Source organism: Platichthys flesus, chromosome 7 (genome assembly GCF_949316205.1).
Source record: "Platichthys flesus chromosome 7, fPlaFle2.1, whole genome shotgun sequence".
In the NCBI taxonomy this organism is placed as follows: Eukaryota; Metazoa; Chordata; class Actinopteri; order Pleuronectiformes; family Pleuronectidae; genus Platichthys; species Platichthys flesus.
The window spans coordinates 20578496-20721123 of NC_084951.1; the positions used below are offsets into that span (position 1 = coordinate 20578496).

Here is a 142628-nt window from a genome sequence, read left to right on the forward strand (position 1 = left end):
TTGACACAGCTGATGCCATGTGGGCCATTGGCGAAAGGAATATGATGTTCCTGCTATTTTCAAACAATGTCCACTTGGTGTAAACATTAGGATACTCGAAACCAAAACAACGAGACAAAACAACATCAACAAAGTCACTGTGTCCGACCTCCAGAACTTATCAGACAGCTTCTTGAAATATATGTGATGTGAATGAGTCTAAGGGAATAATGGTTTAATACCAAAAGTTAGAAGTCAGAACAATTATAAAATTCATTATCAACAATATGCAGCAAGGGTTATTTATAAATCATTTGTATAAAGGCCTTATATCAGGCCCAACCTGCTCAAGGCCCCCCCTTCTGCCTTTATTGCAAATAGTACAGTCAGACCCACATACCAGCTAGAATTAAAATTCCTAACAGTGCCCATGATAGCTGTGCTTATTTACAACCCATAGACCGTATATACAGATTTCCCACAGGGCTGCTCCCAAAATGTGAAGCCAAAAGCATCTTGATCGCCACCTGGGGACTGGCTGCAGTATAGGTCATAAACCCGCCTCCTCCATGTTAGTGGGTGGGACATCTGGAACCAAAGCACCGGCCTCTTTACACCGGAGAGAAAAACACGGTGAAAATGACGCTGTTTCGAGTATAACTTGAATGTCGGAGTTTACGGACACTTGGTCACCACTTACTTCTATTGTATTGGATTTGGCTGCAACGCTGTTTACCCTTGAAACTTCACCAAGCCCTTCATCGACATAGTGGCAAGTAGATCATCATTTTTCGGTGAACTATCCCTTTAAGTTGTTTTTGATTCCAGTGTAACCTCACGCTGCTCCTGAAATGGTAAAATGGCTTCACACAGCCAGACAGCCTAGTAAACCAGTCTGCAGCGTGTGGCTGACTGGGCAACAGCCTCCAACACAGAGGCAATAAAGTTAAACAAAAAAAAAAAGATGCAGAGGGCGCGTGCAGGACACATGCACTGGAAACACAAACAAACACAAATGAAATTGGGTCCTGGACGCGCAGCTGTGCGTCTTCCCCCCCCCCACCGACCAGAAGCTGCAGAGCCATTACAGCGCTCACTGCGACCTGCGGAGTCGTAAAACTTCATCACCCCGCCCCCCCACCTCCCATCTCTCCCCTGACAGCGCGCGCGTCTGTTTACCAAAAGTCACGGGAACAAGCATGGAGAGGAAGGGTCGCAGGAGACGTCCCAGCTCGCCGCCGACACGGGGACACGCGCCCGGACCTCGCGGAGAGCCCGTCCTCACCCTCTCGGTTCCCCGGTGCTCCTCTTCTCTCGCCCGGTGACAGTCGCAGCCTGATACGTGACTCGGGAGCTTTTGATAGTTTCGTGTCTTGTTTTCGTTGTTTTTCAGAGACGATGGCGCGGCGTAATAGGCGCAACCTGCCGAGTCGTTGCGCTTAAAGCTTTTTCGTTTTACGCGTGGATCACCCCACGCTGTCTAACTAGACACCCCCCACCCCCCCACCGGGCTTTCTGCGATTCAACCGGGAACCACAGCAGCGCACAGGGGAGAAGGAATAACACCCAGCGAGCGGCCGGGGAAGCGCCATGGAGAGCCCGGCGGAGAACCCGAGCAGGGCTGCGGAATATCTGAAGGAGCTCAACAGGATCATCGAGACGCAGCAGGAGTTGCTGGAGAGGCAGCGGGGACGCATCGAGGAGCTGGAGCAGCAAGTGTCCGACTTGTGCACGGAGAACGTGTGTCTGAAGGAGCAGTACCAGCGGCACCTGGCCACCTGCAGGCTGCTGCAGGGCTCCAACAGCCTGCAGGCACTGGCAGCCATCAAGGAGCACGGCACACAGGAGAAGTAAGACACACAAACACAGCTAGATAATCTGTTTCAGTGTATTTCCTCCATTGGTCCTTTTTATTGTGTGAAAAGTTGAGATTTGTCCCTAATCACAGTGCCATGCTAAATCAGAGTCCATCCAGTGAAACACTGCCACACTGTGATCTGCAGCTGCAACTAGACCACACTTTTACTTCTGTCCTGTTTTTTACAAAAACAATTTGCTCATGGAAAATGGGTCGATTACAGAAAATGGCTATTGTTGACCACATCTGGAAACATGCAACTGGGAGTTTGACCACATAGCAGCCAGCAGCAACATTCACGCTGGTGATTGAACCAGCAGCAGTTTCCAACAGATTCATTCTCAGGCCAGTTTGGAACGAAATATTGACGAGATGCTGTAACTTACACGGGATCATAACTGTCCAAGACTCTGACGGGACTAAATCTTCAGGAAATGGAGACTTTTAACTTGCCCCTGATGATTTCTGCTTTGTCATCTTCACGTTATTTGTCAGGCTGAGTTACTTGAGCAGAACCACATACATACCATGCCTCCTCCTGCACAGCCCTCAGAGGTCTTCAGGGTTTCATGTGCATTGGACAGGCACATTAATCCATGATGTATGGGATGCTAACTACAACCCCCGGGGGGGTTAGGGAGCCTACTTGGAATAGATGCATTATGATGTTTTAGGGCTGGCTCTGTCAGCAGGCGGTGGTCTGAGCCCTGAACAGAGCGGACCAGGTAGGAGAGAGAATGTATTATGTCTGTATAGTGCTGGTTAAAACCTTGACAGTCAGACACAGTGTCTGGATTAGCCTCCCTGCACCAGGAACGTGTTTACACTCTGTCTGCTGGTTTCTCCAGAATCCCTCAGCTTGCAGACATTGATCTCGATCCCTGACCGGCTACAGGTTGGTGTGATCGCGCTTGACCTTAGTCTCCGGGGGCGTGTTAGTATCATGAAGATCAGTGTCAGCAAATCAATCCTGATGACTCATGGACTGACAGCAGATAAAAAAAATGTCCTATAACCAAGACCTCTAGTGCACTCCCTTGTATAAAGCCCAGCCAGGCTCTTTGGAGAATCAGTCAGTCGCCGTCTTCCCTTTACGTGCAGTCACACACTAGTTCAGGCCGGCTGTGGTGGACCAGTACAGGTTACTGTGGAGCGATTACCCCAGTGAACACGATGAAAAAATCACAGCTGTTAATAATGTAAAGTGAGGTTTAGGGTTGATACCGGATTTAAAATGTAATTTAAGTGCAGTGAGAGATTTAAAGAAAATGGTTGAGTCGGATTCTACCATTTGAAAAGGTCAGTTTAGCATAGTAAAGAAGGGATTTTGAGTAACGTGTACTTTGATATTAACCAGTTCAGCCATCTGTTCCTTGCCATTTACGAAGGTCAGGAGAACAGTGGCAACAGAGACGTCATTTCCTCAGCAGCTTTTACTTCAGGATTTCTGAGGGAGTCCATGAATCTCCAGGCCTGGTGTTGTCTTCGTTCTCTCTGCACTTCCAAAGGAAAGGCTGAGCAGCTGCCGGAGGGTTAAATATCATTTGCAGGCTTCACCCTGTGTTCTGCTGGCTTGTGTTGGACATTTGTTATTTTTAGCCATGCTCATATCGTGTCTGCTTCTTGGCCGGTTGATCCATCTTGATCCAGATTTAAATTCCTGAGGGGATATTTGCAACGTCCACCCGATGTCAGCTGGGATTGGCTCCTGTGACCCGTTAGGATAAAGCCGCGTCGATAATGGATGGATGGATACTTTGGGTTAAGGACGTGATACTTTAGAAACTAATGACATTTCTTTTACCCTCAGTTACACGTTGTGTTTGTCGCTGATTAGTAAATGGTAGCTTGCTAGCAGGCTAACTATGACAGTCATTTCTAAGCAGCAGCATCTTAGCATTGTCGTGTTGGTGTTCTGTTGTTAGCATCTAGCTGTACCATGGCCCAAAGACTGTTTAAGATGGAGAGGCGGTGGTCTAGTGGCAGAAACTTGGACTATGGGCAGAGAAGGTCTCTGGTTCGTCTCTGGTTCGACTCCAAGGAGAGACAACAAAAGACGAACCTGGATTGATCTGTCCAAAAATCCAAGAGTCTCCCTACCCTGTCTAGTGCCCCTGAGCAAGGCACCTTACTCCCCCAACATCTGCTCCCCGAGCGCTGTACATGGTCGCTCACTGCTCTGTGTGTCCTGCACCAGATGGGTCAAAAGCAGAGGTTTAATTTCCCTACCTGCATGAGTGTGCCTTTGCATGTCTGTGAATGTGTTTGGGACTAATAAGTGCATCTTAATCTTAACATAAAAAGGGTTAGGGTTAGGGTCAAGTGTCTCAATTGCCACCTGGTGGCCGGCTGCAGTATAGGTCTGAACCCCAGCCTCATCCATGTTAGTGACTGGGACATGGACCAAACTAAAATGTCATGAAACAAGACAAGCACATTATTTCCAGTGATGTCCAAGTGTAAATTTTTCCGATATGTTTGGTTTCAATTAGTTATTTGATGTTATAAAAATGGGGGGAAACTCCACGTTTGACAGCTGAAAGTGACTTGTGATTGTCCGAGGCCGAATGTTGTTTAGAAACTAAACTCTGGTTCCTCAGAAACTCCTAACTCCTGAAGCCACACTTCTGTAAATCAAACCAAAGATAGATCATTCAGTAGCTGGCTAAAATAATTGAGAAGAGCCTTTGAGGATCTAGAGAAAACCCTCAGAACAAAGCATTGGAAATTACCTACAATTTCTCTAGCCATCATCTACAGGTTGGCTGACTTTTAATGGCCACTCTGTTATTTTCAGTTCAGCTGGTGAAGTTATTCATCTCATGCTGTTGCCTTTATGTCCCACATGTGTATTAATGCACGAGAGGCACAATCTGGGGCCGTGCTCATGCAGCTTCAGCACAAGATCCTCCTGTATTGCTGAGCAGAGAGTTCCTCTCACCTTGGGAGCTTTGTTTTGGAACGACCCGATCACATGTTCACCTGTGACGCTTCACCTGGTGGGAGCTGCTGCCTTTTCCTCGCTGTTGACGCTCGCTCTGAAAACACAACTGAAGGTTCGAGGAGCACTTATGTAAATCGGGTTTGTTTGTCTGAATATCAATTTAACCTGCAAACAGCCGATGCAAATATTGCTTCAACAGACGCACTTCAGGATCTATAACAAACACAGATTCCCGGTTGGCCTTTATTCCAGTGAAGCCTCAGCTAGTGGGTGCCTTTATAGACTCATAGCTGTTTGTATTATGCTCCATACATCCCATACATGTGCAGTAGAACAGGGCTTGTATATTTGCAGGACAATTCAAATCTAAATGGTGAAAGCCATGAAAAATAAGAAGAGCTGCTTTCTCTTTGTATTCTTTTAAAAACAAATTGTGTTGAGGGCAGCAGACGTCTCAACTCACTCTTTCTGTAAATCATTTGTTGATTTTAGTCTTTAGCTCATGTGCATTTAGATTCATGCCCTTGTAGTGGAGCTCATGCCCAGTTGTTACTATTGCTTATGTGTGGACCCATTTTTTTTTTTAAATATTATGTTTTGGGGCATATTTATTATATTGTGACCTCACGAATGCTATTGAATGTCTTTGGCTTTTGCTGCTGTGACACAGTTTACTTCCTGCCTCCTCTCGTCGGTGCTTGTAGTGAATCTATATTCCTATTGAGCTCAGATATCTGCGTCGGTTTGAGGCTTTCATTGTTCTTCGCTTCCGTTTTCTTTGCCGTTCTGGTTTTTCTGCTGTTAGCAAGTGCTCACATGTAGGGACGGCGTGATTCACCTGTGTTAGGCGTTTTATGAAAACAGTGCCCGTTGTGTGGAGGGTTGTGAGCTGAGCTGTCAGGTCTCAGTTGGTACTCGTTTGACAAGGTATTAGTATCGAAGTGACATTAACATGGAAGGAGGGGAAAGAAAAAAACGTTTCAAAACACACGGTGGCAGATAAAGAAATCTACTGAATGATGCATTCGATTATTTGCTGCTATCTTGGGTTTGGCTGCAAATAGAAAGCTTTTCCCTGAAAGTACAGTAGCTGGTATGTTTTTTTTTTTTTTTCCCGCTCGGCCCCTTTTAGAGACAAAGTGCAGCGATCGGAAAATGTGATGAGCCACTGATGGTGGAACCCTTTAGTGCCAAGTCAACAGATTTCTCCATGAATTGTGCAGAACAGGTTCCTGGATGTTATTGGAAATCATCTCGGTTTGCACTGACCCTGATGTGGATCCGTAAACCAAGTCACCCAGAGGAGTGTGGCCCCCAGGAGCCGGTTGAGCAGCACCTGCACAGTGGGAGTCACAGCCTCTCTGGCTCCGTTTCTGTAAATCTCAAGCTAAAACGTCCAGGTCTGTTTTTACAGCTTCTTAAGTTTAACTCAAAGTCTGTTTAAAAAGATGGTTGATGTAGCACACACACATGCACTCTCTCCCTCTCTCACACACACTCACACACACAGAGGTCTCAGGTTTCGTCCTCTCCTGAGTTGCCTTGTCAGCCCTTTAGTCCGGCAGTATTTATGCTGACCATATGCGCTTCTCTTTCCTAATGGTCTTTGTTCTTCACAGCGCTCTACAGTTACGTGTATCCCTTGTGCTCACTTTGGAATTAAATGACAGGTAATACAAGTTAGACATCCGATGGCCCACGGTGGTGATACTGGACTTTTCAGCAGGTTTAAGTCGAGAAACGACTTTTGTTTGTCTGCTCAGTGATTGTATAACCTGTTATAGAGTGAAACAAAACATCCCAATCAAAGAGTCTTTGAATTAGGCGAGATGTAGTCGTGATGAATGAGTTTCTCACATGATGCAGTCTAGAGGCTGGTTTGGAATCCACCGGGATCTGAAACTGTCCTGAAACTGAAACTCTCCTCTGGGGTTTTAATGAGGAAATCGAGTCTGCAACCGTTTACGTTTCTGGTCTTATTGCTGCTTGATGCTTCAGCTGCAGGTGACAAACAGCCGATGTGTCATTTTGAGGCGTGTTTAACACACTCAAATTCAAAATGCAAGCTCAAGGCGTAATGTTTTTAAGTTTTCATCCATTCTGCCATGAGGCCTTGAGTCGGGTCAAGTTTATTTACACTGCACATTTCCTCTGACAAGCATAGACTCCATGTGCGTCCGGATTAGAAGCAAAGAGACACAAGAAACACAGGACATGACTAAACATGTGAGATGGAAATATATAGAATAAGAGGATATTTTAAAATAAATCTTCATGCATATATAGAAATAACAATAAAGATAATTAATCAATATAAAACCAAATAAGCAGAGCTTAGGTCAAGCCTATTTAGAGTTTATTCTAGATATTGTGAGGAGACCTTCACTTGATGACCTAAGGATGTATGTTTGGTTTGTATTCAGTTTGTTTCAGTAGCAATTGAAGGAGCTAAAGAGCTAGACCATTCATAGACTCAAAAACAAGATGTACTTAAAAATCCAATTGAGGAATTTCTTCAAATTTGGCATCTCTTCAAACCTTCCTTTGGACTCGTGGATGAACTGATAAGAATTCTGTGGTCATACGTCCTGTGACACGCTGCCTGATCTGCCTCTCGCTCAATGTCAGCCGGGATCGACTGCAGCCACCCTGCGATCCTCAGATGATAAGCGATATAGATAATGGATGGATGAACGCATGCTTGTCAACCTTCAAAGTCACTGTGACCTCACAAAGCAGGTTTTTGACCTCATTTATCCAAATTAAGACTGATAACTGGTTTATAATGGTTTTAATGATGTCCAAACGAGATATACAAAGTTCACTACATATAATATATGAGTATGTGAACTGCACATACTGAGGCCCACACGATTCTACTGTTATCAGACCGTCATTTAAATTCAGTATGAATCCCTGTAAGTAAAGAAGTCTGAGTAATGTTGCATGATCAAATATTGATGAATGACAAATCACTGCTAACTCTGGCGTTCTCCTGTTGATGCTCTAATGGAGCCGTGATGAAAGGTTCGGTGCTGATGTTAGAGCAGCAGAGCTTTTGAGATGCTGATTCTCAAGTTTGAACCAGAACGAGTCGTGAAGGAAACTTTACGTGTGGACTTCAAAATGATCAGTGTGAGGTTTGTACAGGATTCAGTCCCTTCAGTTGAATATGTTTTAGGGGTTAAAGCCGCAGTTTTTGATGGAGGATGACTTTAGCAAAAAAAAATGTTTAACATTGTTCTGATAATATTGATTTTACTGTAATTTATGCCTGTATCCAGATGATGTTTTTTACTTTTGAAAAATCTGAATAATTTGTGTTGGAAGGATATTGCTTTTTTTTCACATCGAAAGTCTAATCATGTGCAGATGTTTTCATTCATCTTTTCACACATCGACCACGTTGGTTTTACAATTTATCTCCGATGAGACTGGAAACAAGCCAGAGGGTTTAACAATCCGAGGATTGGATCAATACATATTGAGGTACTTGACAAAGGTTCCTTTAGGTTGTCGATGTTGGCTCCTGGTGAATTATCTCTCCGGTGGTTTTATGTTGCCCTCTGTTTTGTTTATAGAGACTGTGTCTTGGCTTGTCTGCTGTGATTTGCTGCGGAGGAAAACCTCAGCTGCCTTTATCCCCTGGACTGAGCCTCATGGCTATACAGTGAAGATCGGCAAGTTAATAAATAGTTCACTCCGAGCCAATGTAGTGGCTTTAGCATGTGTTTAGGGACCCCTGTGCGAGGAGACATAGCATGACGGAGAAAGCTTCTTCTCCCGGCTGCCGGCGTCTACTCATTTACCAGCGATCTGCTGAACAATCAGTGTGCCAAACCAAATTTACGAGCACATGAACTCCCCACTCTCCAGCAAATCCCCCTCTAATGAAATACGCCTGATAAATAAATGTCTACACAGGGATGTTCTGCATTCAGAGCCACCTATAAATCTCAAGCAATGGCCTGAGACGGTGTGCATCTTGCACTCATACCCGACTGCAGGCTGATTTCATCTCTAATGGCCGGTGCCTCCGTGCACCCAGTGTGGTTGCAGTGTGGCTGGAAGGGAGCCAGGAGCTGCTGACCTCTGCCTTTCTCAATCAGGTCCATTACGACTGAGTTAAGGTTGTTTTTCTTTGCTTTGATGTCGCTGGTTGTCCAACGAGAAAGGGATAATGATGGCTCTAATGAGAACTGTTACCTCCTTATCTCATGGTGTTACTGGTAAAGGCCACGCCAAGGCCACGGAGGGGCGGGGGGGTCAGACGGTATCCCTTGGTATGAGTCAGACGGTTACGTTATTTTTAAATCACCAATCTCTGACGTAATCTTCTGCGAGTAAGAGAGCAAGAAAAAGTCTTTCTATCAATTCCTGTCACATTTGATTACAGGTTTTTCAGTCATTTGCAGGATAATGTGGCTTCATTTCAAAAACCCTCCTCTTCAGATTGTGACTCCTGATCCTCAGATCGAGTGAAAGCGGAGCCTCGTTGCCATTCTGCCGGTGCGATCTGCAAACAGGCACTTGGTGGATAAACAGCTGCGTATGTGTGTAACTGACGTGTGATGATAGACATGGAAAACTCTAACTAAAGCCCTGATCTGCAATCATTTTTAAAGCCGTCACAGACTCAGTTGACAGCCGGTGTAGCTGAGTCTGATTTGCATGGAAATGAGATTTAAAGGTAACCTGTGGAGACTGAGTTTTATGAATGGGCTCATTCAAAAGCTTGTGCACAAACCTGCGAGTGACATGATGGGTTAGGCAGCGAAAGGGAGACTGAAATGTAAAAGAACGTTTTCTGATGATGACAGATCAAACCTAAAGGAATCCATGTCCCTTTGCTTGGATTTTATGCTAAAGTTGATTGTTACGCTATTGTTTTTCTATACAAACATTATAATTTCCAGAGGAATCAGAAGTACATCCCTGCAGTATCTGTACCGCTTATATGCTTAAGCCGTTTTCAGACATGACCTTGGGGTAAAGTCCAGAGAATTGGCCACAGAGTTTACCCAGAGTAGAATCCAGTGCAGGTCTGAATGCAGCTTTAATGTGGTGGGGGAGCTGACTTTGGGTGAGAGACGTGGTTCACCCAGTACAGGTCGCCAGCTTATCGCAGGCCCCACCTACCAAAGCTGTAGCAGACATGCACTGAACTCCGGAGTTTGTGTATATGGGAATGTGTATGTCTGTATATGTGAGAGCTTCCAGCATTTCTTTCTCTACTTGGGCCAGAGTATAAAGTCTGCAGAAAGTCAGGAGAGCCGATGTGAGATCACAGCAGGAGAGTGGGGGGGTTGATGAGGCTTCTAACAAGTGACAGACACAAAAATAATTCAAAACAAAAAAGGAAACAAATATCTCTGAATAAAAAAGCGGTGCAACACATGTAGAAGACACCGACGAAGACGTCAAGTTTGTGGTGAAAAGAGCTGATGTTGATGTTCCGCAAACAAAAGCATGTGATCTCCGCAGTGGAAATTGTTGCTGCACCCCCGCCTCGTCTGAATTCTGAACTTGTTGCTGTAGTCAATGGATCCGAGCGAAGAACCTCCCGCTGCGTTGAGCATTTGTGTAAGGCAAACTGTGGAGAAAGTCCAGACTCACTTCTCCGAAGGTCCTGAGCAGGACATGTCTGGAAACGGTTTACGAGTCTACAGTCACTCTGACTCCAATCTGCATGTCTTTGGACTGTGGGAGGAAGCCAGAGCACGCAGAGAAACAGGGGAGAACATGCAAACTCCACACAAAGACCCAGGGACTCGTACCCAAAACTTGTTTGCTCAAATAGTTTCTCCTCAAAGAGTAAAACCACTTTTGTCTTTTTGTGAGAAGTATCCAATGTGCAATAGCTCCTAAAAGTATTCTGTAAAGTTGACTTTGCTTTCTTACTGAATACCCCCCCCCCCACGTTGCCTAAATATAATTTATTTTTTGCCACCGTCTTGTAGCTTTACAAATTACGATCAACACTACGACGGTGCATTCGGTGGGTCCACAAGGCCGAAGTGCCTCTGTTTGTTCTTTATTTCTTCACAGTTGAACCAATTATCCGCCTCGCAGCTGTCAAAAGCAGCTGATGCAGCAGCTGAATCGAAGGCAATTTGTAGCATAGTACCTGTGGAGAGTCGCTTGAAAGGCTGCCACTAGTTTTCTGCCAAGTGGAGTTGGGGGTGTGTGTGTGTGTGTGTGTCACTGATGAGGTGGAGGCTGAGTCAACAGTTAAACCCTGATGCAGCTCACACATCCTCTTAGTTATCATTGTTAGATATCAAACACAGGTTTCCTGTACAGTCGTCTGGCCCATCGACCACCAGCGCTGGGGCTGAAATTGCTTTTCACGCACAAAGCTGGTGCTGATTCTCGTGTGTTGTTGTTTGTTTGGTTTTAACAAAGCGGACATATCCAACTTCATTGGGTTGTTAATTACTTGCTGGTTCAGCTTCACTGCTTCCCCTAGTTGTTGAGCTTATAATGTGTGTTTTGCTCGGCTGTTTGTGTTCTCCTGCGTAACCTCGACTTCACAGGAGGGTCTTAGAGTGGAACTAAGTCCAAGCAATATTTTCAGGAATGCAAAGTGGGATTTCCTTGTATCCAGCTCTGTGTGCTGGTCGGGTGCTGGCTGCAGTCGAGTTTGGAGAAAAAGGGCCGTCGGCCTTTTCACCATCAACAAGAGCTTTAAGGATCTGAGACCTAAAACTCTGACGTTATTACGATGAAGCTTTAACATTTCTGATTTTGTGCATGAAACACTGGGAGGGAGCAGAGGTTGGTTAATGTCTTCCCTTTAGGAATATGGCCAGAAATGATATAAGCAGGTATATGCAGGGTTTTTAATTATGGATAAACCTGCAAAAGGGAAACTATTGACTCCTTCACCATTTCCAGTGAAGGATCATGTTCAACTTGAAAAAGGCAGGAGCTCGCTCACATTGCAAAGTTAGCACGTCCACCTTTTTGAGCCACAGCCAATAAAAAGCTGGGTCTACTGCAGAGTCATTTGGAGTGAATGCCGATGGTTATTATTCCCACTGCTAGATGTTGGCGTTAGTGGGATTTATGACCAGTGGGGCTTTGAAGTTGCAGATTTCAGTCCAAACTCCAGCTTCAGATGTCAGGTTTCCTCCCTGGGAATGCGAAACCTCACGATGGATGAATCAGCCTCCAAATGCTCGTCAATGAAGGCAAAGCTCCCAACTTGATGACAACACTGATGGTAAACAGAGTCTGTGTATCAATTCTAAAAGATGTGATTAGTTAGATTTGTAGGTTATGAGAGATGAAGCAGGTTGAGTGTGTCTAGATGTGTGTTTGTGAAGGTGTGCCATCCCCCCCCTTAATGCAGGGGCAGACAGCCAGTGGGGGTCATGCACCAGTAACTCCTGGAGATCCATCATTTGAGAGCGCCGCAAGAAGCAAACCACTACAGAGGACTGCACCGACTCATTAGATCTGCTTAGCCAGACACATTTCTGCCTGTAATTAGTTGCTGATTAATACAGATAAGCTCGGTCTCAGTGATATGGACACCCGGAGTATGTGGCGCACCGAGGAGGAGTCTCACAGATGATGAATGTTCTTCATTTACTCACTGGACTGAGAAGGAAAACCTTGAATCGAGGGGGAAGAGACATCCGAGTGGGCACACATGTGTGACAAGGGAGAAGCAAGAGGAAGAAAAAAATCCACGTCAGGTTGAGAAGCAGCTTTATTTTGACGGCAGGAACGTGTGTTTCAAAACAATGAGAATAAAAATGAAAGGCTGTGCGAGAACTCGAGCTTCTCAGTGTTCCTCCGAGGAAGCTGTCAGCGTGAGTGAGCTGCTGCAGCAGACGGACGGTTCAAGTCATCCATCATTTGGTGACATCGCTGCGCGTGGACGCAAAACAGCCACAAGAACTGCAAGAAACGCTGTGTGTGTTTTTTCTTTTTCTTCGGTGGAAAGTTATGTAATTTCCACGTTACTTTCAGATGTGATTTATTTTTTCTCATCACAGCTGGAAGGGGTTTTGTTTGCCAAAGCGCCAAGCCATTCATGGCTGTCACGGCTGCTGCCACACGATACAGTATATTCAGAAAACCCATTAACCGTTCTAGGGAAATAACTCTGGTCACAGCGGTTCATGTGGGCCCTCTGTAAAGGTCATAGGGGCATTTTATAGTCAAAGAGGAAGTTTGGGTTGTGGGTCCTCGTTCAGACGCTGAGTGATACTGGAGAGAAAACCACAAAACGGTGGTTCACTCAATCGATGGTAATAGCTGGAACCTCTCGTACACAGCAGATTCTGAGTGACAGGCCAGATCTGACTGTCTGCGGGGACAGTAACAACTTAATGGATGATAGTGCTCCACAGTTCTACAATGGAGCAATGGACGGAAAAAACAAGTATTAGACATCTCTTATGTTAATTAACATAAGAGATGTCTAATAATATATATTTTAGGAAATAACTTAAAATTCATAGTTTTTTTTAGGTCGCGCACCACATGATATCCAAATGTGGCAACTACATACCAGCTCTTAGAAAGGTTATTTTTTTCCAAATTTGAAAGAGAGTTACAAACCTGTTCTTTCTTCCATGGGTCCTTGGCAAAATGGTGTATGATGCAACTTCCTGTTTTTGAATGGATTTCAGCATAAAAGTCCCAAATTGGTTGTTTCTTGATGGTCGCACCTCATGATATTTCATCAAATGGACGTCATCAGAAAAAGTTTGGTTGTGTACTATGATGGAATTATTTATACAAATGCTATGCAATACAAATGCTATGCAATTTTGTACAGGACTAAAAAACACTTTGCCAAATAGGGCAGAAAATAAATTTGAATAGATTTAGAGTAATTTCAAAGAAGTTTTCCATCGGCAGTCATGGCCGGACGGTCGCACCACATGATATTTTGACACCTTAAATAACAGAAACATTACAAATAACTAATATTTTTCAGGAAAATTACAGTGGGTACATATATGGGAGAGGTAGTACATATATATGATATTCTTTTTGTATTTAAACCTTTCTTTTAACTGAGAAAATGTAGTTGGACAGAAAATATAGGCGTCACGTCAATGACCCTAATATGAGAAGTGTCAGGGTTGTTGGGGGGGTTCATTATGAAGCTGTAACCACTAATTCCGATTTTGCTTGGAATGTGTATCCAGGAATGTTTGTGCACTTGATGTTTTGGAGACTTATATTTATGTGTGTGTAAAATTTGGTGCCGATCCAAATAAAAATCCGGATTCTAGTTTTGTAAAAATGTAAAAAGATATTTCGAGAAAGGGAAACCCAACATGTACTTTAGACTTGTTTTGTGTGCAACACAATCTCCAGTACACACACACACACACACACACAGGTTTGAAAAATGTTCTGATACACCTCGGCCAAACTTTGATTACCCCTGAAAGGAAAGAGCCACACTTGTGTTTCCTTTATTCCCTGAGTAACGAGCTGTTTTTCCTGATCGCCAAAAGAGCACTGAAGCCCTGATGTAACTGGGTGATAATGTGGTGAAGGGCTCGGAGCCATTTCTCTTGTTGCTTCAATATTTAACAGCCAAAAACAAATAATGGGTTTATAATTACATTGGAGCGGGTCTGTCCAGAGGGAGGGAGAGAGACCGAAATACATGATACATGGAAGTGTTTTTGGTATTACATAAATTGTTAAGACTAAAAAAAATACACAGACAACAGAACAGGGATGAAGGGGCTTGAGGATGTTGATGTGTCAATCACTGCGGCTTTGTGGGCCGCAGTTTATGATGTTCCGGTTCATTTGAAGCAAGACGGCGAGCTATGATTAAATGTGCGGAGCGTGCAGGTCTGCAGTCGTGTCCAGTTGCACTTACTCCTGCAGAAAGATGGATTGATATCGCTGAGTCAGCATTTTTTCTTCTTGTTTTTTGCACTGGGTGTGCCCTCTATCTGCTTCCTCTCTCACAACAGGAAACAGACTGTCCTTGTTGCAACAGGGGGAAAAAGGACACAAGTGTACAGGATGACGCACACACACACACACACACACACACACACACACACACACACACACAGAGACATGTATGCACATACAATTAGTTAAAGAGCAGATGGAAAACATTGATTTGACAGTAAAGACAGACGTATAAGATCTGATTTAAGGAAGCAGCTGGTTTGAAACATTTTTTTATTTTCTCTTCAGGGATTTGGCTTCTCTCTTCTCTGTGGGCCACCGTGGCACAAACACTTGTGGAAGCCTTCCTGTGGAATGATATCTCCGATGGGATTTGGCGCTTCATGCATTATTCACAAGGCTTTGGAAATGCACCTGAATGAGCCTCAGTAGGCCGAGTTTCTGCACAGTGCTAGAAATGAGCTGTTTGACTTGCATTCTAACTCCCGACCACGCGTATCCATCAACATCACAATGATAGATTCTGCTTGGATGAGGCAATAAAATGTAATTTTCTGAGCAGTCAAACCACAAGCAGTGTTAACTAATACTTCATTATGCTCATGTGTAATCTCATACAGTCATACTTCCTGACAGAGCTGCTTCACTCTGTCTGAAGTTATATGTTCTGAAGTTACACTGAATGTGTAGCAGTTTACTTGAAACCCAATAAGTCTCCTTTGACCCAATAAGTCTCCTTTGGGATGCAAATTGCAGAACTGCTACGGTTACAATTGTAATAATAAAAAAAAGAAAATGACAAATGTAAAAGTAAAGTGTGGATCTGTCACCTGCAGCTTTAACTTCACAGGCGAGTGGCTCAGAAATGGGGGGGGGGGGGGGGGAGAGTAAAGTGGTGAAGTTTGTGACTCATGACGCCTCTCACTGATGAAGCAGACCATCTTACTGTCGCCTGTGCAGGTGTGACACTCGGAAGAATGCGTTAAAAATAACCCGGGCCTGACCCACATGGTGAATAAGTTCTTGATGCAGTTTCCTCTCTGCAGAACAGAGGAGCTGTCCAGGGTTCTGACCGCCACGTCTTCCTCCGCCGCGTTCTGCTCTGAGGATGTGTGGTCTGAGTTGGCGGGAAGCCGATCAAACCACGGACATTTCAGTGATGAAGAGATTTGTAAAAAATATGGCCCTGATCGTTCTTTTTTTTCAGTGATGCATTGTATACACAGCAATCAATAGCCCCAGGAATTGCCATTGGATCTGTGCTGCGGCATGTGTGTCAGTGAATCTCATCCTACCACTGCATTATATTGACCCAGCTCTAGTTTTCACCTCCGCCAAATTCCACCCAGTCAGAATGGGGTTTGCCCATCAGGAAAAACACCAGTGGTATCAGGCTGGTGTGGAGAAAGGAACGGGTGCTTGTGCGTCTTTGCTGACAATCGATTTAGGGAAGAGAAGTGTGCAAGGAAGACAGAGTCGAACACAAGTACATCTTAGATAATAAATAATAAACAAGTAAAATAACTAACCATGAACAGAGAGGAAGGACAAATCACCCTGCAGCCCTCAGAGAATCGGCGAAAACATTACACAGCAGAGAGGATCATTATTTCCTGGAGCCAACTCGACAAAAAAAGAAAAACTGAGCACTACTCCCACTCTGAAAGGAACCTTTGCAGCTACAGCACCTAATGGTATAGTCAGTCACTGTGTTGTCTTCCCCCCATGAATACCTCATTGTTTCCTTCATGTAAAGAGTGAAAAGAGGCAACAAGGGGGGGGATCATAAATTTTCCCAGATGCAGCTATGCCGTCATGGCACTGCTCCTCGGTGCTGGGGTTCACAGAGCCGGCTACATTTTATTTCTGCGGCGCAAAGAGTTCCTCCCCTGCCGTCGGAAAGCCATTCACTGCAGACGGCCTCTGAGAGGGCAACAGAGAGCACACAGCGTTTAACAGCAAACACATGAACACATACAAAGAGACAAGGAGGCCTCGCACTTGATGTTGTTTACTTGTGTTGCATAAGGTATCCTGTTTTAAAAGGAAAAATTTGTCCCCGGAATATTCATGAGTAAAAACACATTGCACTGTTAAGTAAAGACTTTGTAGCACCAGTGCAAAGTAACAGGCCTTTTTTCCACAGCAGACATTTTTAGATTTTTATATAAAACCACAGGGCTGCTAATAATGGGAGGTGCCACGGGATCAGACATCAAGATACGCAACATCAACACAGGAGTGTCCCACGTAGCGATTCTACAGTTTCATATCTGTTGTTCCTATCTCTTGTTTCTCAGTAATTCTGTTTGTCTGTTAGTTTGTTATGGCATGGCCCATACACACACACACACACACACACACACACACACACACACACACACACACACACATATACACAGAATATACCCATGAGCCTTGGCTCCCCGTTGCTATGAAGAAGAAGCCAGGCAGAGACGTGAACCTGACAAATTCAAAATGCTCCATCATTGCTGCTAAGAAACCAGACGGGTGCTTGCAGAGTGCAAACCTCCGCCGCGGCTGATTGGCCATTTTATTACTGAAACAAGAGAGTCTGGGGGGGGGGGGGGAATACTCGATTCCATTTCATACATTTTCATTGAAATTGTCTCGGTAGTTTTTGACGAGTCCTGCTCACAAAACTAAAGACAGACAGACAGACGATAGGCAACCTGCTTAAAATACAACATCTGGAGCTTCCTCCTCCCATTTGCAGTGAATTTAACAGAATATAAAGGCTTGTGATTGGCTGCGTCCTGTCTCGTAGTTGAACTTTATGATTTTAAGACTTGGACCATTTTACTTATTATTGAAAAACCAACTTAACGACACATTTTCATTATCTTTTCTAATGAGGATTGATCTGGGAGAGTTCCCAGATCAGTTCCATTGACATTCCTCAAGAGGAATATCAATGGAACTAGTAGACTTCCACAATCAAGTGTGTCTGTGGTGGCACCGCTCATCTTGCAGCTCCGGGTCCCTGAAATTGAGGCAGTTAACTGTAAGGCAGTCATCGTTAACTTTATTATTTATACTTATTGTTTTCCTTCTGTGCCATGGGTTAGGGGTTAGTATAGTAGTTAGTTATTGCTCACAGTACCTTATCTTTTCTATCTTTGCCAACATGGTTGTGTTTTCACCCCAGTTTGTAGTTGTCTGTATCCTTGTGAGATACATTCAACATTTTCCTTAATTTTTCAGAGATGATTCATGGATATCTGTTTAGGGAACTGATTTTGCACCTTTAAGGAACAAGATGCAGTAGAGTCCTGATCAGCCCCGCAGTGGCAGAGGAGGCATCCTCGACTCCCTCAGTGGAATATCAATGGATCGTCTTCTGAATGTCACATTCAAGCTGTTGCAGGAAATTAAAGTGCAGCCCCCTTTTTTTTTTTAGGAGAGTTGTTTGATCCACATCGTAGGGCCGCACCTTTTAGTGCCAAACAGCTAAATTTGGCTGCTGTGATGTAGTGTTGGATGAAGGGAGGTCGGTCACTGAGGTGTTTTATGTCACTCTGTGTCTTAAACTGCTTTTATTGCCACACTGCCGTGTCCTATCTCAACAAAGTCACTGATCCTCTTTCTCTGTCCCTCCAGGTCCGAATGCGACTCCAGAATGGTCAGGTACGTGCAGCTCTGATAATGATCTTCATCTTGTACACACGCACATGTGAATGATCTCTCTGGAAACACTCCTAAATCCTCTATCGTTTGTGCAGGCAGGGAAACCTATATTGCTTGAGAAAATGCTTCGGTGAAGACATAGCGCTACGTAAGTCTTGTGATTTGAGCGCGTAAAGCTGCATAACAAAGGATCATGGTAATATTCAGAGCGACCTTTTCTCCCCATCTGAAGCGTTGAGGCCCGATGTGGAGCCTGTTCCTGGTGTTTGTGGTTATTACTTTGTGGAAGGAACGAGTAGATTTAATGTCAAGTGGAGTCCGAGGTCACATTCCACTGCTGTTAGCTTGTTGAACTTCAGAGGTGGGAGATTTGCAGGGGTGTTATCTACTGACAGAGTTAAAATGCGGGCTGGTTTAAAGCTGTAAAGCGACTCCGTTATTGCTGAGCAAAGAAATATCGTTGGCATTGAGAGAACACCCGGTAGCGTCTCTGTGGTAAACACACTCCTTTTCTGCGGCTCCTCTCTTTAGGGACGCCTCGCCGTGGGATCCAGACGCCGTCTTCCTCTGTAGCACTGTGTGGAAATGTCTAGACAAAGTTTCAGAGAAAGTTTTCCAGGCCATGTCTGTTTGTTACTTTGGCTATAACGTCTGTGCTTTCTCTTCTGCTCTAAATGTCCCATTACAAATTTGATGCAATCCAGAGGGTCACAACACGTTTTCTCCGACAACAACTTTTTCAACAAGCCAACTAATCACCTCAAGCTGTCGATGAAGTGTTGAATGCCTCACGTAAAGTTTCTTCGTCCCCGGTATGTTCAACTTTTTCGGTTATGGCTGCAGGCGCGCTGCTAACGTTATCTGCAGCAGGGGACTTAGCTTCTCAGGCTATCGAACGAGGAACACGCATCAGCTCTGAGATATATTTAATGTTTGTTGCCTTGGCCAGCTTTAGTTCTTGCTTTATAAATATATAAATATTTAAATATTATAAATATATTTTCGTAACGTGTTACCACGGATCAGAGATGAGTTTGGTTTGATCAAGTTCCAGGGGGTGCGTCACATGGTCTTTCTCTCTTTATCTAAAGTATACTCTCTCATTTACTCTCACTCACGTATAAATACTCGCTCAAACCAGATCGGTCACATCTACCGAAATTCGGTCGGTACCCTTAAAAGTACATAGTTCGGTAAATTACCCTATATCCTGGAGAAGTGTGTCAGTCTTTGTGCGTGTGCGAGTGTGTGCGTGCGTGTGCTTGTGCGTGTGTGTGTATTAGGAGTTTGTTTGCCACTCAGCAGTCTCCCCACTAACCTTAGGGTGCCAGAAAAAAGGAAATCGGGGCACATGAAATAGATTATATCTAAATTGAATTTGTGCTCTATATGATCAGTTGAATAAAAATATCTGTTATAGTATTGTTTAGGCATATGGCTGGCAAATATTAATCTCACTCACAACATCCGAATCCTGCAGCGAGTGTCATTTGAAGCTTTAAAAGTCAACGTGCGATTCTAGTTACAAAACTTTGCCTCGGGTGAAATTGCTTTTTGGACAATACAGGGATTTTCTGAAATACCATTTTTGAATATTCCACAGAAGACTTGAACAATCAGTTTCCCTGCATCCAATCAGACCGTGCAGCTCCCGGTGTTGATGATTAAACTCTGACTAAAGTATTTATGTAGTGTTTTCCAGACCTTTCTCCACAGAGGAAGTTTGACTGACTGTATTCGGTTAATGGTTGAAATTATTTCTGTGACATTTTGCACCATAGTCATTATGATTTTGTCATTAAAGCTAGATTTGCTAATCTTCTTTAGACCAGGATATTGTTTCCACACCTCTCCGCCCTATCTTTTGCTGCTGCAGATGCTGGAATCAAACAACAAACTCATCTCAACAAATCCTTGTTTTGATGTAGCCGGAAACTTCCCAAAATGGCTGCACCCCCCTGCATGCCGCCCTCGGTTCTGAATTTGGCTCCACTCCCTAGATTGAAGCGGGTTGCCAAGACTGTTACCGTTCCCCTGTTTGAGCTGAGGTTCACTCTTCACGTGCACATCCCCACCAGCACCCTTTGAATCACGTGACCTGTTGGCAGCTTCATTCATGTGCTGGATGCGAAAGCTGGGACACTTTTGAAGGGAACTGCTGACAGACATGATGGCACTGATCCTGCAAACCGGTGAACAGCTTCAGGACATCAGACGAGAGCAGATCATCTGACGCCAGGTGCAGCTGGTGATAATTCTGAGCTGCACAACGTCTGACAAACCTCCAGTTAGGAAGGCTGCACCTGAAACTTTGATGTGCAGGATTTGGACCCCATAAAGGAGTATAATCAGTTTTAGAATAAATTACTTGACAGATCAACTAATGAATCCAGACCGATCAAACCAATAACTTTTCCTATTAGTGGACGACCCACTCTACCTCATGAGCCGCAGTCACCCAGCACAATGGGAAATACATAGAGTGAATACAAAAATAAAGCCAGTCCAAGGACTTTACAGTAGAAGTAAAAGTATCAGAAATCACAACAATGATGGATTTTAAGGCTAATTTATTACATTTAATTAACGGTGAAAGTAATGCAGGCTTGTTTTGGAGGTAAACTTGCCTCATTACCATTTCAGTGTGCAGAATTATAATTCATACACTCTGCTTTGTTTTGTCTGAAACTGGCTGTGTCAGTGGGGATGGAGCAGGAGCTCTCACTGGTCAGCTCTCTAAACGGATGCTCCCACCACAACAGCAGGAAGGTACAGCAAAAGCAGTGGGAGCTCTTCTTCTAACGTCTCATTGCAGATCAGCAAAGTGGCTCCACAACAAAGCTGCATTCATTAACAACATGCTGCAAATAAACAGACCCTTATATTGAAGAAATAACAACCATATTGTCCTATTTGCGTCCGGGTCACATTTCATAGGTCATAGAAATGTTCATATTAAAAATGAGTCAATTAAAATAGGAGTTGCTCTAATTGGATGAGTTCAGGCAATAATTAAGTAATTATACCTGAATGGTTTCTTTTGTGTGTGTACTTGGTTTTGCTACCGCTTTAGTACCTTTTCCAGCATAAACACAGATCTTGTCAGGACCATAAATAATAATAAATATAATAATAATAAAATGTATTTATTTAGCACCTTTCAAAGCACAGTAACAAAGTGTTTTACAAGTTAGAAATGAAACATTTACGGCACATATACGATAAAATAATAATAGCTATTTTAGGATCACACAACAATAGAGCATAACAAATGTTACAGACAAGACAAGTGTAAAACGAGATCGAATAAAATATTATAAAGTGAATAAAAATGAACAAAAGAGGAAAACACTCCTATATAAATGAGTCAGGTTACGGTTAGGTATGAATTGGTCAAGGTTGAGATTAGGGATAAGGGTTCGGTTGTACACAACAGTCAATGCAAAGTCCCAACAAGGAACCTGCACAAACCTGTGTGTGTGTGTTTGTGTGTGTGTGTGTTTGTGCCTCACTTTGCCCTGATGCCTTCACACACCCGCTCAGACAGATCTCTCCTCTGGATAAGGGCATCCGACAAATGTTTTAATCACAAACTGTGCAAGATAACTTTTATGTCCCTGTAGTAAATGGGAAATCAATTTTCTAAATTTCCTCCGTACCAAGACCGGGGCTGACATCAGAGTGTTAACAACACTAGTGTCTTAAATGATTTGACCCCAGAGGCCGTTCTGATGCCAGATCAGTGAGAGGAAAACCTGGGCACTGAAATTCCAGAGGGGGGAATTCAAACCTGATGAATTCAGCTTTGAATATCAGCATTAAGTGAGTAGAATTTGTTGTGGCATGTCTTTAAAATGAAGGAGCATTCCAGTTAGAAGATGCTCTGACTGTTAACTGTGGATTTTATCTCTGTATTCCCTGTAAATCAGTCTCATGGTTTATCTTGGCGCAGAGTTCCCGTTGGTACCGGAGCTGCAACTGCCAGCGCAGCATTCTGCTGACGGCACCACGCAGCAGACTTACGGTCCCTTACATCTCTCACCCCTGTTCACGTGTCACACCATGCCACAACCCAGCCTGGCTGTTTCAAAAATGTGTGTTACATGGCTTGGTAGGTTTCATTATCATTGATAATGGAAAAAGCAACTGAACTCGGCACAGGCGCTATAAATAAATAAGCCCCGCTCCCGAAGGATTGCTTTGCACTTGTTTGATAAAGGTGTGAGTGTGTGTTTCTGAGTGTGTGTGTAGAGAGAGATGGGCCCTGTCTGCCGGTGATGGGGTGGGGTGGGGGGGGGGATTATTCTCATATACACACGCTAATGACAGAGGCCTAACAACATGGCGGTGTTTAATGGTTATCTTCTCTGTAATCAGGATGGATGGCTTCATTCAGGTGTGGTTATAACCTCGGTGAAATCGGTGACCTGCTGTGATTGGATTGTTTCCGCGGTGAGCGTCTGATGAGGAGATGTTCCTGGAGCATAAGAACCAGAGCGTCACGTGGCGAGGAGCGGTCTGTGCTCCGTCTGTGCTCCGTCTGTGCTCCGTCTGTGCTCTCTGTGTTCATACCTCTTGGCTTGTTTTGTGATGGATGGCAGTTGTTTTAGTTGGAGTGTCTGAGGTTGGAAAGGCTAATTGAAAATTCCGAGTCGTGCATATTCGTTTATTGAAGGCGTTTGGTCCGACACGTACAAAGGCCGGAGACGCTTGTCAAAGAGCTGCAGTGACTGACTGGATTCTTCAACACACAGGGTCTGCAGCTTTTTATTTCCTCTCACTAATCCACAGAGTGTTGGGGAACAGAGAGAGAGACAGGGATTATAAAGCCTCCCCATTATTGTGGAAATGACGGCGAGGAGAACAAAGCTTTACTGTTGCGGAGGTTAAAAACCCTTTTGAAGAGTGCGTCTCCAAAGAACGCTAATAAGCAAAGTGTTTCAAATCAATTTAAAAATCCATTTCAGGCCAACTAGTCATTGTGTTTACTGCTAAATGAATGTGGGATCATTTATAAAGCATAATGCCGCACTATGGGAATAACTACTCGGAAACAAAGAGACTGCACTTAAAACATTGTCTTCTAACATATGGGGTGTTTGCTGGAATTGCTTCGGAGCTGCAGTTTTCTACCTGCCGGCGGGACAACCCTTTAAAAAGCCTCATTGTGTGGACTGTGCTTAACTCAAACATAAATCTCAACCCTAAAAAAGAGCAGGCCGATCCTCCGGTGCAGCGATAGCATGCGTCCGGGCAGGTGAACTGATATTTGTCTGTGGGGACCAGAGGTGACAGGAACTGTGTTTCAGGAGCCGTCTGGTGCCGTCTCTCCCCCTCAGCCAGAGCTTTCCACGGGGATCGAACCTGTTCTCCTTTCCCGTGTCCTTCTCCGTCTCCTGTTGCTATGGAGGGCGATGCTTGACTTCAATAGGGTCGGACCAAATCTCAGCTCGCCGTCTTTTCGAGTCCCCCTCATGAGCGGGCTGGATTGCTAGTCTTAAACCGGCTTTGTTCAGAAAACACCTGGGCTCCACAGGAATCAAGCAAAACGCAGCGTTTGTGTGAAGTGAGTTTTGAGAAGGAAGCAAAGACGACGGAAGAAATCGCTGTAGAACATCTCCCCCTGTCTTTTAATTAATGAACTGTGTGTAGAGAGACGTTTGCATTTCTTTTTTTTTATTAATAATGAATTATGTCGAAACAACAGGAAATAGCGGCAGCCCATGACACAATGAGGCACTGATATTACACACATTTTAGTTTCATACAAACACTAAGCAGCAGTTGTGGATAATTAGTTTTGTTGTAAAAACGTAGCTCTTATTCCAAGGCGGAAATGAAGTCTTATGGAATATAAGCAATATAAAGACTTTTCCTGTAGGATGATATAAGCGTGATGCTGCTCTGTATCGATCTTCTGTGCAGCTGCAGGTCTGTGTTGAAGACCTCGTGCCCTCAGAGATCGATAGGTTGTCAGTGTTGGTTGACAGGCTGAGAAATGTCCCCTGTCCTGTCGGGGGGGACGAGCAGACCAAAGGTGGCACGGCTCAGCGAAAACCTTAACAAACAACAGAGGAGAAACGTCTCTGCTGAAATGCTGAACCAGGATCATGCTGAGTGTATCAGACATTGATCCTGGAGACACACACTGCACTGGGAACTATCACAGAGCTGAACCAGAGGACTTTAGTAAAGTGTTTCAGTCACAAAGCTTTACAGGTGAAATCAGAATGAAGCTGCATGTGGTCCGAGCTGAGTCTTGAGTACTTAAGTGATAATGGAGTAATGATTACTAGGTACTTGTGTAATAATGTGGTAACACCTATGGGTTGTAATATCGGCATGTTGATGGGCACTGCTGCTGGTTTGATCCCACTGCAAGATGGTCTCTATAGCTTAATTAGTATATTTTATTCATTTCCAAGCTTACCCGTGGATGTAAAACACCTCTGAGGGGAAGAGGGGGCTCTGCTTTACATGAGCATGGGTTCTGGGAGTCATTGTATGATGACGCCCTTTGGCCTGTTCGGTTTAAATGATCTGCAGTGTCCCTCACGTCTATTTTGTCAGGTTAGAAGCAGCTTGTTTGGATGAACAGCAGCCCTGGTGTTTGAAATGGAGGTTTTCATGGTACGGAGATCAGGTAGAGGTCATGTTTTCACACATCCAGGCCAGGAAGGTCCACTACACATGATAGCGTGTGATGTAAAGAGGCCTGTGTAAGCAAAAGTTACAACTCTGAATTCCAGTGAACATAATAAACAGCGTGGATCTAAAATTGTGACAAAAGGAAGTTGACAGCTGTAAAAACCCTTAAGTCACAAACCCTCTCAGGGAAAAATGGATGTGTCTGTGTCCAGAACAGTCACACCGGTTCCTTTAGTGTCTGACCTTCTCTGAGTTGTGTGTCCTCTTGTCGTCCTGCAGGAGACACGCCTCCCTACCTGTCCAGGCCACAGAGAATCCCGGGAGGTCCGCGGGCTGCAGAAGAGCCGTGCCCTGCCACAAGTGGAAATCTGCCTCCTTTGGGTAAAGTAACATGTTATTCTTTATGGTTACATCCTTAAGGTTTTGCTGTTTTCCCATGACACATTTCCAGTGCTATGGCAGCGAGTGTTCTCCTTGTCCTGATCTCAGATCAGCTCTCTGCTAATTAGCCTCTGTGTGGCAGACGTAACACTCGTAACCACTTGCAAACCCTAGCTGCGTCCCAATGGTCTGAGTCTCTGCTGCTGCTCTTCAGTCCCCATGTTTTTGTGACTCAGCAGTTTCGGTGCCGCCTTGTTGTTTTTTCCCGACGTGCACATCGCACCCCAGCGGCCAAATGCACAAGCAAGAGCAGATCATTCAGCTTTTTCTTAATGAAATATGATCCCTGTGAATGTGATACCAGTCGCTGCCGCTCACCCATTGGCTCTCGCTGAGCTCGGGACGTCCCCCTCAACACACGAGGAGAGCTGAGCGCCCAATGGCGTCGCTGGGACAGACTTAGGGGGCTTCAAAGGCTGGAGAGACTTTCAAAAAGACGCCTCCCAGCGCTGTGTGCTTCATCATCAAAAAGCCACGCGAGCCTAATCCAAGGCCCACTTTGAGCTCATGTGCATCCAAAAATAAATCCCAGTGCGTTCTATTTTTAAAGAGCAGCACTCTTTAGTTTTGGATGCGTGGGAACATCCGTGGGTCGGTTTAAGACATCGGCTTTGTTGCAGAAATTGGTTTATTTTTGTATTATTTCTCTCTGATTAACCTCACTCGTTCTTACTGTCTTTATTCCTCTGTGTGTGATTGTCGCCCCGTGTGTAATTTCCGAGCACAGTTGTGAGCTAACGCGTTAAATGGATTGTGACTGTAAACAAGAAGATGGGCGTGATCGGAGGCTGATTTGTTTTCCTCTCCAGCTCAGCAGCGTTGTTTGTCTCTGTTTAGTCTTACCCAGCTCACGCAGGCACACTGCTGCTATCGGCTAATTAGCTAATGATGACAGCGCCAGGGAACATGCCCTCATCAGATATCTGATCGTTTTGTTTCAGACGCTCGCTTTATGCTCCAGAGGTGTAATCATTCAATTAGAAGGGTTCTTTTCTCTTGCTATCCAGAGATTATTCTGCAACTGTGTCCTTATTCTACCGCTCTGGTCATTTTGAGGGGATGAGAATGTACGTGAGTGGGTTTATGAAAACCCTGAACGCACGCACGCACACACACACACACACACACACACAGACACACAGACACACAGACACACACACACACACACACACGCACATATATATACACACACACAGTTGTATTTCAATGCCCTCAGAGGACGTTAGATTGATTTACATTGATTTCCTGGAGACTTACTCTAACCTTAACCATAATTAGTACTTATCTTACACTTACCCTTAACCTGACCTTACTCTCAATCTAACTTTAACCTAATCTTAACCTTAACCTAACTTTATCACATTACTTCATCTTAAAACTTTATGATTTACATTATGGGGACTTGCTTTTATTCCTTGAACGAAGACATGCCCCCATAATGGGACTGTGCACACACACACACACACACACACACTAGGAATGTGACAGGTCTGATTTAATCTTTTGCGGTTTTGCTCTGCCTCGTTCCCTAACTCAAAGCGAAACAGTTGTCCTGTAGTTTAAAGCTTTTCCTTCATGTTTGACTTGTTTCCTCCGAGGGCAGGAAGTTCCCTTGACGTGACGAGCAAAGGTCGCGGGCCAGATTTGAACCCAGGATGTAGCAGTTGTGTGTTCGGCCGACCGCTGAGTCACTATAAAACAACATTTAACACAAAAAAATGCTTTCTCATTAGTGTCGACTGAAGCAGCGTGGCTGTGTTAGACTGTCGGCGGGTGAGTGATCTCTACGGCTGTATTTTTGTGTGTGTGGCACCAGCAGCAAGCGAGGAAGTGAACTATTAATTATGATGCCATTTGTGTGGTGCTTCGCTGTGCCCTGCACTAGGTGCTCGTTTTAGAGCGCGTTGGAAAAATTAGAAATAAAACCATTACTGCATCATTCAGGAGAAATGTCTGCTGGCGAGAGTACAAACATGACTTGCATATAGTTAGTTGTTGCAGCCCAGTTATTTTAAGCCTGTGTTATTTTCAGATGCAGGTTGGAGGCTGTCATTGTCTAAAAGTTCCAGTAATACCTGCAGACTTTAGAAACTGTGCTAAAGCAGGAATCAGGAGTAAACGGCGTAACTTTGTTGTTGAGGCAGCGTTGGCTCGCTCGACGTGCTTCGTGCCGGTGTTCGGGGGGGGGAATCTCAGGGGACGACCAATCACATTTAAAGCTAGCAGAGCAGATGCTAGACTGTAATAGCAGATACAGACCTCAGGGATCGGCCTGAACACTTGCTTCAGTTGTACATTTAACTTTACCTCTCTTTCCTCCTCTGCTCTTCTCTTGTTCCACTGTGAACCTGCTGTTTCTTATACTCCAAACAGTCGTATGCGGAAGTAGCATCAGATACACTGCTTCCCTGGAGGTGTAGCAGCTTAGATTTTAGGCGAAGTAAACAATTGGCTACCTCTCCATGGCTGAATGTGCATATTTGAATCAATGATTAACTAATGATGCATTTGGTAGAACATTAGTTCATATTTTTCTTTGATTAATCTTAAGTTAATTAACCAATTATCAGAATAGCTTTTTACGACTTTTCTGCTTATTGACAAATATATGTTGACAAAATATTCCAGTTAATTGCATTTATTTCTAAATACCAGCTTCAGCACCTTGGACAGGGAAACGCTTCCAGGAAATACTGTCTCAGAACCTGCATCATATCGACTGGCGTGTCAATCAAGGTGTTTAAAGTCTTTTTATTTTTCATCCGCCCGCACTGCTCTCCAACAGTCAGGGAAGAGGTGGCAGGAGATCATCAGCAAAAATTAAATGTGGTGCATAAAAGTGACAAACAGTGAGAAGTGAATTGATAAAATAAAAAGAGGTGAATTATAAATCGGATTCTGTTAAAGTTTCCATTAGGAACCAACACTACCGGTTAAAGTAAAATCATTTTAAATGGCTTTTTTATCTGCCACACGGTCTAAATAGAAGTCTGCATTTCACCTGATTCTACCTCAGCCACTCACTGAAGTAGAGTGAACAGAATCAGAATCAAACTGTTTCTTATGTTCTATCACTCTGGTCAAACTTTTTGAGAAAACCCCAATTTACCCAGTTTTCATTTCAATTCAAGCAGTCCAAGTCCGGTGAAAAACTTTAGGAGGTTCAAAAGTTAATAGCAAACGATGCAAGGTAAAATATATCATGTTTTTTCAGGTATAAGCCTATTGTTCTGCTTTGCCTGTGGTGATGCTGGTTGCAGTTTTCTTTCTGAAACTGTTAAAGTGACCTGCAGTAATTGAGCCGTGGTGGCGAGAACCCTGAAGCTGCACAGTCGCTTCTGCACAAAGAGCCGTTCACCTGTTTATTCCAAGTTCAGTGAAGCTGGCAGAAACTGGAGAATCACAAGTCGCTGTTTCGAACGTGCGGTTGTTTGGATAAACACTCTGTTGTGTTGACGAGAAGGTGAAAACAAAGGCTGCACTTCCTCATCACTTCCTCAGCATTTTCCTTGATCAGTATTGCCCCCCAACCTCTATTCTGTAGGTTGTCATGTAACTAAACATTGAGGAGAGTAAAGCGAGTGGTCAGCTGAGGTAGCGTCGTAAATAGAAACTCCTGCCAGAATCTTTTACTACCCGGTGAGATGGATGGGAGACCATTAAACACCACATGAGTTTTATATGTATGGATGCAGCTGAGTGTGTTTATGCACATCTGCAGCGTCCTCCTCTACTTTACGTCTTTAGGTCTGCCAGGTCTGCAGAACTTTTTCTTCCAGAATCTGTCATTGTTTTGTGTGTAACATGTCATAAGAGTAGTTAAAAAAACACTCATTGTTGTCCAGAATACAACAATATGTAAAATACATTGAAATAAAACACAAAACCAGCCGATTATTACCACCTGTTTTCATCTGGGTTTGTTTGTTATTTAGCTAAATCACCTGGACAGATCACCAGGAAACTTGCGGCACCGATCAAAAAGAACTCAGGGTTGTGGTTTTTCACTTTCTTCAACATTTGTTATTGTTGATTTCTCAGAGATTTATGTGAGAATCTCGATGGAAAGTACACATTTAGGAGGTGGGAGGTAAATGTGGGCTCATAGGGTGTTTTTCAGACGCTGTTTGGTGACTACAGAGGTAGAAATCTGAAACAACCACCAATGTGTTGCTGAGTAACACATTTTGGGCTACAAGGCTTGTTTGGATTTAAAGGGGCTGTTGGGACTTGGAGGAGTTATACCTTCTATTAAGTGCATTTGATGCATTATAGATTAATAATAACATTGAGAAAAGGGGCCAGGAAGAATTTCACAAATCCAGGTTGCAGAGGTCCCGGTTGGTTTTAGCTGTGATATATATACGGAGCTTTAAAGCGGCCCAACTCTCCTCTTCAAGGCCCTAATTCCCTCCCCTACTGCACATAGACATTAAAAAGGTTAGTGAAAGTTCTTTGTCTCTTCTATCCAATATGAAAGGAGACCCTCTGTGAAATATAGCCCTGGATTTGCGGGTGTTATTACTGGAGCAGTGTCCTCTTGCTCTTTAGTGTCAGCTGTTCCCCCGCTCTCGCTGGCTTCATGTGACCGTTGCGGCAGCAGCGAGAGATGAGAGCGGGGGGGCTGTCTGCGTGAAGGAGAGTCAGACCTGGGCCAGCAGGGATGCACCACAGCAGCTTATTTTGTGAAATTGCTCTGTGAGGTTTACCGAGGAGCAAGGAATCAGAAAGTGCAACTTGAAGAGAAAGGCTGTTTTGCTTTTAGTCTCTTAAATGACCCAATATTCTATGGAGTCAGACAATCAGTGGCAGCTCCTCAGTAACAGCAACTTCATGAACAAAGAGCATGTTTTTTAAATGAATTTATTTCCTGTGCAGTTCTGTATTCACCGCCTGCAGCTGCCTTCTGGTTGAGTCGTGTCCACAGTTAAGTCCTCCCTGCTCTCATTAAGCCCAGTTCAAGGCTGAATGCGTGTTTTTAAATGCCCAGCATGCTCTCTCGCTCTTTTCCCCTCTCTTTTCAGTCTTTTTATTCATTCACCAGAAATCCTCTTCCTTCATCCCCACCATGAAATCATCTTCTGCTCTGTATTCTCTGTTAATCGAGCCGCTGCATGTCGGGACACCTGCGAAATAAATCTTAATCTATCAAAATAAAATAAACAAGATATTCATTCACCTTATCCTTGTTTATCTCTTTCTGCACATCTGACTTGATTACCAGTTACAGGCGAGGGCTGTAGGGAGGTAAAGGTAAAGATGGCGGTCACGGAGAAGTGTCAACCCTCCTGAGAGTGCACGTACGCCCAGCCCTCTCATAAGCCCTGTAGGTATTATCCAGAGGTCGTAAAGCGTTCCGATGTGGCATGTGACCATTAGAACGGATCTAAAGCAGGAGCTCCATTTCACACATAAATAATTCACATGCTTTATGATCTTCATTATTGCGAATGAGTTTTTTTTCAGAGCCAAACCTGTGATCATCTCCGGGCCCTCTAATAATCCCATGCAGAGCCTATTGATTCATGGGAATGGCCGGGGTTCTCAGGATCACAGATCCCCGGCCTGCCTGCTACAAACACCCTGCATGTTATGTGATGGGGGGGGGGGCAGCTCACAGGGGTGCGATCGAGCTGCAGCTGTGGAGATTGTGGACACATGCAGCAGAGAAGTGTAACCGTATGTGGTGGTTGTGTGTTTTCCTCTGCAGCATTCACCCTCTGCACAGCCTTGACAGTCATACCTGACAGATACTTTGGGGGCTGATGCCGATACTGAAGTATGATAAATATATCAGCAGATAATCAAACAAACATTTTCAATGATTACTTAGATCTTGTTAACCAACCCCTATGAAAAATAAATGTAAGGTTTGATACAGTTCGATTACAGTTTAACCACCTTTTTAAATTCAATAGATCCAGATATGATTTGGATCTATCTGCAGTATTAACTCAACCAGAAAAAAAACCCCTGAAGAAACAAGTTTTCATATCGACAAACAACTTAAAAAACGGATGTGTTGGGGATTTTCACATATCTGCAGAGTTTTACTGGCCGGTCTCTCCTCCACCAGTGACTGAAGTCATTTGAAAAAGTCATTTTTGAAACCGGCAACGTTTATGGATGTGGCAGCAAACAGTTGATGATGAGGAGGCTGTTGTGTGGAAGAGTTTGTTTGAAAAAAATCAAAGCCCACGATGAAAGTGCCTTCCGCCTCCTATAAAACTCAGCCGGTTGTATGAATTCTTTCTTTATTGGGCGCTTTTTATTTACTGCTGTTGGTATTGCAGAGGTTTGATTCCAACAGATGGGCAATGTGAAGTGCACAGTGATTTACTGGGGCCCACTTCCATAACGTGTTTGAACTCCTGGGAAAGCTCTGGCTCCACTTTGAAGCTCACAGCTTCTGTTTCGTCATCACATTCTCTGAGAGTTAATTACAGGCTCCTCGCTGCGCTATGAAGCTGCATCACTGGAAACCGGCAGATCTGATTCTGGAGGCCGTTTACAGGCCAGGAAGCTTATCGCAAGTTGCAATGACTATTAAGTAATGGAGGAGAATATCAGACACTTTGTACCGAGTGGGTCTGTGTGTGTGTCTGTTTTGTTTAGCCACGGAACACATTCAAAGTTTTAAAGGCTCATGAAACAATACAGTAAAGACCGGCCTGCATTCAGTTTCTCTTGCTGCATTTAATCTTTTTTAAATCGTAATGACTGAAAAGGTTTTATACAAAAACACTTAACGTATAGAACACAGAAATTGAGCTGAAACGACAGGAAATGAATTTGAGATACATTCTGACGATTGGTGAATCTTTACAATCGTTTATCATTAAAATCTTTGGTTCCATCTGGTCAAATTTGAACATTTGCTGCTTTTCTTTTGTTTAATAACATCGGATATTAAGCCTCAGGCTGTTGACGTGCATTCAAATTTTGACATTTTGCAGTTAAAACCCCCCCCGGTTGATTATTTGAAAATGTCAACTAATTTACAATATAAATAATTACCAATATATAATAACCAAAGGACACTAATAAACCAGAGTAAACACTAGCTGTGTAAAGAAGATAGTGAAAAAACCTGATCAGGTGATTCATTCTGATCATGTGACCCTGTTCAGTCTGGTAGTGAAGACGTTCCTCAGCTCATTGTTTTCTTCAGATAATTCTCCCTTTAGTTTAATGAAGGTGAGAGCTGTGACGTGGTCGTGTTTGAATCCAACGCACATATTGATTTAATTTCCCCCCCCCCCTCTTTTTTACAGCTGATTTAAAATAAACTACTTGTGTGTCAGTCTGGAATCGGCTTGCATGAGAAAGCAGCTTCGTTAAAAGAAAACTTGGGTTTGTGCTCCAGAGGGAAGAGTTTGTGTTTTCAAGGTTAAACTAGTGCGTCGAGCCTGTGCCGACCCCCCCGGCGGTAATGAAAAGACGCTCAGGTGTGCACAGGTGTTACCTTTCAACACAGTGTCATGGGTAACAGTTTAATTGTGGAGCCTTTAGGTGATATAGGACCTCCAGCTCAGTGAAAACATGTCCTTTAGTTTATTTTTCCTCAGATACTGCTTCACTCTCACTCTATTACCAGTTGCAACATCCACTGGTTATAAGATGTAGTGAGGGATAAGCACCTCTTTCACACATAGCTTATCTGTCCATCAGCTCCACGCCACAGTAATACCAGTCAAAGGATCGGTCTCCCAGTCTGACGGGAGGCATTTGCAATTCCATAGCTCTGTATCGCCCGCTCGCATCGGGCAGAGGGAGGGCTCGGGGGGGGTGAGGTGAGGGGCAGCGTTTCCCCAGGAAATACAAATTGCAAGAGCATGATCACTTGTTCTGAGCTGCTTCTCCAGCTCCAGTACTCTGCAAGAGGGATTTGCCTGTTTATATGATTTAATAACAACACTCGGCTGCTGACTGTATGATCCACTCGTGTACAGAGGATGTAATCTACTGAGCCTGAGCAGCAGAGTGAGCAGAGGTGGGATTAGATCTTTATTCATGGGCCACAGTGAGCACATACATTAGACAACCGGCCCTCTTGATGTGTTGCATTGCTCCTTCAAGTCATTTAAATGCTAAATTACTACTATATATATATATTTTTCTACCTCTCTCTACTGTATGAAGGAAATAGCGATAATTTACCAAAGCCATAGACTTGACAGCGTGTGTTCAGAGTCCTCGCTGCAGCATCGAGGTCCCGTCAATCATGATGCTTCATCCTGTTTTTATAACTATTGGAACCCAACTTTGTGAGAATCTTGGACACTTGAACCAACATCAGTGTGATACCTGACATGAAAAAAAGAGAAAACCTCTATTTGACACGAGTTTTGTCAGTTCACTGACCTCTTCCATGTCCCGTTTGCCAGCACGGAAGAGGTGGGGGTTTATTTCCTATCCTGCAGTGAGCCACTAGGGGGCGATTAGGACACTTTGGCTTCAGATTCTTGGAGTTGTCTTGTCATGTTTCAAGCACAAGATACTACCTGAATCAGTACATTTACTCTTCTGACCTCTCTATAAAGTAAATAGAACTCCACATTGACGAGTCACAGCATGAAACTCTTAAATCTCATATCAGTTACAGGAACAGTCAGTTTTGGGCAGAATCCAGGACTAATATAAGAACAAGGATCTCATTGTGTGTGATCTCATGAAGAATAATCCTAAATATTCAATCAGTCCTGTCAATTAACATTCCTTTAGTGTGGGTTTGTGTGTGTCTGTACCTGTGTCTTTGTGAGGGCCTCTTTAATCAAAGACACAATGGAGTGAGGACACTTTTGAATAGTGAGGGAATTTTGATTTCTCACTTTTTCAACGGCTTGTTTTAGGGTGAGAATTAGGTTAGGGTTGGGGTTAGGCATTCAGGGTAAGGTGCTAGGGAATGTATTATGTAAATGAGTGACCTCACTAATACTATCATTGTGGGGACATTTTGGCTGGTCCTCACAATGTCAATTGGCTGTTTGAGGGTCAAGACTTGATTTTAGGGTTAGAATTAGGTTTGGGTTAGGAACAGGCATTTGTTTGTGATGGTTAAGTTTAGGGTTAAGTGCTAGGGATTGCATTATGTCAATAAGTGTCCTCACAACTATATCAAGACGTGTGTGTGTGTGTGTATGTGTTTGAGGGCTGCTATTGGGACCCAGTATCAGTATTACTGACATCGGCTTATCGAGGAGTCTGAACTTGCGTGATGGCAGCGACGAGCATCAGCGGAGGCCCGAGGGGTCACGGAACGTCTCTGTCTGTACTTCACAGTGAGAGGCAGAGAGACGGCTCTTTTGTTTGGCCTGCGATGAAGGGGCTCGTCTGTCTCCTGCCTCTGATGTGCTCGGGCTCGGGGCCAAATCTGTGACAGAAGGAGCCGTTTGCACAGCGCGGCGTCCTCTGCCAGAGACACACACACAGAGAGGCTGTGCTGCGTTGTTACATGGAAAAACAGCAGGGAAACTACCCCCCCACCCCTCCCGCACCTCCTCATTGCCAGAGTAGGAGTGTGGAGGTCACCAACACAGGGTCGCTCAGTTTTTCCAGCTGCTGACACTAATTGGAGCGCTTAGGAAAATGTTATTGTGGAACAAAAATCTGAAATAGCTGTTTTTTTCAAATCTGAAAACTGAAGCTGAAATAATTGTAGATCACCGGGGGTTGGGGGTGTTTGTTCCGTCTGTGGTTCGTCGTGATGAAGAACATAAACGCGTCCATGTTCAGGTTCGGCCCTGAGACTCCTGTCTGAAGGCATCTCCTCATTCGGTCCGTCAAATGTGGCTAAACAACAACCTCCTGAGGGAAATGCGTTTCTATTATCACTAATGGTATTGACCACGTCAGGGAGCAGTTTGCTCATTTAGAGGAGGTCATCTACTGCCATCTTGTGGTGTGCAGTCTCTAGTGCTGCAGTAAATGCCTGTGTGTTTGTGTGTGTGCGTGTGTGTGTGTGTGTGTCTTTCCCTCTGATGTGTTTGAAATGGGCTGAAGTCTCATGAGAGGAGACGGGACCTCCCGCAGAGCAGCTTAACTGAAGAAAAAGTATTGCTTCCCACTGTTTGTGCACAGACGTTTCCACCACCGCTGTTGTTCCTACATATTGTACAGACACATTCAAACACTCCACTGTGAACATATGCAGACAAACACACACAGCGTCTTATCAGGTTCAAGCTGGATAAGATCCAAGGAGGACGGGGAACAACAGAACCTGCAGGTTCATGGGAACAAAGTGTCGGTTTGGAGAGTGGACAGAACTCGATGTGTTGTCGGGACTTCTAGCAGTCGCACATCTGTGATCTATGTCTGTGCATCAGGCACCTCAGCAGAGACAAACAGCTTATTCAACTGGCACCAGTGTTGATGTGAAACAGGAAATTCTGCTGTCTGTGATTGTCAGTTCCAGTTGAAGTAATCAAGTCAGTTGTTTTTTTATTTCCATTCCATAGATTTGAAGGGACCTGACGGTGAAGTGATGGATATGTAAGAGTGAGAATGTTTAGCTGAGATCTTTGAGTGACAGGCAGCCAGTGAAGAAAGCTGTGGGTGTGATATGGGACCATCTGTCGGTTCCAGTGAGACGTCTCGCTGCAGATTGGGTTTGCTCCTCGATGTTCAAGGTCAGATTCACTGAGGGAGGAGATAAATTGATATTTTGCAGCAGAGCTCCAACAATTAGCTGATTCATTGCTCAGTGGATCAAGAGAAAATGACTTGGCAAATGTTTGGATAATGGATCATCTATTTCTCAAATTTTTTTGAATTATAAGAGAGCCAAACATTCTCTTGTCTTTTGCTTCAGAAATATTTGCAAACTTAATTGTTCAGGTAATTAAGTTGCCCATTTTAAGATGTTATATGGATAAAGCAGGCATGTTTCTAATGCCTCTGAATGATGGTGAACATCTTTTCTAGAATTAAAGAATTAAAGCTACTGATTAATTATTTCTGTTTGTAAATTGCCTCAACTGGACATGGAAGTAAATACCCAAATAAATTCAGCCACAATTACCCAAAAGATTATTTACATTCATTGAATATTAAGAAAACCAGATAATATTCCCAGAAGCTGAAACCTGAGCTCCAGTGAATCGGTGAGTTGTTTCAGCTCTAATGTAAAATCAAAAGTCATTATTAACCAGTTCCAGCACCAACCCTCTTACAATCCTGCTTCTTCTCCACTGGGGAGAAAACTGGTTTCCATACAAAAGAAAATACAAATAAAACAAGAATCCACTGTTAAAGTTCTGTAGTCGGCTCGTTCTCCAAGAGGACAGACCTGAGGAAATTAGGGCTGGATCTGTCATGTATGAATTTCCTATGACATCGAGCACCTTCCCCAGTGTGTGTGTGCTCATACATCACTGTATGTTTGTGTGTGTCTGCTTCTCGATGAGCTGCCAGTCCTGAACCAAATCCGGTTGCTTATGTCCAACTGCCCACATCACACACCAGGAATGAAAAGGGACCATATGGTGACAGAGGAGAGCAGGAAGGTGGTTGCACGACAAGGAACAACACATGCAATATTCTGTACATCTAAAAGGCTGCACAGCAACATGTCCTGATGCGTGCAGGGCCACAATGGGCCAGAACATAAAACTGCATCTTAATTAATAACCTTAGCCCTTGTTGTTGTTGTTGGTGTCTGTTTGTTCTGTACGCGCGGAGAGGAGTCAAAGCCTATGGAGAATCGTATTGCTGACACCATGGGTCTAAGGTTATTTGTCAATTGGAAAGAGCATCTTGCATCGACTCACTGCTCCTCTGTCTGTGTGTGTGTGTGTGTGTGTGTGTGTGTGTGTGTGTGTGTGTGTGTGTGTGTGTGTGTGTGTGTGTGTGTGTGTGTGTGTGTGTGTGTGTGTGTGTGTGTGTGTGTGTGTGTGTGTGTGTGTGTGTGTGTGTGTGTGTGTGTGTGTGTGTGTGTGTGTGTGTGTGTGTGTGTGTGTGTGCGCGCCATGATTGCTAACACTCTGCTTGGGGTTTGCCAGTAAACACTCAGAGTGTATGGACAGAACTGAGGTAACTGATGACCCAGCCACAGACCCCCCCCCCCCCCCCCCCCCCCCCCCCTTACAGCATACATACATACAGTAAGCATCATTAAAGGTAGAACACAGATTGGAGGTTAAATTGCATGACGATCTTTGGAAGAATCTTATTTGAATTTTACAATCTCACAAATGAGCTGACTTTGTGTGTTTCATAGCCCTTGTGAACAAAGAGATGTTCACTGGTCTGATTGTGTGAGCTCCTGCTGGTCAGTGGCTGAAATCTTTGTGTCACAAAAAAATGTTGATTAGAAAACGTCAGAGCCTCGTCCAAGGCGTTTGTCTTTGGAGTTATTAAAATGAGGGTGTATCGTGAATATTGGGAATCTACATATTTTGAGATGTGTACAATGGTTCAGTCAAATCTGCAGAACAGTACATTGTGAACATCCAGAATAATAATGCAGAATAAAACTGAGTTCAATATTGCACCTGCCCTAAAAACACTAAAAGGACATAGCGCATAAAAGATGAAAAACTGGCATTTACACCTAAAAACCAGAGTGTAAGGACATCATGGTCTGAGGGGGCTGCAGAGGAGACGGCACATGGAGTTTCCAAAGGTTTGTCTCTCAAATGTCCCAAAACTCATCGAGGGAGGACAAATACAGCAGATTGTTTTTGAGAGCTGTTGGTTTGTTTGTACGTAGTGATGGAAGCTGACAGAGTACTACATGGTTTTGTGCAGACAGCTCCGTGTCATTACTGGAGACATCAGCACTCATGCTTCATAATTAGAGGCTACGTAGCCGGTGTAATTGCGGTGAGATGATGCACGTATGCAATTAGCCACGACACAAGTTCATTAACAAAACGACAAAGGTATGAGAGCACTAGTCACCTTGGCTTTAACACTCGATTCATCGAAGGGCTGTGAGCCATCTAGTCTGCCTGAGATGAAACAAATCCTCCCCTGGAGACTGTGAGATAGAAGCCCAGTGTGTGCGTGTGTGTGTGTGTGTGTGTGTGTGTGTGTGCGCGCGTGTGTGTGTGTGTGCGCGCATGTGTGTGTGTGTGTATTTGGCTTTATTAAGTCTTGATGAGAGCTTGTCTCCTCCCTGCTTACCGTCCTGCTTTGAATGCTGGTGGTGGTGTCAACAGTAGTTTATTACTCTTTGTGTGTGTGTGTGTGTATACAGTATACACACACATGGTATATTGTAGGAGCTGCAACACACTATTTTGCATCCGAAATTTCCTTTTTCTTATTGAAGTATGATGAAATCTTCAGTTGCTTTATCTCTCTGTAATATTTCACATTATGATGCAATGTGTGTGCAAGCCCTGTTTCTATTTAACTAACTTGACTAAGTGCAGAAGCATTTATGAATTTTGTTATTCTTTATTTTATTTCTGCAACATAACCCCCCCCCCCCCAAGAAATAATGAACCAGGCATCTTCAGCTGCAGTGATCTTCATTTGGCTGGAGAAGCCAACGTGTGTGTGTTTTGAAAGACACTACAGAGAAAAGTGCATTGATTCCAGAAGAGGGAAAGATGGAGAGGGTGTGTTTGGGGAGTGAGTATGTGAGAAAGGGAAATGGGGAAGGAAGGAGGGAGGGAGAAGAACAGAAGAGCATGATAATGAGCCCTACCTCTGACACATCCTCCTGTTTCTATGGAGACCAAGGAGCCAATGGCGTGGCCCTGCTGAGGACTGTACTACGTCGAGCAGATGAGAGGGTGGAGAGAGAGAGAGAGAGAGAGAGAGAGATGCTCAGACGCTTCTCCGTGTTTATGAGAAGCAGGAATCCTTCCCGGCAGCTCTCCTGCAGGTTGTGTCCTCATTCATTAATTTTGCAGGGGCAGCCTCACCCTGTCACTGGCTCCGGTGGAGAAACATCACGCCTCCATGCTTCAATACAAAAGCTTCTCATGCACCAGTGTTTATCACACATCTCCTTTAGCTCCTCTGACACTCCCTGCACACCACCTCCTCCTCCTCCCGCTCCTCCTCCTCCTCCTCCTCCTCCATCACCCGCCCTCCCCCACCGGCCGTCAGCATCTTGGACGCTCCTCGTTACATCACACGCACTGCTCACTGGGAGCCAGTGTTTGTGACTGGGAGGGAGAGGGAGAGTGAGAGTGAACGTGAGCGAGCGAGCCTGTGTGCGCACACGCCGTCCCACCGTCGAGTCCCGTTGACCAGCATACAGGATGGACAAGCCAAGCGTGTGGCGCGCCGTGGTGAGCAGCACGGACCCCAGGCGGGCGCGGGACCCCGGGCCCCACTCCAGCAGACCGGGCTCTGCCATGGGCTACCGGCTCTACGACATGTGAGTAGCATCCCGTCGGGGTGGGCGGGTGTGTGGTGCTCCCCGGGCTTTTGGCGTCAGCTCCCATTCATGGAGTCAAGTGAGATGGGCTGTGTGGGAAAAAAACCCGGTGTCTGGCTTTCCAGTGTCTGTGCTGAGTCACCCACGGTATCCAGACCTCGCTCGGTGCTCGCATGTTCCCCTCCTGTGCCCTTAGTAAACAATGCCTCTCTCCTGGGGAGGGGCGGCGAGCTGGGACACGGGGCTTGTTGGTGTGAATGAGACGCAGGTTTCCACGGGATCAATTATTGCCCTGTGTCTTTTACGTGAAAGGATGAAAGCGGAGTGCTGCTTTTTTTATCGGCAAGCCTTACATTAGGACTGAAATCACAACAGAGTCTTGTGAGCGGTGGTTTAGGAGCCTCTGGGACAAATGACTCATTAGCAGATGATGCTGTGAAGCTCCTACAGGGCACATGAGTTCCTTCAGCTTCTGCCGTATATATATATATATATTTGTTGATGTGAGTGTGTTCTTGTGTGTGTGTGTATGTGTGTGTGTGTGTGTGATGCGGCTGGCTCTGAGATGTTATTTTGGGGATGGCGCTGAGACCTACTCTCTCTGTGTGTGTGTGTATGGAAAGCTTGCATCTCTCCTTCAGTAAACCCTGAGTCGTTTCACTTGGTTAAAAAGGGGACAAAATGATATAGTGTTCCTTTTCTGGAGTCATGTCAGGGTTTGTGTTGTTGGTTCAGCACTGCACAAAGATCTTTCTGCACACGAGCTAACCTTGCCGAGAACACAACACTGTCAGCGTTTGGCTGAATAAGCATTCTGCTGCCTTCTTTCTCAGCCGAGGCACGTTGACGTGTGTTGTTCTTGTTGTGGTGTGTTCACCGTGCCTCTCACCGGACCCTCTGGGGCCTTTACAATCCTGCAAGGGAAACCATGTACGTGTGCATATTTCACACATGTACTCACTGGCTGCTGCATAGCATTGAGCTGAATTACCCTGTCATGTCATGATCTAATACCATACATGGGGATCAGTCATCTTAATGAATATGAGACCTTCACAGGTCTGCACTGAGTCCTTCACAGTCAATCTGCCTCGGCCGTTCACTGGCTTAAATCTCTGCCTCGTTTTCTGTGTGTGCTACACACATGAATGCATGAACACATCCCACAGATTCTCAAGTTCCTTTACTCCACCAGTAATTATAGTTTTATCACGAGAAGGATTCGTTTTTGTTGTTGTTGCATAACAGGCAATTGAACATCTCCATCTGTCTGTGGTTCTGAGATAGTGGCTGATTTATTTCCACCCTGTTCCCCTCACAGCTTTGGCCCAAGGGAACACTCTAACCACAGGGAAGCCACGTGAGCGGGCTGAGGAGCCCAGGAGGGTGAAAGTGTGGTGGAAACCAATGACTTTGTGAAAACAGTAGCTGTGGTTGTCAGAGGACAGAGGAGATGTGCTGCAGGTTGATACCAGCATGCTGGCTGAGGCCTCCAGTGTCTGCTCACTACTTCTTTGATTAGGATCTGGAGCAGGATTAGTGTGTTCGGTTTTAAATGTCATTTCATCATCGCTCGCAGCTCCCAAGTCCATCTGGAGGAGGCTGTCTTGGCCTTTAAAGAAACCACTCTTCACTACTCTGGCCTGAAAAGACGCAGAGGTTGCCGATGCGTTAAATACAACCGAATACGTGAGGTCGATTTTGTTCCACGTATAGAACTTACAAGTTCATGCAAGTTAAACAAGGTTCAATTAAGGCATTCACCATAAGTAATCAAACACGACCTGTGAATGTGCAGTCATGTGTCAAGCCATTTTTTTTTTACCGAGAGTTAGGGTAATTGTTTGTCCATGGAGTTTACTGGGGATTCACTGTAGGTTTACACTGCATTAAATGAAATAATGACATTTGGTGCAAAATTAAGAACAGGACTAAAACTGGCAAAAACTAAAATCCACAATCCACTTGTGTGCGAGGCTGTGACTGTGTGTTTCTCCTTGTGTTGTGGATCAGTGTGCACCTGCTTCAGCAGCAGTAAACCTGGCTTGGCTCACGAAAATAAGAATAAACTGCTGTATAATAATACGCAGAAATGTGTTATCCCTGACCGTGAGAGATGCATATTCCAGAGATTTGAAGACTTTTTATTTTTTATAAACCAGATGCTTGGTAATCCTGTTATCCATGACATTACCATGCAGGAGGTTTGCATAGTTGTGCATGGATTATTCTGCGGGACCCGTAATCACTTTTCAGTTCTCACCAGGCTGAGCACTGCACGGACGAGGTGCATGAATGGGCTTTTACCCGTCATTGAGATAATGTCTCAGAGGGCGTTCATACAGTGAACGTGTTACAGCTGGAATGCCCGTGTCCCCTGATTGGCCCAGAGGTTTTGTCGATGCGACGCTCCCGTTCGAGTGACGCTGGTGCTGATGAAGAAAGAGAGAGTGCGTCACCGGAGCTCTGAAGCACTGACGGGACATTCCTCCACTTTGGGCCCGAGCGCTTCACGGCAGCTTGGATAAAGACAGCCGCCCCTGAGCAGCAACAACCCTGAACCAGCCTCCACGTCACATAGCAACTGTCGGATGCACGCTGCTGCTACACAAGACAAACGAGTGCTTACAATACATGGCAGTGCCAGCACATGAGAACATGCTGTCAGTTCACATGGCATCAGCGGTTGGGGGCATCATGCTACAGAGCTGCAGCTCAGGACGTGAATCACTCACTCGCAGGGACACATGGCGTTTGTATGTACAGGCCTGTCATCATAATAACACACTGATTTCTCACTTGTCTAAGCTCGAGAAGCTGTCAACTGCAGCAAATGACTCCGCCATCCTGTAAAATGGACATAATTACAGTCATTATAACTCAGTCATTCTCCAGTTCTTATCACCGGAGCTGTGTAGTGCTCATATTGACTGCTTGATCTTTTCTTAATGACGGCTCCTGGTCATTCACACCCTGAGATTTCCTTCTCCTGCTCCATCTCTGACATTCACAGACCGACACATTGGACACAGTACAATGAGAATGGATGACGCAGGGGTAGCGGACCACCTCACCGAGATGTTTTCACAGTGCAGGTGTAACAAGAGCTCCAACAGTACCATTGGTTTCCACTACAGTGCTACGGTAGCGTTTTTTTGTGCCTTTTGCCAAACAAGCCCAAACGAGGCTGAGGGCCGAGCGCGGCCGGGCGTCGGAGGCTGTCCTTTGCACACTCCAAACGGCAGCAGCTGCTCATCTGCACCCTGGCACCGAGACGGCTGAGTGTGCAGCTGGAGCTGTGTCAGCCCTGGGTGAGGATTATCATCCGGTGGGAGCTGCCTGGGCTCCCAGGGGCACATCTCGGCCAGTTAAAGTTTCTTCAGGGGAGTCGCTATGACGCCGAATGCGTCCGCGCTCTGAAAACATCCCATAATAAGCCCCTGCCGTTGCCAATAGCGGCATCAGAAGCGAGAGCACAGACGGGAGCTGGGCGCATCAGAAAGGGATGCATCTCCAGAACATTTTGTTCCTGTGGCAGAAATCAAAGCAGATATGAGGATATGTTTATCAGCAACAGTGTTAAATAACAAATATCCCCGAGCGTGTTGTCAGGCACATTGAATGAGTCACGCTTTAACAATACATTCCTTATATTCCATAGATACATGTTCTTACTTTCATGACTGGACTTTCTGTCTGTGCTGTACTTGTGCCACATCAGGGGTTTTACAGAGTGATTCATAGTCTCAGTGGCTCAGTTATACAGTAGGTCTGCTCACATCAGGCAACAAGGCTGATTATTGATGTAATAAGATCCACCGGGGACTTGTAGGTTTGACGAATGCTTCCTGCTCCGTTTGATGTGTGCGCTGCAGTGCTGGTGCCTGGCGCTCTTCATCACTTCTGCCCTCAAGGTTATGAACGGCCCGACAGAGACCGAGGACTACGGGTTCCACCTCCAACCAGCCACAGAGGACTTCTTTCTTCTTCTTCTTCTTCTCTCTTTTGTTCCCTTGTCCTCCGCCTCACTGTTCGTCTCTGTTTGTGCTTTTCTCCATTCGACACAAAGCCAAGGCTGAAGGATGGAGTGTGCTGTTATTATGGCTCCCTACCCTCCTCATCCTCGCTGTCTCTTTTCTTCTCTCCTCTTGATTTCCTCTCTCCTCAGCCTCCTTCCTCTTCTCGTCTGTTTCATCTTTTCTCCCCCCCTCTACCTATCCTCTGCGCCCCTGCCTTCAGGCTCGAGGCTGAACAGCTGTAGTTTACAGTCTCTGTGATACAGGAGCTGGTGCTCATGCAAACCGTGCTAACTTTCATGTAAGATAATATCCCCAGACGTCCTCTGTAAAGTGATATATGTGCCCTGTAGTATTGAGGAACTAAAATGCTGTAGTGAGATCATCCTCCCTCTTTGCCAGTGCTGGTATCTCCCTGCAGGATTCATCCCAAACAGAAAAAAGGAAGCATGACTGTGTGTCACATCAGACAGGCACATATGCAAAGAGTCAACGTTTGACTGTATAAAAAAAAATATCTCATAAGTCGTCCTGCTGTTCACATTCTTCTGCATTTTCCATTCAGCTGTCATAAACTGCGGTTCACTGACATGTTTTTGTGTAGATGTATCCAAGTTTGCCCCAAGAGATCCGAGGCCTGCTGCTTATTGAATGCTTCTCCGATGCGGTGTAAATGAGAAATGAAGAGATTTCCATTATGCATTGTGTGTCTGTGCTCTGAGTGAATCGGCCTGTCAGACTGCTCGTTCCCCCCCGATCACATCAGCTGGCTGGCAGCGCGGGAGCTTCTCCAGTGTGCCACCAGGGGGTGAACTTTTCTAACACATGCTTCCAGGATAGGCTGTCTGTCACATCACGAGCTCATGGGCTTTTTAACAACCCAGTTATCATGTTGTATTTATCATGGAGGTTTAGCGTGATATATATGAAGGTTATTATATTATCCTCCACAAGTCTCCTTGAATCTCCTAATATTGTCTTTCATCCTCTTCTGAATGGATCGATTTTCAGGCTCCTGATGACCCAACAGGATGGACACAATGTCAGGGTTAAGGTTATTAAGGGTTTAATTTAAGATCTACCTATAAGCGTCATCTTCTTAAAGTATTTCACATCCTCTCTCTTCTTCCTCTTCTCATCCATGCGTAATTTTCTCTGGTGCATTTTAACTCCCCGTCCATCCCCCTTTTCAATTTCAGCTCCGTTGTCCGGCTGTCCTATCATTGACCACGAGATTCTCTGCAGTGTTTATTGACTGGACATCTCCCACTCGGAGCAGGTGCTGGTAGAATCCTCAGGGCAGCACATCAGTGATTGACTGGGTCAGTGGCAGGGAGAAGAGGGGGCTCCAGCTCGATGTGAAGCCACAGGGAGACAATAGGAGCTCTTCACCAGGTTACACATGATGTTATTTATTCAGATTGATGGCTGAGCAGATATGATTGTCTGCGTTTTATAGCCTTTTGATTACAGAGGGGGTTCATATTGATCTGACTGCAGTGCAATGGGGATTGAGAAGAGAACTGTGTCATATTATACTTTACCCTAGTTCTTGCTTGCATTTGAAAACTGACCTTGACTAGTCTCTGCACTTATGCACTGGTTTTAAGGAATTATACTAAAGTCTGACCTATTTTGCGTTTTGAGGGCAGATACAGACAGTACCAATATTAAGGAGTAAAAAAAATGCCATTATTTATATATCAACCAATATATATTTCAAATAAAATATTGGCAATCATTCCTAAGATGTTGTTTTTAAACCCTAATGATAAAGAAATGTAATTGAGGCTTGATATTTTACAGTTTAGCCTTGAAAGGCTCATTTCAGGGGATTTCTATTGGCCAATCGATAAGTCTGTCAGGCTCTAAACCATCCTGACAACACAAAGGTGGGAATGGGCTTAAAAAAGAATGACTGGTGACTGGTTGAGCTCAATATATAACCAATCAATCAATAATTTGAATCCATCAAGCATCCCCCCCGACGTCCATGTTTCAGTTCATCCCTGCTCCTACATATTTTTATAGTAAAGTGAAAAATGTCTTTTTGATAAAAGAGCTGTTGAGTAATCTGTCTCTGTAAACACAACACCTGTCAAGCACTGATAAACGCTGGCGGCCGGGTCGCAGGTTTCTCTCTCACAGCCGTAGAGAAAGTTACAGCTGTAGGTGGAGGCATGCGAGTGGAAAGAATGTTCATTAACATTGCAGCCAGTTCTCTGTTCACACACCAGTTCACCACACGTGTGGACGTGCCAGTGCATGCAATGTAAAAACAATCCATCTATCTGCTCATCAAATCATATCCTGTCAAGTCTACACAAACACTTTCTCATCTCTTTATCCTATAAAAACAAATAATGGCCGGTCATGTGAGCTCATTCGGAGACATCTGCTTTTTATGCCAGTTAGCGCTGCAGTAATTGCTCCTCCTTCCCTTTGACAGACTCCAGTAAGTTCTGCACACAGGCACACAATCACACACACTCACCACTGCAGGCGGCTGCAGGAGAGTTAGAAAGAGGGAACTGGAAAGGGTTCCGAGGAACAACTGGCAGAACGTGCATTTGGAAACAGTGAAAAATGTTTTCCGTCTATTAATATGATCTGATAATTCTGAACTTGATGTGTCAGCAAATAAACGTCAGAGTGAGCGGTGGCTGTTCTAAAACCTGGGGGCCCTTAACTTGGTCTGTGGGAAAGCTGGTTGCAGTTGTGTTCCTGAAATTGTAAAAGGGAGCTGCAGCACTCGAGCTGCAGCACTCGAGCTGCAGCGAGTAAAGACAGACTGCCGGAGTCTGAACCCTGAAGCTGCACCACTGCTGCTGCACAAGGAGCTGTGTGTTCAAAGTGCTGTAGCTCCACTCAGCTGATGTTGCTGTTCTCATGACCGACAACATCACTCATGCTGAGGAGTCCCAGTTGCTGCTGGTCTCCTGTGTTTATTAATACTGCACATACCGTGTGTCCAGATTGCACCAAATTTGACACTGCACTTACTTGGGCTCTTAACAACACGCATGCAGAGTGTGAAGCCGATAATGAACAACAGCCACGTGCAGAGAGTTAGAGATTTCTGGAACTATAAGAAAGATAAAGAGGGAGAATATTAAATGTTAACTCTCAGGAATGCAGTCTCTCATCCAGGCTCATTGGGATGGAGAGCACATATACAAGACTCTTGTCAGTGTGTGGTCATTTTCTGGGAGATGTGTGTAAATCCGGAGGCCTGAGTTGTGACTAAAGGCGGGGGAATGAATGGTGTGTAGATTACTTCACACATGCAGGCGCTCAGTATAGCCTTTGTGTCGCTCTGGCCTCCTCTAGATCTTTGGCTCATGGGAAAGCAGAGGAGAGGCCATATTGTGCCAGGACGGGTCTGAAAAGAGTCGTGTGGAGACGCCTCGTCCGATGAGACAGATCTAAGTGTACCGATGTGTGTGTAAATATGCACACATATTATTGCGTGTTTGTTTATTGGTGTCATTGTGTTTGCATGTTTGTCTACTTGTTTGGGTAAATATGCTGCATTTTCAGTGTTGTTTTGTTTGTTTGGACACTGACCGTGGCTGAATATTGATGAGAGGCCCCTCCACACCCCTTTCCCATGGCTGATGGGACTGGGTGGCACTGCGGTGTGGCACTGCATCTCAGGCAGACACAGAGCAGCACTGTGCTGCTGCTCTAATGCAAACACCCCCCCCCCCCCCCCCTGCAAGAACAGACAGGAACAGCTTGTGTACGAGTCTTAAAGCTTTACCGAGCACTGCAGGTCATTCAGACGGGTTTATATTGAACACAAACACTTCTTAGTTTCAGGTTTAACAAACACACACAAATCAGATTTCAACACATTATTATGTCTGCATGCAATCATCTCATTTAAGTGCACTTGTATTTTTCTGAAATGCCTCCATGACCTTGATGAGTCAAACAGAGCAGAATTTTTTTTCCTTTACTGGACACTGACAAAAAACACGAGAATCCTTCAAGCTCATATTTATTTGAACAGAGCGGGTGTATACACTCATGTGGTCATACAACATTGCAGCAGCCCCTCCCCTCTGAACAGCCTGGCCAATCACAGGGCTCTCTGCTCGTCTACCATCCGAAGCTTCAGTAGTATGGGAGTGTTGCCCGGCAACGGGAGTCGGCACATTTCTGGGAGGTCCTGTGTGGATGAGCGAGAGGAGAGGGAGAGCATCGGGAGAAGGGGACAGGGAGAGGAGGAGAGAAGGTGGAGGACGGAGAGAAGGAGGCTCAAGCAGCACCAGGATAGAGTGAGAGAAAAGACCCAGTGTCTCCACTTATTGGAAAGTTTGTTCTCGGAAAAGAGGAGGAGATAGAAGAGGAGGTCGTTCCTGGTTCCTCTTCAGAGATGACAGAGCTGTGGAGGATTTCTCCTCGTGTCTCTGCTGCCTCACATTCCAGTACCTGTGCCTGCTGGAGCGGCGCACAGCCTTGGATGTAGCTGTGATGTCTCAGAGGATCCTGGGCTGACGCGCTGTGTGGAGCGACCGGCACAGAGGACAGACTGACTGACCTGGATAGGAGCTGGGACGGAGCCAGAGCTGCCAATGTAGAGCTTATTTTGGAGTTGGATCCAGAGCATCGGTACTGGGTCCAAATCGGTCCTCCAGAGGGTCCCAGTCAGAGGCCTGGCTCTCTGGGCTGGTGATGACTGAGGCAGCTCCAGGAGTGATGTGGTTGTTCTGGGCGGGTTGAAACCAGTCAGGCTGTCGTCCAGCGTGCGAGGCTGGGGCTCCGGAGGAGGAGGACGGATCCGACACCCGTGCAGAGGGAATCAGACTGGCTGGAGAAATGAGCAGGGTGCCGTGCCACTGGTGCTACTGGTGCCATGGTGCCTGTTAACGTTGTCGGATCCCACTGCTTTTCTGCCCTGTTGATTGTTTGAGCTGAGGATGTGGAAGTTCAAAGCCTTCTGCCTCGACTACTGGCACGTGCTGTGTTTGCATCCGCACAACAACTTTTACAAGAGGTACGTTTGAAACCCGGCAGCAGCCCTGTGGGGCTCGGGTCGTTTCTCCTACTTCCCCCAGTGCCGGCTGCTTGTTGATGTTGCTCCCTGTGTGTTGAAGTGCTCCTATAGCATTAAGCAATCAGCGTGTTTTAAAACAGCCGCTGGAATTACTTCAGCTGATTGATAAATTGGGGCGCTCGGCTCTGCACGCTGACACACCGGCTGACTGAAGGAGACATTACTCAGGGGTGTGTGTGAGCTGGTTGAGCCATTATCGATTCACTTAGAGCGAGTTGGGCTCCGGCTGCAGTTATTTGGCAGGAACACTCGGTTAAGCAACTTGCCACTTGGAATGATCTTGTTTGTGTCGGTTGTCTGTTTTGCGTTCGGCACGGCTGAAAAGAACGAGATGAGGCGACTCCGATTCCTTCATCTCCGTCCTACTGGGACCTTTCACCTTTCACCTACTGTATAATCTATGCCTGTTTACTGAAGCTAGCAGCGTCGCTACTCTCACACCAAATTTAGAATTTGGAGTTTATGAATCTTTAATGTGTTTGGGGATTTAGTCTCATTCTCACTCGTCTGTCACGTTATCAGATTTTAACGACTGTCTGTGACACTTCAAAGTGGGAATCAGAGGATGCTAAACACGTTATATAGAACATTTATTATATATATCACAGCTGGAAGAGCTTTTGTTTCCTTTGCTTTGAATGCAACATAACAGAGGTGTCAGCAGTGACAGCTCCCAGGTATGTTAAGAAGGTTCCCCCCTCCTCTGTCACACTGTGTAAATTACTCCCCCCATCCCCCTGCTGCTGTGTAGAGTCCATAAAACCAACTCATGTTTTTTAACTGCCTATCACCACACTGATATCTGACACACACATGCACACACAATCTTAATCTGTTGAAGATGTAATTAAATGTGCAGAGATTGATTGTTTTCAATCAATAATTTGGATGATCTTCAGTTTACGCGTAATTTACCTTTTGCCTGATGCTCTATAATCTCACGTGTATTTCGGCTTCTTATGACGCTAGTGCTTCAGATTTATGTTCCTCTTATTCAACATTATACAGATAGCATTTTTTTTTTTGTTTCACATACAAGAGCTTCAGTTTCCGGTTGTATCTGCAGATGTTTTCATGTGTGAACCAGAAGCGAGGATCCGTGAAAATCCAGAGGCGCCCGCCTTCTGTCAGAGCTCTTTATGCGAGTGCGTGTGCACATATTTAAGCACAGTTTCTCGTGATGAGCATTTGCATTCTGAGGGTGCAGCATACAGTAGGTCCGCGGCCCATTAATAATTCATCACCTATTTAGCTGGCAACTCCTCTTTGATGGCAGGCTTCAGGGAATCCCCAAAGCTACGGGGGCTACCTCAGTGCCCGAATGAATAAGGTGTCATCCTCTTTAATCAGAGTTTTCTTTTTGAGTATTCAAATCAAATCAGACTTCAAAAGGCACATTGTCCACTTAGCTTTAAATAATTAAATAAATATTTTTCCAACCGCTCGTCTTTTTAGAATTTTGGAGTTCAGATGTTTTTTGTTGTTTTTTTCCGCGTTACCGTGACCAACTCATCTCGTCTCGTGGAGTCACTGGAATATCCTGGTCATCGGGTGTAACTCATTACATTGCTCCGGCTTTCGGTGCAACATATTCTTCTTGTATCCCAGGACTGAGAAGTGCCTTGTTAAAAACGAGGTCGGTGAAGTAACTCAAAACGGCCTCTCCCAGCTGCTGAACTGGGGTTCACCCTCCCTCCTGCGTGGCCTTCCCATTGAGAGCAGTGTGATTGTTGGACGCGGGCCCGACTATTACCATACACACACACAGGGGGGTGGGGGGACCGAACGATCTCTCAGGCTCTTCCTATCTATCTCTATCACTGTCTTTCTCCCTCTCTCTGCTTTTTTTTGAAGTCACTTTGACATGAATAAGCACACACATCAAACACACAACTTAGGCCCTGCCCATGAGCACTGGGGAGCGTGCATCATGGGAGCAGATGAGTGAAAGATCGCATTGGACGGCACAAAAAGGAACAAAAAGGAAGGGGTGTCTGAAGAGAGGAGCGAGAGAGAGAGAGAGAGAACTGTGGGTGGAGATCTTTTGTTACGAAGAGGGATGATTTTTCTTCTGCTATACATACTGGGCCTTTACCTTACTTGGTCATCAGGCGGCTTGCTGGAGCAGCAACTCTGAGCCCAACATAAACCTCGGGCACAGACAGAGTAACTTTAGCAGCGAGAGAATGAACTTCTCTGTGGCTTTTCTATGGAAAGTGAAGGATGTGGGGTGTAATTTGTGGTTGAGCCGGCAGTGAGCACAGACTGTACTTCTTCTGGTCCGTTTAAAGGGAGAGGGGGGGGGGGAGAGTCGCTGCAGTTTTGTGTTTTTAAAACTTTTTTAAACTTTCCTTTCGGTGCCATGTGCGCTTTTTTCGGGCACGTCAGATGCCTCCAGTGATGTCACTGCCGTGTGGAATGCGATGTGGAAGTACTGCATTACCAGCCGAACTATAAGGTAGGAGAGCATCTGGCAGTTCGCAGTTCGCAGTGTAAGTGGTGGTTTGTCTTTTCCCGACTGACCGCAGCAGTCTGTGCAGATATTTCTGACGTCTGACTGATCAAATAACATTCCTGTCTATATGCTCGAGCCTGGTGGTTTCCTCTCTGGAACCATGGAAATATATTATCACGAGTCCACAGCTCAACAGACCAGACGGGCGACGAGAAGAGACATTTCCAAGGTCTTTTCGGGGCAATCTGCTTTATCAAGGACAAGTCTTTGCTATTCAAGACTTAAGAAGAATTGCTCCATTCTTTTCTCATCTTCTTTAAGCCGTGGTATCATCTAATCGTCCCCTTTGAGGACCACTGCAAAAACTGGATGTCCTTTGACATAGAGTATTTAAATGTCTTTGTGAATGAACACAGACACTTTCACAAAGATAACATTATGCTCAAAAGATCATTCTGTTTTTATATTAGCCCATATAAATATAATCCATAGTCCATAGACCAGTTCATTTTATCTAAGGCCGCTGAGCTGATTATAAACATGCAGCCTGAACAGACATTTGCATGTTCTCATCTCTTCTCTGACTCAGACAATGTTGGCTTTTATATAAACTGTCTACTCACTAACTTACTACAAAACAAATGTGTTGGTCAGCAACAAATAAATATAAACCTTCTACTGAATATACAAAATTTTGAGTGTGTTAAAGGCAGGTACCAATAAAGATATTATTATCGAAAATCTGATCAAATAAATATTAGACAGGATTTTGTTCTACTTTGAACAAATGATCATTGACTTGGTGTTTGAAAATTTGAGTGAACCAGACTCTTCATGAAGATGTGTCTCAGTGTGGACGCTCAAATTGGATCTTAATGTGTCTGAATCACTTGGCCTGTGTTACAGATCCGGCAGATTCAATCTGTACGTGCCTAAATGTAAAGAAACATTTTTTATAATGGCCCTTTAAACAGAGTTGATGCTAATATCAGTTGAAACCATAAAGACGATCCTTCTTTACTCCCTGATCCTCCCATCCCCTGATGTTTCTTCTTCTTCATCCCACCCCCACCCCCTCCTTTTCCATGGCCAAAGAAAACACATCGAATGACCCCAAAGAAAAGCCACAGGAAACACAGATGGAACTATTATGGAACTATAAGAGAGCTCATAACTCCACCAAGGCCCAACAGCCCCCTTATGAAACCACATTTAAATTCACTCAGATCTGGGCTTTTATTTGGATCTGCTCCAAATTGCTCACAGTCATAAATATAAATATTAGTTCCTTAAATATGCCTGATTTTCTCTGAGAAATCAACACAAATGTTACAAAATGTGCCGTCTCACAATGTTTAACAAATTGAAAGGAAATCTGGATCAGCACCAAAATTGTGTAGCTTCTTCCCCCCGACCCATTCCACATTCTACCACCAGGTTCTGTGGTAATCCGCTTCTGTAGTTTTTGTTTAATCTTGTTCACACACAAACAAACAAATACACAGAGGTCTCCTGTTGTTAATCCACCCACTCTTCTCTTGAATGAAAGGGTTAATGCTATAACCTGTTTAAATATGAGAAGAGGGAACGTACATCTGCCTGTGACCGGAATCCTTCAGCAGTGACACCATAGACACGAGGGTTCATCTGATCTGTCACTGGTTCTGTGTCAGAGAGCAGGACGACGAGGACATCACTTATTTAATGTGTCTGGCTCTGGAGCTCGTCACTGGTGCCTCTTTGCCCACCAGTGGATTTCCATGGGACGGAGCGCTGCCGAGCCTCGTATGAATGAACCGGTTTGACTTCACCTCCCGGCACTCAGGTTAAACGGCTCCAGCAGGACGGCGTCGGCCCTGAACTGGACCTACCGCGCTGCACAGAGAGTAGGTGACACTGCATCCTGTCCGTGGATGAGACGAGAGCCGGCTCTGACCCCTCTGCTGGTCCCCTGCTCTGGGACGTTGACTGTATGACAAGTGAGGTCTCGTAGGCAGGAAATACTTGTAATGGAAAAGTAGCAACCCGGCCCAAACGAGCCTGCAGTTCCACTGTGGTGAGTGAAAAAAAACAAAACTCTCCAGGCTGGAAAAGCTTAGACGTGTCTGGGATTGAAGCCGTATTCTGGTCAGAGATGTGCGGACGCTGGAGATGAGAGGAGGCTGTTCTAACTCTCCAGTTGCACTTAACCGGAACAACTGGTTCTCGGGTTTCCAGAACTGGTGCGACATTTCTAATGCAGTTCCGTTTTATTATTGTTTAGGGCGGTGGAATCTGTAGCACTGAACCAAAATCTAGTTTAGTCACCTAAGTTAGTCACTGTTCAACCAGTGGAAAACCGGTTTACACTGCAGAGAGCTGCGTCTTCTGGCTTTTTCCACAGAGCAGCACATCCTTATGGGTGTTTTATTTCCATCTTCTTGTGTCTGTGACCACAAAAAGAACTTGGTGCATGTCCATGCTGGGTTAGATGAAGCGTAGTTCACTTTAGTTGTGCAGGCTTTTTATGATCTGTTCTAAAGTTGCAGCCTGTGTCCGCACACCTCTGAATAATTGATTCCAATGCTTCTCCCAGACGGACATCAGCATTGTGAGAGAGCGAGAGAGGGATAGAGAGATAGAGAGGATTGTTTTTCTCTTCTTCACATAACCTTTTTTCCCCCTCTAATAGTTTGGTCCATTTTGCTATATTGAGAGGAAATTTGAACATGACATTAATAACTGCTGCTGCCGAGCTGCGGGCCGCTCGCAGGGAAAAGAGCTGGGGAACAAACTTCGCCCTCCCATTGCTGCGGGGTTGCAACATCATGGGAGAATGTGATTGGGAACATTCTGCCTCTACTGCAGTATACCCACAACACTCGGGTTAAGCTGTACAGCTTAAAAAAAAACGCTAATCATCTGAGGAGGCATGTTTGTTTACTCTGTTGCTCAAGAATGCCACCCTGTAGAGAGGCTGCTTTTCATGTTCCGTGTGTTTACCGAGGGTTCTGATCGGGGCAAAGGCCCACAGAGCAAATTAAAGTGCATTTTAGGATTTTTTGGGTATTTGTATGATTACAGCGAGGCCGGAATCCGCGTTGCCTCGGCTGTACGCTTTGTGATCAGTGGATAGGGGGGGAGCTCAGAGGGAAACATGCGCTGTTTCCTTTTTTTTTTTTTGCTGTTTCTCCTCTTTTTGATGACATATTCCTTTGCCTCTCCTCACAGCGCCTGCCTGGAGAATAATGAGGGTGTGTGCTGCATTAACTTATGTAATGGCGAGCGAGAGGAGGGGTTGGATGGTGGGGCAGCGAGGGAGGAGGTTTGGAGGGGGGGGGGGGGGGGAGTGATGAGCTCATGCTGGTGCACTGCAGCTTCTTGCATACACGCTCTGCACGTTGTGGTCTGTTGTGCCGTGTACACACACTTGTGCACATGAACACGCAAAGTTTCTGTGCTGATTCACATACAGTCATGTGTGCACATGCAAACGCGGGTAAAGCGAGAGCGGCTCGCGATTGGCTGATCAGAATAGGGTTTAGTTCTGCTGCAGAGTTTGGAGGCTGGCATGCACGACTTCATTTCCCTGTCACTCATCTCTCTCTGGGCTCTGAATGGGCCTTTACCTGCACCGCTGTACGTGCTGACACATTTCTGTGACAAAGCAAACATTCATTATCCAGGGTGCGTTTTGATTCATGTCAGAAATTAGCGAGGCGGAATGGGGGTCAGTGGGATGGGGGCAGCTGATAATGGCACAACAGGGCATGCACTCTGCAGAACAGAGTGGTCCCTGTGGGGGCTTTCAGCCGCGATGAACAGGTGAATGAACGGATGAAACACCACTGATGACAGAGGACAATCCATCAGAGAGCCGTCATCTCAAGATTGAGCGAAAAACTGATTTCATAAACACGTGGGGAATCGTTTGTTGAAAGCATAAATTTCACACATTCCCATCAGTTATTATTTAATCATCAGCTGATTTGTTTTGGGAGCGTTGTGTGTGTGTGGGCGCAGGCGTGTGAAACCAACACGTGTCCCTGCGTGGGGGAAATAAGCATGCTCTCCTGGAGGCTGGTTCTGTGGCTGGTAAACAGTCATTAGAGTTAAATGTTTATCCTGATTGGACTAATTGCTCCAGGGCTGCGGGTGGAAATGCAGGCCCATGTTTTCTGCACATAGCAGAGCATCTACATCTTCTCGAGGTGCGGACACTGAATGCTTTTTTTTTATGTCAGCCCTGGCCGTTGCCTTGACAACTGGTCTCAAAGATCTGTGCACGTGTGTAAAATTGTGATAAATCCTGTTTCAGTCCGTGAGGAGCACGTCCACAGAGACGCATCTAAAGCCTCTATCACTCTCAGGTCCTCGGCTTTCCAGGGCTGTAATTTATCTAACGACAGAGAATTAATCCGTTCAGCACACAAGCTGAATTATTGATAATCAACATTATTACCACTGAATTTATGCGATAGTGGGGAAAAAGATGTGTTTTGAACTTTAAGTGTCGGGACTTATTACCCAGACTGCAGTGCGATGAGGGACCACTCCAGGCTGAAACTGAAGCGTCTTGGCGGTCTCTGATAAATGAGACTGAGAGATCAAACCCGTCTCGTCATTCACACCAAACATGTCCGCCTGCAGCTCAAATGAGTTCCCTCGGGAGCCGCAGAATAAAGTTCCTCTGCCTCTCCCCAACTGCAGCCCTCGCTCTCCTTCCTCTCTCTCTCTCTCTCTCTCTCTCTCTCTCTCTCTCTCTCTCTCTCTCTCTCTCTCTCTCTCTCTCTCTCTCTCTCCACATTCTCTCCCAGTTCTTTTTACGACAATCACCCTCCCACCGCTGCTCCACTTTGCACCAACTTGTTTCCTTGCCCATCTTGATGAAGATATGTGGGAGTCCTTTGATCAGTCGTGTGTAAGCCTAACCCTGCATCAGTCCCTGTCGACGGCACGCCACCGCCATCTGTTGGTGGAGAGCCGCCTGGAGAGAGAAACAGCCTTGAGGTCTGAGAGCATCTCCTGTGAGAGCTTGACAGAGGTCTCGTATTGATCTGCCTCCCACTGTGGGGCTGCATGTCTGCCTGGTTAATGGCCACGCAGCCAATGATCCGGGGCGGTCCGCCGAGAGGGAGTCAAGGGCAGAGAGCTCGGAAATTTAACAACGGGAGATATTTTCAGTTAAAAAAATAAACGAGCGGCCCTGGATTTCACCGTGGTCCACTGGTGAGCGCAGTGAAGACCGGTGGAGGCAGATGGGGGGGGCTTTTTTCATCGTCTCCCACAGAAGCTGGTGCCGCCTCCCACTCTGTTTGTCTGGCTTCTCTCCCAGTTAATCTGCTGTAGACATTTTAGTGCCAAGGTTTATTTAACATGGCCAATATAGTTATGATTCTACCCGGACTGTGTGTTGTAGATGTTCAAAAATACAGAGCAACACAGTTTGCAGCTCTCAGGAAGCCACGCCAACAAGTGAGGGATCATTTCTGCCCATTTCTCTTTTTTTTTATTCTTTTATTGACATGTTTTTTTGAGCTAAGGTCGACTGGGCTGAACTGGCCTGAGCAGGATCCAGACAGGGAGCTGGATGTTTGCAGATCAGTGAACTCGGTGTCAGCTCTCTCGGTTTTACTTGTGCCACACGGAGGTTTCTCTTCCCAAATCAGAAGGACGTGGTTTCACTTTTACACATTCAAATTAAACAGCGCCCCCTGCAGCCACACATGGTGTTAATTCTGTTGAATGAATGTGGCTGAATATTGGGGATAAAGAGGTTTTTAATGACTTCTAAGTCTTTTTTTATTGATCTACAGCATGACTCTTGAATCTGCCATGTCATTTTTACTGGGCAACAGCTCCCTCTGCAGCCATATATGGTGATTAATTGTGTTGGGCTTCATCGTCCCACTCAGTGAAGTAAATCCCAACTAAACGGCGGATATTACCCATGATTCCCTTTCTCCCTCAACCAGAAGAGCTGCTGCTGTGACAACTGAACCAAATTCTGTTCACAATTCTTCATGTTTCGAAAATTGCCTTGATGAATATTGTAGAAAGCTGCTGGTTATTAATGACCTCTGTCTTTTTGATGGATTTATAGTTCGGCATTCCTCTTGAACTTGCTGGATTGGATTGGATCTCTCAGTCCACTCCAAACAGTGTGGAGTGGAAATGACAGCGGGCCTATGAGCCTTCAAACAGATTGAAACTGCTATTTTCTGCTAAAAAGTTGCATAGTGTTGCTTTAATATGAAAAGTGCTGCCATTTCCCTTCAGATTTTGGTCGGTGCTCGTGCAGGCAGGCTGTCTGAGGATGTGTCCTAGTTGAGAGCTCAGATTTCCCCTTCAGCCTCGCCATGTGTCCTGAGGAGGGAGGAAATAAAAAACAACCGGTGACCTTGCAGAGCCCAGCACACAGTGTCCCCTACTGAACCACAGCCATCAACACAGCAGCTGAATAAATGACCACAGACCAGTCTGGAGGCATGTTGGGGGTGGGGCGGGGGTGGGGGGCTGGGTTGAGAGGACAGCTGATGGTAAGAAGAAGAAAAGCAAGAGAGAGATGGAGCGATGCAGAAAGAGGTTGAAAGAAGAGTGAGGGTCAGAGTGTGAGCGAGGAAGGGGGAGGGCGCTGAGCGTGGGGGGAGCCTCCTCTTTTCATTGACGTTCGGGGGGGGGAATGTGCTGATTAGTGGAGAGTAAATCAGTCGGATGGAGGGTTCCCGGTCTCCTGTGCCCGACAGAGCCGCTGCAGCTCTCCAGTAACCACAGTCCCCTCAGCTCTCTGCACCGAGCCGCAGCAGGTTGTCGTCAGAGCCAGCATCTGCTCACGTAGGGCCAACCCGGGGACAGATGTGAGGAGGTAGGTGGGCTCTGCTCTGAAGGTGTGTGTGTGCGTGTGTGTGTGTTTAGCAGATACAGCACCTGGTGTGCATGCATCACAATACTGCAGAAAAACTAGAAAGAGAAGAATTTACTAGAAGCATAAATATTCTCCACCAACAAGGACGTTTTCACCCCTGTCTGTTTGTTTCAAAACGAGATTACTCACAAACGATACTTGTCAGATTTCCGTGAAACTTAGTGGAAGGATGCTGAGTGGATCAGAGGCGAACCAGTGGGTTTGGGTTCAGAACTTGATCAGGTGGCGTATTTAGGACTTTTATAGCAAGATTTTTAACATTTTCACCATTTTCTCCGGGAAAAACTCAAATTTTTAGGGAACTGATGATTGTGTGAATTTAAAAGAGTGTCCTCTACCGAGTGCCATTCCACTTTCTGTGACAAGAACATTTTCAAATATCCGAATATGTCCTAATATTTTCCTTTCCTATGGTTCTATGTCAGTGTAAACTGATTTCCTTTAGACTCCATTTAGTCGGACGTGGAAGTGTTTTCATATCTGGGATCAAAATGCATCTTTATCATATCGCATCGTACATTTCAGCAAGCGGGTGTGATGTAAAGCTGCTGCACTGTAGCCTCTGAGCTGCTGCAGGTTGTTCTCAGCTCCTCTCTGCTTCATGTTCCTCTGAACGTGACCAAGCCCCCGTTTCCAAGGACAGCATGTTTGTGATTCACGGCACATTCCTGCCGATCGCCCTCTCGCTCACGTCTACAAACAGGACCCCCGATGATCTGTTTGTTCATGAAGAGCTTGTGTGTTCCCTCCGCTCGGACCCGCTCTCATTAGACCTGTTGGCAGAATGGACGGCCCAGTGAGGCCATCATTAGAGCCCATTAGATGCACAGAGCGTGAGGCGGCTTCTCCCTCATCAGTCAGACTGTATGTGAGAATGGAAGTCAAGAGAATAGAGGGACGCACTGTGCTGAATGCATGCACAGTTTGCAATCTGTTTACATCACATGCAGCTCAGCCCTTCTTCTCTATCCCTCCCTCTGTTCACTTATGCCCCCCCCCCCCCTCCTCCTTATGTCCTCTTTGTCTGTTCTATGTTTACACCCCCATCACGCCACACGTGATCTTGTTGTCCTGGTGCAGGACATTGCTCAGTGACTTTACCTGGTGCGTCAAATAAAAGGCAGAATTCCCCTCTGGGATCGTAGAGCACAGGCTGCAGTGAATCTCGATATCTTTTTATTACACAGGATTCCTCTGTGTTTCATCATTTAACAGCAAACCCGACGGCTTCTCTCTGTTCATTGCTCGCTGTGGTTCCATATGGGAAACAGTTCAAATAAGGTCTCGGGGCGGCTTTAAAATGATGCTGAGGAACAAGGATCTCCCGAAGCAGCTTCACTTTACTGGGAGTAGATGTTTACGTGGGTGAGCAGGAGGTCCAGCAGAAAAAAGAAGTGAACCCGTCACACTCCACACACATGAAGAGATTACACCAGGAAAAGGATCTCATCCTGTTATCAGTGCTGGTTTGAGGATGTCGCTGAGCTGCTGACTCACCATGTCCCTCCCTGGGAAGCTGCTCCTTCCAGCTGTCACTGCAAAATCCTCGGTTGTATGTCGTACAGTTTGTTTAAGGTCTATTCCAGGAAGTTCAGGCTTTCATACAGTGTTCGACCTTTTAACCACTCACCTAACATGAATTCCTATAGGCTCAACTTGGATTTGATGTCAATTTAAAAAAGGCAAACTTGAGAATAAGGCAAACCTGCATGCAGAGGCCCAACAATCACCTTTAATTTAAAATAAGATGCACCAAATTTCCCATAGATATCAGTCCCCTTAATATGGCTGATGGTTTTCATCAAGATCCATGAATTATTTCCTTGGAAATTGATGGAAAATAGGCCCATGTCATGTACCATCCCTTTGCCAGGTTTTGTAAATCCACCGTTCCATAGATTTTAAATAATCCTGCTGACAAATAACAGTATTTATTGTGTAATCTTGTATAAAAACAAACAGACAGGGTCAAATACATAACCTCCTTTGCAGAGCTGAGTATCCTCTTCCCAGACAGTTACTTACTTCCCCTAAGTTCTCCCAGGCCAGTAAATCAAAGTGAAGAACGCCCAGAACTCAAACTGGAACTTGGCTGGAGAAGCGGCTTGAGGAAACAGCCTCCACCAAACGAGAAAACATTCTCATGCGTGCGCGTGTTGATCTTTGTGTCAGTCGTAGATTACCTCTCGGGGGCGTGAGAATTACCCGCTGCTGATACAACCTCCTGCTTTTTTATTGACACCTGAGGCTGTTCAGGAAGTTCAGTTGATTAAAAACGACAGAATCTGGCCGGCGCTCGCTCAATCACCGGAGCCCCCCCCCGAATCCACCGTGTTAAAAACTACATCTGTCTGTGCCGTCAACTTCTCAGGCAAATCTGAACGGGTCCCGGAAAACGGGAGGTAGAGAAACATCCTCTCTGTCCTCTGATGTTTCCACATCCTCGTCCAAGCCCGTTTATATTCTGGAAGTAAATCATAAATTGGTGGGAAAAAGCAAGTATCGGTTTCCACTGCTTTTTGAATTTCCCACAGTTGAATCAACTTACCCACATTGGTTTAGACCTGACATATTGTACTTTGTGATGCACAGTATGGTCGACTGGCTAGAGGAGCAGTTTGTTAACCTGTGGGGTCAGAGCGCTCGGACAGGGGCCTCTAATAAGTGACTGAGGGGGCAACAGATCGATGGGACCTGCAGCCTGCAGAGACCCGGGCTGAGCTCACAGTCAATAAAACAGAAGGTTTTATGGAGCGTACGTCAAACCACCAGGGATCCGGTGGATAGATTCACTCTACACTTGAAATCCATTCCTCTCTAATGACTTGCTTTGGTGTATTATTTTTTTTAATTCTAAGACTCCTCTGGTCAGGTCTGTTGTTTTTCTCCATGTAACTCGCCCCTGTGTGTCGTTAACGAGTTTCAATTTGAGCCAGAAACCGTCCAATCGGGTTTGGTCGTGTGTGAATTTAATTGAAGCCAAACAACATAAGCTGCTGTCAGGTAGTTTGTCATGGAGAAGGTGAATGAATCCGTGTGCCCCCCCGTATAAATAAGCAGTGGGAAATGAAACAATAAGCACCGTGCCGCGTGACCCCTGGTTTCTAATGATTTTGCTTGTTATTGCCAGCATGTCGTTATCGCTCTGTAAAGCTTCTCGTCCTATACCTCGCCCGCCTGGACGGGTCACATGCTGGAATATAAGATCTGCTGACTCGCACTCGCTGGGTCTCGGGGAAATGTGAAATGAATGGAACCTGCACACTCAGGATATCTTGTTCCGACTGGAATATGTCAACATGAATCCATTTCTCAGCGCTCTCAGTGACCTGCACAAAAAGCTGCCTCACCTTCCTTCTGCATTCCTGGGGAAGAGGAATGCAGATCGAGGATGGCAGCGTTATCTCAGGGCTTTTGTTCTGTGATTGATTGCTTCCCAGTTAACCCCCCCCCCCCCCCCCCCAATAGAAATAACAGATAATTCCTCTTATTTTTTTTCATCGTCAGCCTCCCCCAAAAAAAAGGTTGACATGCATGAAGTGAGGACATAAACAGGGGTGCCGGAATCGTGCATCATTTATTTGTTAATTCTTTCTTCCATTGTTTAGGTTCTTTCAGCCGTGACTTTCAATAAATATTTAAACGCGACTGATCAGGTTTTCAGTTTCAGCCGTTAGCTCAAAGTTCTCATCACGTGTAAACTGATCCTGAGTTCTCCGCTGCTCGTCCTCTGGTGACTCGGTTCTCGATGGCGCTTGTCTTTCTGCTTGGATGTGAGGTTTTGAGAAAAAAGGCGGAAAGGAGTCAGTGTTTCCTTTGACGAACGGTAACTGCTGCGTCAGGATCTGACTGAATGAATGTAGTTTTCATCGTCAGTGTAAGAAAGACGTGTCTAACCTGATTAGTCTGATTTATTTTATTAAAATTATTTTTAAACGAATCACATCAGAACGAAGCGTAACATTTGTTTCAGCTTCACACTGAGTTCAATTCAATGATGTTATTGTTGTATCAGAATGTTTTTTAAACAGTATTAGTAGATCACGATACTCATAGCTGCCTTCACGTTCCCACATTTCTATTTAGTCCACCACTTTCAGGCTTTTTCTCCAAAAATAACAGGACGCTTCCTGCATGATTCGATCACTGTCAGCCTAATGAGGGCCGTTAAAATGAAATACGCTCCGTGCTTTCACCTCCAAGTGGAGCAGGGCCTGAAAGGAAACGTCGAATTTCTTTATGACGCTTGAATCACACAGGCTCGTGGAGTACGACTGAGGTTTGTGGGTCCCGAGCAGAAATCCACAAACCGAACCTGGCAGAGTTTGACATATTGACGAAGCTCATCACTACACGTTAGCCGCCATTGTCCAGTGACTTGTGCTTCTCCTGGAATCAAAGACAGAAAAAAGGCAGGCTTGAGAGAGGCAGCCTTCATGCACGGTGCCAACACAAACAATGGCTTGTGCCAGTGTGGACAGCCGAGCTGGGCGGTGCTCCTCGGGGCTCAATAGCCGCAGTGTTTCTGCTGCCGGCTTCGGATTCCAGGCCGGCACCGCTGCCTCAGCCGCGGGTTGGGCGGTGGAGCACAGCCAGTAACTGGACTCGTGACCGTGGCGTCCAGAGCTGGAAGGAAAGCAAAGCGAAGCAAAAATGTGCTGAAGTGATAAGACAGCTGTGTGTGCAGAGGTGAGTCGTGGTATGTACGCCATCCCAGGCTCAACTATTGTAGGAATGTAAAGGTTTGGATCTGTGCTTCCTCCCTTTATCTGTTTCTCCTCAAACACGATCCCCTTATCTCTCAGTCGGTATATTGTAAAGCCGAGGGCGCAAGTCTTCCCATACGATCCTTAATGATGATTCACTAATTTAAATTAACACTATGCATTATTTCACGTCTGATTTAGACTCGAATCCTCAGCTTGAAACCATTAACATCATTTTCATGCTTAATAAAGCAGCGTGTACCAGATCGTCGGGTGTTTATCTGATCGCTGCTGCAGTCGACAATAAATGGAATCTGATTGGAGCACCCATGATTGTTATTATTGTTCCTTCCAGTCAATTTGCTCGTGGCTCCAAATTGATTGCAAGGCGCTCGCACGCACACACACACACACACACACACACACACACACACACACACACACACACACACACACACAAACACACACAATTATTTTAGAAACATGTCTGGTTTGTGTCAAATGATAGATGATTATTTTTTTGAATCATAGCGCTGATGGATGACTACTTGAAATCAGCTCTGGAATCAGAGGCAACAGAGAGACTTGATTTTAAAGTGTTCGCCTCATGTTACACACATGGGGACCCAGTCTGCTGATCGGTTAGAATCTAGAATGCTTTTTAGGGAAGAAGATGCTTCAGAATTAATTACAAATCATCGGTATATGAACATTTTCTAGTTCTGTATTCGAAAACGTGCCAATAACAAAAAATAAGTGATTGTGGTTAGGGCACAAGCCGATGTGTTGAAGTCATTTGCATTCTTACAATATCATATATATATATATTTTTGCATCACCTAAAATGTAAAAAATTCTCCAAATACAATTGGAAATACATAAATTATTTCTACGGTAATATATATCATCAGTAATAGTGATGTCAGACATGCTGTACTTTGCCGTGCCACATTTCCCTGACACATATAGCACAGGACCTGCACTGTGTGACTTCAGACAGGTGTGAGTCTGCCACCGCCCTAAATAGATCGTTTCACCAGAACCGCCCCCCCCACCCCCCGTCCCACCCCAGGAGTCCAAGCACGGCGTCCAACTACCAGAAAAGGCTGGTTTGTACCATCCTGGTGCAGTGGAGTAACCCAGCCCCCCCTCAGCCACGACAAACACATCTGATCTCAGCCGTCGTGAATGAGCTCAGCGTCACATGTCTGCCCCCCCCAAAGGCCTTGTGTGCACAGACCACGTGAAGTCTCATTTCTGACCAGTGGGTGGCAGTGTCCCTCTGAAAGCCCACTGCAGACTGTACTCTCATCATATAAGGCCTCTGTCAGGGTCTGTTTTGTGCGTCTGGCTGTCGTGTCACGCTCCTGTGACCGCCACAAGTATTTATACCCGCTGTGGCCTTTGTCACATTCGCAGTCTGGGCTGCTCGGAGCTAAAAAAACCACCGGAGACGCTTTCTAAATCTTGCAGCGCTTTTTTTTTGCAGCTGACCTCAAAATTTAATTTCACTGTCATTGAAAAACTCTGCACATCGATCTGCCACAAAGGAAAAGAGAAGAAGATGGGATCAGCAGGGCGTTCAGTGGCTGCTTCTTCTTCCTCTTTGTTCTTTACAGTATTGTTCATCTCTCACACTGAGTGTTTACCAGAGTGTGTCACAATCACATGGGTCTATTTTTAGCCGGGGAGAATGGTGCTGTTGTGTGTTTCTGTGCCAGGGAGAGGGTTATGGAGAAATATGGTATCTGGTAATGGAGAGAACAGAAAGGGACATAGTGTATATGGACAAACTCGGCCCGTTTCCAATAATGACAAAATATGAGCTATTTTCTTTTATAGAGAGTAGGAGACAGATAGCAGATGCATGTAGTCCTGCCCTGTGATTCTAGTTTTTTACAGAACTGCTTACACAGAAAACAGCACACAAACATGTGGGCGAGTTGTTAAGTTAAAGTTTGTTTGGGTTCAATCGTAAGGGTGTCATTTAATGCCTGCGGGTTCCCTGCCCAGGATGGTGGCACTCGATGCCCACATCCAACTCTTTGGGCAGTTTGGAGTCTCCGCCCCACCTGACTGGCATACATCTCCGGAATGTGAGAGGAAACCATTGCAAGCCCACGCAAACACAGAGAGAAGTAAGCAGAGAAGAACTCCACCCAGGAAAGAGTGAGCAGCAGACATGGCTAGAGAGTTAACCCCCCCGGTGATTTAAAGGTTCTGTTAAACACATGATGGCCTCCACACAATAATAAAAACATCACTAGAGTTATTTTTTTTAATTTCAATTTCCAAGATCCCTTTCACCTAAACCTTACACACTGGACCTTTTTATATGGGTTGTGAGTAGAACAAGCTTATTACTGCTTAAAATGTTCCAAACACAGACAGCTGAATAAAATATTTGCTCAAATCGATAGTTGATAATCCTGGAAAAAACAGAAAGAGCAGGCCACAGATACATCCAAGTCCTCCTCCCATTGGTTGTCTCTCTTGTCAAAGCTATGCCCCCAAAACACACGTGACCCGCTCGCCGTCTTCTCGTCTCGCCAGTGAATCCTTTAGTTTGGTCTGAATTAAATGATTGGTCGTTTTTTGTCACTGTGTTTTTTTTTATAAGATTTCACACTATAAGATAAAAAGTTACCAAGCCTAGATTTAAATAAAGCTAAAAATGTGGTTTAATTTGCTTAATATAATAGATAAATAGTTGGAAAAAGGCTTCTGCTGCAGTGTCCCAAAAAAAAAACCTGTTTTACAAATCATGATGAGTATTCAAATTGACGAGTTATGGTTTTATGTGTAGGACTTTTTCCTTGTGTGGCTCTTTTGGACGGTGACTTCTTGGCTGCCTCTCCAGTTCTTTTATTCTTACCTAAGCTAGACCGTCCCCCGGCTGCAGCTTTAAATTAAGTGCACACATGAGAGTGCAATCGATCGTCTCCTCTAACTGTTGACAAGAAAGTAAATGACTGTAATTCCCAAAATGTCAACGTAAAGTTTCTACGCCTTCAGTCTTATAACCAGTCATCCAGGGCTGTCCTATGCTATTCGACAGTTTTCGATCGTTCATGCCGCAAACACCTTTCAGTGAGTGCTGCAGAGATAACAGGGTTTGATGCCCATCAAGTACGATCCCTGTGAGAAGAAAATAGCCCGTTGTGTAAAACAGAAAACATTTAACTTGGTTGAAATAATGTTTTTACTTGTGTCTGAAGTCTGTGTTTTCAGTTTCCATATGTCTGGACCAACAGATTGTCTCGATCTTGATTGGAACTACTTAGTTATGAACGGTAGAACAGAGAAAAGCCTCCCAGCCACCACTTGCCACTGATGAACTTTGATCATTCCCACTGGATCCCACAGGCAACACATCTGCTCCAGCTTTTCTGCCAGGATGTGATGAGCAGAGGCAGCAGATCCTTTAATTACTCTTATTTCAGCTCTATTTATACATCTCTCTGCTGGATCCTTTTTTTTTTCGTGCACAGGAATTCTTTTGTTCCTGACAATTTACAAGGAAAATGTGTTTCTTTTCTTTTTTTCTTCCTCCACAAAGTCCTCTGTGTTCACCCGGGCCACTACATCTCATTTGGTATTCTGTTGTATCAAACTATGACATCAGCCCGCTCTAATTGTTTCCAGACCAGGCGAGGACCCAGTTTTTGTTTTATTTTCCATTTCTTAGCCCAGGTCTCAGTTGCTCAGCAGATAATGAAAACCGGTGCATGATGTCATGTAGACGGACCGAGCGCTCGGCGCCAAAACCTTGTGACCAACTTTCCAGGAAGCGTTCACTTCTCCCTCTCCCCTCGTCGTTTCCTTTGCTGTCTTTCCCCTTCGACTCCGTGTTTCATCTTTTTTTGCGAATGGGAAAATCTAAGTTTCCTTTGTCCCCCTGATAATACTGCGGGATTGCACCTGATAAAGGCTCTTGTGTGCATCTGACCTGCGGACGCCTCACTGGTCTCGCCCCAAGTGTAATAATGGACATGACTTTCTTTATGCTGAAAACTTAGGGGAAGAGGAACACAGGGGGAGGCACGCAGACTAATCCAAGGGGAGGTGGGGAGGGGTGGTCGAGCATAAGGAGCTGAAACTCGCAGAAACCATATGTATTGAGTTGAAGAAATGGCATTTTATGAGCAGAGAGTGGGCCTCTGCCTGGAATTCTCAATGACATCATTCCGGAGCCGAGCGGCCTGCAGCCAGGACTCGGGATGTGGAGTGGGCCTGGGCTCAGCCGAGGCGACTGTACACCGGGTCGTAACACCGGAGGAGGAACAGCTAGACCTCGAGGCAGACGGAGATAATTACACAGGCTCGTTAAGCGCCTCTGAGTTTGTGAAAAGTTTCGCAGCCGTGCTTTAGACCTGGAATCCGTCTAATTTGATCAGTTCAGCAAAGCTCCCCTCGACGCTTATGCTAAAGCGGCTCCTGAGCCTCATACTGAAATCAATCACATGGCATACAGGGGGGTCACGTGTTGATCTTCAAAATGAGAAAAGCGATTACTTCATATCTCGCACTCCCACACAAATAAACTCCAGTTAGACTCTCCCTGAGGCCTGCCACCAAGACAAAGTGAGAGAATAACGAGGATGCCAGTTTTATTGGACAAAGAGTGTCTTAAATGGCTTTTGGCTGCCGTCTTCTTTTTTTTTTTTGGGGGGGGGGTTTGTTGTGTTTACTGGCACTCAGGAATAAATGGATTTGGGGCCAGAGTGGAGCGATCGCGTGATAGTCGAGCTCTGTAAGTTGAGTCAAGTGTCTGCAGCTCCACAACGCATTAGCAGCTGTAGTCACCAGAGTCCAGGGCCAAGGTCTCTGAACTGAAATAGATCGGCTGGCCGCTCACTATGTCTGCCTCGCTTGCACGTAACAATTCCCCCTGAGTCACACACGGCAAGTAATTCCGTGCACGTCCCCTGCTGTGATTCCGGGGACACATGTTTGGACGATAACCGTGTGCAGACGTTTGCCGGTTTTTTTAAGCTACTTGTTATTTTTCTGCTTTGTCACTCATTCCGCGTCGTTCGTTTGAAGGCCCGGATGAAAAAAGCTGTCCAGGGAAGGTGATCATTTGAAGGGTTCAGGCCTGTAATTAGAGGACATCAGCGTCTCCCTGGTTGGACTGGTGTGCGTGCGTGGGTGTGCGTGTGTGTGTAAATGATTGGTGTCCCTGTAAACCGGCTCCATGTGGGAGCCATTCTCCTCTGCTTCCTGTGCCTGTTGCCATTAGATAGAAAATACCTTTGACTTGGGGGCAGTTTACCCCAACCCCCTTCTCTCAGAGGGGTGATTAGTCTCTGGCCTGTCGGAGCAACGACGCTGTGAAGTCCCGAGAACGGCGGCGCAGTCAACCCGGGGTCCGCTGCAGCCGGGAAGTGGGATGATGGGAGAGCGGCGGGTGAGCTCGGCGGTCACGGGATAACACGGGTGGCATTCTGGCACCATGACATTATCCACGAAATAAAACAAAGCTGGTTTGAGGGAGGTTGAAAATAGGAGGGCGAGAGGACAACAACCCTTCAACACTGCCGTGGTTTTTCTGCTGCAGGATCCTCTCTGCCTCTTTTCTTAGATCCCATCTCGACAGTCACTGCTCGGGCCCTGAAAGGCTCTATTATTAGAAGGTGCTCTCTCGTATTTGCCACCCCTGCCCACTAAGTCATTCCTCCTCTGTGTATAAAAGGCAAACAAAAGGTGCCTCTGACATTCAGACACTCCCAAACCCTGTCTCCTGCAGCTTTATCTCCTCTTCACGCCACGTTCTCCTCTCACTTTCTCCTCTGTACCTGAACGTGTCGGACTGGATGAGGCCGTCACTCTCCCTCCTGTCCGTGCTTTCATCTCTCATTCCCTCCCCATCCACTCATTTTCAAGTTTTTACATTCTCTGATGAAAAGCCAGAAAAAAATCCCATTTTCTCCCTGACTCTGGGGGCATTTGAGCGTCCCCTTCTTTGCATGATTAATGTTGTGCAGGAGGTGTTTCATCCCCTTCTCCCTCCACCTCTCCACCCAGCCACAGAGCCACGGCGCTCTCACACCCTCTCCCCGGCACCCCGCCCCCTTCCATACAGCTCCGGCCCTGGCAGTAACCCACACTCCCGTCTTCCAGCCTCCGCCCCCCCCCCCCCCCCCCCCCCCCCTTTCCCCTACCCTCCCTATACTCCTACTAGCCCCGGCGCACAGACGACAGAAAGGAAGAGGGAGAAAAAGAAAGATCTCCACTTGGCTGAGATTGTGGACTGACCCACAGACCATGCATCCCTATGAGGCTGCTGCTACAAGGCAAAGAGATGGGAAGTGTTCCTGAGGAGTAGAGAGCTACCAAGAAACGGGAGAATGACAGTTTGGAGATCCTCATGTGTGTGATAGAGAAACCTTGGCGGTAATGGGGACTGGTGAGTGGGAACGCTTGTGTTTGGAGTACGTCGTCCTGTGAGCGCCGGCCAGCATGTGGTGTCTGCAGTGTAACTCCGGGAAGACCCTGTCACTGCTGGAGCTGGAGCTGAAGGGCTGGTAAGAGGAACAGGACTGTGTGTGTGTGTGAGTGTGTGAGTGTGTGTGTGTGTGTGTGTGTGTGTGTGTGTGTGTGTGTGTGTGTGTGTGTGTGTGTGTGTGTGTGTGTGTGTGTGTGTGTGTGTGTGTGTGTGTGTGTGTGTGTGTGTGTGTGTGTGTGTGTGTGTGTGTGTGTGTGTGTGTGTGTGTGTGTGTGTGTGTGTGTGTTTTGTCATTGGATGAGGTTTCGCCAGGCTCCAGGAGCTCATAATTCTTTGTTTCATAAACAGTTGAGAGACAGTGCGTGAGTGTGGTGAAAAAGATAACGCCTTTGTTTTGTTTTTTGGACGTATTTTCACATAATCCTCACTCGGCGCTGACGGGATCAACGTGAAGCTTCGAGCTCAGTCACGAAGTCGATGCGTTTTAAAGCGGGGTCTGCCGTTTCGATTCTGACTCCGTCACAATGGAAAACAGACCATGTCCTCTCTCTGAGTCACTGCGTGTGTGTGTGAGATCATGGTGTGTTTAGTCTTACTGTACAGAATCCATCTGTAAACTGCCCCCCCCCCCACCCCCTCAGCACGATTGAAGGGCATTCCTGTGGTGTTTCGTGGCCCTGCCGCTCGCTGCCTGTGACTCTGTGGTTTTTCATAGCTGGATACTCAAGACCAGGTGCTGAGTGCATTGTGGGGGAGAGGTTAATTATTTATTATTGAGGAAATATTGACAGTGGCTCTGTTGTTGTTGTTGTTGCTGTTGTCGTGAGTCTTGACAGGAGGGAGGGGGGGGTAGCAGGGAAGCCTTCATGTAGACAGAATGAGGTCTGGCGGTTAACAAGGGAATGGTATGGATTTCTGATTACTTCAAGTAACAAGTGTGGGCGTAAACAAATCATCGACCACTCGTCACACTTGCTTTCATACACGTCCTCTGTGCTGTGCTATGAATGAAGAACTTTATTATTCCTAATCTTTAGACGACTGGAAACAATAATCAATTATATGCAGATTTTCATTTTTTGTGTTCAGCCTGATTCTGCTCAGTAGGTTGTGATTAATGAGTCAGTTCAATACTAATCTCTATAAACAGACTCTACATGTTGCTCTTTCTAGTTTGACCAATCACGTGTGAGCTGTTTGGTTGCTCTCGGGTACAAGTTGGTGTGGAGAGTCAAACACGAGGAACACATTGACGGAATGCATCAGTTATTAGCTTCCCATGAACTATTTTTACACTCTCAATCCATTTTTACACTACCATGTGCCTTATGACTGCGTACAATGTGGTGCTGTGTACTATGTATTGAATACTTGTTATGTTGCATACTTATAAGCTGTGTTTCTGCATTCATACTTTGTCTACTTACATGTTTACACCGGGGATCAGAGAGAAACAGCTTTTCAATCCTGTCAATGTCCTGTACATACGGCAGGATGAAAAATAGAATTGACTTTGACTTTCGACTGTAAAAGTTCAACTTAAAGCATCACTATGTAACTTTCACTGAGCAGCAGCGCCCTCTGCAGCTCTGACTGCGTAGTCCCACCCACTGAACTGAGAACACAACTGAACTGTGGATTGTTCCTCGTGATGTTTCTGATCCAGAAGAGCTGCTGCTGTTTAGAATTCGTCATATTTCTAAAGTGTCCTTGCTGAATATTGTAGGTAAACTCTAAACATTCAACTATGACTGTGAACAGTAAACAGACGATGGGGACTTGGCCTCAAAATCCGCTGTCTACAGCCCCAATTACTGGCTTTTGCCCCCAGAGGCTATGCGATTGGTTCAGTACTGCTGTGCATGCACATAACTTTGCTATAGAAAGTGTAATAAGAAGGACATTTAATACAATACATTTACACTGTGTTTTGGTTTTAGCTGTGTGGCTTCACTTTGAAGACTCGCGTGTCTCTGGCCAGTTGGAAGCAAGACGACAGGTTCTGATTTATAGAGTCTCATGGCTCTCAAACTGAAATATACAACTTCCAGTAGTAGCCATGACTCAGCCACGAGTCTTATGAGACTCCAGCCGACTGTATATCGTCTGCTGCAAACTCTCCAGAGTCGGTCTTCTGTCTGTCTGCATTTTTGACGCCGTACTTCGTTAACTCGTCTTCACCGTGTGGTCTCCTAACTTTTTACCTGGAAAATGCGTTCGCTCACGTCCGTGTCATCGGGGGGGCTGGGTAGCACATCTGTATTTATGAGTTCTCCGAGAGAGAGGGAGAGCAAACATCTGCTTTTGTTGTGTTTGGAGCACATGTTGTTCAGTGCATGTGGGGTGAGAACTGGGATCACGGAAGGTCTGTTTGATTTTTATTGGAAAGGTCGGTTCACTGGCTATGTTTACGTACGCACAGAAAATCCAGATAAGGTTGTGATAAAGGCCTGAAATGTAAAAGTGCCTGTAGTTCTGTTACATTAGTGTCATTGCTCATATTTCCTAATTTAAGCAAATAAAACAAACTCCCTTTTCCATAATTGTGGACAAAATTCAGAGTCAGGGCTCATTTGACTTTCTTGGCCACCATATTTCAATACCATTAAGACAAGAGAGTGGAATGTATTGTTCTAGCAACTTCACATAAAGTGACCTTAACATCTCAGGATCCCCACATTATACAAGTTGATTATTCTTCATCCTTTAACCTGAGAGACGCAATTTTACTATCAAGCTTTACAAATAAGTAACTGCCTGCTGTACATATACTGTTGTGAATTGCTTTCTCATTTAAAATGTTTTTTTCGAGGTCACAATTCAATTAAGCTGCATTAAACCCAAATGAAGAAAAAAACGCATCTTAAAACACAAATAAGGAGTTTTACATCTACTCCGGTGCCTTGGTTTGGGATTCACGTTAGTTCCACACTGCGGTTTTCCCTTCCTCCGTAACTCCGGCCTGCACTTCATTAGCCTCATTCTATTCCCTGAAGATGTGACTCCTCTTTTCCGGGATGGAGGAATGTTTCTCCCTCAGGTCCGACTGATGGAGTTGGCTGAGGCCTGGACGGGGGCCTGGGCCTGTTTGTTCAGGATGTGTTGAGAGGGAGGGAGGGAGGTGAGGGAGATGGTCAAACTCTGCCCCAACCCCTTCCCCACAAATCCCCGGGTCTCATGGCTGAAAATCACTGCCAGCTGAGCCGACATGCTTATCCGTGGCTACATCGGAACCAGCGGGGGCTCCGGCTGGATAAGGAGCCAGACGGAGGGACAGACACGGTTGCGTTGCGGCTGCGAATATAGAGAGATCATATTTCACCGGCTGCGTTGCTGCTGCCAGGAAGTGGTCCTGGGACAACTGTCATTGCTTCATCCTTTACCTCCAACAACGTTTTGATAAATACAACCTCCAGCTTCAAACATCAGCTCTCAATGCCTCTTTTTTTATTTGTCTCCTTTTCCTCTAAGCACTTATTCCCACTGTGCATCCACAGCTACACACCCACAGCCTGGATGCATGGCTGGTTGAAAGTGAAGCGGAAAGAAAGAGAGAAGGAAATGGAAAAGGAGAAAACCTGGCTCCAGGTCTCGGTGACTAAAGGGCGAAAGCCAGTTCTGCAGCGGCAGTTTGGAGTTTGTGCCTCGAATGTGTCTGGAGGTGACCGAGTGAGAGAGCGACCCACAGAGGAGCGCTGATGTAGTTATTAAAAGGAGCCGGTCGTTTATGTGTCTCCAGTCATTTCATGTCAATTCATTACAGTAGCTGTATTGTCATATGGTTCGTAAGTAACGACAAGCAATCAGGAAAAGCAATTACTCTCAGCTCTCTATAAATAGGACAATAGAAAAACAAAACAACGTCTGCAGAATCTAAGAATCTAACAATCTGCAGCCGCATGAGTCTCTGAGAGGACAACAGAGCTCTGAGCTAACGTCTAAATAAACATAGAGCCCATCAGAATAGCACTGGTAGAGTTTAGACCCCCTCCAAAGCACAACAGTCATTTTGTGAAACCACATTTAAATATACTCGATTGTAATTTGGAACCGCCCCAAATTGCACACACTCACGAATAACTGTCCCCTAAACATGACTTGTTTTTTTTTCCCCACCGGACCTATGAATTATTCTCTGACAAAAAGTCTGGTCAAAACACCAAAGAAAGTAAAAAGTTATTCCTGGATCTGCCGCCTGATCCAGATCTGCCCCAAGATTTAATAGGTGCCTCCCTGACCCAGTGAAAACAACAAAAAGTTGTAATACAGAACTCTTACTATACAAATACTATAAACCTATATGTACATAATACACAAATCCCTATATTTGCAAACGTGTGACACATGTTTTAAAAAATGTTATCCTATAAATTAAATTAAATATATTTACATGTCCATTCAGGCCTTTTCTTAATTTAAATATGAACTTGAACTTATTTGCACAAATGCTTTTTGTCCATGATCCCTTTATCCAGGTCGGTCGTCAAACTTCTTAACAAATATAAAAAATATCTACCAGCGGCTCTAATTTGGTGCCGTGACAGAGAGCAAGGTGTGACTCTTCACTCCAGCGATGGCAGCTTCACATGACAGATGGTCGGGGAGGTTTGTCCCAGTGGTGATTATGCAATGAAGTATGATAGTGAGTCAGTGAGCCCTGTGCAAGGTATTGGGTTGAGCCAGCAGAGTGAAGGCCCTCTGCTTAGGAGTGGTTGTGATGTATGTGGTCCACACTTTGCATATATGAACCTCCTCCGTGTCACCTTGCCCTTGGCTGCAGATAACCAGCGGGTCATCACTTTTCAGACACACAAGGATAATGTGAGGCTCAATAATTCACTCTGCTGCAGCATATGGTGGAATTTAACTCCGGCACTGCTTCAAAACAGAATAATATTTCCATTATTTGCAGTTGGAATTTGACAAAATACTTTCTTGATGAATTTAATCCCAACAGTAATTTGCTTCAAAAACATTTCGGTTTTTTAAACATTGTGAGATCGGGTTTTTTCCCAGAGAATCATTCAGGAAACATTTAGGGAACTGATATCTATGAGTGTGCGGATTTTGATTCAACCTTATATAACCTGAATTCAGTTAGATTGTATTTGTATTGCTCCAAATCATAACTTTCATTATTTCAATGCACTTTAAATTGAAGGTCAAGACCTCAAATATAAGGGAACTGTTGGGCCTTGGTGGAGGTTTGTGCTCTACAGAGTCATTTTATTGACTTGATAGTTCACTTTTTACAATAAAATATAGTTTTATAATACAATTATTAAGATATAATATAATGAAGATAGGAATCGGCAGACAAAGAGGGACAAAGTTGTGGTTTGTGAGTTAGATTCAAATACACAAAATGACATGTCGCCCCTCGGGCAGGCTTATTATATTAATGTTCACAGGCTGTGAAGAAGCCTGTGAACATGTGGATCTTTTTTAAACCTTTTGTTGGTGCACTGTGCTGAGGGAAGTTCCTGACCTGTCAATCTATATTTGGTTAAGGGCAAAATATGCAAAGCGAGTTTACTAACACATCTGCCGTGTGAACTTTTCACCATATTCAGTTCCACTTTTTCACCAACCACTTTTTGCCGTTTGCTGGTAGCCTGTTGTTCCTCACTGTTGATTGGAGGCTGTCTAATGAAGGAAGTGGATTGTGTACACTGCATGGGTGTGGCACGTCACAGTTCAAACACACAGGGCTGCCAGCGCACAGCGAGTGCACTGTACCATGGAGGAGAAGACATGTTAGCCTGAGGTCAGTTTTTGAGAAGGTGGGCACTGCACATATGCCCACTTAGGGCTTTCAAAGGAGCTGCTGAAGTCGTATTTGCTCTGTCGTGCTGCTCTGACCTGGACTTTGTAACATGTATTGGAGCAATGTGTCCGGCCGACGTGATGCAACTCCCAGTCGGCCGCTGATTGGCACATGACGTGAACTGAGCGGTGGTTTCCTGGAGGAGCCTGTGTACTCTGGACTTGACTCAGCTGAGAGAATGGTGGACAAGATATGGAGGAAGAGTTGGCAATTCATAGAGAACAGACGGTCTGTGCGCATGAAGCAGTCGCCTTGTAAAGCGGCAGAGTGCAAGAGTGAGTGAGTAACCTTTCGTTTGTTCCTTCACAGTAACCGTGTAAGAGGTGAGCTCACAGGGCCGACCGATGACTGGACGTGTTTGATACTGGGAGAGTGTTTACGTGGCATTTGTATATACTGGGTCTGGCATGGCAGACTGGAGTTGTTACAGAGACCAGTATAGTCAGCTCTCTACAGTTAGGTCCCTCATTTAATCTCCAGTTCACTCCTCTAGAGTCGGATTTGTTTCTTGAAACACTTTTACTTTTCTTGAAGGAAGTCCCGGCAGTTATTTTGCAACAAATTATTGCAACAATAACAAGAGTGATAACCTCATTTGTACAGCACATTGCAACACAAGTAACTAAATGCTTTACAACAGACAATATGAAACTTACAAAACACAACAAATAATTATATAGATACAAATTATAAAAGCAATATGCATCACATGATAAGAGTTTATAAAGTTGTATGTTAAGAAGTGAGTCTAATCTCCTGTGGCAGATTGTTCCAAAGTCTAGTTGAGCTACTTATCGCTCTGACATTTCATAGAGAAACAGAAAAGCATTTTCTATAATACTTCATTCAGATTCTGATAGATCCTGATTGTTAAACTTTTCATTGTTTAACTGAAGATTAAAACTCTAATCATCCCTCTGCTCCCTCTCTCTCTCTGCAGTGTGGAAGGGGATGGACGGCCCAATGAGAGCGGCCCTTCCCTGGACGCTGGAGCCAGCTATGGCCAGGGTCCGGTGACCCACGGCTCCGCCATCAGCCCCGACAGATTCGACAGCCCGCTTTACAGCCACGGGGTCCAGCCCGGCCCTCAGAGGCCCCGTCGGCCCAAGCTTCAGCACTCGCAGTCCATCATCCGTAAGCAGGCGGAGGAGGAGGCCATCAAGCGGTCGCGCTCACTCTCCGAGAGCTATGAGCTCTCCGCTGACCTTCAGGACAAACAGGTATTCCAGAGCAGAGTTTGTTTTGGAGTTGGATCAAAGTTTTCTCGTGTTCTCATGACATCAGACAGGTTGAAAGACCAGCTCCAGTTAGGAGAACAGAATCAATATTTTATTTTCTCCTCCTTCGCCCTAGGTGGAGATGCTTGAGCGCAAATATGGTGGACGATTCATAACTCGGCATGCGGCCCGCACCATCCAGACAGCCTTCCGCCAGTACCAGATGAACAAGAACTTTGAACGTCTCAGGAGCTCCATGTCTGAGAACCGTATGTCCAGACGCATTGTTCTGTCCAACATGAGGATGCAGCTGTCGTTTGAGGGTCCTGAGAAAGTGCACAGCTCCTACTTCGAGGGGAGGCAGGTGTCCATGACGGAAGATGGCACCCCGCTGTCCATGGTGCAGTCTGAGTGTGGAGATATCGAGGTTCACCAGCAGGCCAACATGGTGTCTCACCCGCCTCCGCAGAGTGACCTGACCGACGCCATCACGGAGCTGGAGGACGCCTTTTCCCGGCAGGTCAAGTCTCTGGCCGAGTCGATAGACGATGCACTGAACTGTCGCAGCCTCCAGGGGGACGAGGGCCCCGACCCCGAGGCCATAGGCTGCTCCGAGGTGGAGAGGAAAGCGCCCTATCAGGTGAAGTCCCACCGCAGGGCAGCCGGACGCATGCAAGATGACACGATGGCATCGTACAGTGATGTCACTCTGTTCATCGACGAGGAGGACATGTCCCCCTCTATCGCCCTGTCGAGGTCAGGGGAGCATCCTTCCAGCACGGAATCCGACTTGCGGATGCGGTCAGTCAACTCCTCGCAGGAGTACTGGCCCATTGACCCTAAAGATGAGGGTCAGGACACAGACACTAGCTGCCGCAGCACTCCCTCTCTGGAGTGCCAGGAGCAGCGGCTCAGAATGGACCATCTTCCTCTGTTGACCATTCAACCTCCCAGTGACAGCTCCGTGGAGCTCAGTGACCGCTCGGACCGGGGCTCGGTCAAGCGGCCGCCGGTGTACGAGCCGCACGGCCACATCGTGACGTCGTCGCAGGCGAGCCCCAAACACATTTCCCACGGCCCCCCGCCAAGAGCTCCGTCCCGTGACGACGACGCCCCCCTGCGCCACCGCCACCGCCAGCTGGAGAGCCACCTCGCCATCAACGGCTCGGCCAACCGGCAGAGCAAGTCCGAGTCCGACTTCTCCGACGGGGACAACGACAGCATCAACAGCACGTCCAACTCCAACGACACCATCAACTGCAGCTCCGAGTCGTCGTCGAGAGACAGCCTCCGAGAGCAGACGCTCAGCAAACAGACTTACCACAAAGAGACCCGCAACAGCTGGGACTCGCCCATCTTCAGCAATGATGTGATCCGCAAGAGACACTATCGCATCGGCCTGAATCTCTTCAACAAGTAGGTGCTCGGCTCTGACGGAGCAGACGGGGACCAGTGTGTATGAGAGTGATTCTCTATAGTTAGAAAGATATTTGGATTGAAGAAGAATTCAGAAGCATCATTTAATTTGTGTTTAGAATGTAGCTATCGTAAATCATTTTTCACTCTGTGATTCAAACTGACATAACTACATGTCAGCGATGAGATAATTAAACAGACTCCGGGAAAATTCAGCTTACTTTGGTGCAATGTAGCTCAATCGTTTATCTTTCATGAGCAATTATGAATAACTTAATTTCTATGATGTGTTAGGTCTGACCTCTTATGAAATATGGTTCAAGAGCTTGACTTGGAACCATAAAGATGTGCATTTATTTTACATGAGAAATGTCTTTATTTCCTTATTTCATATTCGATAGATTTGGATGTAGTTCTTTTCTTTTTCTTTTTAGTTATTTATACTAAAGGTTTATGATTAAACTGTAAAATATCAAGCTTGAATTACATTTCCTTGTCATAAGGGTTTAAAAACGACGTTGAGCTGTAGTTCTGTGTCCCTAAACGATTTGAGAAATATATTATAGTTTCTCTACTGATTTATAGTGAAGAGATAACCCCCTGTCCATGTTGGATTTTTCAGGAAGCCAGAGAAAGGGGTCCAGTACCTGACAGAGAGGGGATTCATCCCTGACACGCCGGTCGGTGTGGCTCACTTCCTGCTGCAGAGGAAGGGCCTGAGCCGGCAGATGATTGGAGAATTCCTCGGCAATCGGCAGAAACAGTTCAACAGGGATGTCTTAGAGTAAGTATGATATTTACTTCTTAATTAAATGACTAAAAATTAAAAGAAAGAGAACATCTCTTGGAATCTCCTCTTTGATAAAGAAGTGATGAGCACCATGATTCTGTTTTAAATTTCTTCTCTCTCCATCTGTCCCTGTGTGCACCAGCTGCGTGGTGGATGAAATGGACTTCCAGAGCATGGAGCTGGACGAGGCCCTCAGGAAATTTCAGAACCACATCCGAGTGCAGGGCGAGGCCCAGAAGGTGGAGCGGCTCATCGAGGCTTTCAGGTGAGACCGCTGCCTCAGCGATGACATTTAAACATATTGACGAATGACTGATGACTTTTTAATATCATTCCTGCTGATGTTCCTCTATTGTCACGACTGTTACCGTTACACAAGTGGAACAATAACTTCTGCTTTCTCCGAGCCTCAAAGCATTTCCTTTCCATGAGCACAATAGCTTTGCGTGTTTTGCAATCTAATCTGTGACGTCAGTAGAACTTCACCGCGGTTGCGCTCTCCCCTCTCGTGTCTCTAGTCAGCGCTACTGCATCTGTAACCCCACGGTGGTGAGACAGTTCAGGAACCCCGACACCATCTTCATCCTGGCCTTCGCCATCATCCTCCTCAACACCGACATGTACAGCCCCAACGTTAAGCCCGAGAGGAAGATGAAGATGGAGGACTTTATCAAGAATTTACGAGGTGACAAAACAAATGACCAATATGAAACACTGTTGTTGAATAAATATTTTATTTACATCTTTATTCCATGTGATTTACTGATATTTAAGAACGTGCTATATGTGTGAGATTCACCCTGGAGTTGGAAATGCACTCATCATTTGTATTTGAATGAATAATATGACCTCCTCCTCTCACATTCCTCATTTCAATTATTTTTCATCTGCCCTCGATCCACCTCTTGATTTTGACTTTATACCTCTGCTCCTCCTTCTGCTCCAGGTGTGGACGATGGAGAGGACATACCCAGGGAGACGCTGGTCGGTATCTACGAGAGGATCCGCAAGCGAGAGCTCAAGACCAATGAAGACCACGTCTCACAGGTGCAGAAGGTCGAGAAGCTCATTGTGGGGAAGAAACCGGTGAGTGCTGATTACAACGAGCAAGCTACAGCATCAGTTGGGGTTCTTATTTATCATTTTACTCACAAGACCAGACTTCATTCTGGGAATTATCCTCTTATTACTTGCGCAGAGGCGATTATGTTTTCGTCAACGTTATTTAGCAGGATTATGCAAAAAACTACTCTCCGGATTTCCAAGACATTCAATGGAAGGATGCTGTGTGTGTCAGGGAAAGAACAGGATCAGTGTTTGGATCCAGGAATTTATTGCCATTTTCTCCAACATGATGAGAGAGGTTGTCTTTCAGCATTTTGAGTGATTTCTCAGAGACTAAATCATGGAAAAAATCTTGCATATTTAAGGGACTGATATCCATGACTGTGTGAAACTTGGTGCGCTCTGCGTAACTCTATATTCCTTATAAAGTTCTCACACAGCTGCATCTTCCCAGATTCACTGTATACAAACAACAATGTCACGTCTCTTCCGATTTTCTAAACTCAAAAAACATTAAGCGACTAAGTCTCAGAGGGAGAAGAGGGATTTGGAAGGTCTTTGGGTATTATTGAGCAGAGAGGGATTCACGCCTGGGCTCTGACCTTCATGCTGCTGATTTGAATGCGCCCCGAAGCCCTTGAGCAATGTCACCCAGCGCTGCAGTCTGGTGAAAAATGGACACTCGCTGCCACCTCGGTGTGTTACAGTTCCCACCTGGTTTTCAAGGGAGGAGCGGTTGAACACTGCAGTGCATCCGCTCTTTAACAAACCAGTAAATGTTATGTTGGAGTAATCTGCTGCTTCTCTGGATTTAGTCAATCTGTTTTACGCTGCCCCTCTGTTGTATTTGTCGCCGGAGGATGGACTGAGTAGAATTTGATCGGTCACTGTGACCTCACAAAACACATTTTTGGTCAGTACACAAGAATTCATATGGTTGATAGAAGGATGTTTGGAGTGCGTGCACCTTCGCTGGTGATGTCCTGGATCCGCCTACTTACTTATTCAGATCCACTCCTTAATGGAATGTTTTCTTCCTTTGGTCAGGCCCCACCCCTCCACAAAGGTCTGTCGTTGTTGAGTAATCCTGCTGACAAACGTCTAATAGAATAAAAGGATTTGAAAAGTTGAATTAATACCCAAAAGGTTGAAGTTCAGCTTCAGTATACTTAAATCAAAACTTGACACTCGTACCTTTAATTAAATTCCTCTTGTCTTCACTGCATACGTACTGGACAATAAACTGCAATTTGACTGGTTTGCAGATACGAGGCAATAATTCCATTTCTCGAACCAGACCAATTATCAAATCTAGTTCTGAATGTGCTGCAGCCCCTGAGGAGCAGGGCTGTTTCTGCATTATTCTGCAGGTAACCTCATGTCTTTTGCGTGTGAAGGGTAAAAGTGTGATTAGCCTCCGCAGCCTCAGGGAGAGGCTCGTCCTGCTCGGCGGACTTGGTTTCCTCCGGTTCCCCGCAGGTTGGAATCTCGTCGGTTCTGCCAGTAATAATTGAGTGCATTAAAAGATGATCCCTCGTCACCGTTTAGCCGCAGCGTTACAAGCCCAGGAGAGCACTCACTTAAAACACGTCAACATAAAAACCACGTTGGAATTCCTCCTTGTAATTATCAGGACTGCTAACGCTGCACAGAGGAGTGGGGCTTCCAGGAGAAGGTGCACATCTTTACAGACTCCCTGAAGCGCAGCAGCAGAAAGATGGAGACAGACCACCACCTGGTGTACAGAGGCTCATGCATCTTCATGGCCACTTTGATAGAGATTATAGAGAAATCCTTATATGGCCTCTTTAATACGTGTAAATAACCCCATAATGACAAATGTATATATATAACCGATTATCTCTGTCTTCTGTTTTTAGATTGGAACTCTCCATCACGGCTTGGGATGTGTAAGTAGAAATAATATCGATCAATCACACTGATATTCCTTTCTGTCCCTGGATATTGCAGTTAATGCACATGACACAGGTAGAGTGAGAGTTTGATTCCCCACTGAGGCCCCATGCAACTTCACATCTGTATATAGAATCGACAGACATGTTTTGGCAAAGAGCTGCAGTGTTACTGCAGAGTCTGAGCTCAGCAGGGTGCACATCACTGCTGGGTGCACGGCAAGCCTCTGTCTAAATGTATTGGTCCAATGTGGGGGAAGGGATTAGGTATCAGATTCTTCTAAGAATTGATAGGAACTAAAAGTTCCTTTTAATATTTATAGTAATTAAGTTGCCATCGTAAACACTTGTTTTGGACTTGTTTTCAAGGCATCTTAAAGTGCCCATACATTTTGTTATCAGTTTGCATCAGTGCATGGGCTAACCTATCTATAAATAAAGGTATCCATAGCAACAATACTTAGAAACCAACCTGATATTTGCTTACACGTTGCTTTAGACCCGTCTTGTATGTCCTGAGCAAACAATTGCTTCCGGCCTCCCATTTTAAAATACAAAGCATAATCATTTATCTGACCTGAAATCAGAAAGATACTCATTATTAGATTTTAAATCATTTGCAGAATCACATTATGTATGTAGCTTCCCTGCTTGTTCTATTAGAAGTCAACATCTTTTCGAGTAAAGATGGTTTTATTCTCAGGATGTGTGTGGTGGGGTGTAAATAAAAATAAGAGCTTGACGCTGCCTAAAATTTTAATTGCTAATATGATTTAAAATAGAGGTCAATTAAAATCCTTATCTTGAGGTTTGACCTAACTGGCAAGTGGCCGGAGGTCTCAAGCTACAGTTTCAACATCAACAGGGGAACATTTCTGTCTAGTGACCTTTGTTCTGTACTGTCTTGTGGACTGAGGCCATAATAATCTCTGAAGTCTCGGTATCTGAGCTCATTTCTCTTTCTTCCTCGTAGGTTCTGTCGCTGCCTCATCGTCGCCTGGTGTGTTACTGTCGCCTGTTTGAAGTGCCAGATCCCAACAAGCTCCAGAAGCTGGGCCTGCATCAGCGGGAGATCTTCCTGTTCAACGACCTCCTTGTGGTAAAAAGCCTCCTCATCTCCTCTCCTCTCCTCTCCTCTCCTCTCCTCTCCTCTCCTCTCCTCTCCTCTCCTCTCCTCTCCTCTCCTCTCCTCTCCTCTCCTCTCCTCTCCTCTCCTCTCCTCTCCTCTCCTCTCCCCTCCTCTCCTCTCCTCTCCTCCCTCGTTCAACCTCTCTCTCCATTTGTATCATTTTCAGGTAACCAAGATTTTCCAGAAAAAGAAGAACTCGGTGACGTACAGCTTCAGACAGTCCTTCTCTCTCTACGGGATGCAAGTCATGCTGTTTGAAAATCAGTGTAAGTTGGGCCGGGCGTTTTCCTTTTATCCGTTCGTCTGTAGCGTGTGTTAGCGTGACAGTGTTTACATCAGCAGGGTTCGATTTAGCACGGTAACACATCCTGCAGAAATGGGGAAGTCAACCCAATGGGCTGTGACATTGTTTATCGTCTCCGAACCTCACACAAATTCGTCCGAATGTGTTTTAACTTGGTTTTGATCAATGGCCCCCTGTGTGAAGCTCTCTCCCCCTGTGCCTGTTTGCCACAGATTACCCAAATGGAATCAGACTCACATCAGCGGTACCAGGTGCGGACATCAAAGTCCTCATCAACTTTAACGCGCCCAACCCCCAGGACCGCAAGAAGTTCACAGACGACCTACGAGAGTCCATCGCCGAGGTCCAGGAAATGGAGAAATACAGGATAGAGTGTGAGCTGCCTTCTCCTTCTTCTTCTCCCCCCCCCCCCCCCCCCCCCCCCCCCATCTACCTCGGGCTGTGTAAAGTAGAAACAGGGCATGGTTCTCATTCCTCAACTTGCAGCAGTTTATGAGGGAGGGTGTTTACAGAGTTCACATGATGGCTACCAGAAGGGAGAGCTTTCTTTTCCTGCACATTTGAAAGTCAATTCTGCTGTAACATACAAGAGCAGCTATTGGTCCTCCTCAAACAGTTCTACAATATACTGTCACTTTTTTATTGTTTACATGCTGGATGTCGTGTGCAGAGCTGGAGTCCATGGTGCAAAGGTTTACCTAAAGTGAAACAGAATTAGCTTTTTGCGTTTTTACATAGATTTTAATGATTTAATGAACTGGTGACCTTTATTTTTTATAAAAGCTACAAAAAGCAATGAAGCAACGAAACAAACTTTTTACTTTTACTTTGAAAATGAACTGCAAAACAGGAATTGATTCTGGGGAAATCAGCACCAGTGACTCCTGTGAATCCCTGGGTCAGTCCGAAATGGCGAAATGAAAAAAGTTATCAAGATGATGTGGTGGTGATTTTGACCCAGTTAATGACCACTGCTGTAGTTTATCCAAGAACTTAAACACACACACACACACACACACACACACACACAAATTGACTCCCATATAGCGCTGGTCGCCTGGTTATTCAATTTCCATTTTTGTCCCATGATCAAATCGCACACTGCACTTTCTGGGCAATTTAAAACAAACATTCAAGTGTGAAGCAGATTAGATAAAGATGTTTGTGAATTAGTAGGTAGATACATGAGTAGTTGACATTCATGAGTTTCAGACAACACAAGGTGACTGAATAAACCAGTTTTCAGGTCTTTTGAGATTTCAAGCCACTGCCACTTACCCCAGTCTCTCCTTGGCTCCTCTCCACAGCTGAGCTGGAGAAGCAGAAGGGGGTGGTGAGGCCCAGCATGTCGCAGAGCTCCGGTCTGAAGAAGGAAGCCGGCAACTGTGGCATGAACCGCGCCAGTCTGGACGACACCTACACCATGGGAGAGGGCCTGAAGAGGAGCGCCCTCAGCAGTTCGCTGCGAGACCTCTCCGACGCAGGTACAGCCACAAGGTCTTCGTCTTCGTCTCCACCAGCCGGCTCCTGCACGGAGGAGTGTTCTCCTCCTGTCATCCACCCAACTGGGATGACGCCAAGGGGATAAAAAAATAGCAAAATGTTGTTTCACGACACCATACATCGACTTCAGAGTCCTCCCGTTTAAATCCACTACCTAGCTCACTCAGGATTGGATTGTTTGACCGAGGCAGGTGCTTCCAGTGTGGTTTAGAGGGAGACTGAATACAGACCTACAGCCTTTGAGAAGAGGGTAATTGTTGAGATCGATTCTTCTAAACGTGTCTTCTCAGTGATGAATGAAATTGACGGGCAGTTGTCCACCCCTCCCCCCCCCCCCCCCCAAATCATCTGGATGACTTGACATAACGCTCCCATTCATGTTTTTATTGTCAGTTCTTCTTTTTAACTGGGCACTTTTTGCACTCCTCCGTTTGTTTTATCCAAAGACATCTCATGTTTAAAAACAAAACCACGTAGCATTTCCTCTCACGTGTACCTGTTGGCCCGACAGGCGAGTGCTGACCACCACCATTCAGAAGCAGCAGCAGCAGCAGCAGGATCACAATGTAGTGTCAGTCATTTGCACGACCGTGAATATCAGTGTTTAACGCAGCCGCTGTGTCTCCGAAGCACCAAACACACATTTCATTCATTACAGATAGCAGCTACGGGAAGTTATCGGGTGATTAACTCGATAACGAAATGAAATCCGGTCAGGGGGTCTGCCTCACGGTTTGGCACCAGGACACGCTGTGTTCTCACGATCACTTCCTCGAGTAGGTCAGACAGTGAAGAGGCACGTAGGGATCCCGCCGCCCGCCTGTCTCCTGTGTTCTCTCCACGCAGGACGTGGCATGTTAGTGGGGCCATTTTTGTTAAGTGTTATATTTTGTTTTGTTTTTTCCTGCCATACTCCATTTCATGTGTATTTACTGTGTTCTTTTTTTCCCATACACATCAGGTATTTTCCTGTTTATGTGTGATTACTGGTCATGTGTCATCGGCTGAGTGTGCCAAAGTGCTCCGCTCGCCCTCAGACCTGTAATATGCCTGTACATGTACATCCCATGTGCAACAACCACTGTACTGCTTTCAATGTGTCTCCTCCTTTGTGACTGTCACTGAGACTGGCTCTTGCCAAAATAGTCCCTTAAGGAAACATTAAAAACCAGTCAATCATATTTTTATCAAGTCAAAAATCTGGGGGGCGGATAAAATATAAATCCAGTTAAGAAAAATTTCTCTGTGGACCTTTTTCCTTTGTCTATTAACCTCGATGCTAACGGGGGACCACATTTACCTTATCCATCAAAAATGTAAATATATCACTTGAGTGAGCCTGCAGATCGGAATGCGTTTTAAAACTTGCCTCACTGAAATGTCAATGCAGATCTAGTTTCATCCTGAGTGGAGATGTGACGCCACTGCACGGTATAGCCACAGTGCCACCTGTCAACCACCCCCACGCCCGGAAACCCCAGCACCCTGTCCCCCCCCTACCCCGCCCATATTTGGACTTAACCCACAGTCACAACCCATTGCACTGCCCCCTACGGGTCGGGTGGGCAGCCGACACTGTAGTCGACCCAGGAGTGCTGTCGATCTCTAATCTGTGGTATTGCATGTCTCGGGCAGGCAAGCGGGGGCGTCGCAGCAGTGCAGGATCACTAGACAGCAATATGGAAGTAAGTTTGAAGCAGCTGGTATCCAAGCTCCTCTCTATGTGATGATGTGCACTGTGAAAACACACCATTTATTTTTGGTCTTACACCTTTTTGCTTCATAGACTCAGTTCATTTGTTTGGAACCATTTATTTTTCTTCCTGGGATGCCTTATGTAACCTGCTTGCCTCCGTTAGTGTGCATGCATGGGTTGCCTGCCTCTGATCGTGCCCCTTTTTTTGGAAGCCAGAACAGATCTCCTGTTTTGGTCATGTTATATGACCGATATACACTTTATCTTCAAACCAGCATGACTCTACTAATCCCTCCTCCGATCCCCTCCCCTTGTTGCCTGTCTCTGTCCTTCATTCAGTCACATCCAAGCGGTTTTTCATTTGGTTTCTCTTCTTCTCTGTGGCAGGGTGGTAGCTCTGTAAGACACTAGAAAACGGTGCATCTCCCGCAGCAAACATCGCTGTCCCCGTCTTTCCTCTTCTCTCTATCTTCAGTTTCTCTGTAAGCTTCAGGGAGGAATGTAGCCTGCATACTCAGAGGTGGACTGATTTTAATGAAGATGTGGATTTCATTCATTCATCCTTCACTCATTCCATGTATCCATGAGTTTCACGTGTTGGGCTGAAGTCTGGGACCCTGCAAATTTCATTCTGCTCTGCAAAGTCGTCACGTGGTCTTTCTCCAGTCGTAAACGAAAGCACATGCAAAAGGAAAAAGCTTGTTCTAGGAGAAGTGACTTTGTGAGCAGTGGGTAGCGTTGGGCCAGATCTGGGGGGGAGGGGGGGGGGGGAGTGTACAGGCCTGTTGGGACGTCTGCACACAAGAGCTTAGTTCCTCCTGCCTTCTGATTTCTAGTTGAATGCTTGTGTGTGGATGATGAGTTTGCCTGTCACATCCTCTGCATGTGGAAACTCTGCCTCCATTGGTTATAACCTGTTGCATGTGTGACTCTTAGAGGGTTTGGCGCGCTTGACTGCAATGAAGTTGAAATGTTGTCTTTCTTTGCCCTTGTTAATGACATTATTTATGATTTTGTTCCCGATTTTCAGGCCAGTTATTTCCTCAGTAGCAGAGCTCTAATGAACTTTGGCTCCCTCCACCGTGAAGTTTGCCCAAGCTGAAATATTCCTAGAGTTGCCGCTGCCTATCATGAAAACATTTTTAGTTTCCCATTTGCATGCCCTATAACATTTTGCTACTTGTTTATCTGAAATGAGACAACTGTGATTTCATCCTGCTGGTGGCTTGCTGCTGTAGCGTAGCACTTGCACAGTGTCTAACGGACGTGCTGTCACCTTCTCTCCCTCCTGCAGGGGTCCACCATTAGCAGTCCGCACACTCGCCGGAGAGCCACCACGCCTCGAGAGGGCGCACCCCGCAGCCAAGCCCCCAGCCAACCCCCCAGCCAACCCCCCATTCCTAACTCGGCATCGACCTCCATCCTGGGGTCGCTCTTTGGCAGCAAGCGAGGCAAACCCCCGTCCCAGGGCCACCCCTCTTACCCCTCAGCCGGCCAGCCCACCCTCATATCCCACAAGCCCCACCCGACCAACCTGCACCACACAGCACAGACGACGCACCCGGTGCCGGCCCAAGGCCACCATCCGCAGTACTGCCAGGTCCCACAGAACCCGCCGCCTTACCACCACCACCACCACTACCACCCGCCTCCCCACACGCAGTACCCCCAGCACCCGCCCCACGCCCCGCACGCACACCAACACGCCCACCCGCAGCACAGCCACTACAGCCAGCATTCCCATCACAGCTCTCACTCCCAGCACGCCGCCCACCACCACAGTCAGCAAGCGGGTTCGGCACCTGGCGGGCCCAAACCCAAACACAGTGGCATCAGCACCGTAGTGTGATGCTCCAAGCACCGAGAGGAGCCGCGAGGAGGGAACTCAATGAAGGAGGGACAATTGCTTACACCAAAGGGACTGACAGCATAGCTCTATGGCCTGTCCACTGTGTTTTACTGCTGCTGTGATGGAAACCTGTCACACGCAGTCGCCTGTTTCACCTCCAGGTCCGACTAATATGCAGGATGGAAATCGGACTCAAATCTTCCACCAGGGGCCTTTACTAGTTTGCCTGATTGTGCGCTCGGCCCTATCAGGGTCTTGTGGGTGGGGGTGGGTTCTGTACAGGAAGATGCTCTTTGATTTCCACACACACCGCCCGGCCGTGACGGCAAGTTGCTCCCCCACTGCTTCCTCCCCTCAATGGCCTGTCTTACTTTCACATTATCAGGAGGGCAGACGACCAGGGACGGGAAAATGGCCGAACGCTCTCTCCGTCACGGTGAAGGCAGAACTTGTTGCGCAAAGCCCGTTCTGAAGGTCAACTTTCCACTTTGGAAAGATCAGATCCTACCACCATGCGAGTGCTGTTTGTTGTCGCCTCCCTCATATGTAGTGAAGAACGTAGGTATAATCATTTCACACTAACTGAGATCAAAGGACAGGTGAGCAACTGAGTGGACCATCTCAGTCATAGTAGTTCTAGTGCTGTATTTACTGTAGATTACAGCTATACGTGTTGTCTCCTAGCTCTCATAAATAAATGTGCCAATTATTAATGCATAATCTATTTAGTCAAGACTTCATGTACAGTATATTGTGCGTAAAGTAATTTGTAAGATTATACTTACAATTATTATTATTATTATCAGCAAAAATGAATTTTATCAGTATTATACTGACTCTGTGGGAAGGGGATGTAGATCTGAAAGGAGTGAACTCCCATTCAGTCCAGCCTATTCAATTCTGGAAAAACGTTTTGCCTTTTCAAATGGATCAGACGGAGCCTCTGGATGGCAGCTGTTGCATATACGGGCCCCAAAATGGCGTGCTGTCACAGCGGAGGCCTCAACGCAGACTTCCTGTCAACTCTCACGAGTGATAAACAGGGCTGATTGGTTGTTTTAATCTCAGTTTACTACTCATACTCTGGCTGCTCGAACTGTAAAAATAATAAAGTGAGGAATATCAGAAGGAGAAAGACGCTCGGAGGCTCTGCTCATGTTACGAGCGCAGAACGTGTTGACCACGTGAGGTCTGTTGCCTTTCGCATATACAACAGCTGCTCTCTTGACTCTTGGGGAAAAAAATCAAACACGGAAAAAACTTTTCAAATCTTATTTTGCCTTGTTTTGTTTTTTTTTTATTCACCAACGAGGATCGGTGAGAGAATTATATCAGTTCTTACATAGTGAAGTATTTTTTTCATCTTTTTTCTATCATGTGTGCAATATCTTTGTACTGATTTTGTACATCAAGAACAAACAAGGCCTCCCTCCAATTTGTGTGTTTTTCCATGTTGCGTCATTATTTATTTATTTTTTGTTTTGGACCCCTGTCAGAGTCTTTCGGTAAATTAACGTGCGGCTGTCCTCGTGGCCTCATGAGGAGGTACAGACTTGGAGTTCAGTGAAATCTCTAGTAAGTTTTTTCCTTTTGTTTTGCATGTAATGTTATTGTCGTGAGGCTATCCTCTGCACATTGTATAACAAATCAGTGTTACCATAGCAAGTTTAAGTGCAATCATGTTCAGAAAATTCAGACTTGAACCGAGAGTGGAAATAAGTCTGTTATCTTGTTGTCCAGGATGAGATTCAGGTGAAAAAATAAATATCTTTTTTCATTTAAGAATAAATGTATATATACATATAAATATACATACATAAATACGTACTTATACAATAAACAGTGGAAAGAGGAATGTGTGTATATATTTTAATAAAAGAAAGGCTTCTCTTTGGGCTAAACAAAAATATTTTGCTGGATAAGCACATATGAAAGAACACTTTCATTTTTTTCAGGAAATGCAGTCACAATATACAAAATGCAAAACTGAACAACAGAACTGGGTATATGTAAAGAATAACTTTCTACATTCTACAAATAAGAGTCTATCCTAGTGTGTAAATTAGTGACAGTAATCTGTGTGTCCCAGTATTCAGGTTGTAAATGTATTTTAACATTCACAAAGAAATCCATCATCATGAGTCAGGCTTGGTCTAGGTTCCGATGGCAGACGGATCACGATTGGGACATTGATGCTCCGATGAATGTGTCTCTCCATGGATTCCATATTTTTTCTATAGATCTCGGGGGCGATGTAAAAGTGAGGAATCTGTTTATTTCTGTGTGTGTTGTCGTGCTTCCAATGTCTACAGTCATTCTTTGTGAGAACGTACCCCAACAATGCACTGCATGGATCTGATGCATCATGTGTCCTACTCACTGTGAGCTGATCGGGAGGGGGAAAAGAATCAGCCTATAACATTTTCGACTCCAGCTTTGGTTTTTGAATGATTCGGAATTAAGAACTGTTGACGTGTTCTTGTTGTTCCATGTTAGGCTGGTGGTAACTGAAGCTCGGCATGCATTTCATCAACAGAGCCATTGTGTAAATTACCAACAGAGAACATTTCACATCCGACGCTGAGGGCTTTCACGGTGTAAATACAGGATTTGATGTGTGAACTGTGCGGTCGGAGGGGTTTGTCTTTGTGAAGCTGTAAAGGGACCAAGGTGGGGAATCAAAGGAGCTGTACATAATGTGTATATGATCCGTGCTCTGTTCTGATGTCTGCAGTCAAGATCAGGATGTATATACAGTAGGTCACCTCACAGACGGACGCCGGGGGTGTTATATGAACATATCGATTGTCTCAGCCTCCAGCTGCATTGAACTGACATTTGTTGTAGAAATAAAAAGGAAAACTGACTGTTAGAAAGTTTGCTGCCATTTACATCAAGCTCTCCTTTCATACATGCACCCCCCCCCCCCCCCCCATACATACAAACACCCACATACTGTACACACATGGATAAACGTGCACACATCCTGCAGCAAGCTGTTCCGTGTGGCGTGAGACACATTTTTCGACAACAAAAAAAGGGAAAGACAAGAATGGCCTCATTTATATGTGCATTCTGTTTGTACAGTGAGTAGTGAATCAGTAAGACCCCAGTTATTGTAAAACTTCAACTGTGACAATGTTGAGAACGCAAAATAAACAAGTATATGACTTACAGTACACGTGCTGTCTTATTGCTCTGCAGGGTGTCAAGATATTTGACTATACACAGAACTTTATCTCATCGAGCAACTCAGTTCAGATTTATTGGATTAGGGACAAATCATCTCAAGACACTTCACGTAAAGCTGAGACCTTAGACTATTATAGAATAACACAACAGTTCCCACAACTACCAAACACTTAGAATGTGAAGAGAAACAAGACCTCTGGAACCAGACTCGGTGTGAGCGGACATCTGCCTCGACCGGTTGGTGTGAGGGGAGAGAAAGGGGGAGAGAGAGAGAGAGAGACAGGAACAGCTGTGTAGCCATAATATTAAAAATTCTTTCAAACTGCTAGTTTAAATAATTATAAGAGTGATATAGATGTAATGGTGTAAATGATAGCAGCTCCTGTCTGCAGTATTAAATAATAAGGGATGCATTATATATATCGATTCGATATATAATATAATAAAATAAATATATATAATTTTATATTATTATTTATTAATCAGAAATCGGAAATCATTACCTACTAAATGTCCCTTAAACACAGCGCACCTGGTCGCGCTCATGACATCTTACATCCATGACGGTCCATATCGGCGTCATGTGTTTACGTCGGATATATATATGTATATTTTGTTTTTGTATTAAACATATATTATACACATTAATTATTATTATAATGTAATAATGATTCTAATAGATATAATGATGTTAATGATATCAGCACCAGTCGGTAGTAGTAGTAATCACAATAATAATAATAATCAATATTACATATTACATATTGTAATATGTATTATAATATAATACATATTACAATATGTATTATTATAATAATAATACATATTGTTATTATAATACTATATTACTTTCAATTATTACTTTCAATAATAATTGAAAGTAATAATGATCATTATTATAGTAATAATAATAGTGATTCTAATAAATTATGTTATTATGATGGCAGCACCGCTGTATATTAGTAGTAGTAGTAGTACTTATACAAGTAGAATGTATTTCATATAATGAAATGTTAATGCTCTCTCCAGGTTCCACTAGCTCCACTACTGTTGCAGAAATCCACCAGAGGGCATTCTTAAAAATGAAAATCTGAGCCTTGACACCATCTATGGGTGAAAAGAGTTTCTGCTGCACACTGAACATGAGCGTTAACACAGATACCTCTCAGCTTTGAACCACATCTGTGAAGCTGAGGGAGAGGGACTGGTGTTCAGCCTCAGTAAATGTCCATTCTGCCTTGTAGCTCAAATTTTCCATAAAGAACCTGTTTCTCTTTTTTTGGGCCTCGAGCTCATTCATTATTTGACTTTCCAAAATATCTCATAGGTACTTAAATCTAAATCCACATTAAGCTGAACACGCTCACACCCGTACTTTGCCGCAACGTGCCCGCTGCGCCCTCAGCACTGCAGTGGATGTCAGTAATAAACAGTGTGTGGGGGAGCTTCAGATAGCCTCCACCACTGCTCCTAACAGATACCCTCTTATCTCCTGAAAGCAGATGGATTTCCTTCATGTCAAATGCGCCATAACTGAGCAGTGTTATTGGTGCATTCCTCAGTCTGACGCGGTTCTCTATCGACCGTGTAATTATTCTGAGCGAGTCACAGAAACGGGGGAAACCTGGAGGTCAGGAGGACTTTGGAAATGCTCTTAGCTCAAAGGAACATTGAACACATAATGAGATGATAAGGATGATTGGCAGCACAAGTGGTAACATCCCTGTTGGCCCGACTCTAAGAGGTTTGTATTATTTTTCTTCTCTTTCACAGTGATGTGGGTTAGACTTTCACTTACTTTCTCAGTCAGTCACATTCTCTTTATTACAGACACTTTCATTTAGTTCACACTCTGAAAATTGACTTTTATTTGACTGCATAGTTTCAATCTTATTATAAAACACAGCTTTGTGCACAGGGTCTGATTTTAAAGGAGAACATATCCACACTGTTTAGTTAGATTTCTCATTATTATGCAAACTGAAACCATCACATAGTGAATAACCTCCTCCTGATCCTGCAGGATGCCCCCTGGTTTAATCCTAGCTGCCTTCCTCCTCTGGGCCACATCAAGTGCACATCCTGTTGGTCGACCGTGCTTATATTCAGTCCTCCAGTCTGCTGGTCTGCAAGTGAACTGCAGTTCTTCAGGCCTCGTGGAGCTGCCTCCTCTGGCCTCACACACCACAGAGCTCCACGTGCAGGACAATCGGCTCACCTCGGTGTCTCCGGGCCTGTTTGACGGACTGGTCGGTCTGAAAAAGGTCTCACTGTCTGGGAACCCCTTCCACTGTGACTGCAGGATCCAGTACCTGAGGAGCTGGCTGCTGAAGAACAGAGCCGCCGTATCCGAGCAGCCCACTTGTGCCAGTCCAAGTTCCGTGGCTCAGAAGGCCATCGCTGAACTCACAGATGAGTACTTCTCGTCCTGCGGCCGGCTGAGCTGCACCGGTGGGACCTTCAGCGCCGCGATGGGAGCGATGCTGTGCTGGGTCATCGCTCTGCTGCTGTGGAGCTTGAGACTGGCCAAATCGTCCACCTTCACACTGTGCATAGACGACAGGCACGTGGGGCTCGAGGCCGACTCTCTGCGCTCACTGAAGCCCAAACACAGAAGGCGGTTGCACACCACACTGCCAGGGGTCAGTGCGGACTTGACTTCTTTCACTTGTACACAGGAACTAGAAAGGCCTCTTATCAGCATGGAGCTACTGCCACAAGTTCTGGATACGTTGCACAAGAAGCACAAAATGAAGATAAAGGCGACCTGAGCGACCTCTGTCTCTACCAGGAATTAGGTATTTAAATAAACACTACATGTGATAGAGCGGAGGCCAGTAACAAGGCAGCAAAATGAATCTGTTTGATTTGGTTTATTTATGGCAGTAAACTTGTGTTGCTGCTAAACCTTACAGTGTAACTTGGAATAGTGTATTCTTAGTATTTAAACTAATTTAGGCATGAAATGCACCACATAAATGTATCATAAAATGTATCTATGAACTTTTATGACTTCTTATTGTGTTGGGAATGAATGGGACCTAACCAGTCCTACAGGTTGTGGATAAATCCTGAATGAAAAAAGAAAAAGCACAAACTGGTGTGTAACCGTTCCTCACAATTTTCTTTAGTTAAGGTTTTAACAATGAGGGACAGCAAAAGGTTTTGATCGTCATTGTACTTCTGGGATTTAATTTTCTACTTGCTAATAAACGGGTTATGGCAGGAAATATATGGACACACTCAACAACGATCTCTGATCTGTGCAAATACTGGTCAACGCTCCCACAGCTAGACATAATGCAGACAGACAGTACTCTTAAGAGGACAATATTGCACATTGAACAGCTGCAATTACAGTACAAGTATTACCGTTATATTCATGCATAGACTTCCCAGGTTAAATGGATAAATGACTTCAAATGAAATGATAAAAAAAACAAAATGTTAGAATCTCAATATGCTTCATAAAAACACTTGCAATAAATATAGGATGATTTCAGCATTTGTAACAACCTCAAACATTTCTATCATCTAAAAAAATACTTAGTAGGATAAAATAAGGCAGTTCTTAACCTTTCGTTGATGAAAATCAGGAATTTAAAGACTTTCACAAAAACAATGCAAAAGGGCAGTTGACATTAACAGGTGGATCTTCTCTAACGCTTCTCTCAGTGTTGAATGTTTATGCCGCGTCATGACATAGAACATTGTCCACAGTGTTAGGTTCCTATGGGTTTATGCATTAAAGCCTCCTCTGCCAGGGCCTTGAATGAACATAAAGCATCTTAGCTTGAACTCTACTTAGGCACAAACTTCTCCTGCTCAAAGATCAGGTCGACGGCTTCTGCCACATCCTGCACGATGTGGCCCGGTTCCACCAGCAGGGGGTCGAACCTGAAGTCCCGGTGCCCGTGGAACACCGTCTCTTTGATGCTGCGGTTTGCATCCGAGGGCACCTCCGCGTTGGGGTTATAGACCCCTGTGCAGACCAGGACGGACTTACAGGAGGTGGCAGAGGGCAGAGCCAGCTCGCTCTCCCACAGGTTGTCAATGTCCTCATCCTGGGGCACTGCAGTGGTGGATCCCGTGGCAGCTGCCATCTTGGCGACGGCTTTGGGGTTCTTCCTCATTCTGTCCTCCAGGTAGCGGTTGTACAGATTGGCCCCATAGATGTCAGTCATAATATTATCCCTGCGAATGAAAGAGAAGAAACAGAATGCACAAGTCAGACATGATATTAATATGTCTGCAAGTTTTAATTTCCTGCTGCTCTATGCTTCTTCTCGGAAAAAGAAGCCATTCAAATGATGACATACTGAAGGCACACATACACAGAACAGCTGTGCCGGCACAACAGCAGCAGCATATGTGATAAAAAAAAAAAAAAAAAGCTGAAGTGAAACATGACAGTTCTGTCACGCATGTAGTTTCAGACCAAATGATTGAGCAACATCTAAATAAAGTTACGTCCATTCTATCAGCTGCTCTGTGCCTGTTTCCAGTGCTTTCAGTTTCCTTAGACAGCATCAAAAGTGAATTCAGATCATGGTTTAGTGTTTCCCATGTGTTGTTATCTACATGGAGGGGGGGGGCGAGAGACTTGGTACCTTACCCTATAGCGTAAAGAGACGTGATGGGAAGTTTCCATTGCCGCTCCATGGCCTGGCTTCTGATGAGGTACTCTGCAAAGTGGTAGGTCAGCTCGCTGGGTTTTCCCATGAGAGCCTCGTACTTCAGCTCTTTACCCGTAATCTTCTTGTAGATGTTCTCTAGACACACAAGAAACGTCCCGTGGCCGAACCTGTGACGGAACGAGACAGCAGAAGTTCAGAAACGTGATTCTCCTCAGTCATTCTGCAGCTTTACGAGGCCTGTGCTAGACTTGCTTGTTACAGTTTGCGTGACAATGCTTATTTCCATTGGTTTACCGTGGAGAATTGGCCTCAGCCATCCACATGAGGTCCATGTTGCAGGTGAGCAGGGGGAGGTGGGGCCTGTTCTGGGTTTGGTGGACACCGCTGAGGTTACCGTTGGTCAGCAGAATGTCGATGACCAGCTGCAGGTTGGTCTCCCATCGGACCGGCTCGCCGAACAGAATCACAGCTGTGTGGGAGATCATACAGGAAGTTGCATATCGCAGGGGAGAGTAAATCAAATCGGACAATATAGACAGCTACGAAACCTTTACAACAACATAAGATGTTGGTACCTTCAACCTTGGGATGGGTGACCAGAGCACTGGACTGAAATGAAGGAAGGAAAAGTCAACACATGATATATTATTTATATTTCCACAGCACATTTCTTTATATCTCACCGGCAGTTTGGGTCTCCTGTTGTGATCCACCATGTCCAGCAATGGGTACGATTCCCTCAGCATGTCGATACTCACAACATTATTAAACCCCAAACTGTAGGAGAAGTGTCGAGTGTTATTCAAGTACAACTTTTAAATAAATCGTTTTTGGAAAAGACATTAAAAACTCCAGGTTACTTTTTAGCTATTTCCAGGACTGGTCCTTGTCCCGACACCAGCACACACTTCTCATGGTACTTCTTGAACATCCTGAGTGGACTATGGGACATGATGACTTGATCTTGAGTGATCTGCAAACACAGCAAGTGTCAGGAGAGGTTAACAGAAGAGACGAACTGTGTGTGTTTGATTCAATCTTCACACAACAATCACAAATCCTCTGTTTCAGAACTCACAGGTACTCCCAGGATGTGGGACAGCTGGTCGGCCTTCGTCTGTCGGAGGCAGTTCCCCGCGTTGGTGACAAAAACCACCGGCACCACAAACTGTCCCTTAGAGTCCACCAGCTTTTCGAAGGCCCTCTTGGCGGCGGGGATTGGCATCCGTCCTCGCACCAGCACGCCATCGATGTCAAACAACAGCCCAAAGTTTGGCTGTGGCTGGAGGAGGACAGACGAGGCACAGGTTAACAAGCATAAAAGCAGCGAGCGATAAAATCCAACAGCACAGTTGAAAAATAAGCCAAACAATGCAGATAAAGGACGGTCTCTGATATTAAACATGAAATAATTATCATGATAAAGATGAATTCCCTGACTAATAGGATCTGATGTGTTTGATAATAACATGGGAGTGTGAAATGATTTATCATGTCATATTAAATGGCAATGCTTTACTTTAAGCATGTGTTATGTCTGTTGTTATTATCTATACATGTGACAGTGTTTTCCTAATGACATCAGTGACACATTTAACTCAACGTGGAGCTTTTATTTTATTTCCAGAGATGCTTTTTTTTCCTCCTATATAACAAATAATCTCATGACACAACATGGAGTCTGTACTATATCTGCAGCCATATATAATCCATAGTGGGGATCCTATGGGGAAACGGCAGTACACAGAGGCTAGGTGATTGCATTGTTTGTGTATTAATAATTTATTTTTCTTCCTAGGTATTTAATTCTCCAGTAACTGGGACCCAGTAACCAAAGTGGGAACAAGACTTGTTTTTCTCATGGGGGGTGGGGGTGAGAAGCCCAGTGGAAGCTACATCCCCTGTTGTTTCCATCCCTGCCAACACATCCGCAGCGGACCAAGTTGCATGCAACACCGTCGGCTATGCAACGTCGATCTGGCACATAATGAATTTTTAAAAAGAGGAAAGAGAGAAAAGCTCCGTGTCGACAAAACGCATTGTTCTCGCGTGGGAGTGGGAGTGGGGGGCAAACCGTACCTTGCTATAAGACTGAGTTCCGCAAAAGCCGCACCGGGAACCGACTATCCCCGCTTTGCGTCGGGCTTGACGGTTACTCAGGGTGTGCAAGCCCCGGCAGAACGACAGGAGGCCCCTCATCTCCCTTTACACTAGCACCGAGAGGATTTTAAAAAGGAAAGAAAAATGAAAGATGAACACAAAACCAGAAAAAAGGAATCGGGAGCAGCGCGCGCAGAGCAGGAGCCGGCTCGCTCCGGCCGCTCGCTTCTTTTTTTCTCCTCCTGCTCCCTCCCCCCTCCCTTACCGATGTTTTCTCGCCTGTTATCCGACTGGGCGACACCCGGTGACGACACAGGAGGAGGAGGAGGAGGAGGGTCCCTCGCCGCATCTCTGCCAGAGGAGGAGGAGGAAGGAGACGCATCTGCACTCCAGTGAAACCCCCGCTGCCATTTTAGACTCCGGCGAACACGACTCGGAGCTCCCCGGGCCGAGCGCGCGCCGGTAGCGCGGGGACGCACCGGAGCGATACGTCAAAAACACACACACGAGCTTATTGAACACCTCTTTATTCCCCGATCGATGTGTTGATTGATCACCGCAGCGTCCTGTGAGGGCACGAGGTGATACTCTGAGTCTCCCACGTCCCCTTCTCCATTTTGCTCCCCGGCTCTATCTTTAGGACCCTGAACCAGTTTGGTCTGCCCATTCGTCGTGGACGCGCCTCGGCTAAATGTGCTGCAGGAAACCAGAAGGAATTCCACGTGGAAATGTGAACCCCCTCACCCAGCCCCGCCCTCTCCCCCATTTTAAGATTTACCCAGAAAGCCCGTCTGTATTTAGAAGCCTGCGTAGAAACCTTGTGTTTTTCCTGTAAAGATGTAACTCTGCGGACATCTTGGTAGAGAAGAGAGGAGGCAGTTTCATCCACTTTGTTCAATGTTGTTCTGCAGATTAGAAAGTCTCCCACAGGGGCATCTCTGAAGATCTCGGGTGGCTTCTGCAGGAGATGCTTAGGGGTGCATAAACAACTGGAAATGCTCGTTTTTACGTTTAACCTCTCACCCTCAATGCTTCTTCAGCTTCAGAGGAAAAACAAGTCCTTTTTACATGAACAACTTTAAGACACAGAATGTGGTTCTTTTAGGAGTTTCTTCAAGGGCATTGAGAAAATGTCCATTAGGATTTGGTGCTACGCAAATAAACCTGAATTAGGCTTAGTATTGTTTTTATGACTTATCATACAGACTTCTACTGTAACTCAGTTTGAACTTCTTATATAGCAATTGCTTGAGTAGAAACCTATAAAAGCATACCAAAAAAAACCAAGCAAAACGCGTGTTACATTTAAAACAGACCAAAAGTCCTCCCCGTGCTCCTCCAACTTTATTGATAGTTTAAAATTTCTAACATTTCTATTTTCTAGGACTTCAGTTGCACTTTCCTTCCGACTTAAAAACTGAGTACAAGCAAATGGTATTTATACAGTAGTCTAAGTGATATTGTACAAAAATAACATTTTGTTTTCTGTGAAAAGATTTTTCGTTCCCAAATAACTCCTGATTCTGCTGTTCTGACAACTGTAGATGTTAATTTTTTTCCAAGGTAAAAAAACAAACAAACTCCAAAGCCATTATTAAAAGGAAAAGTCTACCTTGGACTGTTACATGATATTTAAATTGTAAACAGACTTCTATAAAAGAACTTGTTTCTTTTAACACCTCCAAAATTGTATAGCTTAACAATATAACATGTAGTTTGTTATCACCCTCTTGGCTGCTTATTGGGCAGAAATTCTTCAGGTTGTGAAATGTTCAAAACCATACTCTCTTGGCCAACTCATATCCCACTTAAACAAACCAAAATAACCATACATGGAAGTTCGGTTTCTATTTACTCCCGTCAGCTGTCTCATTTTAGAGAGACTCACGTCCACAAGCTCAGAGGTCCTATAGATGCCCATGTGTGTAGTCCCATTTTATTGATCTCTGATCGCCAGTGGCTTGGAAAGGGGGGTTCTTTTACAAAGCATTATACATAACACCGCTACCAAACTAAAACATTTTTGTATTGAATGCAGAAAGATATTTTTTCAACCCCTTTCATTGTATATGTTGAGAGGCTCACTGGCCTGGAACTAGCCTCTGTTAGCCAACCTTTGGCCAGCGAAGAGGATTCAGAGAAAATAATACAACCAACCATCAATCTGAAAAAAGGAGGGGCAACAGAGGGCACTGATTATGCGGTGGCTTCCATGGAACAATCTTTTGCCAGGTGGCCCGCCTTTCCGCAGTTGTAGCAGTTAGTCTCGCAAGCTTTTCCGCAGTTCACAGCGACGTGACCGATCTCGCCACACCTAGGAGAGAGGACATGTGTTAGTTTCTTCAGAAAAAGAAAAAACGAACGTGGGAAACTTGCACAAAAGTGAAGTTAAATAATTGGCATCGAGTGGCTTAAAAAAGGAGGAAGAGTCGACACTCACCTGTAACATTTCACCTTCTCGCAAAGTTTCTGGATGTGGCCAAACCCACCGCAGGAGTAGCACTTCTGCTCGTTGGCATGATCACAATCACGGGCAACGTGACCAGCTTTGCCGCAGGTGTAGCAGAGCTGCTCCCTATCCTTTTTGGGCTCCTTGCAGTCCCGGAAAACGTGACCAGTCCCGCGGCAGTTGTAGCACGCTAGAAATGACAAAGACAATCAAAATAAACAAGTTTGTCAAAAACACAATATAACTAATAAAATATGATTCACTGTGTCCTGATAATGGCCTACTTTTCCCCATCCTTTACTTTTAGGCTAAAACAATTAACTTAGGACCTTTCTTTGCCTGCAGCCCATCTCTGCAATAAACCGAATATTAAGATGCTCCGACTCTTTCAGATTAAATTTATGAACGTACCCTTAATAATTTTGGTACAATTTGGTTAACTAGTAGCCTACATGAGCTAACATACCTTGTGGAGCGGCAGATGAACTATGGAAACCGCTTCTCTCCCCCTGTGTGTGATAGACTTTTCGAAGATGTTTGGACAAATTACTCGCGATTCCACTCACACATTCAAAGTCGTATTGTCAGCATTGACTTTACTGCAAGGTAACCACACTTTTCCAAGTGTGATCACTTTGCAATTTGTTATAAACCGAAGCATCTCAGTCTCTGCGTGTGCACATGTGGTGCATATGAGTGAGAGCCGCACTCCTGTTACATTCATCCTCAGAGAGAGAGAGATCTCTAGTCTGAATTAAGAATAGTGTAACGCATTATCGATTTATGTCTAAATCAGAACTAGAAATGTTGAGACAAAATGTGCAAGATAAGTATTGATCAAAAGTTATACGTAAACAAATAAACACGGCACCTGAGCCTATTTATACTATGGTAATTTAGCACCAGGGCTCATCTAATAGAGAGTGTCAGTACTCCTCCCAAGCAGTGACGTACACAATGCACACGCCTTTTATGCATGACCTGGCTGATGCTTTTCATTACATTTCAATTGTATTATCAAACCAACTAAATATAAATAATTGAGAAGAAGAATTGAATACACACCATCCTCAGTTTGGTCACACTCCCTGGCCATGTGTCCTTGTTCTCCACAACGATAGCAAAACAGCTCTGTAGGGACAAAGTGATATTACAAGATGAGAAGATGATAATTTATGGCTTTAACATAATTACTATGCTCACATCAGAAATTCTGGGCCGAGACACAGCAAGGGCAGTACATAGTATAATGTACAGCCTATACATATGTTATATTTTATAAAATGTATATTGCACTGGGTGTGTTGTGCATAAAATAAACCTGTACCCTTGGATCGTCCCCGTGCCCGGCCGCGTCCACGTCCAGCACTGGCATTGGGACAATGCTTAATCCAGTGACCAGAGCGGCCACATCCGAAGCACTCGCTGCTGCTGTTCATCTCCATGACCTTAAAAAAAAAACAAACATGTATATCAGTAAAGAAAATTCAGCTAAAATGTGTACAAGCATTTTGCATCAAAGCCACAGACAGACAATTCTTTCAGACAATATTTGTGTGAAGCACCAACTCCCATTTTCATGAAAATTGAACTCTGACCCCCATAAAGGCACCACGTGCATTTATGGGCATCCCTCAAGACATCAATGCCATCAATCATACATGTCACGCAACAATTACTGAGGGAAATCAGTTTACGGGGTTTCCATATTCTACATTTAGGTTCAACTAAACACTACCAGGTCGTCTCTCTCGCCGAATGCATGATAGTTTAAGATGCCGTAACACACTTTATTATGCTGCGTATCACATTTGGTGTAGAAACCTGTTGACCACTAGTTGTACATTTTAAAAGGGATTCAGCTGTTGACACACTGGCAGAAGAACAGCTGGTGTGCTGATGATTTGGGGGGTTCTGCTGAGCAGCAGAGGGGGGCGGGGCTGGCGCCATTGATACTGTGCCATCAAGAACCACCAGAATGATTTAGACAATTAAATAATCATGCATGGTGAAATGATTTTTGACTGTATCCCTGTTTGAGACACAGGTCGATAGTGGAAGGGACAGTCTATCATAATGATCTAATCTACAATCACAGGAGGGGGAGGGTTGAACTGTGGGGTCTATTAAAAACATCGGCATGGGGACTAGATCTAACTATTGAACTAACTTACATGATTTCCTCAATGGAATCATGCCGTGATCGCCATAGGCCAAACTTCGGTTTGCTGACGCTGCTAAACACATCGAGTCAGGAAGAATGTGAGTTAATGAATAATCACAGTCCTTGTAATGAGTGCATTAACGTTGACGTAGGATGACAACACGGGGCCGCTGCGCTTCATTTCTCATCGCGTTTAGATAGTGTGGGGGTAACTTGTTGCTTCTTTTCGCCGTTAGCCTCTCCCCCGATGGGCCTCGGTTTACATCTTACATAATAATATTTCCGCACTCGCCACATGGACACTCGTGTTCACGATTCCCTCCCGGACAGGTGAGGTTATGCCATAACTAGGTCCGATCTACTGCTGCACCTTGTTGCTGCTGCTGCTGCAGCTACAGAAATGGCCATGGAAGCATGTCTGCGATCTTATGCTAACTCGGGAGAGCTAACTCCAGAGGGCAGGCACATCTTGACGTGTTAATTAAACATCTGCAAAGACGTGAGCCGAGGGCCTGAACACTGTAAATATGACTCGATTCGTACGGTGCGCTCGCTTTGGTCTTTTAAGCTTGATAAGTGGACCTGGGATCATAATTCCGACCTAATTTGGTGCTTGTAGAACAGAATCAAATGCCAAAGGTTGGTCCTAGCGTCGGCCTAGTCACGTTGATCTCCCTGCGTACTCGCGAGACGCTCACGCTGCTAGCTAGCGCATGCTAGCATTCCAACGAGCGACCACGACCAATACGCACGGTTCAGTCGACGATCTCTCCTCTTCCTCCGGTGAGAAGGTTAGGATCGTGCACTTATGGTGACGGAGATTTATCGTGGAGGGACGCTGAGGGCTATTCGAGCGAATATGGCTTAAAAACAAAATTTCCCGCGCAGTGCGCACACGCCACAGTCGTGGTGACGAGCTAACGCTAGCGGGCCGGACACACAGCCCGACGCTGCGCTACAGAAAACCACACGAGCGCGTCTTCACAAAAGAAACCCGAGCACACGGAACATTTCACACCACAGTCAAATTGATCACATGAAAGTTGCAATATTAACAAGAGTAAAATAACTACTGACCTCATCCATTGTAGGGCTCTTTTAATTCTTACCTTGCTGGCTACCTAGCTGTGTCAGTGTTTACGCCTCCTTCTTTGCGCTACATGCGGTGTGTGAGCAGGAGTTCCTGAATTGTCATTCAGTAAAAAGCCGCATGCTCATTGGCCGGCTACCCTGCAAGCGGCCAATCACATGCGGGAATGTCTGGACACCGCCTCGGTGAATCAGCCAATAACGGCAGCAGAGTGATCCAGTTTCCCTGAATCGATTCCTGACAGAAAGTTAAAAATCACAAACATGGGTAATTTGTTGTTTGATTCTGTTTTAACATTACAGCCAGTAGTACTCATATTACTACTACAAAGAAAACACGAACAAACACAAGACCATATAAAGATAAGAATAATGATGATATTCTCAAAAATGAAGAACATAAACACAGGTCATAAAATGTAATTGTTCTAATTTCAACCTGAAATATGACGTGTTTTCATGCCATCACTAGTGTTGGATGGTCTCAGTTTACTATAGGGAGTTACTCATAAAAACCGTGTAATTTAGCACTTGTAGTAGTATAGAAGAACAGATTTGTGAGAGCAACATTTATCGTTTAGTAAACTCTCAGGCTTCCTCTCAGAGTTTTTATTCATTTGAATTGATAGCAGCCAGGTCTTTGTTTGTGGAATCTGAACAACTTCTCTATAAACACAGCAGTAACTATGTATTTAAAAAAAATTAATCATGCACTGTGGCCTTCTACAAATTAAAAAAAGAAAATATTGTATTTACCTTACTGAGAATAGTTAAGGGGGAAACAGATATTTAAACGTCCTACTCACATCACAAGTGACGGTACGTGCCACTAATAAAAAACAGAAATGAACAGAAATGTGTCTGCAAGTTAAATTCTTAAAATCACTGATATAATCTATAATTGTACGTCTATTATCATAATAATCAAACAGTGGGGTGTGTGTGTGTGTGTGTGTGTGTGTGTTTATAGTATTGAATAGGCCCTGATGTGGATCCTTCTTATTTATAAAGACCTGATTGCATCACATTTTGAATACTAAAGCAATAAATCCATGGGTGCTGGAAGCATCTCAGCTGACTGGCCTGAGTGCTCAGTCAGATCAATAAGTGGGAGAGGAGCAGTCGTCTCATTTTTAAGGTGGATCTGGTTATAAAGCCCTGAGATGGTGATTTCTGTTCCCTGCTGTCTCAATTTTTTTGCACCTCACAACAGTTAATACAAGCAGGGAAAGATAATAATAAATATTGCATGGCATGAGAGTGCATCATCATAATATCCCATGCTGACTGATGACATACATTGGTGCATGTGGGGAGGAGTACCTTAAGAAGGCCCCTCAACGACAAAGCCCTGCCCTCATCCTCACAAGAGACAATACTTTTTCTATTTCTCTTATTTGTCAGATGAGACGTCCCATTTGAAAATGCTGTTTGCAGAAAAGCAAGGAGTTACACTGGTAGACTAAAAGTACAATGTGCTTTAAATAAGGATCATAACAGGGATACATGAGGAAGATTTCCACCTGAAACTGTCTCCTGCTGCTGCTTCATGGAAACAATGTAAGCTGGAGACATCAGGACACGTTTCCCTGGTTGCTTATGACGCTGTTTTATTCTCAGATGGCGTCAACTCCTGCTTGTTGAAAAGGTCCTATGAGCCAATCTGTGATTACAGGGGACCCCGGGGGACTCACACTGGGATGATGGTGAACACATGGTGAGTAGTGGAGCTTACAGTTTCACAATGGCAACGTGTCAGGGCCAGTTTGGAAAACCACAAGCTTGTATGTTTAGGCCTGTTTTGGAAACATTTCATTTCCATGCCAACTAAAGGATAATCGATTTCTATCAATTTACAGTTTTTTTGTGTATGTTATATTTGTGCTTGAGGATCTTCTCTACTCTTATATTGTACCAAAGGTTGAATTTATATAGTCTTTTTGACCAGATGTTTAAGATAAAACAACAAAACCCTTTATTTGTGCCACAACGGGGACATTTGCTGTGTTAGAACAGCAAAGAGAATAGTAACAAAATAGACATCAGTCAAGTTAGAAAAAGTAAACATGTAAGGAGGAATATATCTAATATATACAGTATAAACACAATATATATACAGTTTAAACAGACTTTATACAGTGATTGAACATTAGCCAAGAATTGCACTGACAGGAAATTAATATAATACAATGAACACATATCACATTGCTTTTATGAATATGAGGGAGGCTCCAACATGATTTCCAAAGTGTTGCACTGTTGCCATGTCTCCAGATGATGGTGCAGTTAATATTGGCTTACGTCTTTACTCCAAACCGGTAGTCGGCCTATTGCTTTTCAAAAGACACTTTTGCAATTTTAACAAAATGTTTTTTGCTTTTGAAAGTACACCTGCCATAAACACATCAACAAATGCAAAAGATAGCAGGAGCCTATGAGTCCTGCAACCTTAAAAGTAACATACAGGCTACACGAATATACTTTGAACGTAGTGTAATTGTGAAATGTTATGATATATTAAGCATCTAACATTTAAAAAAATCTAATGTGGATTTTTTTTTTTCTAAAACTACACAGTGTTGCACTGTTGCCATCTGTCCAGATGATGGTGCACTTGGGGTTCATAATGGTTTACTTCTTTACGTCAAACTGGTAATGGATTTTTCAAAAGATACTTTTGCACTTTTAATAAATGCAAAAAACTAAATTTATTGTTTGCACTGTTTGATCAATTAATGAGCAGAACCAACATGATTTCGTAAAGGGTTGCACTGTGGCCAAGTGTCCAGATGATGGTGCAGTTAATAATGGATTACTCCTTTACTCCAAACCGGTAGTGGGCCTATGCTTCTTCTTTTTTGTCTTGCTTTTCAAACAACTCTTTTGTAATAATACTTAAATAAAAAATACATTATTTGCTTGGATGTCTCAAACACACCTTTCTTTTGCTAAGACATAAAAACCTTCCCACTTATCCTCAAAGGTGACATACATGTTAACTAAATACACTTTAAATGTAGTACATATTTACATTTTTATAATGTATTAAGATTTCAACATTTTAATAATGTAATATAGTGTTTTCATGAGTACAAACCACAGAAACAGTGAAGTGGGAGGGCTCAAGTTTGCGCAGTGTGAGTGATGCTCTCAACTCTTGTTGAGCCTGGGAGCTCCTGTTTCGATCACTGGCGTCAGACGGACGCACGACCCGGACTCGAACCTTTTTTTCTCTCCCTCTCTCCGCCTTTTCTCCCGAACAGCGTGGATGTTGTTTCAGAATCGCCACTTCTGGGACTTTTAATTTGAAAGCGCCTCACGGGACCTGGAGAATATCCCTCGTCGTGTCACTTTGAGGGACCGACGGATTTTTTCGTCTCCGCCGCGAAAGCCACATTAAAACGCGTTTTATATCAGTGAAAGCGGCTCGTGGACGACTCGCACCCGCCTCCTCGACGTCTTCACGACGTCGCCGCAGTCACCGGACCCCAGATCAGTTGCTGAAGTGTCCAGATTTTACGTGACTTCGGCTTTTTCCTCTCTTCTTTGAATGCGTTGCAAATATGATGATGTCACCGACGCCACTTTTTCCTGAAGTTATGGCGGAGCACAACTTTCCTAACTTCTCGTGGTGAGCGACACTCTCCCGGGCTTCGGGCTTCCAGCTGCACGTCGGGTTCGTGTTTCTTTTTTTAAAAACGAATGTAAAGTGTTTTCAAAGCTTCTGCTGCGGGTCAACACGACCGAGCGAAAGGTTTCGTCAGAGGCGGAGAGATTTGAATGGAGGCTGAAAAAGCCCGAGCTGTGCACCGGAGGAGCTGGAGGATATAGTCGGTGTGCGAGGGCCCGCGGGCAGAGTTTCACGGTTCTATCTGGAGCCAGCAGGCCCGCGTCGAACACACGCTCACTGTGCACGCGTGGATTCAAATGTTTGCTGCGATGTTTGCTCTGCAACGCGTCCTCTCCGCTGCCAAAACACTCCGGACTTCGATCTCACCTCCATTTCTGACTTTTCACCACTTCGGGCAACTCTCACAAACTCCTATGTGCACGCAGCACTTGTGAGTGAGTGCGTGTGCGTGTTTGCAAAGTGTTGACTGACCAGTTGGGAATCAGAGTTAAAGGTTCAGTGTGTAAGATTCAGGTGAAAGGGATCTTTTGGCAGAAGTTGAATATAGTTGTGATAATAAAAATGGGATCAAACTATGAGCCCCATAGTTTCTGTATCCTCGGATAACTCCTCCAATAACTGAATTAAAATGTATCATATTCACATTTATTTATTTTAGTCATCTTTAGACAAATTTGCCCGCTTGTCTCTTTTCTCGTATAATGTATTTAGTCTTTTGTACCTCGCTCTATGTGCAATGCCCTTGAAATGCTGCTGTAACACTAATTTTATTAGGATCATTAAAGTCTATCCATCTAGCTAGCTATCTAAGTAGCTGTCTAAGTTGTACGAATTGTTGTTTTCTTTACCCTAGATCTGTCACTTTATATTTAAATGCTAATGCTATTTACATCTGGAGCGGGTCCTCTCTATGGAGGCTGCCATTTTTTTTACAGCCGTCCAAACTGGAAAAACTGAAGACCTTCTGAGTTTTTATGACAACTGAAGGCTGCCACAGGTTCTCCTTCATATTTGGAAGGGGTTGGTGAGGTGAGGGGTATTCAGCTGCAACATGCAGCTTCACCACTAGATGTCACTCAATTCTACACACTGAACCTTTAAGCAAATAACTGCAAGAGTCTTAATGATTCAGGGTTTCACATTGTTTCTTGTTGATGCCCTTTTCTTGACGGATCGCAGCTCTTGTTTTGAACACATTTCCTGCGGCATGGTGGGATGGGTGCAAAAGTGCGACAATTTAGTTCTTGCTCTTCTGTGCTAGTGACCTACAGGTGTGTGTGTGCGTGTGCAGCAAACCACCAACTGCTGTCCTCATCTCTGCAGCGTTAGCATCTCTTTGTATAAGACACACCAGAGATAATTGAGACTTTGGCGAGGTGAAAGTATACACTCTGAAAGTGAACACCAAGAGTTTGTGAAACGTGTGTGTCAGTGTGTGGGTATAGCCCTTCAGTTTGTATTGAAAACAAAGCAGAAGAGGGAGACTATTTGTAATGGCTACGTCCAGCTTGAGTTGAAACAACTTAAGTTTTTCCAGTCACTGCCTTGTTGCTATTTTAGCAAAATAATTCCCCAAAATCCACTTTTTGGGAGTTTAGCAGGATTTCTTAAATTATTCTTTACCTCTCTTTTGTTATTTAACAATTGTATGTCATAAGTTGCGGTTTTAGTCGCCTGAAAAGATTGTGACCGTAACATATAAATGTTTGACAAATTCTAAATTAATCTGAATCATGGTTGGGATATTGGAGCCTAATAATCACTGAGTTCCTTTGACCAACAACCTCTGATTAAAGCAGGAAGTACAAGACGATCTTTTGGTTCAATTTACCTTATTAAGATTCTCTGTTTTGTGGATTGCTGGATAATGTATTGGAGCAGTTGAATGAATAGGTTTAGCAACAGGCCACTGTTGCAGTTTAAGTTGTCGCAACACACAGAAGAAAGGGTTTGCTCAAAGCATATCTGTAAATAACACGACTGACCTCTACGTTGGCCTGAGATTCTCTTTGTCTGAGTGGATTAGTTTGTCTACATTACTCCGGTGCTGCCTTTCAAATGGAAGAGAAACAGAGAGTCGCCACGGCACAGCAGATGCCACTTTTATGTCAGAAACTCCTCATGTGTGTTATTTTATAAACTAGTTAAATGAGCATGTGAGACCGCTAAACTGGTCCGGACTTTATTCTCTCTTTACTGAAAATGGCCCCAATCGCGCCAAGATTATGTTTGGAGATTACCTCTGATAAATCCTCAATGCCATTAACCAAATCTATCGTTGTTTTCCTACTTTTGTTCCTACTGCTTTGCCACAGCCACTTTCTCAGTGAAAACCCTTTTTAAACCACTTTGCAGAACTACAGGACGTGGTGTTTGCTACTCTGAAGAAGATATCAGGGAATCCATTTAAGCACGTACTCAAAAAGAGTGTGCACACCACCAATGTCCTTACAAAAAAGAACAAGAGCTAATGTAATATTAATTAAGAAGTCACTTGGTGAGGATTCTGAGTACTAATTCTGTTGGGGTGTGTGTTGCTTATTTTTTTTTCAGACCACTGAGAGCACTTGGCTTTACTAATGGAGCACCTCCAGGGAGCGTGGAAGACTCTGAGCAACGGCTTCGGAATGAAGGACTCTGCGTTCGAGGGCCCGTTGCTTTCACCAACCATGGTGCAGGGCTTTCACTGCCAGCGCCGCTCCTCGGACGACAGCAAGATGCCCGACTCCAAGGCTAGCAGCACTATCCGAGTCTACCTCCCAAACCAGCAACGCACTGTGGTGAGTCCCATTTCCACTGCAAGTAGAAAACTGCAGACATAAAATAAAACCTTGGAAATACTGCGCTGGTACGCAGTTTTGTAAATGAGTGTGTTGCTGCGTACATGCTGATGCCTTTGTGTGGTGTACAGGTAAACGTGCGACCGGGTATGACTCTGCAGAATTGCCTGATTAAAGCGTTGAAGGTGCGAGGTCTGCAGCCTCAGTGCTGCGCCGTCTTCAGGCTGCATCCAGGACAGAGGAGGTGAGCTCAGCACCGCTGTGGGTTTGAAACCAGGGGAAATAAGATCTGTTTTTTGCACTGGTCACATTCTTATTCACTTTATAAATTTAGTCTTCTTCAAATTCCCTTCATGTAAATCTTTTTGTGATTTTTGTCACAGCAAAAAACTCCGGATGGATTGGAATACTGACTCCTACTCTCTGATCGGGGAGGAGCTGCTGGTGGAGGTTTTAGATCATGTCCCTTTGACGACGCATAATTTTGTGAGTACCTGAATCATTGTGAAATCCTCAATGCTCTGTGTGTCCCTGCGTAACAAATAATAGATGTATTTTTCTGTCATTTGTTTTAGGTCCGGAAAACATATCTGAAACTTGCTTTCTGTGATATTTGCCAGAAGTTTCTTTTGAATGGTTTCCGTTGCCAAACGTGTGGTTACAAATTCCACGAGCATTGCAGCACCAAAGTGCCCACCATGTGTGTGGACTGGAGCAATATCAGACAACTGCTGTAAGTGTCTTCAGTTTGAAATGAGGGCACAATGTAGAAGAAGGACCATCAAAAACTAGCCAGTACATTATAGAACAGTAACTTTGGAAAATTACATCAAGAACTATTAAATAGAGATATAACATGCCATCATAAGCCCATTCTCTGTGTGTAAGCTTTTAGTTTTATTAAATGTAATCAATAATAATCAAATAAAAATTGATGTAAGAGTCTTAGTGCATTAGAAAGTTTCTAGTTGATGATACTCCAGGTCTAAGCTTGGATAGGTTCTCATATATGCAGCTTTGAAGACTTGACCTGAGAATAGAGGCTGATCAGCGTTGTCTGCATACATTATGTAGGAGAGTAATCATTCAAAGATCCATATCACTGACCGAGAAGAGAGTCAGCTGTTATTTGATTTACACACACACTCTTACAAGCTGCACACTATTCACTGTCTATTTCTCTCTGTTTTCAGCCTGTGTCCAACACCCGGTGAGAGCGGTGCCCCGTCCCTGCCGTCGCTGACCTCCCGGCGAATGAGAGAGTCCTTAACACGGTTTCCAAGGTGACGTGACATACCCATGTGTTGCTTTTCATTAACATGAGATAGATTCATCATGTAGATGTGAGGAAACCTAATATGGTCGGTACATTGGGACCTAAGTATCAGGCTGTTCCTCGGGCCAACAACGTCTGATGAAAGCAGGAAGTGCAAAACAACAATTAACCTTTGTAAGTCCCTCAGCTAAGTGGATTACTGGATAATGAATTTGAGCTGTTGATTGAATCTATTGTACATATGAGCAGAGATACATTTGCAAGTTTATCTCTGATAGCATGTTGCAGCTCATTCCACCATCGGGGAACCACAATCGAGAACTGTCCAGAAATCACTTCGCTAGTAGGGCTGGCAATGAAGGAAGTAGCAAGGAACATAACCCTCTGTAATTGATTTGACTTCTGCTCTCATTGCAAGAGAACCTTAATCTTAATTGAATTAAATCCTGTTTTTAATGACGTCCTCAGCTTTATGGGGGCTAAGCAGTCTGAGGGCTGATGTAACGCTATGCGTGAAAAGGGCCTGTTGTTTCTGGAGCCCTTAAAATAGTTAAAAAACACTGCGAGCTGCCAAATTAGCACTCAACAAGTATCAAGTTGCTCCATGCAGAGCAATCTCAAATGCTCTTTTGAAACTTGCTTCTGTGCAGCCAAAAGGGGGATTGTTCTCAAGGAGTGCTCTCCATGGTCACAAGTGTGATGTAATACGATCTTTGTTTACATACCTCATTCAGCTAGGGTACCACTGTCCCCATTTCATCCAGCAGCAGTAAGACGAAGGCCACAGCAAAATACACTAATCACTTCTTCTCAGCTTATCTTTTTTGGTTATATCTATTATTTTTAACCATATTTGATTTGCATGTGTGATGGTTTTTTAGTTGATGATAAACAGATGATCCCTAAATGGGTCAACGTGAGAGAAAATGAAAGAAATGAAACCAAAAAGCCCCTGCGGCAACCACAGGGGCCACACCCACGGCGGCCCAGTTTTAAAGAAGTGACAGAATACAGCATCTGTTTTTTCTTTTTAAATGTGGTCGCTGTGTGTCATTTTGAAGCCGGGGGGGGGGGGGGGGCACCAGATCTTGGAAAACAATTGCTGCTCAATCTTGAATTTTGATCCTTGTTTAACACCCGCAGCTCAGCCCATCGATATTCCACCCCTCATGCCTTCAACTACACCACGCCCTACCCACCCACATGCGCTGGTCTCTCCCAGAGGCAGCGCTCCACTTCCACGCCCAACGTCCACATGGTTAGCACTACCCTGCCTGTAGACTTCAGCATGATTGAGGTAACTACACACCATACACAGGTCCCTTTGGTTCTTCTGTAGCTTCACGCTGCCAGTCCTAAAATATCTCCTGCCACAGAGCCATCCTGCCCTCTTATGAACATCTCAGGCATTTCCTCACCTTTCTTTTTTCTATCTCTTATCAAACTCTGTGTTAAATATTCCACCTTGACACAGACAAGCCTGTTCCCCTGATAGCATCTTCTTTGAGCAATTTTTAAAAAACTGTGTCACTTGACTTCCCCCTGTTCAGTTCTAGTTTCTGCTTTTTCACAGTCTGTGTGCTCTTGCACAATTGGGTCACTAGTTCTGCATGCTTTATAGAATATTTCCCATATATTCTGTCCAGGTGGAAGCCTGAGCATCACTCTTGTCGTTGTTCCTTCCTTCCTCACTTTACTTTACTGTGTCCCTTTCCCTCCTTTCCCCTCCTTTCCTCACTGGCCTGTTGTATTGTACCCTGTTGGGGAGTAGCTAGAATGCCCGAGTACCTCCCCCAGCTCCTGGTGCCATAGATTCTGGCTGAAGAGGAAAGTAGGTATTGTGCACTTCTCCCAGTCTATTGTTGAGGCCTCACCTGAGAAACCAGAAAAGGTTAGAGAGCAGAGTGTCTGTGTGCAGTCTGAATGGCATGCATTGCAAGCAGGCTATCTGCATTCACATCTTAAGTATGGAAGTCAAACCATGTGTGACAGTACAGTGTGTGGTTCACTGTTTGAACAAGCTGACAGATCCTTTTGTGTTTTTTTTTTTTTTTGCCTCTCTAGGATGCAATGCGTGATCACGACTCGGGTAAGTGTCAGCTCGGTCAAGCCTTCACCCTCACCGCAAATATAGTCTTCTTAGATACACGGTGTTGCTCAAATTCTACTTCTTCTTTTTGAATTGACTGCATAGTTTTTATTCTCATCACAGCAGCTGACCTGGAGGTTCAACCATTACATAATAGTCATTAAAAAAAATAGAGAAGCAGTACAGACTAATCATGTGGGATTGATCTAGATGTCATGTGATGGGCCATTAGACAAGAAAAAGGCTCATCATTAATCTCTATAATTAGTTTTTCCATTACTGCGGTTGTTTCTGTATTATTAAATGTGACAAGCCCGATTGGAGATTTGATTTATTTTACTGTTTCCAATCATAGCTCTGTTTTTAGTGGGTGAGACTGAGATTTGACACAAAGTCCAAAAGTCACCATATATTGGCCACTGCAGAGAGTTCGACCCTTTCTTGTGCACAGATAGTTATTATATCCCACTGACTGTGTTACATCCGAGATAGGGATTCAGAGTAGATGGTCACTGCGGAGTAATAACTAACATTATGTATTTCACAGATTGAAAATGTCTAATTTATATGACCTGACAAATTTTAAATAGTTTTTTTTACACAGATTTACCACTACAGTGTGAAGCAAATCATTTGAGACGGCTAAAATCTTCTTTTTGTACTTTGAAGGGGGGAGTTCCCCAAATCAAAGCCCTACAGGCTGGTCCCACTCCATGGCCCCAGCACCTGCCCAGCGAGAGAGGGTCCCGTCCTTTAATACGCATGAGAAAAATAAAATTGTAAGTTCCACTCTGTGTGTGCCTCGTCTTGTGCGTTGTATGTCGAGCAAATTCTTTGAGAGCGATTTGTGCAATCAAAGCCACAGAATATTGGTTTATGATAATCTCTCGTGTTCTGACTTTCTGTGATTCCTGTTGATACAGAGGCCTCGGGACAAGCGGGACTCGAGTTACTACTGGGAGATTGAGGCAAGCGAGGTGTACCTGAATTCCCGCATCGGCTCAGGCTCCTTTGGAACTGTGTACAAAGGGAAATGGCATGGTAGGAATGCATTTCAGCTTGGGCGGGGCACTTTCAGGTGTAACCACTTTCTCAGCAAACTACACCTAGCACTTAAAAACATTAGTGGATACACTAAAGTGAGCACTGGTTGCCAAATGGGCTTACAATAGAACTCATCAAGGTTTGCTAAGGAGTGCTTTTGTTGCAGGTGATGTAGCAGTAAAGATTTTAAAGGTGACCAACCCCACACCGGAGCAGTTCCAGGCCTTCAGGAATGAAGTGGCTGTTTTGAGGTAAGAGGAGTGTTGAAGAGTGTTGAATTCTTTCATGAATCACCTTCATCCTTAACTAACTTTGTTGTGGTGATTTCCTCTTCGATTGTGTGTCGCAGGAAAACACGACATGTCAACATCCTGCTGTTCATGGGCTACATGACGAAGGACAACCTGGCCATCGTGACCCAGTGGTGTGAGGGCAGCAGCCTCTACCAACACCTTCATGTCCTGGAGACAAACTTAAAGATAATCCAACTCATAGACATCGCCAGGCAGACAGCTCAGGGCATGGAGTGAGTTCCAGATGGGAAATAGTTCTGATGAACAAAAATACCAAAAAGAACAAGATCTCTGTTTTAATCTCTGTCTATTTTCAGCTACCTGCACGCAAAGAACATCATTCATCGTGACATGAAGTCCAACAGTATCCTTTTTATCAGCTGTGTGAGTGTTTGTACTTGAAGTTGCAGATAAAAAGCACTTTAAGTGTGTTCTCGCTGTAAATTCCTTGACAGTGGTGTAGATATCTTCTTGCACGAAGGGCTCACAGTGAAGATTGGGGACTTCGGTCTGGCCACAGTGAAGGCCAGGTGGAGCGGCTCCCTTCAGGTGGAGCAGCCGTCTGGATCCATTCTCTGGATGGTTAGTAACCCCGAATTATATTTCTCAACAGCAATGAGACTATTGCTTCATGAAACTTTAGCTGTAAATAACAATAGATAGACCGACTAAAGCAAATAAACTAGAAAATGTCCTCCCTCAAGCTTTCCCTCCATGTCCACAGGCCCCTGAGGTTATCCGGATGCAGGATAACAATCCCTACAGCTTCCAGTCTGATGTCTATTCCTATGGAATTGTTCTTTTTGAGCTCATGACGGGAGAGCTCCCATACGCCCTCTTAGCAAATAGAGATCAGGTAAAGTCAAATTAATTTATTAGTGTAGTAGTAATACTGCTCATGCTAGTACCATTAAGACAATAATTAGAATTACACACTTTGCCCTCCAGAAACTGGGTTTTTTTAACTTATGGAAAACGTTAGGCTTGCAAGTTTCTGCTACCTTGTTAGATTTGGTTATGTCATACAGAGCAGTAGCCCCACAGTCAGACATGTGTTTAAGCCCTGGTCCTTGCCTGGGTCCAGTGTCAGACTGCAAACACAAGCCAGGAGGTGGTGGAAAGACACTGGGTCGCTGTCTGAAGGGGGGCTGTGGAGCTGGCCTCGGGCCCACCACGGAACAGAGGCGGACGCCCTGGAGCCACTGGCCTAATTTTAGACTCCGTAACACAACCCAGTATGTGTGTGAGAAAAGGGGTGCATGGGTGCGCATATGTGGTCTGTGGTTTTTCATCCTCTTACAGGCCACAAGACCTGGTTTGGGTCGTGTCTGGCTCCTTGTTCCGCTCAGTGTACTGTCTCTATTTAAATCAGGCTGAAGTGGCAGTACAGAATGTGCCCATAAGTGCTGTGATGATCCACTGTTGTACCACTGGTCTCCTTGATACTGTAGAATGACTTTGCACTCAGCTGACCTGGCAAGCACATAGAGTACTCCTATCATCCTTTATCTCTGCAGCATCATGCACTCATGCCTTTACAATAGCTCCAGTGTTTCAGATGCCTGTCACCTTAGACCATGTTTATAAAGTTTCTCTGGTGTGGACTGCTGATTTCAGATTGTTCAGGTGTCTCCTGTCTGTTGCACTGATGTGGCTCAGTAGTTCAGCTCTAGATTATTTTATCTGCACTCCCCTAGTCTCATCAGTTTTTTATATGATCCCCCCCTTTCAGATTATTTTCATGGTGGGAAGAGGATATTTGTCCCCAGACCTGAGTAAGCTCTACAAGACCTGCCCCAAAGCCATGAAAAGGCTGGTGGCCGACTGCATCAAGAAGCTCAAGGACGAGAGGCCGCTCTTCCCGCAGGTGAACACAGCTCTCATTAACTGCGAGCAAAGTTAATGAAGAGGGCTTTGTTCAACTCATCTTTCTTTTTCTCCTCATTCCTGCAGATCTTGTCCTCCATCGAGCTTCTCCAGCACGCCCTCCCCAAGATAAACCGCAGTGCCTCAGAACCGTCCCTGCACAGAGCCTCTCACACCGAGGACATCAACTCCTTCACTCTGACTTCCACCAGAATGCCTGTGTTCTAGAGGCTCGGGCAGCGCCGTCCCTCCTCCTCCTCCTCTCGTCACACTTCCCCTCCTCTTCCTCTTTGAAATATCCCGAATAGTCCAAATGCTCAGTTCAACCAAATTCTCTACATGCAGATGCCAGTATAGGCGTAACAATGTACAGCACATGCAATCAATCATAAACCTAAAGCATATCAGTAAAATGTGTGAGGAGAGTGTGGAGAGAAGCACGGCTGAGTTTGACTCGGAGAGGGGCTGAGTGATGATGGATTGCAGTGGACACAAAGAATTTGCCATAACATACATGGAGGTGGTGCCTTGCTTTATCACTGCACATATTAAGAAGTATGCAGTGGCTCCGCGGTGGCAGTGCATTTGGTAAAAGTTGTAAATACACGCACGCACACACCTACCGAAGACAGCGATAACTTGGACATTGAAGGAAGCTCAAGAGAAGGACAGACGCGTCTCTTGATTCGGGTTCTGTGATGTGAAGCACACCCGTCGATCCGGTCGCCCTGGTTTCTGATGAAGAGGACCTTACCTGCCTTAAGAGGAAACAACGCCTGGACAAAGATCCTGCACAACTTCACTTCCTCTTGTTATCACAAACAAACCCGTTGGATGTAGTCCACTTAGTTGCACAGTAATAGTTAATTTGACATTGTCTCACATGATAATGGAGTAGATATGGGAAATTTGTCCTTTTTGTTGTTGTTGTTATTGTTGTCATGATCCTCTTTGACTTCTTTTTATCGTCTTTGTTTTTTTCGGGTCTATTTGGAGGAATTCTAGCCTGTCAGACAGTGAGCATGAGCGATGATGGAAAACTTTTGCACATCTCAGCAAAAGCAATGGTTGTGTTTCAACAGTGGTTTTGTAGCTCGGAGTAAACTGAACTGCAGAGAACCCCCCCCCCCACACATTCTCATCGGTCCTTCCATGCGTTGGTTATCTCGAGCTGGAACTTTGGCGGTTGTCTTAAATATTTAAAGTGATTTTTGGAAACTAATTTGTATTTGTTTATCATGTCTCTTTCAGGAGGTTAAACGTTTTATTGTGAACTTGGTGAGAAAGTTGTCGATTTCAATATTTTAATAAAATTAAGTTAAAATTTCTTTGCCAGAAAAGATTGTGTTGGTCACCTTCTTGCTGAGGAAATCCATTTATGAATCACTGTGTTAACAATGTGTCGCTTGACGTTCGGACGCAGGTGAGATGGGCGGCCGACACCAGATTACACCGCCTCGCCGCTTGTTCACTAACCATAAAATCCCACAGACGTGTAAGACTTTGTGGAAGGGGGCAATGTTTGCTGCAGCAGTAGCAACGTGGTGTGAGCTCACAGAGGATCCAGCTCAGACACGCAGCCAGGGGATTCCACCATTGGCTGGTGCCACTGTGCGCTGCGCAGCCACTGGCAGGCCCAGTGGAACAACCATCATTCAGCAAGGGAGGGACGCAGTGGAAAGAGAGAAGACAGTTATATTTTGTTTTAGTGTAAACATCCAACATGTAGTTCCTGCTGGGCAGGACCACTTGGCTGGGTTCAGTCCCAAGTGCAAATTTAACATAAATATGGGGAATACTTGCTGTGATGAGAAGGCATTTGTGTGTGTGTTGGTTTTAATGTTTGACAGCTCTTTGTGATGAGCCCCAAGGCAAGAAACCTGATGGCAGTTTTTGAGTATTTTAATCACATGTTTGAAAAAGCCCCATCTCAGAGTGAAACAGGCCTGATCGTCATCTAAAGTGGAGCAACACAATAAGAGCAGACCATGGGCTGACTGCTGGTTGTCTATTTTTATACCACTTTTTTTCTCTTATATGTTTATCTGTTCTATTTCTGCATTCTGACAAGCCACGCAGGCCAGAATGAAATCAACAGAGCCAAGCGTCCCATTTCCCCGTCCTACAACAGCGCCATCTCGTGGTTGTTGCCTCATGACGTGTGTGAGCATGCTTTATACACTGTAAAACCATTTACTGTTACAGACCTGCGTAATAATCCTTTAACAGTTATACTTCTATGCCAGGAAAAAAGTCCTACGTTCAAATAAAGTACATTTAGTATCAACAAAATATATTTTAAAGGTCAAACTTACTTGTTCCTATTCTACGGCTTCTGTGGCCAATATGTTATGAAATATATGATTAGATCATTTGATGCATTGGGAGATATGAAGCAATTTATTGCTGTAGACAGCCGAGGTTGAGCCAGTCCAGTTGTTCCTAAAGCTCAGAAGATAAATCTGAAGGCTCATGATATGATTCATTGGGTTAAAAACGGGGAAGAAGCATAAAGGTCCACAACACTAAGTCATTTTCATTTTATTTTCTGTCATCTTTAATTTAAAATGATTGATAATTGACCTCTTTTACCTCTGAATATGTTTTGATTTAAATTATTACCCCTAAAATTAATTATTAACTTGCTGTCGAATAAATGTCTCTAAAATATAGTTTAATAAGTAACAGGAAATGTAATTGTAACACCTAAAAGTATTGTCATGGCCAGGAGAGGTGTTGAGTAAATGGAGTGAAGCACAGTCTGAGAGAATTTTAACGAGGACAGATTTATATAATATATATGCTGATATAATGATAATACCAATGTGATTTGACAAACAACCTTCTGACGCAGTGGACCAGTCTTTATTAGAAGCTCCTCCATCACTTCACAGTTCTTGCTTCTCTCTGTTAAGGCCTTCAACTCTAGATCAGAATAACAAAACCTTTTTGCCTTCATATGTCAGTGTGGTCTTCAAATACTCAAGCAGTAAAAGACCAGGTCTTTATCAACGATGCTGGAAGAATAACTCATACACCTGTTTAGATTGAGTTTGTCATTTCAGTGTTTTTGTAGATTCTGTGACAAAGTAAAAGCACAGTCATGCTAATCAGACTGATTATGTAACCATAATAGCACGTGAGCTACAGGAAAGCCTCTCATGTCTCAGTTTTGCCACCAGATGGCAACAAGGGCATAGACTCATAGTGTTGGTCTACTTCTCCATCTACAGTTTTTATTCAGAGCAGCCGAATCAATGGTGTTATTTAATTACACAACAAAAAAGAATACGTGGTTTATCAGTTGATCGAATTTCAAGCAGAAAGGCTTTTCTTATATGGTAGAAGGAAAACTAAAACAACACCCCTGAAGATGTCACCTGTGCATCTGGGAAGTTGTCATGGGCTTTTGACATTTAATTAATTAAAAGATTGATTCAAAAAAAGCACATCACTAACTAATGATGATGAACTACCTACCTATTGCATTATGCCCACTTTTAAACAAGCATAAGCAGTGATAATTAAAATAAACCATGTCCCAGCTCTGCATCAGGTGTTTTACATTATTTTCAAACATCCCTGGGCTTCTCACACATCATCTTTATTTTCTCCTTCACTCTGAGATGGAAGAGCATCTCCCCTCGCTGTGTCCTCCAGCAGATGGCCGGTGCAGCGTGCACCTCACCCGGGCACAAGTTGTTCACATCGTGCAGCAGCTTGGCAGACAGCTGGGAGGAGTCTAGACGGATGCTCCTCGGCAGGAGCCCTGGGGGCCCATGGTGTCGTTCCTCTAAGTTCTGCGGTGGCTTTTACCATCAGCGGGCCGGGGCGGTGTGCTTGTTGTGGGGGGGGGAAACATCAATACCATCTGGAATCCTGACAATACACAATGGTGAGCATGTTTTATCTGCTCAATAAAGCACACAGCATAAATGTTCCTAATGCGTTGTGACCCCTGAGCAGCTCCAGCTTTCAGCAAACCTCTGCTTCTGAGACAGTCGGCAGCCATGGCAGTTATCCATGGATGGCTTCAGGCAGAAAGGGTCTGGCAGTTTCTGACAGTTTCTAAAGTTCTGACCGAGCCCTCGTGATCTGAATAACAAGGGACCATGCAGAGGTATCATATCCTTCTTAAAGGAGCATTATATTTATAGAATCTGGATTTTACTGGAGAAAGAGACCCATTGAACTACTACATAGGATAACTTGATAAGTACATGTACTGCGTCCTAAGATGAAAATTATAACTTTGACACTCGATATAAAACTGGGATCGTTTTCCATTTTTTAAATGTGCACCGTCGTCAGTCAGGTAAGAAGAACAGAAGAGAAATGCCACATGTATTTTCCAATGTAGTTGTCAATATCAAATTCAAAACAGAAACATGTTTTCAACACTGACCTACAGTATACATCAAACTTTTTCCATCTCAACCAGAAACAACAGGAACTTTGCAGACGCCTGCAGCAGGATGACACTGTGTATGAGAAAAGTAAGATTCTTTGCTTATTCTGTATCTCTGTGCTTTTTTAGAGAAGGTGGCTTCAGGGCTGCAGAAAGTCTCTGAGGTCGCAAAAAATGATTTGATACAGTATAACTACAGAAGCAGGAGATATAAAGAAACAAGAGGAGTGGAACAAGAGAATTATAAACATCCAACCTGGATGATCAACAAACAACAATTGGCCAAATCACATCACCTTGATGTCTGGTCTGCAGCAACAACAGACTGTAATATAAAGTAATTCAGTTTGTATCTGTCAAAGAAAGGTTAATCAAATTTAGATTTTTATTTCCGGTACGTTATGAGTCAAGGTATCCTTCGCTGCTTCCACTCGTCTCATAATTTGATCCGATCAGCCTGACAACTCATAGACGAGTCTGCAGCTTAAAATCAATATACGTCCAGTATCCTTTATGTATGTAGATATATTTTTAGTTGCTTTTCACATATGTGGTTTTCAAATCAAACCAGAGGGAAATTAGACTGTTAGCAGTAGACCTCACCCTTAACGCCTGCAGCCGCATCACTGGTGAAATTTTTCACTCTCAATTCAGCTTTCAGTTTCCATGAGGTCTCTCCTCAGTGGCTCCATCTTCCAGCAGAGACTTTACTGTTGTTCATCGTCTAACAATGTCAGAGGGTGTGAGGTGGTTTGTTCTCAGCCACCGCCACCGGCCTGAGACCGATGCTGGTGCTTAGGGTGAAGAAGTGTTGGAGTTAGATTGGATCTGCAGCCCTCCTGATGTGAGCTCCTCGGGCTTCCACAGGGAATCCAGAACTTTAGCACTAGAGATATTGATCATATAGATATATAACGATAGAGGAAGGTTTAAAGCTGATATAAAGTAGGATCATATCTCACAGGTTGAGGGTTTATTCATTAAATCATCAGTATCCCACATTGTAAACATATGAGGAAGGTAGACACCACAGAGCAGAGGGTGAACATTAGCTAATTACAACTATCTTGTCATGCATTTGAGTGCAGGTTTTGTAGTGTGGCCTCACCTTGAGTGTGTATCCGATTGAGTCTGTGACATTGTGGACCAGAAAGAAACAGCATGACAACACAACACAGACGATACAAGGACACAGACCCAAACTTATATTGCAAATGAAGCTTTATTGCCAGTGACAGAGGGGAAATATCCAGACCGGAATGTTTTCCACGATATATTGTCTTCTGATCTCGATTGAAACAGTCCAACACCGGTTTTATAAGCACATATATTTACCATTGCTCTTGATAAGTTCAGTCCTGCAGGTCTGAGAATATAAGTTGCACCTCGACACACTGGCCAAATAAACAATTATCAATTATCATTTATCAAATATTCAATCACAATCACCGAACCAAGGTATTATAACCATGCAGATATTGAGAGGGGGGTGCCCCTGCACGTCGCTGCCTTGGTGATCAATGTCATGGCATATTTCCTAGTAAAGAGAACAACACATCCATCAAGCCTCAGGCATGGCTTTTACAAGGATACGTTCACAGATACAATGGCACTTATACAACTCGGAAAATAATTGCACACAGAGCTCGCTCAACACATTTTACACCACAGTAAAAAAGACATTGTTGGAAAATGGTCCAGATATATATTTTTTAATATCTATATTGTACTCCGTAGCTCTTTAGTTATTTAGAGAATTAGATGTTTAGCCACTGGACAGCAACCAAGTGATTGTGACAAAACAAATCCGATGGGTGGGTGAATATAGCTTTTTGAATTAATTCGATGGAAGATCTGATTTCGAAAAAACAAAAATTAGTATTTAGTAGAAAAAATAAAAGATAGATGTATTGCACTTTCCACGAACTCACTGGAAGAGAGTGATAACATGCTGAAAATCTTTGAATGGCAGTAACGCGAGCACTTTCATCGTTGTCATGGCAACAGCCACCACAGCCGAAATCAAGTGCGAGGGAAGAGGGAAGTGGGGGGGGGGGGGGGGGGTTGGTTCATGGCAGATCATATGTTATACACTTTATCCTTATCAATCGTAGTGTCTGCTTCCTCACCAAGCAAACGTGTAACACGACAACAATCTGAATACAGCATCAGTTCACTGGCACATGTTTTTTTTTTTTTTACGCCAGGCCTGTTTGTGTGTTCTTGGAGCGCTGTTCCATCAAACACCCCCTGCGACCCACCCCTGCAGAGTTAACAGTCCCCTGGCTGATATTTACACGATGGGTGACTGGAACTGCAAAGAGCGTTAGTGAAAGTAAATAATTTCTTCTTTGGTTCAAAATGATACAAACCTGTTTAAGTTGCGTGTGCAGACTCCTGCACAACAATCCTACATCATATATATCTCTGATAAATCTAATCTTAATATTGACTACGTTTCCATCTAGTAGAATCTCCTTAATCACGCTAAATAATCTATTTTCTTGTGATAATGTGCGTAATGGATGGAACAATTAGCATCAGGAAAGGCAACATACTGCATGTTTGGTATTGAATGAATATTTGTGTCTCACAGGGTAAAGCTGCGATGTCACATGAACACCGCGCTTGATCAGACGTTTATAACCGATTCGCACCTGCTCCTGGATCAGTCATGCAAAACCAAAATAAATATCTATTAGTAGAAATATGAAAATAATCACCACTACAGCCATACACACCCACGCACTGTACACATATTGAGATATACACAAACTTCAAACTGCACGATAGTCCACAGCTTGAACAATATCTAAAAGGTACACACCAAAATAGAGAACAGAAAGAGGGCAAGTGTGTGTGGGGGGGGGGGGGGGGGGGGCAAAGAAAAGATCAATAGCTGGGTCAGACGGGTAGCACGGAGCAGCACTGAACTCAGTGTAGGCACAATCTGCTTTTTTACATCATCAACAACAGCCCCGAAGAAAGAGGGAAAAACCACAGCTACTGAAACAAGGGTGACCTTTACAAGCACACAAATCAACAGGTCAACGAGTAGACAGTACATTTTGACACTGCATAGAGTTAAACACAGTCCAGGCCAGCGCTCAGCCGCGCCGAGCTCAGGTCACCAAGATCTGATTCTAGCTATCAGCATCCACACACACACACGTCTGCGCTGGCGTTCAGGCTAAGGTCCGCCATCGTTGTCTGGACTCCGACACGTTCTCCCGGGTGACTCAGTTGGCCTGGACGGGTTTTGGACCCACTGCAACGCCATTGCAGTCGAGAATGTACTGCAGGCAACTTTGAGGTGCGTGAGCGGCACCGTTCTTAGTGGGGTCACCGACTATCTCTCCCTTCTGGCCGGCTCCCTGAAAAACACACAGAAATCATTTACTCAAGCGGCAACACCTATGTCATTGAGTGAGATTTAGAAAATAGACAAATTCTAGCAATATTGCAACATAAATAGTTGTCGCTGACCTATAACAGACATATATAGCAATAGCACATTAACCATACATTTACAATTGACACTCATTAGAGTTCATACCTCTGCCAAGGCCAAACTATCCCCTTATGAGACCACATTTAAACTCACTATATCCGGATTTTTTGGGGGGGATCTTCACCAAACTGCACACATTGATTTATATCAGTCCCCTATAATTATTTTTATCATCAACACCCATGAATTATTCAGAAATTCTGATATAAATGAAAATATTGAAAAATCTCGCAATATAGAAGAAGGTAATTATAAATTCCTGGATCTGGATTTGCATAAAAAATGTCAACACCCATACCACTTCCTTCCACCAAATTTATTGGTAATTCGTTCTGATATTTTTCTTATAATCCTGCTAACTAAAAGAATAATATACTAAACAAATCCTCCTTGGCGAAGGTAATGAAAAAAAATTCACGAAACAGACAGCCTCCTGACGCTAAGTGTGTGTGTCCTGTATCCTGGTTACTCTACCTGGGATGGCTGGATGGTGGTGGGTCTCTCTGGAGCATTAGCTTCCTTTTCTGCAAGCTGCTCCATTCTCGCCAGCACCATGTCGGCAATGAGCTGCCTGTCCTCAGCCTGGTGCTCCCCCACCAGGGGCATGGAGGAGCCCGTCACCTGGTTTCAGCAGAGAGAGAGAGGAGAGCAGTCACATCACCGGGTTGTGCTTTAAACTACTGACCAGGCGACACTAGTACCTCTGCGTATTGATACCTACCTCTGTGATATAATCTTTGCCGTCTTTTCCGTGGATGGCTTTAACCGCGCAAATATCCAGACCCCCAAAAATCTCTGAGCAGGTGTTGACCCACAGCTTGTACCTGAACATAACAACCAACACGTGACTCACAACCATGGTCTGATTATCACTTATTTTCACTTCACGTTTAACTGAGGTCATTTTAATCTAAACTAAATATGTGTCTTCTAACTTTACACTGACCTGTCAGTCATGGCCACCTGCTCGAGCATAGCCGAGCCCGTGTTGGTCTTCCAGTTGCCAGAAATGGATGTTCTCCTGAAATAGTGTACGCACAAATTAACACAACCTCTCTAATGTCTCCAATCCACTGCTACAGTTCACACATGTAATCATACGTACATGTAGGCTTTGTAGTCGTTGCCAATCTTCTGGATTCGGATGTCGTACTTGGAGTCGATGAGAGGTTCTGTGGTGGTGTACGTCTGGGTGAGAGCCACGACACTGGCTATGTCCTGGAACTTACTGTGGTTGTCTGCCTTCACCTGCACACATAGAAAACAAAGCAGAGGATTTAGAAAAGAGAGGAGGACCAGAGGATTTAGAAAACTTTGATTAAATTCAAATGAAATAAATAACTTAACGACTTAAGCCAGAAACAGAGAGAAACCAAACAATGAAATAGTTGTTATTACAACAGGAAACATCTCCGTACCTTTCCAATACCAGAGTGGGCATGTCCAATCTTCACAACAACAGGGAATGACGGCATGCTCACCTGCAGTAGATATAAGAACAACAAGTGAGTTTAAGCCTTTTATTCAGCTCCATGTTTCATCGTGCAATTTAAAACACAAAGAAAATATTTCCAGAATTTATCTTAGATGCAGTAAAAAGGTTCTCACCATCTCCTTGTAGTTTGGGTAAAACGTCTGCTCAATGAGAGGGAACTTCTCAGCGCCCAGTTTCCTGTAGGTGTTTATAAGTTGAGCAAACTGGACACACACAGAAAGAAATAAGACAAATTAATTGGATACACGTTGAATCAGGAATATTTCACTTGATAGAGGTTATAAGATACAATCCAGTGAATCCAGAGCGCCTACCACCCAGGGCTTGTCACACATGTTGTAGATTGACTCGAGGGAGTTGGTGCATGCGACGGCTCCGTACTGCAGACCAATGATCATGTTGCGAAAGTCTTCGTTCTGGGTCATACTGAAGGCGTGTTGACGGATGAGGACGAAGTCCGGCTTGAATGACCTGGAAAAAGGAAAGTATAACAGAGATGTGAGAAAAGTCAGTCAGTAAATCATCAAGTAAAAAAGTGACTTTTCTATTTTGTGGTGTGAGAGTGTGTGTTGCCCACCTGACGACCTTGGTGCCGTTCCTCAGAACCTGCATGTTAACGTTGCAGGACCCATTAGCATGAGCCACGACATTGATCTCATGGAATTCAGCCTGAGAAGGAAAGAGTTTCGAGAGGCACATCAGTACTTTACAAAAGTACTTAAGACGGATATCAGTGGCTCTGTGAGACGTACCTGCTCCACTTTGATGTCATAATCCCCGTAGACTTTCTTTCCTCGGAATAATTTCGCCCTGGTTAAAAACAGAAACGCCAACTTTTAGTGTTATGACAGAATAGGGATTTAATACCAGAGACTCCTTAAATGATTTACCATGTCACAAATCTAGCGCTTATAATACTTTATACTATTATTATAATATCTTTACATTGACCTGGAATATGAATCCATCTCTCAAATTCATGCCACTTGTGTTGATTTCCTGTCAGTACACACACCTGATGACCTAAAGCATGACAACACTTTTAAAGAGTGTATATAAAGCTAAACATGACTTTCCAGTACCACAGAGTGGGGATGATACAATAAAGCAACGTTGCACTGAATTTACAATTTCGGAAAACGGCTACATCTTTCATCACTTGTGATTCAGCAGAATCTGGGTTTACATGCTTGAGCAAAAGTACAGGTTTGTGTCCTTAAATGTCTTTTCTCTCTGTCACAGGAACTCTTCTCCTGTTGGACTTCAGATTATGACGGATCAGTGTCTGTACGCCGACACGGCACAGAGATAAAAGGGATTTCTGGTGTCAACCGTGTGTTCGATTTCTTATCCTTTTTCCTTCATCGATGTTTAGGGGCTTGGCTTGACAACATAAACTTTGACACTGGACCTCTGGGGGGGTTTGTATTCTGCAGACGGGGTCATTTACAGTAAATCAATGTTAATGGAGGCCCCAGTAAGAAACCTCTGCAATCTATTTCCTTAAATTGCAATGGATTCTTTTTGGTTTCCAGCATTGCAGCCTAAGTTCACACTCTAAGCTGATGCTAAACATCATGACACCTTTACCCACACAGACTTGCACACCTCAGCATAAGCATCCTGATGATATTTTGCTTACATGCTTTAGAAATCTCAAATCACTTCCCTCTTAGTTTGTAGCCCCCTGCTGTTATGGGCTCTCTGCTCGCTGTCTATTTAGCGAGGAGGTAAAGCTGAATAATTCATTCTCGGTCCAATTAGTGCACGAGGATCTATTTGGCTGGGAAGGAAAACAAGCATTAAAATATGAATCGCTGCTCCCATATCTATAAAAACTAATAAACCTGCTCAGCACTGTGATGAAATCTCCTCGCTGATACATATATACTTTACATAAACAAGGTGTGATTAAGTCGTATTTCCAAAACCTGGAGCCTTGAAAGAGACAAGTCGAGGCAGGAAAATGACGCGGCCGTGATTCAATTCTTTGTCAGCATTGGGACCGAGGCATTGTGTGATGGATGCTTTAACACTCCGCAGAGGACAGGCCCGGCTCTGCCTACTGAGCCTAGAAGACACAGTCAAATCATCGTATAGTAGGTCTAACAAGGTCTGTCGGTGCCGCGCATTAATATGTAGAGGTATTTGGCAGTCACCTCAAAGCAGCCATGACCTCTTGATGAAATCCCTCCACCAGTCGAAGACAGCTACTCTCCCTATGGTTGTTTTTCATCTCCGAAATTGAGGACATTAGTGTTGCGTGTTAAGAAAATCAACGTCAGTCCCTGAGAATCACACTAGAGAGAGTAGATGTATATCATTTATTTGAAGGCATCAAAGTGCTCTTGCCTTGAATTAAAAATTAGACAAAAAAAATGTGCTCCTCTTTTAAGAACCAGCCAATATACACGATTAAATATTAGTTACTGTAGTAATGGTTGCAGGTGTCTATGTGGCCAAATGACATGTCACTGTAAAAGTATTAATCATTCAAACGAGTCGCCCAGGAGCTTGGTGAGCAGGAGCCCGTCTGAATTTTAATGTCTCGTCGCTGCTGAACATTCACTCTCTCATGTGGACACGGTTTGAAAAAGGGTAAAGCTCCCAGTACAGAGCCTTACTTCCCCTGAGAGGAGTTAAAAAGGTCCCTCGTGTACTCCTTCAAAATTTGACCTGTAGCCTACACGATTATTTGGATTTTAGAATTCTCAGGCCCTCTACTTGAAACTGAGCGACATTACGGAGAGAGAATACAGAAGCGGTGCCGCTCTGTCGTTGGACTGATAAGTAAGACAGAGCACCATCTGCTCCTCCTGTCATAGGAGCAATTTATAGCCACACAGTCCTGGAACTAAACAAACCTCTCTGGATGACAAGCAAGCCTCGTCTATGGAGTAGAAGCACTGACTGAAGCACAGAATGTGTCCGTCAGCACACATTTGATCTTTCTCTCAAAAATAAAAGGGGGGGAGGCCTGCTCACCGGACCCGCCAGCCCGAGGCCCGGTGCTCGGCTGGCCGGGCTCAGTCTCGTCTCCTCCACCCCCGCGCACATGACTCATCCAAAGACCACAAACGATAACAACTCAAATCCAGATAGCACTGGATTCTTGTTTACATTTTCACAAGCGTACATACTGAATCGCCTCAACGATTGTATAAAGGATTTATTTATACTTATATATTGATATATTAAGAGATTAAATCAGCGAAAGTCCCCATCCTGTTTGTTTGCTTGTTTGTTTGTTTGTCCTCCATGTTTAAAGATAGAAGGGAGGTGGACTCCAGAATCCAATTTGCAGAACAAGAGGGGTGTGACTGATGGTGATAGTTTATTTAGACAGAAAATATTATTTATAGCAATATTATTATTATTTGTATTACTCTAAGGCAGGTCGCCTCAGTATAATCATAATGTTGGTCACAAAGTGGGAGTTGATGGGCCTTCCCAGGGGTCTCCAAAGTTTCAGGGGGGGATCAATGAATATCACATTAGTAATTATATTATTTATCCAAAGAAGATGTTGGGATTCGAGAGCGAGGGCATAGATAAATGGTCTGAAACTTTTTTCAACCCCCTCCCTGAGTCAGATTAATATTTAGTGGAGGCTCAGCTTGGTCAGAATCTGTAAAATTCCACTGCTTTGGATTCAGAAAAATTGCATTTTCTAGTTTTAGCTGTGTGTGTGACTAATAAACTGACCATACCAGGCTGGCTGTCAGCAGAGACTGGGATATAAAGGGCTTCCTGTTTCATCTAACAAACTTCACCAGATCCATGCGCACTACACATCATTTTTGCAGGATCGGATGTGTGTGTATGAGTTCTGAAGCAGGTCGAGAGCCAATTACCCATTTCTCCCCCAGGGATCACTAAAGTGTTTCTGATTATGATTCAAAAGAACATTCAAATCGTAATAGAAATCCTTGGAAGTACAATATTGAAACTTGCACAGTTTGGTGCTCAGGCCATGATAAGATTAAACTAATTAAACTATATGGTAATGTGAACCTGGCTGGTGCCGGAACCTGCAGAACAAAATCATTCAAACTACCATGAGGAAAGTGTAACTTCCTTTTAATGCTTTATATAGATCAAGATAGAAAGACATCATTTGAGGTTTGCCAGATTTGATTGCGTAGGTGGAACCAGAGAGCCCCGACCCTTCTGTCTGAAGCAATTAGTCTGGAGGACTCTTTCCTGGAGTCATCCTGTGTCCTGGAGCCACCAGGTCTCATGAGTCGTGGAATGAGATACAGCACAAAAACAAGCCTTTAGACTTAAGGCCTGCCAAAAATACAGAGGATGTGAGGTACTCTGAACAACCTGCATTAAAATAAAGAGCAGTATCCTGTTCTTATTGTTTGCCAGCAGCTATGATTTGTATGGTTTTCTCTACAAAGCACTTACAATTTCAAACACGTCGGTTCTGTTGTGATTCCGTCTCCTCCGAGTCATTCTCCACGTCTTGTTTGTTTCCTTGTGGTGTACGTGGTAGCTAAAACATCGCAGCAGCATCAACACCCACAAGCTACAGGAGACAATGAAAGCCTCCACATCCCTGAATAAACCCACAGAGTATCTTACAACCACTGGGTCAAAGGTCTTATGAAAAAGCAACCAAACCTAGAGAGCAAAGATGTACAGCTCCCCTCCCAGTGATAACGTGCAGGCATGAAAAATAGATGGAGCTGGAAGCATTTTGGGGTTTAGCTGATCCCCCGAGTGGATGAGTTGTTCACAGAAGCAGTTTTAGAACAATGATAGTCCACCGAGCTCGTGAACACAGTCAACTAAGATTGAATAACAACATTTATATCACACATGGAGGAAATAAACCAGATCTTGTTGGATAAACACAGAGTGAAACAAATCCCAGTCTCAGAGCAGCCCACTCACCATCCTCTGTTAAAATGACCTTTGGTGGTTTTAGCTAAATGTATTATATAGTGCTCCTCTGCCAGGACTGAAGGTCGGTGTCAGTGCATTGGCACATAAGACTGGATCCTTTATTCCTCAACAAGCGACATCCTCCTCCACGAATCACAACTGAGCCCATTCGCCTGGCATCCATCTCGCTGATCAGGGTCCGATCCTATTAACAATTATCAAGGTTTCTGTTATATAGATCAGACCTGCCCAGGCCACCTGCATTAACTAATGCAATATCCTTATGTGTGTGTCAGAGTGTGTCGAAGACTCAGTTACATGCAGCGCTACATACTGTATATTGTTATCAGTGTAAAAATAAAATCCTGCCACAGTGGCCGTCTGTCTTTGTTCGAATACACACCACAGGCGACATGTTAACCTTGATATGACACGTGTGTAAACGACAGGACGGCCTGGATCGATAAACTCAAAGTTTTTTGCAATGTGAGAATACGCACAATGTCAAAGCAATATATAGACGTGTATTAAACTGTTGTTCTAGTGCTATTGATGAAAATGATGTTGCAATAATCATTGATATTGATTCTTTGCTAAATATGAAATATTGCGATGTCCTCCATTGCTTTAAAGAGGGGATGTAGGCTAGTGACATTTTACTCCCATTTTATTTCCATGTCTCATGTAAGTCCACGTCAGTTCAGGCAGTCAGACAGTGGCACTCAAACGATACACACAAGGCATCACAGTGTTGAGTTTCAGTGGTGGCAGTTCTTTAAATGCCAAGGTGCAGGGATAATGTACAAAGGAGGCACCGGAGATCACATGGATGAATTGTGCCAGTGTGTGAAGGGTCCACTGCACTGCACTATCCAGCTGCACAGCTCCAGCACACATGTTGCTATGGAACATACATCAGCTGTGTAAACAAATGCTGATCACGAGGAGATGAAACCGACGTATTACACTTGAATCCCTTGCAACAGCACACTGACAGATATGTTTGTTTTTCTGCTCCCCTACACCCCCGGGCCACTAAATATCTCATCCTGAGCCCACTCTCAACATATAATAATGAGGTGCTCCTGTCTCAGAGCAGACTGAGATGTATTTCTCTACTTGCCTGGGGGCTGCACACATCTAATTTGTGAGATTAAATTCTGGCAACCTGTGCACCGGGCGCTGCAGTAAGTTACATTAATCATTCTTTATGCATGTGCACGGCATGTCATGTGATCCGCGATCAGTGGGCAGGGGGAAACCCCACTGATGGAGGGAAAGCACTGCAGTATTCAGGAGAAGTAACATGCATTCCCCAATTCTCCACATCTGTGGATAAGTCATTTTTTTCTTCATGCTAAAATGCCACATTGCATGATAATACTATCGGTGATTTTATTTTATTCACCGTGTTAAAAACCTCAGTTTCTAACCTTTCATTATAAATAACAAGACAAAAGGCAACAGGAAAAATATTTACTACAACCCATAGGATAGAGGCGACTAAAATTCCTCCATCTTGGTGTAATGTGATTGCTGCTGAGAATCAATGGACTGCATTTCCTTAAGCACTGGATGCCTTCCATGTAATATTGGAACTCTGGCATTCTGTGCCATCACACCACAGCAGCAGTGGCCATTCACATCTGCAGGGTGCTCCAAGCAGATGCTGTTTCAGTGGCTCTTTAACCTTTACCTAACTACTACATTCAAAGGAACCGTGAAGAGCCAAGGAGCATCAGCATGGATGGAGCAAACAAACAACACGTAGCATATGAATGATTCATACAGAATATTCTCTTACCACTCCTGTTGTGGTCCGTCGATGACCAGGAGGATCTTAAACTTCTTGGGTGTCGTGACTTGAGTCTGCTCCACCAGCCCTGCTGAGGCTGCTGTCTGCTTCACCACGTTGGTGATGGAACTGAAGAAGCCGGCGCTGGTGGACTGAGACGGCTGGGGTTTCCTCTCTGGTGCAGGGGAAGTGGCTGGAGGTGTGGGCCCAGTGGTGGGAGACTTGGCAGGGGTGCTGGAAGCAGGTGCAGGAGGCTCCGCAGGGTCAGGCCTCTGGAGATCTGTCATGTAGCCATTGGGCAGGTTGGAGATGAACGTGCTGTCCGAGAGACGACGACGCAGATAATTCATGGCTGCAGCCGAGAGAGGAGCAGAGTGAGAGAGCACTGGGTGTGGAGAACGGTTCTGCTGCAGAGTCCCTGTCCTTACAGCTGGTAATGGCTGAGCTCTCAGTGCAAACTCCCAGCGAATGTATTCCCTCCCAGTTCAGTGGAGCATCCTCAGAGCTCCCTCTCACGGGCAGTGACGCTACACTCCGACTCAGCCAATCGCCTCACACCGTGCTCTCCTCACCCTTTGCAAAGGATGCTCTGGCTGTGCCTCTCCTACCTCCTCTCCTCCTCTCCTCCTCTCCCCTCTCCACTCTCTCTCACTAGCATGCCTGCCTTACCCCTCCCCCATTTTCTGCTGCCTCACAGGCGTCATGCTCTTTTTTGATCCACCTCATGGAAAATAGACGGGTTTTCAGTGTAAGGGTACGAGGAAACACTGAATAGTATGTTATAATTAGCTTGGTGGTGCCACATCTGTCCCTCTGGTTTCCTCTGCCTCGTGTCCCTGCACAACATTTCTGTGTGTGTAATATGCAGCCATGGAATCTAAAATGGCTGTTAGGACTAGCGGGCAATGTTGAATGAGAGGGGGAAACGTCAGTAGCTTTCCCCTGGGACACAAATCCATGAGCAAACCGTCAGTCTTGATTGATTCATCAGTCTTATATAGCCACTGGGTTAGTGCATTAAAAATCCATACATGACACTTTACCTGACTAGTGTATTAGACTCTATACGATTATTATAAAGACTACATTTTCATGTGCAAATTAACTTCTGCACACATAAATCTTAATAACACAGAAATACCTGAAAATATTTTTTATTTTCTGGATTAGAAATCGGTTAATTGCATAAATTATGATTTAAAAGTCTGTAAGATTTTTTTAAAACATACTAGTTGATTCATGACCTATTATTGGGGAAAACATTTGTATGAAAAAGGAATATACGACTTCTATTCCTCCTTATAAAATACAAGAATGCTCTACCATGTTTTAATTAGTTATATACAAGGAATACAAAGAAGCTATGTGATGAAAACGTCAGAGTACCGTGTCGCCAACAGAGGTAATACAATTTGAAAAGAACCAATCAACACATCAATAAATCAATAACTTGCAATGTTCAGAGGTCAAAACAAAGCCGGAGTCAAATAGCTACATGTCTGGAATCTGATTCTCACAAATATGCGACCTAAAGAAACATTGTTTAAAATATTATTTATTTACCAGGATAAATATTTTTCCTCCAAAGAACTATAAACCAAAACACAACTTGTTGATGTTTAGGGGCTACTCCCTCAGCCAACAGGATATTTCAAGATCACTTCTTTTACATTAAAAAGTTGACTATCCATAAGAAGATAAAGTTGTGGTTTTAAACTAAAAAACAATCTCAGTAAAGGATTACAATCACCGCTAATGGATTTCCACCTACTACTGTAATTTGGTGAAACTCACCAGATAATGCAAGTAGTGGTGGTCAGTCAGTGATGAAATGAGCCGACCAGAGTCAAAGTCAGAGTATAATACTCTTTATCGATTTTCTGAGCTGCTCACAGGAGCCTTGGGTTTGGTTCTGCTCCGATCCCTGGATCTTCTAACAGCATCAAGGTGACCGTTGTCATTGTCCTGGACAGGGACTGTGCCTGTGTGCACCGAGGCCTTTCACGGGAGCGTGCTTACAGAATCATGGGGGAAACCAGAGAGATGGTATTTCCACAGTATTCTTATAGAACGAGGATCAGCTTTATTATCAAATGAGGAATACAAATGTCATATTTTGTTACAATGAGGGACCTTTAGGCCTGCCAGAGAAAGGCAAAGAAAGGCCACAATATTTAACATATTATCAGGTGGCTGTGGCTCAGGAGGCAGAGGGGGTCGTCCTCGAACCAGAAGGTTGGAGTTTGATCCCAGTCTCCTGAAGTGTCCTCGGGCAAGATACTGAATACTGAACCCCCCAAATCCCCCTGATGGCTGTTCCAACAGTATGTGAGTGATATACAACAGAGACAGTGCTGCACATAATTGCACTGTTTAATTGGTGAAGGGTACAAAACGGTTCTGTAAAGTGGTTTGAGTGGTCGTCAAGATTAGAATGGTCTCTATATCAATAGTGACCATTTACACAATATGATGAAAATTATAGGTAATCAAATAACTGTAACATCCGGTTGCATCTGCAAAAACAGCCAAAACTGATGCATATGTTGCACAATATTTCAAGGAGAAATATGTAGTATGTACGAGCAAATATTTTAAAAATTCAAATATAAAGGGACAAGGAATGTTTATATTTGCTTACCAACATTCTACTACTTTTATTGCTACACCTTAGGCTTTTCAGAATGTCTTTGTGTTCCATATGGATGGATGGACAAATAGATAAATGGATAGATAGACAGATAGATAGATAGATAGATAGATAGATAGATAGATAGATAGATAGATAGATAGATAGATAGATAGATAGATAGATAGATAGATAGATAGATGGATGGACAAATAGATAAATGTATAGATAGAAAGATAGATGGATAGGTGGATGGATGGATGGACAAATAAATAGATGTATAGATAGATGTTTAGATGTACGGATGTATGATGTATAGATGTACGGATGTATGATGGATAGATGGATAGATAGATGTATAGATGGATGGATGGATGGATGGATAGATAGATGTATAGATGGATGGATGGATGGATGGATATATGGATAGGTAAGTAAGACTAAGAAGTGAACACAGACTATAGAAGTTAAACTTTAAGATTAGCAGTGAGATAGTCACCATCCTGCGGCCTGCGTGCTGTTCCGCTCGCCTCCACCAGGGCCGCTCTCCACTCTTTTGTTTGAGGTAGAAAAGTGCAGCAGTCAGACGGAGGCTCTGCTGCTGTTGTTGTGGACTGAAGCTAACTTTCGTCGACTGAGTGAGTAGCGCTGACATTTAACGTTGCGCTACGCTGGAGCTCTGTTGTCTGACTTGACGTCACCGAGCGGAACCGCAAACTGTCGCAAAGTTGTGACCCAGTTGCGTGTTTGTTCGACTTTTCTACGCACAATCTGAACCTTTGAGCTAATGTTAAGTCTTCAAAAGTTTGTGACAAGCTGCTAATGGCTAACGCTAGCTTGTGCCATTGACAAAGTAGCTTAGCTAGCTAGGGTCCCAACCTCCTGTAAACAACTAATACAACCAATAACCGTTTAACTGTGTATAATGGGATGGATTTTGCGAAATATAACAAACCTATCTTCATTATTTGCTAAGAAAAATCGAGCTAGTTAAAGTTAGCCTAGCTGTTGTCTGAGCGTGTTATGCTAGTGGAGCTGCTAGCCTTTCAACCGATTAGCCCCAGGCACCGCCAGCTAATCGGTTGACTCGAGAAAACCACATCGTTTTGTTTATTAAACTGATTTCAAAGTGTTGTAAAGGTTTGTCCTCAACGTCCCCTCTTTGTGTCTGTTCCACAGGACACCAGCCCGCTTGTTCTCTCCGCTGGCACGACTAGCTAGCCTGTTCGTGTAAATGCTTTTCACTAGAATGGACCTGCTGAACTCTCAGTTCCTGGACAAGATGAACAATAACATCGGGAGACTGCACTACGACGGTGAGCTTCCGTCTTTAAACAACACACATTTAACGTGTGTGGATAAGTGTCCTGGTGTGTTACTGGCACTTATCTGTATTACAGCTGCCACACACACACACACACACACAAATACACTACTGTTTACACACTTGGACGCAGGATTTGTTGAACTGAGCACCTATTGTGTATATTTTCACTGTTACGTTTGATTGGGTGATGATACTTTCCCTTAATGACACACCTTTTTAAATAGCTGTTTAAGAGTTGGTTTCGACTCAGGATCAGGTGAGGCACATAGTTGTTAAGGTTAGGTCGAGAGGCGAAGGATTACCCTAAGTCAACAAGTGTCCTTCCCAAAGACTGTGCACAAACCTACTGTCTTACAGAAACTAAACTATAACCTGACTTGGACTTAATGGTTAGTTCACCGAAAAATGAAAATTCCCTCATTATCTATGTCTATGGAACGGTGGGGGAAGTGTTGGAGTCCACAAAACACTTTTGGAGTTTCAGGAGTAAACAGTGTTGCAGCCAGATCCAATCTAATTAAAGTAATTGTGACCACTTCTTCACATGTAAAAACAACAACAACAACAACATACAATGCCTCCTTACTGCTCCTGTGGTGTCATCCAAGTGTCCGTAAGCCCGGACATTCAAATTTGACTCAAAACGGTATTAACTTACACTGTTTTTTGCCTAAATGTTTACTACTGGAACTAGAGATGCTTGTGTGCGTGCAAACGTGGCTCCGCAGAAGGCCATCAGAGGACATTTAGGCTAAAAACATGTTGTAAATGACACAATGAAACCTACATTTGTTCTAACAAATGCATACATTTTTTTCAAAGCGTTCATGATTTGGGTTAAGTTAGTACATTATCATTCTGCTGTTAAAATGGAATGACTTTTGTCTTGACTCGGGACTCGAGTGAAAACGCATTAATTTGGAATGAATGAGATTATTTACACCCCTGATTCTTCTCCCATAGATGAGTCCAGGACACCCCCCATGCCCACGGCCATGTCCAACATAACCGGCCCCCCTCCTCACTGTCCAAGCAAACGGAAGTATGGAGAAGAACAAATGGATGACCGAATGAACTGTGATGACGACCACATGACCAAAATGAGCAGATTGTTTGCCAGTCAGCTGTAAGTGTTTCTTAATTGTTTTCCTCATTATTTTGTCTCAGTCTATTTTTCAAATATTCAAGTTTGTGTTTAAGGGAACCAATTCCCCTTTTGAGCACTTTGGTTTATCTTAAACATGTCTTTTATTACCCATGGCAAGATTTTAGAAATTATTACTCCTCTCCTGAATGTGGGAGACTGTATCTGAATGAGTTTGTCTTTTTTGCCTGTTCAGAAATCTAAGCAGTCACTTGACTTAACAATCTTTCTGTATTAACTAGGTACAGTTTTTACAGGTAAACAGAATCCTATACTTGTGTGTAAAAGGGTAAATTCCTAAATTTAAGTTCTTCCAGGAACAACCAAACCATTCAGCAGGACCAAACCTAGGTAGAGATCATGAAGTGAACATGTCTGAAAACAAAATTACAGCTCGTAGGACGCCACCTCCTGGCTGTAAAGGGTTGCAACCACATATAGGACAAGATGTGGATTTCTTTTAGATGGACATGTGATTTTAATTTACTATTTGCATTCTCTCATGAAAAGTTGTTATTGTTATTAATTTATTCTTAATTTGTAATTTCTCTATCAAGGGCCCGTCCCTCTGCTGGAGACAACCGTAATGAGCTCTGGAGTCACAGTCCTGTGGAGCACATTACATCCTCTTCTAATGGTCTACATGGGACCCACTTATATGCTTCCATTTCGGGCTATGCTGTGGACCAGCCTCTGCCTCTGACCAAAAGCAGCCATGACATTGGAGGAGGGGGCAGAGAGAGATCTGTCATGGGTGGGACTGTAGAGCGGCAGCAGGTACGTCCACCTGCAAAATATTTGGTTTGTTGTATAATTTTGATAAAGTAAAGCAGCATTCATAATTAATGTATCTCTATGGCATGAAGGCCCATTTGTCATACATTTCAATATGTATTTATATACTCAGCTTTGCTCAAAAGTTAATATTTTAGTGTAAAGGTCTGTGTTTGACAGTTATATCTATTCCCCCCCCCATCTTTAGAATCGTCCCTCAGTTATTACCTGTGCCCCGGCGAGCAACCGCAACTGTAATCTCTCTCACTGCCACATGAACGGCTGCTCTCCCAGCCCACCCGCTGATCAGAGGAAGACCAATGGTAAACCTTCACACTTTAAACTCTCAATACACTCTCTCTGTTATAGTGTCAGGTTAATGTAAAAAAAAAGTACATGATGGGGAGTTTATTACATTCACTATGACACATAAAGTTAAACTAGGAAACGCTGTGTTTTACAGTCAAAGAGCATTTTATTAGGAACACCATACAGTCACTGAGTGGGGCTCAGTACAGCCTCAGTTTTTCGTGGCAGGGATCCACAGGAACTTGGAAACAATCCTCTGATTGGGCTCGATGTTGACATGATTGCGTCACATAATTTGTCAGCTGCACATTCACAAAGTCAATCTCCAGTTCCGCCTCATCCCAAAGGAGTTTTATAGGACTGGGGAGCACACAGAACACATTGTCATTTTCATGAAATAAGTTTGAGACGATTTTGCTTTGTGACAGTGCTTCATCATTCTGGAAGTAGTCTTTAAAAGAACATAAATTGAGGCTCTGAAACTATATGTAATATTCTCTACAGTAGTGACAGATGTTTACGTTTTGGTGATTCCAGGATTTTATCATAGCTAAGTTAATTTCCTATATTACCTGCATGGTAATAACTGAGTTGTTGGTTCCCTTCCTCCACACATCTTTCTATTTTAGCCAACACAGTATGTGACCCTGTGATTGAGGAGCACTTCCGTCGCAGCCTTGGGAAAAACTACAAAGAAGCGGAGCCTGAGTCCAACTCGGTGTCCATCACAGGCTCGGTGGATGACCACTTTGCCAAAGCTCTGGGAGATGCCTGGCTCCAAATCAAGGCCAAGGGCGGGGGTCATCAGAGCCCAGATGCAGATCCATGAAGCGGAGGGGAGTAAACATTAAAATCGCCTTCTTTAGTCTTTGCTTCTTGCCAAGCATCAACTTCCCTTAGCCAAGAACAATGTAAGATGTGGTGCTGCCAGGCCGTTCACTTGTGGGCGCTGAGGTTAACCTCTTATTAGAACACTGGGGGAGTTTTCCAATCAAAGAAGAAAAGTAAATGTTCCATACTGTAATTGGATTGACGAAGGTGGTTGTGGAATTTATACAATCATAGATTTTACAATTGGTTGTCAGCATCTGTTCTGTTAAACCGGCCTTTCACTTGCCTTGATAGCCAAAGAACCCTCCCCCCCGCCTTTCTCTCAATATATAAGCCATAGATCTGGTCTTCAACGTTTTCACTCTATAAACTCTCACTGCTTTTTGAATCTATATTACTTGAAAAGGACAACCAGGTCTCATCTGCACTATAACATTCAGACCTGTTAGGTGGCAGGTCGCCTGTTTCAGTTGGAACTGATGTGTTTGAGAACGCACCTGGTTTTGAAATGGTCATAATGCAAGTCAGGCTCTGGTCCCTCTGCTTTCTGAAGACCCTCGACTAACCTTCGTCTTCTTTATGATCCTGAACTGGACGTATCGACTGATGGCTAAATCGTTTTAGTTTCCTGTTTATATGCTCACTGTGGCTGATTACTTAGTAAACTAATATCAATCAAAGTACATATCCCTAACTAGAAAGCATGTTTCAAATAGCTGGTTTCTATTACAATCCTTATTCTATACTATATATATATATATTTACTCAGAATTTATTTTTTATCTATAACGTGTTAGAAATACTCACTGCTGGTACAGTTGTACTCAATATATTTTTTTGTATCTGGTTTTCATTACTATATGGAGGTTTATCTTATTCATCTAAACATCACAGCCTCTGGCAAGGTTGTCTGAATGCAGTTTAATAGGCTACGTTGCTTTGTTATTCTGTGGAGCTGGATGCTTTATACACGACTGAATACAGTGAAATCTGACTTTCTACAGCACAGTCTGTAAGCAGTGGCTTTATTTATTCTCAGCACATTGATATTTTTATGTATAGGACAACGGGATTCTTACTTTGAGTTAATGAGAACAAAGGAGTCTGTCTCCATCGCTTCAGTGACAATATTATATCCTTAAAATTATCATTTTAATGAAGAATTAACTAGAATAGCACCCAGTAGAGCACGTAGGTCCACCAAGGCCCAACATTCCCTTTTTAAATTAAATCAACCCGTGTAAAACTACAAGCATAAATTGAAGTTAGTGCCCTTATTATGCCAGATTTTTTTCATTAACATCCATAAATGATTCTGTGTGAAATCTAAGGAAATGTCAAAGTATAAAATCTTCTGGATCTACCCTTTTTCCCATCCTTCCACAAAGTTTGATAAAAAGCCTTTGAGTAGTTTTCGTGTAATCCTGCTGACAAACTAACAAACAGAGGCGATAATATAACCTCCTTTTCGGAGTTAAATTAATAAGATGTAGGATCAACATTCCACCATTGACTTGACTCCACGACTGCCTGACATGCATCAGTCATTTCAGTTGTGTTTACTAAATACTGTTACAAACTTTTTTGTGTTCTTTAGATCAATATGTCATGGTGAGCGTTGCAGAAATCTTCCTTATCGTGGACAAAATGTGTCAGTGAGCCACAATTTATCTTCAAATGCAGTTGAGTTTTTATTAGAATTAATTTCTCACCCTTTTCTGGAAGTTGTCTACATATAGTAGCTTAATCTATTTGTCAACACTGATTAAGAGAGTATTGTAAATTCAGACTTTTGTATGTTAATTAGCTGTTTGTGAAAACCTAAACCTTTTTGTATTAATAATATTTTACAGTTTAAAAAAAAAAAAAAAATGTTACACACACACTATCCTTTCTTTATATTTTATTTTAGCCATGTAAGACTATCGTTGCGCCGCGCGGAATGATCCTAGATATTTTGTTTTCTATTCAGAGTAGTGTAGCATGGACGCTCATAATATTCTAACCATGCGTTCTGTCTTTCTAAACGTTGATTCTTATTATCCCACAGTTATCAGATGATTAAGTGCAGGAACACAACAGTCTGTTGATAAAACACTTCTCTTGGTGCAGCGTCTACACCAACAGTTTAAAGAGTGACTGTGTGTACCATAGTGGAATTTAGGGATTATTATTATGGGGGATCTGCTTGTTTGACACAAGTAGATTTGTCTCAGTAATATGTACGGGGGTATTAGTCCGTTGTTATTTAATTGCTTTGTTTAGACCGTCTGTATCACAGAGGCCGTCAGCAGAAAGGACCTGACTTGTTCACTTTTGTTATTTTTTTCTCTGGAAGAAAATGCCACTGTTTGTACTTAATTTCTTCCAAATAAACATGCAAATGAAATGTCTACCTTCACGTTTTTGTTGTCTTCCTGTTCACCAAACTCAAGGCGAGCCACTACAGTCAAATCAGCGGGTTAAACACTTGATATTCCCTGTGTTTAGCATGAAGTAACTTTGATTTGAATGAGGCTGTTCCTTATTTCTCTGACTGCTACAGAGCAGTGGTATAAAACCCTGATGATTTGTCTATGCCACTTCAGTGTTGCAGACACTCGAGTCCCACACAAGGAGGACGTTTCACTGATTACAGCACTAGAACCATTTTTTTGAACCAAGCAATCAGGAGTTGATGCATATTCTCTGTTTCCATTGGACGCTCGCTGTCACTGCTACAAAATTAAGTGACCGGACGACTTTGGTTTGAAGAGACCAGGACTGGAAAATGTCCTTTTCCATGGAGACCTGCAGGTTAAGAGCTATTATTCAGAATGCTTACTGAATCATCTTTATTTAGC

General features: G+C 44.4%; 7 protein-coding genes across 17 annotated transcripts; 4 read left to right on the forward strand and 3 right to left on the reverse strand.

Moving 5' to 3' along the window:
* The first annotated feature begins 1173 nt into the window (after window positions 1-1173).
* On the forward strand, window positions 1174-91235 carry LOC133957116 (IQ motif and SEC7 domain-containing protein 1-like). 5 transcript variants are annotated; one of them, XM_062392552.1, is made up of 16 exons: window positions 1174-1829; window positions 18306-18332; window positions 25260-25361; window positions 76118-76397; window positions 76531-77810; window positions 78433-78594; window positions 78743-78865; window positions 79119-79285; window positions 79547-79686; window positions 81546-81575; window positions 82552-82677; window positions 82874-82973; window positions 83224-83385; window positions 84319-84495; window positions 86150-86199; window positions 87505-91235. In XM_062392552.1, the coding sequence occupies exons 1-16, from the start codon at window positions 1570-1572 to the stop codon at window positions 88057-88059; spliced, it is 3741 nt and encodes a 1246-aa protein (XP_062248536.1). In that variant the 5' UTR covers window positions 1174-1569; the 3' UTR covers window positions 88060-91235. The 5 variants fall into 5 exon arrangements, with proteins under 5 accessions (XP_062248536.1, XP_062248540.1, XP_062248537.1 ...); XM_062392556.1 differs by lacking the exon at window positions 86150-86199 and having other exon boundaries at window positions 87505-87715; XM_062392553.1 differs by lacking the exons at window positions 1174-1829; window positions 18306-18332; window positions 25260-25361 and adding an exon at window positions 39508-39759.
* Window positions 91236-92608: 1373 nt separating this feature from the next.
* On the forward strand, window positions 92609-97078 carry gp9 (glycoprotein IX platelet). The gene is made up of 3 exons (XM_062392008.1): window positions 92609-92995; window positions 93275-94049; window positions 96960-97078. Exon 2 carries the CDS (start codon window positions 93276-93278, stop codon window positions 94020-94022), a length of 747 nt encoding a protein of 248 aa, XP_062247992.1. The 5' UTR covers window positions 92609-92995; window position 93275; the 3' UTR covers window positions 94023-94049; window positions 96960-97078.
* On the reverse strand, window positions 95048-98235 carry LOC133956735 (haloacid dehalogenase-like hydrolase domain-containing 5). The gene is made up of 8 exons (XM_062392007.1): window positions 97968-98235; window positions 96967-97170; window positions 96749-96861; window positions 96572-96665; window positions 96464-96497; window positions 96183-96357; window positions 95867-96055; window positions 95048-95445 (listed from the first exon to the last, which is right to left on the reverse strand). The coding sequence occupies exons 1-8, from the start codon at window positions 98085-98087 to the stop codon at window positions 95052-95054; spliced, it is 1323 nt and encodes a 440-aa protein (XP_062247991.1). The 5' UTR covers window positions 98088-98235; the 3' UTR covers window positions 95048-95051.
* Window positions 98236-99313: 1078 nt separating this feature from the next.
* Window positions 99314-103863, reverse strand: cnbpa (CCHC-type zinc finger, nucleic acid binding protein a). 4 transcript variants are annotated; one of them, XM_062392011.1, is made up of 6 exons: window positions 103711-103863; window positions 101765-101885; window positions 101503-101568; window positions 100904-100960; window positions 100429-100627; window positions 99314-100302 (listed from the first exon to the last, which is right to left on the reverse strand). In XM_062392011.1, exons 2-6 carry the CDS (start codon window positions 101880-101882, stop codon window positions 100185-100187), a joined length of 558 nt encoding a protein of 185 aa, XP_062247995.1. In that variant the 5' UTR covers window positions 101883-101885; window positions 103711-103863; the 3' UTR covers window positions 99314-100184. The 4 variants fall into 4 exon arrangements, with proteins under 4 accessions (XP_062247995.1, XP_062247994.1, XP_062247996.1 ...); XM_062392010.1 differs by having other exon boundaries at window positions 103679-103828; XM_062392012.1 differs by lacking the exon at window positions 103711-103863 and adding an exon at window positions 102612-102674.
* Window positions 103864-105387: 1524 nt separating this feature from the next.
* raf1a (Raf-1 proto-oncogene, serine/threonine kinase a) lies at window positions 105388-117996 on the forward strand. Of its 4 annotated transcripts, none has more exons than XM_062392005.1 (18): window positions 105388-105407; window positions 109875-110101; window positions 110233-110345; window positions 110485-110587; window positions 110677-110834; window positions 111295-111384; window positions 112521-112674; window positions 113149-113268; window positions 113442-113466; window positions 114136-114245; window positions 114390-114507; window positions 114677-114761; window positions 114860-115036; window positions 115121-115167; window positions 115267-115385; window positions 115528-115659; window positions 116536-116670; window positions 116757-117996. In XM_062392005.1, exons 2-18 carry the CDS (start codon window positions 109901-109903, stop codon window positions 116895-116897), a joined length of 2028 nt encoding a protein of 675 aa, XP_062247989.1. In that variant the 5' UTR covers window positions 105388-105407; window positions 109875-109900; the 3' UTR covers window positions 116898-117996. The 4 variants fall into 4 exon arrangements, with proteins under 4 accessions (XP_062247989.1, XP_062247987.1, XP_062247988.1 ...); XM_062392003.1 differs by lacking the exon at window positions 105388-105407 and adding an exon at window positions 106868-107366; XM_062392004.1 differs by lacking the exon at window positions 105388-105407 and adding an exon at window positions 106868-107321.
* A 4284-nt stretch (window positions 117997-122280) lies between these two features.
* Window positions 122281-133294, reverse strand: syn2a (synapsin IIa). Its single transcript, XM_062392916.1, has 11 exons — window positions 132781-133294; window positions 126836-126893; window positions 126661-126752; window positions 126398-126554; window positions 126197-126286; window positions 126007-126069; window positions 125694-125836; window positions 125535-125609; window positions 125310-125412; window positions 125063-125209; window positions 122281-124451 (listed from the first exon to the last, which is right to left on the reverse strand). Exons 1-11 carry the CDS (start codon window positions 133119-133121, stop codon window positions 124317-124319), a joined length of 1404 nt encoding a protein of 467 aa, XP_062248900.1. The 5' UTR covers window positions 133122-133294; the 3' UTR covers window positions 122281-124316.
* Window positions 133295-135917: 2623 nt separating this feature from the next.
* On the forward strand, window positions 135918-142178 carry vgll4a (vestigial-like family member 4a). Its single transcript, XM_062392230.1, has 6 exons — window positions 135918-136038; window positions 136580-136716; window positions 137691-137853; window positions 138429-138648; window positions 138854-138968; window positions 139584-142178. The coding sequence occupies exons 2-6, from the start codon at window positions 136635-136637 to the stop codon at window positions 139781-139783; spliced, it is 780 nt and encodes a 259-aa protein (XP_062248214.1). The 5' UTR covers window positions 135918-136038; window positions 136580-136634; the 3' UTR covers window positions 139784-142178.
* The last annotated feature ends 450 nt before the right edge of the window (window positions 142179-142628 follow it).

Excerpts from the sequence above, each read along its gene's own strand:
- raf1a (XM_062392005.1), top strand. The coding sequence starts at position 109,901 with ATGGAGCACCTCCAGGGAGCGTGGAAGACTCTGAGCAACGGCTTCGGA. Across the intron at positions 110,835-111,294 it reads AGCAATATCAGACAACTGCT|CCTGTGTCCAACACCCGGTG; the intron begins GTAAGTGTCTTC and ends CTCTGTTTTCAG. Across the intron at positions 115,386-115,527 it reads CTGGATCCATTCTCTGGATG|GCCCCTGAGGTTATCCGGAT; the intron begins GTTAGTAACCCC and ends CCATGTCCACAG.
- LOC133956735 (XM_062392007.1), bottom strand. The coding sequence starts at position 98,087 with ATGAGGGGCCTCCTGTCGTTCTGCCGGGGCTTGCACACCCTGAGTAAC. Across the intron at positions 96,666-96,748 it reads GTCCTGGAAATAGCTAAAAA|TTTGGGGTTTAATAATGTTG; the intron begins GTAACCTGGAGT and ends CTTCTCCTACAG. Across the intron at positions 96,358-96,463 it reads CACCCATCCCAAGGTTGAAG|CTGTGATTCTGTTCGGCGAG; the intron begins GTACCAACATCT and ends TCTCCCACACAG.
- gp9 (XM_062392008.1), top strand. The coding sequence starts at position 93,276 with ATGCCCCCTGGTTTAATCCTAGCTGCCTTCCTCCTCTGGGCCACATCA.
- LOC133957116 (XM_062392552.1), top strand. The coding sequence starts at position 1,570 with ATGGAGAGCCCGGCGGAGAACCCGAGCAGGGCTGCGGAATATCTGAAG. Across the intron at positions 82,678-82,873 it reads TGTTCAACGACCTCCTTGTG|GTAACCAAGATTTTCCAGAA; the intron begins GTAAAAAGCCTC and ends TATCATTTTCAG. Across the intron at positions 82,974-83,223 it reads CATGCTGTTTGAAAATCAGT|ATTACCCAAATGGAATCAGA; the intron begins GTAAGTTGGGCC and ends TGTTTGCCACAG.
- syn2a (XM_062392916.1), bottom strand. The coding sequence starts at position 133,121 with ATGAATTATCTGCGTCGTCGTCTCTCGGACAGCACGTTCATCTCCAAC. Across the intron at positions 126,753-126,835 it reads ATGACATCAAAGTGGAGCAG|GCTGAATTCCATGAGATCAA; the intron begins GTACGTCTCACA and ends TTTCCTTCTCAG. Across the intron at positions 125,210-125,309 it reads GCAAAGATTATATCACAGAG|GTGACGGGCTCCTCCATGCC; the intron begins GTAGGTATCAAT and ends TGCTGAAACCAG.
- cnbpa (XM_062392010.1), bottom strand. Across the intron at positions 101,569-101,764 it reads GGCACGGGGACGATCCAAGG|AGCTGTTTTGCTATCGTTGT; the intron begins GTACAGGTTTAT and ends TTGTCCCTACAG. Across the intron at positions 100,303-100,428 it reads GAGAAGGTGAAATGTTACAG|GTGTGGCGAGATCGGTCACG; the intron begins GTGAGTGTCGAC and ends CCTCTCTCCTAG.
- vgll4a (XM_062392230.1), top strand. The coding sequence starts at position 136,635 with ATGCTTTTCACTAGAATGGACCTGCTGAACTCTCAGTTCCTGGACAAG. Across the intron at positions 136,717-137,690 it reads CGGGAGACTGCACTACGACG|ATGAGTCCAGGACACCCCCC; the intron begins GTGAGCTTCCGT and ends CTTCTCCCATAG. Across the intron at positions 138,649-138,853 it reads GGACTGTAGAGCGGCAGCAG|AATCGTCCCTCAGTTATTAC; the intron begins GTACGTCCACCT and ends CCCCATCTTTAG.